Source organism: Talpa occidentalis, unplaced genomic scaffold, assembly GCF_014898055.3.
Source record: "Talpa occidentalis isolate TD23 unplaced genomic scaffold, MPIMG_talOcc4v2.1 talOcc4.16, whole genome shotgun sequence".
Classification (NCBI taxonomy): domain Eukaryota; kingdom Metazoa; phylum Chordata; class Mammalia; order Eulipotyphla; family Talpidae; genus Talpa; species Talpa occidentalis.
The window spans coordinates 24,934,661-25,078,839 of NW_023601653.1; the positions used below are offsets into that span (position 1 = coordinate 24,934,661).

The 144,179-nt window shown below is 34.4% G+C and overlaps 1 long non-coding RNA gene across 1 annotated transcript; it reads left to right on the forward strand.

Annotated features, from left to right (window-relative positions):
- Positions 1 to 5,071: 5,071 nt before the first annotated feature.
- On the forward strand, positions 5,072 to 104,227 carry LOC129145951 (uncharacterized). Its single transcript, XR_008552190.1, has 3 exons — positions 5,072 to 5,108; positions 71,595 to 71,659; positions 104,149 to 104,227. It is a non-coding gene; the product is annotated as an uncharacterized LOC129145951 (long non-coding RNA).
- Positions 104,228 to 144,179: the final 39,952 nt, after the last annotated feature.

Sequence of the window (144,179 nt, forward strand, 5' to 3'; positions counted from 1 at the left end):
TATCCTGAATGATAGAAACATTACATAGTTTCACAGATAGTGCACACCAAAATCTCTTTATTAAGTATATTTACATATTTTTAATAAATCACATAGGGTTTGGGAAATACATCAGTGAGCGAAAAATTAGACAGTCTGTGCTTATGAAAATCAGTCAGTCTAAGGAGTCAACAGTTACATAAAAGGTAATACAGAGATTCTTGGGTCTGGACTGGCTATGAGCAAGTCTAGAGATGAGGAGGAGATACTTGTTGCCTAAGTGGATATATATGTATGCAACTGCTCAAAAAGAAAATAATTTTGCATGAAAACCAGGTTTTGTGGGGGAAGATGTTTAGATTTGTTTTGTTTTGTTTTGAAATGTTGAATTTTAAGTGTCTTTGAAACTTCAAAATATTCAAAGGGAGTTATGAAGTAGTAAATTGGACTAGTCAAAGCTAGAGAAAAATACTTGAATGTTTTTGTAGATTGCTGAAATTAAAGTCCTAGGAATGAACTAGCCTCATAAAATACTATTCACAGAGAAGTGAGATTGGAGTTCTAGACATTTACAAACCTGTAGACTTAAAAATAGTCCAAAAAAGGAAATGAGTGATTCTAATTTTCTCCAGAACTTTATTTAAAAATTATACATAATTAGAATTCTATTATTCATAATTAGGTTGACCCTCAAAACCTCCTAACAAGACAATGTTATGAAACTCAAACCATAAGTCAGAGATTTTTCTATATTACATTACATAGTATATTACATACATAAAAACTTCATACACATAATTTTTAATGTATGCACTTTATAGTATTCTGAAGGAACACCGTAAAATAAAGTTGTACTTGCTTAAAATATGGAATCTATCAAAATCAAGCTTAAACATTAATAGGTGAAGAGTCTCTTTCAGTCTTTATCTCATTACCATCAGGACTATAAAGGATTCTGTTCTGTAATTCAAAATTTTTCATAGATTTTTAGCATCTTGATATATATACCTCAGAATTGGTCAGTTATCTCCAGGGGAAACCAACCATGTGTCTTAAGAGTCTTAAATTTCAGCCACAGTGGGCTAGCCATCTCTAACTGGTGAAAGTTCCTTGGAATCTTTCACCTACACCCACATCTACCTCAGCATATCCTGTATTCTTGCCTGTGCTCAGAAACAAAGTACACTCCAGGAAAAAGCAACTGCAGATATTAAACTTTCCCCTTTAGGGCCTCCCCTAGTGGCACAGCGGTTGAGTGCTGAGCTGCGAAGCTGCCCTCAGCCTGTGCAATGCCGGTTCGAGGGTCCCACATGCCGCACAGACCTCTCTTGCCCCCCACCCGCTGCTCCCCTCAGCAGTGTATTTCATTGTTCTGCCTATTCTGTTCCCCACTCTAGCTCTGGTGAATTCTCTCACCCTCCCATGCTTCTGATTGTACCCAGTGCTTGTATAAATAAATAAATTTTAAAAATAAATACATAAATAAACTTTCCCCTTTACTTTTCCAAAATCCTAGCCTGTCTGGCATTCCCTGCCTCTGTAGCTCTCTGATACACTTAAGTACTTCTTTGTTTAATTTGCCTTTATGGTTTGTATCCACGTGACACTCAGTTGTAAACAACCCCATTCTAATCAGAAGCCGAAATGCTTATTACCTCATTTTAAGATTTGCTTTGCTTATTTCTATACACAATTTTTTTTATAGCAAAAATGGTTGGTTTTAAATCTTGGAATCACCCATTAGTATAAAAGTGGCCAAGAAAAAAAGTATTTAATCTCAGATAAATTTCAGTCTCTAATTGTGTAAGCATAAAAAAAAAATCTGCTGGGCCTCCCTAGAGGCGCAAGGGGTTAAGACGCAACCTATGAAGCTGTCCACAGCCACTGCAGCAGGAGTTCAAACCGTGGCCAGGGAGCAGCCCATATGGCACAGCAGACCTCTCTTGACTCACCCACTGCTCTCCTCAGCAGTGTACTTCAGTCAATCTGCCTGTTCTGTTCCCTACTCTGTCTCTGGTTAATCCTCTCACCTCCACCCCCCACTCGCCCCACATACACCTCTGGCCTGTACTCCAGCTCTTTATGCATAAATAAATAAGTCTTAAAAAAATAAATCTGATTATTAAGCTTGTTATGAAGATTGATTAATACACAGAAAGAGCTAGAAATATAATACCTGGCTTATAATAACATACCTATTATTGTCATTATTGCCTTTATTATTCTTGTTTTACAAGAAGTTAGCATTTATCCATTATTTCTTTAGGGTAATAAAATTCAGAACTTTAGTTCAATTCTACAGACACTTATTAAGCAGGTGTCATTTGCAAAGCTTAACGTGAGGGCTATGCACTGTGGTGATCAAAATAGTAGCAAATATTATTTTAGGTAATATCTTCGTTAGCAATATACTATGTTAAGACATTAATTTCTAGAGGAAAAGTAAAAACAAAGTTAAGCTTAGAGGCAGAGCAGAGAAAGCCACCCCTCATCCCAGATACTAGATTAACATATTGACAGCTCAGAAAATAAGTACAAATAGTTCTACCTGCTTAAGCCACTGAATGTACTCCCCCTAATAAGTTCCACTTGTGTAGAATAGAAGTTCTAATTACTAAAATGCTGCCCCTAAGCACAAACTAGGTTCCTGAAATATCTTTGGAATTGGCTCATTGACTAACTGAATGTGCTGCTAAGAACCGATAGAGAAGCTGCTAGGAAAGAACTTGGCAGTAAAGCAAATTACATTTAAAAAAAGTTTCAGAAGTGTTTATTGAGTTCCAATCTGTTTTAAGAGTCTCTTTCTTAATTGTCTTCATCTAACTGCAAGTCTCATTAAAATACATGAGAATATTCAACATTTTTTAAAGCCATGATTTTTCTATCCTTCTTTGTATTCTCACAGAATTTATATTCTGGATGAATTTAGCTAGTGTCTGTTTAAATTGGGTTGAATATATTTAGACTAATGTTTGTGATCAATTCAGTGATTTTCTTCTGCTGCTGAACCATGGGCATGAAGAATTTTTTGGTTGCTTCTAAGTAACAGAAGATGAGGAAAAGAAGGGTAATAAAAGAGTTTGTTGAAATAAGTTGAACCATAAATCGGTGTTATACCTTTAAAATATTCTCAAGTCATTATATTCAAAAATATGTTTAGAGCACCTAAGCTGTGCCAGGAATGTTGGAAAAGAAAAGAAAGAATAACTAAATGAGTTTTTATTTATGATTTTTTTTAGGCTACTAGAACCATTTTTCACAAACGCACATGTAAATCAAAAGGTGTTAACAATTTTAATGTTGTAAATGAATATATTTTAATATAGCCAATATATCCCTGTTAACTTAATATAAAGCTTATTTTATATTAATATAAAATAGGAATTTGATAATAAAACTACCTTCACAGTGAAATATTGAAATTGCCAATGAGAGAACAGGTCTTTTTAATTCATGAAATGTTTTAAATTATTAGCAAATACATTTTAAAGATACAATAAAGATTATTCTGAAATACATATTTTTAAGCAAGCATCAGTATATTTTACAATAAAAATAGAAAAAATTAAAAAACTAATTTTTCTTCACAAAGTAATTTCAACTAGGCACAATAGTTATAACATGCCATGCACAGTAATGTGCCAGTATTTGAGAACATTGCCAAATATTTGCACCATAACTCCAGAATCCTAGATTACTACCTTTCCACCAATACCAATTTTGATATTGAAAGTATGAAAGAAATGGATAAAGTGGTTTTTTTGTGACTAGGATATCATTGAAGAAATCTTGCTTTAACACCTTTTTCCATTCCACTTATTGAGTACTATCTACCCTTCAAAGACTGTGAGGATGTTAAGCTACTCACACACTTAAATGAAACCAATGTAGATTAAACATACAGTGTGCTGAAACGCCCACTCCTGTAAAAGAAAGTAAAGAAGGCAAATAGGCTGTGGAACTACTTGAATCTGGAGTCTTTAGGGTGCTACTTTATTATCAATTGAGTTGAATCACTCCCAGAATTTGTAGCACACAGTTGCATATGACTAGTTCCCATGGAAGACCTTTAAGTCCCATGTGACTCAGTGGTCTTGTCTTGAGTCCTTCAGGTTGCCTGGAAGGGTGAAGGCACTTTACCAGTAAAAAATTTAAATGTGAACTCTTAGAGCTGGAGGAAAGTGCCAGAAATGATCACTAGAAGAAAATAAAAGCATTCCAAGGTTAAATAAATTTCAGGAAAAAAGGGGCCTAGTGTGGACCTTCTGAGGATCACTAAAAATATTCCATAAGAAAATCATCTTGAAACATTGATTAGCTACACAGAATAAAACCCCATCTTAAAATGTTACCAATTTAAATAAGATTATTCCAGTTATATTGGAAAATTTAGAGACGACAGCAACTGCACATACCCTTTTCCTAGGGTCAGTTTACAGACAAAAACTAGTCCAAGCTACACAAAGATAATATATTTAACTTTATAGGAAGCTAAAATTTTGATTTGGTATTTTAACTTGAATGTTTTTATTCCTGACTAAAGATTGCATTGTCTAAAAAACGTAAAATATTTATTTATGGATGACAGCAAAGTGAAGAGTCAGATGATGACTGAGTACATTTCTTGAGTTTTCCAAGGAGACTGGAAAGGCTGAGGGACTAGATTACAGACTCATTAAACCATTCCCCTGTAGTATTTCATCTATTGTCAAGCTGACAGTTGCAGGGATCAACTTTGACTTGTGTAGACCTATAACTTAATATTCCCCCACCCTAAACCCCTGTCACAGGGTTAAGGAATGGACAAGTGATCTGAGCTTAAGATAATCAATACAGGAAATTCCCCAAACCCAAGAGATTTGCTGAAGAGTGGTCCATCATCCAATTTTCAGGGCAGCTGTTAATGGCAGTAGATGAAAAATATTTTCTTTCTCCCTGGATTGCCTTTAAAAGGAATCTACTTCCAATATTGGACAGTCACGCTGGGATCATATTAACTCAGTCACATTGGGATCATAGTAACTGGGGAAACCAAATAATACGTAGAACACTCCAAAGAATTCCTAAGAGAATTATAGAAAATCAGAGACACAGACTGACCTGGACTACTTTAAATAGTGTTTCTTATGGTAAGATGTAATTCCTCCATATTATTGTGGTTGGCTGTATGATCTCCTTTAGAACATGCTAAATCATGCAATGAAATTTAACTATATATTTCATAATAAAGAAATAATTTGAAATGATATTTTAAAAACTCAGGAAGATTCAAATCTTGATCAAAAAATTCCAATGTGATTTTTTTTTTCATACTACCAATCACATCTGTGAGACTAGCTATATGTCTACTCAATGTGACACAGTCTTCATAGCATCAGGTAGCACATGTTAAGGATTCAATTCTAGAAGGCTGTTCCCCTTGCCCCTTCAGTTGCAAATTGAAAATCTACATTGTCTCCTGTACTTTTTTTATGCATACAAGATGTTTTTTATGCATACAAGAACTGGGGTACAGGCCAGAGGTGTGATGGGTGAGGGGATTCACCAGAGACAGAGTACAGAACAGAATAGGCAGATAGACTGAAATACACCTCTGAGGAGATCAGTGAGTGAGTCAGGAGAGGTCTGCTGTGCCATGTGGGTAGCTCCCTGACTGGGGATTGAACTCGTGCTGCAGTGGCTGCATATTACCAATTTATAGGAAATTTATAAGATAATTGGTAATTTATAAATTACCAATTTATAAGAAAAGATTGAGGAACAACCAGATCAAAGAGAGGCATAGGACAAGATATGAACAAAGGGCAAGGAGTTTCCATGCCTTCTTCAAGTATTCAACTCAGCTAGATCTCCAACTGTTCACCAAATTGCAAGTTCTCCAAATCATGGTTTTTCGACTCTATAGAGACTGGATTACAGGGTTGTGATTGATTAAATCATTGGCTACTGGCAAAGCCTCCCTTGGACTCAGGAGACTTTTCCAAAGAGTGCACAGAAGATATTACCCTCCCAAGTTGCAGAGATACAAAACAAAAGTCTTAATAATCCCTTTGAGATTTGGTAATAATTTGCAGGACCAGAGACACAAATGAGAGACAAGCCACATTTTTTTTCTAACTACATCTTGGAACACCCAAGCTGATAGTTGTCAGGCTAATTTCTCAGGTTTTGAAACAAGATGACCACAACTGTGCTTTGGAAAAGAAAGGATCAACAGTGGGTGTAGACTCCCAAGAGTCAACTGGGGAGAAAAAAACAGTGGGATATTTGATTTTCCTCTTTTGACCAAGTACTACACAAATCCACAAGAAGTGATGCTGGGGAGAACTCTCATACTTTACTGGTTTCTTGCAAGTCTTCCCAGGATCTTATTTGCAGACACTGGATATGGAAAGTATAAAGTAGAGAGTATAAAACTGATATCCATTAGTTGTTTTTTCCTTAATGTGCTTAATTATTTATTTTATTTTTAACAATTTATTTATTTATGCATACAAGAACTGGGGTATAAGCCAGAGGTGGGAGGTGATAGGATTCACCAGAGAGAGTGGGGAGCAGAACAGGGAGATCTACTGAAATACTCCACTGAGGAGATGTAAACATGGAGATGTTCAAGTTGTAAATATGTAGGAGTGTTTGTTGATATGGAAGTATTTGACAAAAACCTTCTCAGACAATATTTTCCAGTGTTCTGTAAATGAGATTCAGATTTCTGAAACAGAATTTTATGATGGATCCCTCAGTGAATAAAGTGGGGGAAACCCAGATATAGTTTTAGGTTTTTGGCATTTTGAATCTCCTGTCAGTACAGACTGACCTGTTAACCCTGTACTGAAAAGTCAATTAGATTAGGAGTTCCATGGAAAGAGCAGAGTTTGAACCACAGAAGAAATTACCAAGAGCCCTTGGAAATGGTGAGAGACAGAGAATAGAATGTGCTCAGCAGGTACCAGTGTCTGTGTTTCTCCTTGTCTCTGAAGCTGTCAGAAGTCTCCTATAGATCCCATCACTTTTGCCAAAACTGTTAAACAAAATTCAACTAAATAAATTGTAAAGTTCTTGTTGGCTTTATTCAATAATTCATGAATTGGACAACATCCAATCTAACAGATAGAAAAGATCTCCAAGGAGCTGTACAAAAAGGCAGAAATTGAGCAGGCACAAGGCAGTTATAGTGACAAAAAAGGCAGAATGTTTACTGTAAGGTTCCTTTGCTTTAGGGGATGTTAAGGGGCTATCAGGCAGATTACCTAACTAATGATAATCAGGTGATTCCTGAATGATTTTCGTTCCCATTTCTGAGAGTGAAAACTGTAATTAATTATCTTAGTTTGATGAAACTGGAATTAGCATAAACCTTTCCATTTTAGACTTGTCTTTTTTTTTTTTTTATATATCTACTTCCATCCTCTTAACTCTCATGGATGTCCTAGCTGTTCCAAGTCTCAGACCTTTGAACTTATTTTTTCTGTACCTAAAATTTTCTTCACTTATATACCTGAGTGGCTTATCCTCTCCCTCTTTCTGATATTTAACAAAATGTTACTTGCTCAATGATATATTTCCTGACTATTCTATTTACTTTTTCAAATTCGAATACTTCTTTCTATTCAACTCCCCAACAACCTCCTTCCAAAGCCCCTCTATTTTCTTTCTTTTTAACATATACCACCATTTCCCATACCATTATATTAACTATTTAGTTTTTGTCTAATTTTCCCACTAACTGAAAGCCCTTAATAAGAGTGCTTTTGTTTTTCTTGTTCTTTTTTTTTTTTTCCTTTTCATTTTTGTACCTCCATTGCCTAGAAAATTGTTTGGTATATAGCTCTTTTGTACTGGCTGGTTGAATTAATTCTTTATCTTCAACCAAAGAATTTTGAACTGTGATGGGAATATGTTCCTTTAAATCTTATTTAAAGCATGTATTTGATTTTAGAGTGTTTATATTTTTCTAGCTTGTAGATTCAATAAGAAATTGAATTTACACAGTTCTTAAATTTACATACAAAGAATACTTAGTTAACTCTATCAGTGAAAAGGTTATAATGTCAAATCAGCTTACTATACATTTAGACATACTTAATATATCTTGTTTGATACTCTTGAAACCAAAATTATAAAATAAAAGGAAAAATCACATGAATTAAAAATGTATAATTGTTCATTTTTCCTACATCACTAAAAATTTTACTTTTTTTCTAGAGTATATAACACTGACTAAAATGTCAGCTAAATTAATAATCAATTGTTTGTAAATAATGATGTGTTGGTTGATTTATATCATCACATTCTTAAAATTGGCCATCAATTGATTTTAGTGTGGATGACCACACTAGTGATTAGTTTTATGCAGTGATTTCACAGGTCTCCCTTGGTAATTTAAAGGGACTTTCCACAGAGACAAAACCTAAATTTTATATTCAATATTAAAATATTTTAATATAGTTATGTCCATAGTTGCATTGAGACTAGATTAGTTTAGGTAAGACAAGTTTAGTTAAGGTAGTTCTATAATATGTTTAAGGAGTTACTTAAATAAGTTTATACATTTTAAGATATTTTCTCTGGCTAAAATTAGTTTAAAAAAGTATACTTCCAAACATTGTGAAATTTGCATTATGAGTCATTAAAAAGAAAGTTACGATATCATTATGTAATGCTGCTAAACTTTTAAAAACAGAATTGCCATGTTCTTTATAACAAATTAATTTAAAAAGACACATAAAGGATATACTTGCAACTTGGCACCTTAGAGTACCTCTCCCAATCCAAATACTGCTTCCCAAATAGTTCCACACACATTTAAAAATTCATAAAGATTTTAAAACTCAGCCGGTGGTCCCTGCATCTCCCAATGGTTTTATTCCTCATATATTAAAATTGTAGGCAAGGTAATGCACACAGAGAAAATAAGATATAAATACATGTTAAGAACTCACAATATGTCAGATACAGTGCTAAGTTTTGTATGCATTATCAGTTCTAATATTAACAAAGACAGAATATTTATTCTACTTATACAGATGACGACTGTTCTGCAGTCTCTCACCTAACTACAGGTCACTAGGAGGGTGTTTCAATTACTGATTAGGTTATTGCTTTCAGTGTTAACTGCCATAAAGAGTAGTAACAGTAAAAGTGATTCAGAGCCAGGTACCAGCAATATTGTGTGCACACTTTATGCTATTTATCCCAGTAATCTCAAAAGTTAAGTATTATGGTCCTAATTTTATACAGTAAAGTATGTAAATTTCTCAAAGTCACAAAGATACGATATGGAAATGTGAGATTTCCTTTCATATCTTTCAAGCAAAAAACAACCACGATGAGTGGATCTATGTGACTTAGAAGCACTGGAGCTTAATGGCTAACTCAGGAGATTACAACTAGATGGACCTGGAAAGTGTAGGAGAAAAACAATCCAGGTTTATTACCACTGTGTGATCATAGGAATGCCACATTCTTCATGTTTAATTCATATGAAATAAAGAATGTTTAAAACATTCTTTAATAGATTGTTGTGTGGTTTTGATGCCATAATTTCAGGTTTTCAGGTCTAGTCTCCCAGCAGGGATGGATCCCAGGCTGTGGCAGCAGCGCTGAGTCCCAGCCACTAGACCACCACTGGTTGGTATCTCACAAAGCCACAGCAGGAGCTTCGCTGACACTCAGGCAAGCAAGCGAAAAAGAGGCAGATTTGTTTAGAGAAAGTAAAAGTGTATTAAGGAGAAAAGGAACAGAAATAAAGTGGGACCCCCAGGCTGGTGGATCCAGGCCAAGGAGGGGCAAGGAAGCCGAATGGGCCTGTATCAAGGGGATATTTAAACCTTTTATCTCTGTTCTAAAATCTCTCATCTTCTTTGTGATTGGCTCTCTCTCTGTGGTTTTACTTCCCTGGGCAGCTGTGTCCAGCTTTACAGCTCTTATCTTAGTCTTTCTTTCACTGCTTCTGTCCTAGTTCTCTTAAAATTTACACTCTTTATTAGCCTTAAAATTTACGGCCCTGACTAGCCCTCCTGGATTTCTCTGTCCTTATCTCAGAAGCTTTTTTAACTCTCCCAAAGTTCCTGCCTGTATTGTCCCTGATGCTGCCCAGTTAAGTTTAAGGAAGAAATTTGCCCTAGGACTCAGTTTAAGGAAGGAATTTATTTAATGCAGTTAGCACACTTTTGAGGGGGAACTTCCATCCTAAGCCCTCCTCTAGATCTTTCCCCATCTTAGTGAAGCATACAGTTAGTTTCTTAAACTTTGCATAGATGTCTTCCTAAATAACCTGGGCTCAGAATTAGATAATTGGTTAGGAAATATAAGTGCATTACACACACACACATACACACACACACACATACCCCACAAACCTCGAGAAAGATAAAGCAAAACCACAAAACACCAAAAATGTAAAACATCTTATAATGATAAAAGTACTAGCCATCTAAATTTAAAATGTCACTAAAATCTTTACTAAGGAATGTATCTCAAATCATATCTCATTTGTATTTTATAATTAGGATTTTTTTTTATTTAGTAACACAACTTTTTAATATAACTGAGAAGTGAAATTACCAGGTTGTTAACTCATATGACAATTCTCCATTACGAATTAACTGTACAAAAAGCAAATGATACATTTCAGACAATAATAGTTTCTGATATAAGTGTTTTATTTATTTATACACCACCACATTCTAAAAATATTTAGCATTTAAGCCTTCTTAAAAACTATGTAACCCAGAGCAAAATTTACGTAAATTATAGATGTCTAAAAAAGCAAAGTCTTAAAATATTTTAATCTTAAAATGTTTCAAATAACTGCAGATTTGATACCATACTTTTTTTTTTTTTTTCTGCTAAGGGATTAATTAAACTCTTACTGAAAACTAACAATTCTAGGTTATGCAACAGTTGTCACAGAATATCATCCTATTACTTTGGCTAAGTTGATTTTTATTAGCAAAACAATTAAAACAACACAAAAGCTCTTCTACTTTTTCCATTTAATAACAAATTAGATTTTGTTTTTTTGTTTTGTTTTGTTTTGTTTTTTACAGTTGAAACCACACTTTCATGGCAATAGAAATTTTAATGAAAATTCAATACATATTTATTGGGTTCCTACTAGAGCAAGATATTTTGCCAGACCCCGAGGGGGATATAAAGATAAATACGGTTTGGTTCTTGACTTCTAAGATTTCACCATCTCATTTGTCTGGAATGAAGATTACACAGTGGGACAGAATAGAAAATTACATTGAAAGGGAGGCTAAGGCCAGATCGTGACAATTCTTCCATACTGTGATTACGATTTTGGGTTTAACTTTATCATCAGGAGATTTAACTTTACATAGATGAAGTTTGAATTTACATTTTCCATCTGGCTAACAGTAAGCTATTGATAATGTCTTTGTAAGATACTTTCAGGTAATAGCACTATAAATAAGCCTTAAGTTCAATGTCAGTGATTTTCAGTTATTATTCCTCTACTTTCCCTTGGAACTGTCCACATTCCTAGAATGTTGAATCCCTTTATTTATTTACCTTACCAACTCCTGTCTTTCTTTTAGATGTCAACTAAAGCTTTCTATATTCAGAAAATTTATTCAGGAACTTACACCCATGATGGATCAATCCCCCTTTAAAATTTTTACGCCCCTGTACTTGTCCTTGCTTAAAATTATGTGTTCCTGTAACTTAATATTTAAAGTATCTATTGTCACCAGATGAGCTACTGTGACTTTTATTTGACCTACATTCATTATCAACACAGGGTAGGGACTGCCTGTAGTAGATACAAAACAAATATTTGGAAAATGAAAAGTAGGAGAATGTCCAGCATTTGAAGTCCTGGTAGAAATATACTTTGGTTTAACATGCTTAATTTAAATTTGAAAATCTTACTGAAGAACAGCAAAATTGATGAGAAAAACATTTCTTATGAAAATAAGAAAAATTAAACAATTGAGATGCAGCATTAATTGTGAGGCCTATATAGATTTTGATATAAAATTTCATGATTTTGATTATTGTTAAAGTAGACTAATTGAATAAAGGCTCTTTAAAATGAATTTTAAAAATTGTGTGTCGAGGAAATATAAATGTTAAGAAACTGATGACTGAACACAGTAAACCTACAAAGGAAACAATATTTTACCTGAAAAGGAAAATTGTGAGATAATTTTTTTAATTGAAATCAAAACAATAATAGAATATTTGTTTATAAAAGTAATTGTCATAGCATGAACCCGAGATTATAATTTTAAATGACCACAAATTAATTAAGTATAGCTCCTGGTCTCTGGCATGTGGGACTTCTTTCCTCCAGTTTAAAATAAGAAAGTGAAAATCAAAATCAACAAAAAACTATGAACCAGAGACACGTTTAGGGGGCGGGGGCGGGAGGGGAGGGATTGGGGTAAGAATGGGGGGGCTGCAATTGTATGGGGAATATAAAAATAAAATTTATTATTTAAAAAAAAATACAGCTTTTAGATTATCTCTGTACAGTGGTTAAAAATTTGTATGGTGAGAAATATCGCATGAGTTTAAAAGCACGAAGGTGAAAGAATTCACCAGTGACGGGATGGAGAAGAGAAAAGATGAATTTATTGAAATACTCTGCAAGAGAGTAGGGATGAGCCAGGACAGGTCTGTGAAGGCAAAAGGATCTGAGGCTCTCTTTTACACTCTGTTTTCATGGCTTCCTAACTTGGGGCACCAGTTTACATATACTGGGATATCTGCTTTTGGGTACCAACTGTAGACTCAGAAACATGAGCTGGTCCTGCTTCTGCATTCCTGGAGCTGGGCTGGATTTTCTGGTCACGGTGGTCAGTCTTATGGCCTACTCCCAAAGGCAGCCTTATCAATTCCCTTTATCTGTTCAAGCCTCCCAAACCTGCCTGCTGGGCCAGGAGTGGGAGCTTAGTTTTTAATCTTATTAAATGGTACCACCAGACATAACCAAGAACAAATTTTGAGAGATGGAGCAAAACATCAATAACACTTTTTCCTTCTGTGAATTGTTAGAGAACCTTTTGTTCTATTTGTATAATACTTGAAGAGAAGATAACATGCCTAAAGAAACGAGACTAGTAATAGAATTTAAGCCTGAACTCACATTTTCAAGTTAAAATCAATAAGGAAATATAATACCATACTGCGAATTGGATTTGATGATATAAAATAATACTTAGGAAACATCCAAATATTGTGAGGGGGAACTAAGGTGAGGAAATGAGAAAACTCATATTTCCTATGACTAGCATGCATAAGTCTCCCTATGAAATCTTTTTTATTATTTAAACAAGATCCCTCCATTCCCTAAAAGAACTGATTTGGATATTATTCAGGGGAAGAGAAAAAAATTTAAAAAGCACTTATTTTTCTTTCTATACTAGGTGACCTTAACAGTATTGGGTGCCCTTCAAAAACCCTACTTAAGAAATCCTTGATAAAAATCACTCATAATCAAGAAATCAGATTAGATTGAAGGTGAATGGTTGATTTTTTTCATGTATTACACAATCTCTGGAATTTCAAGGTGCATAAGTAGATTTTAGCCTTAAATTTAGCACTAAAATACTGAATCACTACATACTATAAAAAAATCAATCAAATTATCTGTAGGACATATTTTATTCATGTGTCCTTCACTCATAAAATATAATCAGGTTGAATAGTTTGGAATTTACTATGGAATATTTTACATGAAAGCTAATTTTTGATAAACTTGTTTTGACAGGTGACAGATAAGTTGATTAAAGTGATTTTTAATGTGATGATATGACTGTTTAATTGCTTTTAAATCACTGGGAAGTTATTCTGGTTGGCTAATTTACAATCAACTACTGCCTGTCTACTTACATTGTCTCCTAACATGTTGCAGCATCTTCTTCCATCACTTTCTGTGCTATTTGTTTTCACTTTATTTTGTTCATTTCCTCCTAAATGCTGTTTCTGCAAGTTGTGGAATTTGTTACTCCAAGGGCACAAGTAACATGTTCTACAGGAATTTCCGTTAAAATTAAAGAATCAGGTCTTCCCTGGTGGCACAAAGGGGTTAAGACACAATCTATGAAGCTATCTGTAGCCACTGCAGCACGAGTTCAATCCTCGGCCAGAGAGCTACTCACATGGTGCATGGTGCAACAGACCTCTCCTGTCTCACCCTCTACTCCCCTCAGCAGTGTATTGCAGTCAATCTTCCTGTTCTGCTCCCCACTCTGTCTCTGGTGAATCCTCTCACCACCCTCCCCCAACACGCATCTGGTCTGTACCCCAGCTCTTAAATGCATAAATAAATAAATCTTAAAAAAAAAAAATCCGAGTAACCCTTTCCTAATTTTGTGTTTATGCTCTCTTAGGGAATTCTCTACCTTTTTCTTATAAATCATCTCTAACTCAATCTGGCAATATTAGATGCCAGATCAGTATACTGATACTTTTGACTGATATTTTTCCATTGGCTTTCTGTCCCTTCATGAACCTTCTTGAAATATTTTTCAAGTAAGAAAGAATTCTAAAATAATTCTCTTAGACTCATTTCACTTTGCTTTCATGAGTTTAACTTTTGGCCTTCCAGTTAAGGAAGAATTTCCAGCTCTATCTCCAAAACTTTCTCTGAACTTTATATTAATGTACCCTTGCCTTCAATCACTTCCTACCCATTTCCACCCCAATGTTAGAGGTCTCTTCAAATAACAATATTTTATGAAAATCTCCATTAACATTAATCACCTCTGGACTATTTATTTACTGTAACTTGGTGATCCAAAATATGTCTTAATAAATTTCAGGGTTTGTTAGTGGGCAGATGAAGGGCATTCTTATAAAATGGCATCCATTCTTTAAAGCATTCCATTATTTTTCTATAATTTTATAATCCTGACAGTACATTACATAGACACATATGCATATATATGAATAGTTTTACACTGTTATATATATATGTATATATATATGTTATATATTAGTTATAAGCTTCTCCTAATATAAGCTAACTTCCACTAAGCTCCATAGAAATACATATATTGTTCATTTATAGCTATTTGCTCTAATGTCTAAAACTGTACCACCTACCTAGTTTGCCCTCAATAAGGAGCTATTGAAAGAAAGAAGGAAGAGGTTGTAGGGCCACTCTGTCTCTGTATAGACTGTCAGGTTAAGTTTCATCTTTTTTTACATATGATTAAATCTGTTAATCTCAGATAATTTTATAACATAGACAATTTATACTCATTCCTGAGAAAGATCAAGCATTTCATGATCATACTGCCAGGTTATTCCACTTTTGTGGGATCTCTATTATCAGTAGTTTAACCTTTGAGTATTCTGACACACACATACACACATTTTTGTTATAATCTATTATTAATTAAAGCTTCACAATATACCCTAATGATAACAAACACCACCTCCCCAAGAGAAATACAATTTCTTTATAAGCATTGGGAGTTATTTCTGACTAGATTCACTTATTCTAAAAATTACACATGTGTGATTCAAAAATATTCCCTTTGCTATTGGTATAGTATGATTACATGAAATTGCCGATGGTCTTCATAATAACATATCCAACTCCGTTTATTTTCCGGAATGGTTTTATAATTTAGTTAGCTTTTATTGCATTTTATCACAGTTTTGCATTACTGCATAAATTCCTTAAGGCATTTCACACATTACTAGTTATTTCATCCCAAATTTTAATCTTGAATATCACTTTATTTGGGTTCCTGTGAAAATGGAATCCATCTGTATATTGACATGATTTTGACAGAAAACAAGTGGTTGCCAAACATTCTGTAGAATTACACTCGGTGCCAATTTGGTTTTGGCAAATATTAATGGAAAATAAAGCATTAATGAACCGTTTGCCTAGAATAATATTTGATGTTTATATAGTTTCTCTCATCAAAAGGCATCAAACATGCAACAAGTGAAAATCTTGTTAACCTTCAAAAAATCCCTGTGAGAAAAGTAGAGGTCATAAATTTCTACTCCAATTTCGTGTACTTTCCATTCCACCTTTCTGGGGACAAAGGTAAAGATTTCAAATGACATATTCAAAGGAGAAAAGGAAGCTGTCCTTTATCCACAGAAAAAAATCATTTAAACCAGATTTGCTTAAACATTGGATTCAAATTAAATTTTGATAGGGTTCTTTAGAGAGCTTCACACATTAAGACAGATGTTAATGATTATATGATCCTTTGAAATGCATTGCAAATTGATTAAATCTAATATTGCTCAGGAAGTATTTTGTTACACATTTTACAGTCAAATATACTATAGCTCTTTGGCTGTACCTTAAATAATATATTTTAATGAGTGGTAATTTTATTGCTTCATTCATTCATTATTTTTAAATTTTTCGTAGATAAAACTCTGAGTCAAAAATTAACTGTGGAACTTGAATTCCTCTATTCCTGTTGCTTTCTCAGTTTCCAAGAATTCGTTTCCTCTCTCCCTCCTTCCTGAATTCAGAATCCATAATTCTCCCTGCCCTCCTTCCCCAGATAGTCCCTCTATATCACAGCGATTCTCAATGTGTAGTCCGTAGACCAACAGCATCAGTGTTAACTAGGCACTTGTTACAAAACCAAAATCTCAGGCTCCATAGTAGATCCACTGAATCAGAAACCTTTGTAGATAAGTTCAACAATCAGTGTTTTGGATAGTGATTCTGATCTATGCTAATATTAGTTCTAGATACTTGGATTATGTATTTTTCAAAATAATGTCTATCGCATTCTCTCTGTTGTAGTGTCTCATGCCATTATCTTAAACTAAATTTCTGAAATTTATCTAGGGTGTGTCTTAATTGCCTAACTGATATTTTTTGAGTCGATATACAGCCTGCTTTGGGGCCCTGCATTCAAAAGAAGGTAGAAATTAAATCATCCCCTATCTTAGAAGAAAATAATCTTAATGTAAAATATTTATTTTAGCATGTGTGACTATATAATGTCTTTATAGTCTTATTTTTAATCTTCGTTACTAAAGAATAGTAGAAAAACTGATAGGATTATATATGATACTAATAGGATTATATAGATATATTATAATATAAGGTAATATGGTGAAATAATAGGTAGGCTGCTATGGTCATGGAAGACTTTTTCAAGGATCTTCACATTAAGCCAAGTTGAGAAAGAGAAAAAAACAGGCATACACACAACAATGGAGAAGATTTTTGAGAATTCAGACACAGTGCAGAAAGCCCATTTGCATGAAAGATCATGTTGTATATAAACAACTTAGAAAAGGTCAACACATACTCAACATAGTGGACGAATGGGGAAGGATGAGAGAGTTAATGAGAACCATGTGTGGAATCAGATCTTGCTTATTTTACTTAGAATCACACATGTGAAATTCATTCATGTTACATCAATCATTAATTTTTTTCTTTCCTTTTACTTCATTATTCTTCATTGTATGGTGGTAGGTCAGTTTCTTCATGCAGGACCTAAAAGATAAAAGTAAAGCATTTAGATTTTCATTTTAAAGAATGAGAAATGTTTTTAGGTGGCAAGCACTGGCCTATCATACATTGTTCTCTGCAATTTATAAAGATTTATATATTTTGCTTATGTCATTATTGATATAGTCTTGAAATTCCTAACAATGTAATGGCATAAAAAGTAACAACTTTATTAATACAATTCAAAATTAGTGTAATACCCCCATTACATAAAATAATGACCATTTCTTCTTTTTTTGTGAGCACATTTCATATCTACTCTCTTAACAGATTTCAAGTATACAATATAATGCTGTTAAATATAACCACAATGTTGTGTGTATGACCCCCACGATGTATTCACTTCTAACAGGAAGTTTGTATCTTTCATATTGCAATATATAAGTGATCAAATCAACATATTTATTTATTTATTATGTATTTATTTTTATTTTTTTATTTTATTTATTTATACAAGCACTGGGTACAGTCAGAAGTGCGGGAAGGTGAGAGAATTCACCAGAGCCAGAGCGGGGAACAGAACAGCCAGACTGAAGAAATACACTGCTGAGAGGAGCAGTGGGCGTGGCAGGAGAGGTCTGTCACGCTATGTGGGACCCTCGTGGGCAGCCAGGGATGGAACAGGCACTACAGAGGCTGTGGGCAGCTTCGCAGCCCAGCGTTCAACCGCTGCACCACTAGGAGAGGCCCCAAAACAACATATTATATACCTCAAAATTGCACATGTTAAATGTCAATTGCACCTTAATAAAACTAAAACAAAACATAAATTTCACATGCTTATGACTTTATTAATTTTTAAAAGCTCAAATAAAAAGTATTTGTAATTAGTAATAGGTCAAAAAATAACATTACTATTAGAAATTTTAAAAATCTTTAAAGAAGATTCTCCTGGTTTATTTCTGAGCTTTCTGAGCTGCATCATTTACAGAAAATGATCTTTTGAAAGTTAGTTTCAGTGAACACCAGTTTTCTTATTTATAGAGCAGAAGGAAAAATATAGATTTTACAAGTTTGCATTGAGCATTAAAAATGATAGTAAAAGTAAAGTGCTTAATGGAGATCAAGAGCACCTCCATATTAACTATTAAAAGTTTTGATAGAGTGTCTCAACAATGTTAATTAAGTGAATACATCCTTGTAGTTTTATTTTCCTATATCAGAGAAATGATTGCTCAAAAAATAGTTGAAAAAAATATAAACCACATCCAAAAAACCTATCATTAATTAAGAACATTAAAGAATAAACTGGAAGTAAAAAAACATTTAAAAATAAATATTCTATATATTTTAATATGTATCATAATTTTGAATGTTTTCTTAATTAAAAATAATCCTTTAGTTAAAATTTAAAAAATAAAACAAAATACTGAATTCATTTATGACTTTGGAATAGAAATGAATGTTTCTCCTTTCCTCAAATAATACTTGTTGGGGGCCTCCCCAGTGGCACAGTGGTTGAGCGCTGGGTTGCGAAGCTGCCCACAGCCTCTGCAATGCCAGTTCGATCCCCGGCCACTGGGTGAGGGTCCCACATGGCGCGCAGACCTCTCCTGCTGCCCGCTGCTCCCCTCAGCAGTGTACTTCGTCAGTCTGTCTGCTCTGCTCTCCGCTCTGACTGGTGAATTCTCTCACCCTCCTGCGCTTTTGACTGTACCCAGTGCTTGTATAAATAAATAAATAAACCTTAAAAAAAATACTTGTTGGGGAGCCTCCGTGATGACACAGTGGTTTTGTTTCAGCCCCATCAGCTACCACCCTACCACTTGAGTTCAATCCCCAGTCAGGGACTAACCCACATATGGTGCAGCAGACCTTTCCTATTTTTCCCACTGCTCCCCTTAACAGTGTATTTCAGTATATCTGCCTGTTCTGCACCCCACTCTCTGGTGAATCCTCTCACCCTTGCCCCGGCACCTCTGGCCTAGACCCTAATTCTTCTATGCATAAATAAATCAATCTTAAAATAAAAATTTTAGGATGAGGAAAGAAAGGGTGGGAAATATGTAAAGGTTGGGAACTTGCATTTTAAAAAAGACACAAAATACCTTGTGTCAAAATGAAATATCTATGTGTCTGTGTGTGTATGTGTGTGTGTGTGACATTATATTTAAAAACACCATGAGTCATACACAGTATTTTTTACTCATATTTTAAAATTTACATTTGGTAAAATTAACTCTTTTTGATATACCACTCTGCGAGAATTGATAAATGATAGTCATGTAATCACCACTGAAACTGAGATAAAGTACAGTTATAGCAACTCCCCCATATTAACTTATGCGGTGTGATAGACCCACTCCTCTCATGTAAAACCTATGGATGATCTGCTTGTTCTCATCATTTTGCCTTTCCAGAATATTATATAAATTGAATCATTCAATATGTAGCTTTTAAAGTCTGGCTACTTTCATTTAATCTTATGCATTTGCAATTCAGTCATGTTGCTCCATGAATCAATAATTTGTTGCTTTCTATTGCTAATAGTAGTTCATTGTGTGGATATAGCAGTTTCTTTATCCAAATACCACTGAAAGAACATTTGGGTTGTTTCCAAGTCTCTGGGACAACTCTAATAAAACTATTACACACAGTCACATACAGGTTTATGTGTAAACATCAGTTTTTATTTCTCATGAGTAAATGTTGAAGTATAAAATAATTGGGTCATACAGCAAGTGCATATTTCACTTTATAAACAACTATAACACTTCTCCAAAGTGACTATGTTTTGCATTTCCTTAGGCAATGTATACATTCTAATAGTTCCATGTTCATGTTAGCATTGGTATTCTCAGGTTTATTGTGTCTTTGGTTTTCTTTTACACACACACACAGAGATATTTTAGTTAAGTGCAACATGATATCTCATTGTGGCATTAATATGTAAATATATAATAAATAAGAATGATTATATTTTATGTGAGTACTTGCTTTCACTTATCTTTTCAGTGAGTGTTTTTTTTTTTTAATTTGGGTTGTTTTCTCATTATTTGAGTTTTGAGAATTCGTCATATACTCTGTATACAATCCTTTCTCTACTATTTTAAATATTTTATCTAGTCTATGACTTTGCAGTCCTCTAAATTATCAGAAGAATGCAAAAATATTCATTCCAAGTGCTATATGCATACATACATCCATTGAAGCACTATTTACAATAATCATATTATGGAAACAACCTAACAACAAATAAGTGGGTTAGAAGGTATGGTATATATCTGTAGATTACATCTGTAGATATATCTCTATATATGCACAATGGGCTAGTACTCAGCTATAAAAAGATGCTATCTTGCCATTTCTGACAACATGGATGGAATAGGAGGGGTATATGCTAAGTGAAATAAGACAGAAGGAGAAGGCAAATACAGGATGATGTCACATGGGGAATATAGAGAAACAAAACAAAGTGGCACATAAAACCAAATCAATTACAAACTCTAGAAATATGACTGTAAAATTGAGTCTACCGAAATTATGAGACATACCTACAGATCTCCACATTTGCCTTTATCATTTAGGATATCATAATCACTGAAATAGATAATAATAATTTTTTTAAGATTTATTTTTATTTATTTATACAAGCACTGGGTACAGTCAGAAGCGCAGGAGGGCGAGAGAATTCACCAGAGCCAGAGCGGGGAGCAGAGTAGGCAGACTGAAGTACACTGGTGAGGGGAGCAGTGGGCGGCAGGAGAGGTCTGTGTGCCATGTGGGACTCTCCTCTGGTGGCCAGGGAGCAGCCTGAGATTGAACAGGCGCTGCAGAGACTACGGGCAGCTTCACAACCCAGCGCTCAACTGCTGCGCCACCAGGGAGGCCCTGAAATAGATATTAATTTATATGTCCAGGTTGATAACAAGCATAAGTTGCTTGCCAGTATTTAACATAACAAAAAAGACAAAATAAGGGCATTTTCTTTTAACTATTCATCAGTTTCATTACATGTAGAAAGTATAACATTTTGAAAGCTTTTGTACATTCATTTATGTAAGTTAAGATTTTTTTTTTTTGTATTTCCTCAACCCTAGCCTAGAAATATAAATTTGAAGACAAGTTAAAGTATTTCCGAGGTGTGAATTTTTATTTGAAAGAATGTCTGCATCTTGGAGCATGTTTTAGTTTGTGGTAAAAAAGCAAACATTGGAATGGGATTTTCTATTCAGTAAGATTCCTCTTGAGAAAAAAATTGTCTGATAAATAAGAATCTATGTATTATATTCTGGCAAAAACAAAGATTTAGACAAGTTACCTGGGGATATTTGTGATGTATCATGTCAAAATTAATAAAACTGTAGGCAATCACCTTTTCCCACAAATCTCTTTGGGATGTTCTATTTCATACTTCTTTGGCCTGCAGTCATGTAACATCTGAATAAACATCCACATCAAGCCTTAAAATAAGCATGCTTAGTCCATCAGCGTGCCTGTAAATGTACTAAATGTTGATGCTTATTATTGATTGCTGTTGCCTCCCTCGTAATCAAGGAAATGGATGACTTGCTCATGGAAATCAAGTGCCAATACTGCCTCAGTATTCAGAGCGTGGTTTGGAGCAGAATCATTCTGAGAGAAATTTGATAGAAATAAGCAGGCCAAGAACTAGACAGCATGTTTTTCTGGGCTTTCCATCAATGATATCAGGAATACTCCCAATATGCCTTCTCTCTGGTTGTATACCTCTTATAAAAAACATCCTTTGTTGACAAAAGATATTAATTCTTATGACAGTGAACCATTCTTAACCTTACACATCAGGGTCTAGATCTTTCTCAGGATCACCTGGTATAATACTTTGAGTTGTAGTTTTATTTTTGCTTTCCTAGCACTAGCACTCTATTTGCTGATGTAATTTTAGAATGTTTTCCCAGTTCTTGTCCACACGGACACCTGTGTAGACTTCGTATCACCAAAAATTATTTAATCTCTTGAATATTAAAAGGATTTGTAAGTATTTTGTTATTTCCTTCATCTATATTGTCTTTGGTAATTGTTCTTAAATATCCACCATTAATTTTCTACCATTATTCATCTTGCCCTGGGTCATTTTTTGTAGAGTCAGTTATAGCAAGGGTATGAATAAGAGGTCTTTTCCCAAAATGTATTCTTGCTTCCATTTTTTTTTTTTTAATTTATACAAGAGCTGGGGTACAGGTCAGAGTTGCAGGAGGGTGAGAGGTTTCACCAGAGACAGAGCCCGGAGCAGAACAGGCAGACGGACTGAAAGCACTGCTGAGGGGAGCAGCGGGCGCGGCAGGAGAGGTCTGCTCACCATGTGGGACTCTCCCTGGCCAGCCGGGAATCATACTGGTGCTGCAGAGCCTGCAGACACCTTCACAGCGCTGCACTCAACTGGCTGTGCCACCTGGAGGCTCCTGCTTCCGTTTTTAACATATAACTGCCTTTCCACAATTAAGACTATTAGAGGAAGAGGAAGAAGGATGATATGAAACAACCCATTGGTCTAGGGAACCCAGTGGTCTAGAGTAAAGCACTGTGAATGATTTGATGGTAGATGTTGTGTGGTGACATATAGATGAGGAGGTGTAACCCTAGTCCCCAAAATTCTTTACAGTGTTGTAAACCAATGTTACCTCAATTGAAAAAAAAAAAAAAAGTCAGGACTAATTTAGGTCATGGAACTTAGTGTCATACCCTTCACACTCAAAATCTTATACTCTGCTTAACTTTCACACAAATCTTGTATCTTTTTTTTTCACCCTTTGCTTCTCCTTGATTCACCCTCCAGGTAGAGGATGGTATGTGCTATTGTTTCTTTATAAACAAACTGTTATACAATACCAGTGACAAAAAACAGTAATAGTGTATTGCTCACTCCATAACTGAGAGTTGTCTGTAGAGACTTTGTTCTGTGTTGTCCTGGGACCATAGATAGAGGGCCACTGTCTTTTCAAGGCATGGTTTCCTATGACAATGATAAACATGCAAAACCACAAGGAAAATAGCACAAGCACATTTAAGGTTTCTGTGTTCTTTACTTCCACTGACATAATATAGCTAAGTTTAAAGTCAAGAATTGAGCAAGAATAATGTTTCCATGATGGGGTGTGGATTGGGGGTTAACTAATAGGTATTTGCTGAAAAATAATTTATCACACCACTAGAGTGTTTGTAACCCCTTTTTAGAAGTTGAAAGTCTGAAGAAGTAAAATAGTAACTGGTCTGACATTTGTGTTTCAGTAAGAAAGACATATTGATTTATTTTCCCATAAAAATGTAGTTACATATGAAGATTAGAATAAATTTTTAAATTACGTTTTCAGTTAAGTGGATTTGAAGATTGGCCTGAAACCAAGCCACCATGAATAGCATTATTTATATGTTCCAAGTCATAAAAGTTCAACCTATCAACACTATTTTGGGGGGAAATGGAAATTTGGGGATGAATTGCATATGTTATGATATGTTTTCATACTTCCCACAGAACACCTAGAATTATATTATTGATTGAGATGATGGAAACTTAAAATGAAGTGTGAATTTATTAAGAAGTGTGTTTCTAGAAATCTGCATAGAAACACAGACTGAAGAATACATTATTTTCTGATATATTAATGTAAAGTTGACATAGTGTGTCTTCTTTACTCTTTTGCTAGATTTACATGTTTAACCTTAACTATAGATCACCTTTTACAACAACCATTTGTCTATTTTTTATGTTATATGATATAATTTAATACAATAAACAATGATTAAATATAACTTCTAGAAAACAAGCAAAAGCTCAAGTAGCATATGAAATTTTACAACTAAGATAGACATTAGATTTATAATCATCTGCTATTCTTCCTCTGAGGCATCCAGGTGACACAACACCATACTTTTCAAAGAAAAGGCACATGAAAAGGTGTTTGTCTCTTATCTTAGGGAAATGCAAATCAGAACCACAATATCACTTCACACCAGTTAGAATATTTACTATCAATAAGACATAAACAAGTGTCAGAAATGACTCAAAGAAAAGGGAACTTTTTGTTGGAGGGAATGTAAATTGGTACAACCACTATGTAAAACAATATAGTGATTTCAAAACAAAATTTCAAATAAAAATTGCATTCTTTTTCCTCCATTCCACTCTGGGTATTTACCCTAAGAATATTATAACACTAATTTAAAAAGATATATATGGCATTAGTCACAATAGCCAACATATGGAAACAATCTAAGTGCCCACTGAGGGATTAGTGGAGAAAGAGGATGTTTTATGTATATATATGTGTGTGTGTGTGTGTGTGTGTGTGTATTAGAATACTACTCTGCTATAAAAAATAGATGAAATCTTCCTATTTGCAACAATATGGGTAGAACTTCAGGGTATTATACTAAGATACTAAGTGAAATAAGTCTGAAAATACAAATAATGTATGATTTCACTGACATATAGAAGATAAAAAATATCAAATGAACAAACCAAACTGAACAAAGACATACCCTCAGGTTTCCTGCCAGTACAGTTGATATCAGAGAGCAAAGGAGGTAAGCAGAAGGTTAAATTATTAAAAGGAGGTCAGCTGTATGATAGTGGATTGAAACTAGACTTTTGGTGGAGAGCATTTAGCAGCATATACAGATGTCACACTATAATGCTGTACAGCAACTTATATTACTTTATAAACCAATGTTGCCTCAACAAAAAGTAAAAAAAAAAAAATAACAACATATTATGGAGTAGTTCATTGTTACACACTACCTAACCTCAGGATAAGAATGTGCATGTTGAACAAAAACACATAGGACATATAGGGTGATATTTATCATTCACACTTACTCAAATACAGAACTGGGAAGGGATCATGTATTTGTTGGGAATAGATTCAATAAATTCACCCAAATATCTTAGAACATTAAATTTTTTTTAATGTGTACACAAGACTTTTTTTTCCTGTCACATAAATGATGTACGTACTCATATAAATGAAGTATGATAGATACTCTGATATGATAGATATGCTGATGCTCTGAAATGAAGCGTGATAAACACTTTGACATTATTGATTAAAAAAAATTGTTACACTGTTACTTATACTTACAAGGGAATCTAGGAAATGTAGATTTTTTTAAAGATTTATTTATTCATTTATACAAGCTCTGGGTACAGTCAGAAGCACAGGAGGGTGAGAGAATTTACCAAAGCCAGATCGTGGAGCAGAACAGGCAGATTGACGAAGTACACTGCTGAGGGGAGCAGTGGGCGTGGCAGGAAAGGTCTGCACACCATGTGGGAACCTCGCTGGCGGCCGGGTATCAAACCAGCGCTGCAGAGGCTGTGGGCTGCTTCGATGCCCAGCGCTCAACCACTGTGCCACAGGGGAGGCCCGAAATGTAGATTTTTATTTTGGACAGCAAAGCAAAGGTTTTTGAAAAAGTACTTAAGATACTTTAATAAATAAATAAAAAGATAAAATCCCATCTACTGGAGCACAACTTTGAAAGAAGAACATCAGAAAAACAAACAAACAAAAACAAATAAAATAAAATAAAAGGAATAGGAACACTATAATGATAAAATAATTAATATTGGGTGGACTAGTAATATTGGCACCAGCATATTCAAAGCAATGGGATTCATAAGTGAACAGACATACACACACTCATACATGAACTCTATCTTCAGGCAGTTTGTATTTTAGTGGATTAAGACAATATCTGGGCTTTTGTTTGCTTTGATATACTGCCATTGGTAGACAGATTTTCTAAGGCTGGGCAATGATCCTTCATCCTAAAAAGCCTCTATGTACCTCAGACTCAGTTAATGTTGCATTAATGAAGTGGCAGGTGTTTTCCATCCTATACCTCTGACAGGCACATTTCCATTTTGTTAGTGACATCTACTCTTCTGATTGCTCCACATATGTACCTTTGTACTAATTTGGAGAAAAACAAGATTATATTCACCAGCTGATATATACCTTGCCTTGTTTTAAAAAAAAATTAAAAAAAAAAACAAGATTTTCATTTCCTAATTATCTCACTTATTTCAGCAAAAGATGGGGAGATATTTAGAGCACGTATTCCCTCCCTCACAATCTAATCCTCATCTAGATCCTCAATTGTGTTTACATGGATATGTTTAATTTCATTCTGTGCCAACATTTTTTTTTCTTTTCTGTTTTTATTCAATTTCAAGAATATTTTTAAAGTCCCAATATTACAGATTTTTCACTAACTCCGAACCTCTTGGGTGTCCGTTGTTATCTTGCAATTTAACAGCACTAAACAAACAAACAAAAAAAAAAAAAACAGTTATAGCCCAGAACAGGCAGTTAAAAACTTAATAATGTGGTGATTCAAAGGGTCAGATACCCTCTGCTACTCAAGTTGAAGTGCTTAAGATATTGTACTTCTTTTTTTCCCTATCATATTCTCTTGGAGAAATACTTGTGTCAAAATAATTAGTGAGGAAATCTTTAGCAGAATAGTAGTCGCTGTCTGGAAAGTCCTATTGCTTTAAAAGACCCAAAAAGGTAATTATATATGTGTATATAAAATTTGCCAAAATATGCAAGAAAAACATAGGTGGAAGAAGATAGAATCAAAATAATTTCAATTCACTTATAATGGATATATGGGTCATATCCACTACATCTTGTTAAGTTGTTTTAGATGCTTAAAAAAGAAATAGATATATACACATGTCATGGAGAACTCGTAGGAAGGCTACTCAGCTAACACTTGAAGTTCAGGGACTATTGTTTAGAGAATATTATGACTAAATTGATGTCAAAATATAGGTGAAATTTACCAGACAAAGCAGAAAAAGCAATCCAATTAGAGTACTAACAGGAAAAATCATAATTTCGCATAATTTACATAATAAAAAAACTAATTCAGAATATGATGATGAAGAAAAGGTAAAGCCCAGACATTGAAAGTCCTTGAATTTGCTCATAATGATCATACATATGTTTTTCTGAAGGCAAGTTACCTCATTGAAATGTCTTATAAAAATGTGTGTAGGCCAAATTGTTGTTAGGTGGAATTGTCTAGAACTTAGGTAAAGAATAGAGGCAACATAGAAGCAAGGAGAACAAAAAAAGATTGTTACAATATCTCAAGATGATAACTAATAAAGGTCTTAAATATGGAAATGGAAGTAGGAAATTGTAAGGGGAAATTTTTTATATTTTTTTAATTTATTTATTTTTTACATTGTTCTTCATTTTTGTACAACATATGCTTTCTCATCTCAGTTATAGTCCCCGTGAAATTCCCACCACCAGTTCACCCGTGTACCATCACCATAGTCCCATGTGCTCTTCCCTCCCCTGTTTTGATCCTACTCTTTTCTGCCCCCCAACCCCGAATGTCTCTGATTTATAGTTGCTTGTTGATTTTTATTTTCACTTTATTATAATTACTTCACACACGCACCCCACCCCCTGATCCCATATTTGGATCCTCTGCATTCCTCCTAAAAGTAATACCATCCAGTATTTTTCTTTTTCTTTTTATTTCCTTAAAGATTTATTTATTTATTTTGTACAAGGACCGGGGTACAGGCTAGATGTGTGGGAGGGTGAGAGGATTCACCAGAGACAGAGCAGGGAACAGAACAGGCAGACTGACTGAAATACCCTGCTGAGGGGAGCAGCGGGCGAGACAGGAGAGGTCTGCCACACCATGTGGGACCCTCGCCAGCTGGTCGAGACGGAACCAGCACTGCAGAGGCTGCAGACAGCTTCACAGTGTGGCGCTCAATCACCTGCGCCACCAGGGGAGGCCCATTTTTCTTTTTCTTTCTGGCTAATTTCAATGGTCATAATCCTTTCCAGCTCCATCCATGTTGCTGCAAATGCCATGAGTTTATATTTTTTGACTGCTGAGTAATATTCCATTGTGCATATATACCACATCTTCTTAATCCAATCATCTATTTTTTGGCATTTGGGGTGTTTCCATTGCTTACCTTAATGTAAATAGTGCTACAATAAGCATAGGGATGCAGGTTTTCTTTTGAATTAATGTTTTTGTGTCCTTTGGGTAGATACCTAGGAGTAGAATTGCTGGATCATATGTATACAGGGAAAATTAAAATACTTCATATGTAAAATGATTGATTAGATAATAACTATAAAATTATTTACTGTGATATAAAATTGAGGGGAGATTAAGATTTTGAAGGCTTCAATAATTTCAAAAAAGTAATTATAGTGAAACACAATTTAAAAGTAACAAAAATGAAGAATCTTAACATACAAGAGCAAGCCAGGAGAGAGAATTACAAAAGGATAATATCACTGTATTTAAGGTTATAAAGATATTATTCCATAAGACAGGACATGTTATAGTTATGAAAGTAGTTTAGAAATTCAGTAGAAAACCTTAAAAATATGCTTATTGGCAGTAAGGTAGTTATTGATGTTCCACATGAGAGTAGTTTTAGGTATGTGTATGTTTGTGTTGTACTGTTATTTACTTTACTTTGAGAAGTATAAGGAATTAAGTATACTGTGATTTTGACATTTTAACAATTTATAAGGGACAAAAAGAATTCAATTATAACCCTGGAGACATTTTTTTTTTTTTTGCTAAGAACAAAGCCAGAACCCCTAATTGTATTTAAAATTCCAAATATTTTCCTTCATGAAAAATCATTTATTCAAAATACAGTAGTATCAATCAACTATCAAAGAGGTTAATTATACACACTTAATATTTGTTGAACAAATGGATAATTGAATGAATGTTTTTTTGACATTGTGAAATAGATCAGTCCATTTCCAAAATGCAGGCTTTTCATCATATGAATACTTTCAAGTACAGCTTAAGTCTCTATTTCATCTGTGTCTTTCCTTGCTACTATTCATCATTTTCCAATGTTCAATTATTTTCTACAGGATAGCAAGTTGCTCCTGTAATATTGATTTATCAGAAAAAGCATATCTAAGAAGTCATTTTATCCACCAATCTGTTTCCTAATTACATTACATCTAAAATAACTATTTACAAACACCTGCAGAAGAGGAGACTCTACAACTACTCTTGACACCAATTTAAATACTTAAGCTTTGCTGTGAGAAAATGTCTTTCTTAGATTTTCTTCCAATGTTGCTTATTCAAATGGAACAGGCTTTCTCTTATTCTCTACTGAGTTTACAAGATCTGATCACAATTGCTATGTCAGGTTCTTGAGTTTATTTTCAGATATTCCTGATAACTGAATCATAAATAATCTGGAAGTGATCAGTAACCAAGACAATGTACAAAGGAATACATTTCAAGGCCATATTTTTTAATAATAGAAGTTAAATAGACTGTTTTAGAGTACAGTTCTTCCTTCAGTTATGATAGGGTTATTCCCCAACAAACGCTTTGTAAGTTGAAAATATCAATATCATAAAGTCAATGTTACTTCAATGAAAAGTAATACAATAAATAAGACTTCTAGTGGTGAACTTATTGTAGTATATACAGACAGTGATTTATAATGATGCACATGTGAAACTTATGTTATAATAAAATGTTATTTCAATAAAAATTAAATACAATCATAATATCCAGAATAATCTAAAAAAGGAAAATATTGTTAAGTGAAAAATGCATTTAATATACCTAACTTACTGAATATCATGGCTTAGCCTAACCTATTTGACACATGTTCACAATGCTTACATTAACTTTCAGTTGGACAAAATAATCTAACATAAAGCCTATTTTATTAAAAGGTATGATCTATCACATGTAATTCATTAAATGCTGTACTGAAAGTGAAAAGTAGAATGGTTTCATGGATGTCTGCCATTAAAATAAATATCTGGAAGCACATTGGGTATGATGAATGTTTTAATATTTAACTGAAATTAATTGCTAGATGATAGGAATACTACAACCACAGGTTCACAGTTGTGGTTCTTTTCTACTGAGACTTTGGAATAGCTGATAGAAGGCACTGGAATGTCAACACTTGATGTGTTAGCAAGCATAATTCTTTGGGAATATAACATATTCTGACATTTGGTTTGTTTCTTCTTTTTATTACATACTCTGTAGCAAATAAGAGCCACATTTATCTACCTGTCAGTTCTTGAGAATCTGATAATTGAAGTCCATTTCTTTTAACATTTTACCACTCTGATGGCAATGAGTGTCTCTGCAGATTTCTTTGATATGAAAAATTGGTGTTTTGGGTATAACTTCTTCCTCTATCTCAATTTCCTAACATTTTTCTTTCTCCAGTTTGATTGTCTCTTTGTTGGAATGTTCTTTACCCTCAATGTCTTTGTGATAGGCAATTATGCTAAGCTTCATTTCTTCTTACCATCTAAGCAGGAGATACAGATGGGTATTATGTTAACTTGAAGAGATATGAAAACACAATATCCAAAAAATGCTAGCAACACAAGAACACTAAAGAATATTTATTATTCCCTTGTCTATCTGACAGGAAGGTAAAGCTCACTGTTGATGACCAGCATCAAAAGAGAGAATCATAACATATATCAATAGCCAACTATGAAAAGAACAAAATTCAATATTCAAAGAATGGTTTCTACTGATGATGCATGGCTTTCACATCATTGCAACATTCAAAAATCATCAGTTGAACTATTCTAAGTCAGGGTCATTAGCAGTTTTAGATTTACCAAAAACTGAGTAGATAGTATAGTTTTCCCATATACCACATGCATCCCATTTCTTATATTGTTAATCTCTTACATTAATATAGTATATTTGTTACATAAATAATAAATATTGATCCATTTTTGTTATAGTCCTGATTTCATTTAAATTTCTTTAGCAATACTAAATGCCCTATTCTATGGTCCCAACAAGTAGGACATATATATTCAATGGTCATGTATTCTTCACCTCCTGTTTACCATGAAAAGTTCTTAACCTTTCCTTGTTTTTTTTTTAAAGATTTATTTTATTTATACAAGAACTGGGGTACAGGCCAGAGGAGCAGGAGGGTGAAAGAATTCACCAGAGACACAGTGGGCAACAGAACAGGCAGATGGACCGAAAACACTGCTGAGAGGAGTAGCGGGCAAGACAGGAAAGGTCTGCTGCACCATGTGGGTATCTCCCTGGCCAGCCAGGAATCGAACCTGCTTTGCAGAGGCTGCGGACAGCTTCACAGCGCTGCGCTCAACCCGCTCTGCCACTGGGAGGCCCCTTTCTTTGTTTTTGATGATCTTAACAGTTTTTAGTAGTTCTGGCCAGGCATATTGTAGAACCACTTTAATGAAATGTGCCTAATGTTTTTCTAATGATTAGACTGAGATTTTGTGATTTAAGGACAATCATAGTTACAGTGACATATTCCCCACATCAAATCAAGGATACATCCTGTCAACATGATTTGTGACTGCTGATGTTAGTGTTGTACCAAGACAAGACATAAGAGAATTCTGCTTTGGCCCTGTTAATTTTCCTTCTTCTAAAGATGGCTTTGTCTTTGTCTAAAGAATAGCTACTTTTACTTTCTTCTGATTAGTGTTAGCATGCTTCTCCTTTATACTTGTAATCTTTGTTTTTAAACTTAAAGTGAGTTTTTTACAATCAATTATTTGAGTCTTGTTAGTTTATTCAGTATGCTAATCCGTTTTTCATTTGGTGTTTCAATGCCATTCACATTAAAGTAGTTATCCAAACAATCATTGGTCTCTAAGACTCCTCATTTTCACCACAGCAAGCAGTATTATATCAGAGCAGATTCAGTAATCCTAAGGATTACCCTGTGCGCCTAGTTATCTTGCTTTTCAATATCCCAAAACCAAAGCAAAGTCTAATATATTAAAATTATTTTCTCTATATAGAAAAACCTCCTTATTCTCCTGAAAGTAAAGGTCATCTTGATTTAAAAATTAAAAAAAAAAAATGAGACAAAAAAAATCTTTCCTCTTGTATACTTTGAGTTTGGCTGGGAATTTGAGGAACCAATTCAGGCAACAAAACTTTCTGCACCTTTTAAATAACAGTAAGAATAAATCTTCAAACTGTTTCACCATTAATTTTATAGTTTCTTCCATCATTGAATTGCATGTGGTTAAACATTCACCCATGCTGGGACCTCCCAAGTACATATTTGATGGTACAACTGTAGCTCTCACACTATGATCTATTTGTTGCTCAAGTTACTTGGACAAAATTTGAAATTTAGAATTTCTCCCCATGCCATAAGAATGGGCATACACCACAACTGTGTATGACCTAACATTATGTCTGCTATTAATTAGTTGGTTAAATTTCTTTCTTTCTCTATATCTGAATTGACCCTGAGGACCATACTTCAGTTTTTCAACCAATCTCACCTCAGATCAGATACACAGTGTCATCTAGCCTCAAGTGTATACATTCAGTTACTTTATACATAATTCACATATTGTCTAACAAGCTAGAAGGTATTTTTATAGGGCTATAGTAATATAAACCTGCTGCACCCTAGATGAAAAATCATGAACCTCTATTCCAGAATAAGGAAAAAAAATTCTATTCTTGACCAATACTGTATACTCCTATAAATGGAGAAAAAAAAGCCAGCAAAGAAATTGAATGTTTTGAAAAGCAAAGGGGATAGAAGGAACTAAGTGAAATTCAAGTACATAAATACTGAAGAACACACTTGAATTTATCAATAAGTAAGTAATTGACACCCCAGAATGGACAAATTCAATTCAGTAGTTAAGGGGCTGCAGATTGTAGTAGGTAGAGAATTGAACTTACAATAAAGCAATTGAGACAACAATGGTAGAATTATATTTCACCTTGATGTTTAAGTATCTTTTAAATCAGTGTGTGTGTGTGTGTGTATATATATATATATATATATATATATATATATATATGTGTGTGTGTGTGTGTGTGTGTGTGTGTGTGTGTATTTAGCTTAACTTACATCTCTCCATGTTTTAATTTATTATTTTCTCTTTAACATTTACTTTTGAATGCAATTTGCCTCAAATTCTTCCAAAAAGTTCAGCATGACATGAAAAATTAAATGAAAAATACCCTTTAGTGTGAGCTGTAGTCACTGAAATATTTCAAAGTACTTTGTTCTTAAAAACGCTTCATGTTCATTTTCTTTTTCTTTGAATTTCACTTCTTTTATCTATCTACATTGGGGGTATCAGAAATAATTAATATCATTATTTGATGATTATCTTATGGTTACATCAATATGAAGGACTTCTCCCAGGATATTTAAATAACTTATTTTTCTCTCTAGGTCTAACTGATAATATGAAGCACATCTCACTACGTTACAAGAAAATAAACACTCTCATCAGCTAAATAATATAGAGGCATAAGTAAGGGATATTTATTAAAACATTTGAGGGCCTCCCTGGTGGCACAGCAGTTGAGCACTGCACTATGAAGCTGTCTGCCTCCTCTGCAGTGTAGGTTCAAACCCAGCCGGCCGGCAAGAATCCCACATGGTGCAGCAGACCTCTCCTGACTTGCCCGCTGCTCCCCTCAGCAGTGTATTTTGTCAGTCTGCCTGTTCTGTTCCCCACTCTGTCTCTGGTGAATCCTGTCACCCTCCCGCGCATCTGGCCTGTACCCCAGTTCTTGTATAAATAAATAAATCTTTAAAAAAAATAAAATATTTGAAACTAAATTATTAAACTACCTTTGGATAGCTATATACTATTCATTTACTAGTGATGCAATCAATGTCTAAAAACTTAAATCATTAAAAATAAGATCATCTGGAGTTATTTCCTCAGAAAAGACTGTTGATGTGGGTTAAATTTCATGTTTCACTTATTACTTAAGTTGATCTACTAGCACTGTTATTAAAATTGCTTTCTCCAACATTAAAAGAAGAAAAAGGGAAACTAAAAAGTAAATTTCTAATTCCTACTGTTACATTGTTGAAATAAACTATATACACACATATAGCAGAGTTAAATATGTTATTCATTATACAAAAAAAAAACCTGACTTAATGTCAGTTACAAAATAATTTAACAGAATTAGAAATAATTGGATAAAGAAGAAAAATAAATATCAGAATAAGCTTCATTACTTAAATAGATAACAGATTTTTACTTGTTCATGCAGATTATGGAGTAGAGACAATCAACCTTTGTTCCATGAATATTGCATGATTTTGAATTAAAATTCAATTCTTTGAGCAACTAAATTCTAATTTGTTTAGAGACTAATTCTGAAGAATATTCAAAAGTTAACTATTGCATTTCTGCATTATTAAGTGTATAGTTTTTTTGATATTTAGTTTATGGATTTTATAGATTATCAAATATTCATTTATAAAAATCACTCCATTTGCATGAGTGTTAATTTAATTAATTATTGAAATATTTATGTCAATGAAATTCTACAGTTTCCTCGTTATGTCTTTATTCTTTGCCCAGAGTTTTATCTTTACACGTGTATTCTTCGCAAAATTAGTTGCTTACTTTGTAAATATAGTACTAAATGTCCTTGTTATTTTACTTACTGCCTTATGCTAGTTCAGCAAATACACAGGAGGAAATGCTTTGAAAACTAAAACAAAGAACTAAAGTTTCATACCTCAAAACTTTAACAGCATGCAAATTAACATATTTATTCCACTATTACTCTTAGCATCTTATCAAGCAAAGAGCAAAACAAAATTTGCAACATCACATATTAAAATAAATAGATATTACTTTAAAATCACTACAAATGAATTCTATCAAAATGTTGATTCATTGTTTTCAATTAGCTGATCAAAATAAAAAATTCCTTCCTATATGATTATGAAGTTTAGGTTCATTTAGTTGATTTTCCCTTTATTTTAGTGATCTCTTACCATATAAGTGTGATTTTGCTGGAGTTCAAAACTACTTAAGTTCACAATTATTTAGGTAGTTTCTTGGCTGTTTTTTATTTTGTTGTTGTTGTTGTTGTTTTCATTAAAAGCTTGTATTTCTCCCAGTGATTGGACCAAAGGAAATTCTGTGAATTTTTCTTCCTAAAAGTCACCAAAGACTCTACAGTGCTCACCATTCCATTTTCTAAGGATTGCATGACTATAAGAAAAAGTCATGGGAGTCATTAGTGAGGTCTGAACCCACAAGCATGCATGTATACATACAAATACGTCCATAAGGGTACAAATACTCTCACAGGTAACAAAAGAATGCTAACACAAAAATAGACATATTGCCATTGTGCTAAAAAAATGAGGTGACTACACTAAAGCCATTTTTTATGTTACACTATTTATTGACTAAAACACCATTAACCTTTAATGTACTCGATATTTTAAAGCCACAAGTAGTAACTCTTTAATGCTTGTTAAAAATTCTCCCAGTAGTGTAATTTTAGATGATACAGTAATCTTTGACATCCTATTAGTTGTTTCACATAACATTTTTTCTTTTTAAAAGATTGTTATTTATTTATGCATACAAGAACTAGGGTATAGACTAGAGGTGGGGGTGGGGGAGGTTAAGTGGATTCACTGGGGACAGAATGGGGAGCAGAAAAGGTAGACTGACTGAAATACTCTGCTGAGGAGAGCAGCGGGCGAGTCAGGAGAGGTCTGCTGCACCATGTGGGTAGCTCCCTGGCCGGCCGGGGATCAAAATCGTGCTGCAGAGGTTGTGGATTGCTTCATAGCACAGTGCTTAACCCCTTTCGCCACACGGGAGGCCCCTATTTTAGCTTTTGTAAGAAGTTTATTTATATTCAAATTGCAGTGTGTTGACTATAAAACATGAAGGATTCTACTTCATAAAAAAAGGCTGATCTTTTTATTATAAATATGAAATAATTGGTGATAACCTCAGACAAATATCTTTAAGGATGCTTATTTAACTCCAAATATGGAAGCTTAGGAAATGGTCATGAAAAGCTATCCTATTCTTTCAGACCAGTCTGGAGCTATCACTCTGAGCACATTTCTCACAAATTAAAAAAAAAAAAAAAAACAACAAATGTGCATCTCTAACAAATTCATAAGTGCCAGGCTTTGCATCTATTGCTTCTGCCAAATCAAACAATTTGGCTGGAGCAGTAATAGATTGTGCTGATAAGAAGCTAATAAATTACCTAGTGAGGCAATCATTCTTATAGCACTTGACAGGCAATTCACCCAGCTAGATTCTCCCTTTATGAGAAGGAAATGTAAGAGCAATACTGTTAAGCTCCATGTTAATTTCTATTTTTGCTGAACCTGAAGGGTTTAGTTTTGTGGCTTTCCACTAGAAAATATTTCTATGTAAGAAAATATTTCTGTAAAATGTATGTTAACATATTTAATATTTCAATAGTACAGTGAAAAACTCGAGAGTACAGTCATTCAGTTAATAAAAACTATGCTCTTTAACCCAATCATAAAGTAGTAATGTTTAGATGGTTTTGCAGCACTGTGGGTGTAAATGAAGATTTCAGAATCATTTTTAAACCAGCAAATTAATAAAATTTTAGAGTGGAATTTGTCATATCAAGAAAACATTGTGTTTATAATTGAGTTTATTAGCATTTATAGTAATCAAGTAAATATAAGATCTCAATATAAAATAATTCTTTTTTTGGACTGGCTGCTTTCAGACTATGGCTGTCATTTACTGTCCTGATATATGATAGTAAATTTGTGGAACTACACAATCATAAATGCTGCTCACCACAATTCATAATAAACTATTTTTCTTTAAATATTTAAGTAATGTTCACAGTTATTACTGTTCACAGTTACTGTTCACAGATATTTGCAATATTTGTGTTTTTGTGGACACATGTACCCATGTGCACTGACACAGAAAACATACAGTAAAAGTAAAAATGTGGGCCTGGTGGCACAAGGGGTTAAGACACAACCTACAAAGCTATCTACAGCCTCTGCAGCACAAGTTCGATTCCTGGCCTGCCAAGAAGCTACACACATGGCAGAGCAGACCTCTCCTGACTCGCCTGCTGCTCCCCTCAGCAGTGTATTTCAGTCAATCTGCCTGTTCTGTTCCCCACTCTGTCTCTGGTGAATCCTTTCACCCTCCACACCTCTGGCCTATACCCCAGTTCTTATATGCATAAATAAACAAATCTTTAAAAAAAAATAGAAAATGTACTATTTCCTACCAAGGAGGGGAGATATCATAAATGTACATGTTCTAAAATGAAGTATCTTTTGCTTCTCACTATATTGAAGCTAATTGGTATGAAGCAGTATATACTATGATATGTTTAGCACAGTGAAGATGGATGTGATATATGATAAGATGGATAGAATAAGATAGGATAGGATGTTGTAATATGACATAATATGATACAGTGTAGCAGAGAAGAGCGATGCATAGTTAAAGCATTAGATTAAATGCTTTAATTTCAGAATTTATGTACAAGTACAAAATCCAGAAAATCTTATTTTTAAGTCACAAACAGATGCTTAAACATACAGAGCCTCAGTTTTCCCATTTGTAGAAAGAGAATTCAAAGTGGTTCCTACATTATAAATTTTTTAAAGATTTATTTATTTATATATACAAGAACTGGGGTACAGACAAGAGGTATGGGGGATGAGAGAATTCACCAGAGACATGGGGGAACAGAACAGGCAGATCAACTGAAATATACTGCTGAGGGGAGCAGTGGGTGAGTCAGGAGAGGTCTGCTGCACCTATATCATAGATGATTTTGTAAGGAAAAATTATGTTAATGACATATTTAGCACAACACCTAAAGTAATAACCATTATTTGTCTTTTTGTCTATCATTTTTTATTTTCACTTAATTGATTAGTTCAGCTCATGTATTATGAAAATAGAGTATGTCTACTATATATGTTATGATATCTTTCTAGTGTATAGTTTTTCTTTCAACTTTTATTAGGGTGTTTATTACTATAAAGATGTTTTTAGTTTGAACATAGTCAATTCTGCCAAATTTTTCCTATATGGCTTCTAGATTTGTGTCACAATGGGGAAAGTTTCTCCTATCCAAACTCGTAAAATTATTCTTCTATTTTTCCATAGATTTTAATGTTAAGCCTTTAATCCATTTGAGATTCATGAATATTGTCAGAGTTATATACTGTATTTTTAGAAATGAGTCAATTGTTCCAAATTATTGAAAAGTTAATATATAATTGCCTATATATCTAATTGTCATCTCTGTAATATACCAAATTTCTCTAAATAATATTATCTTCCTGAACTCTTAATTGTTTTATTGACACTTTTCCTCCATAACCAAACTATAAAAGATTCCTATCAAACCTTTCTAAACTACAGCTAAAGTTCATCTTGATATCTGCTGTCTACACTTTAGGTCAAATTATCAAATTACTACCTTTTTTTTTTAATCTTTTTTTTTAAAGATTTATTTATTTATTATTTATACAAGCACGGGGTACAGTCAGAAGCGCAGGAGGGTGAGAGAATTCACCAGAGCCAGAGCGGGGAGCAGAGCAGGCAGAAGGACCAAAGTACACTGCTGAGGGGAGCAGCGGGCAGCAGGAGAGGTCTGCGCGCCATGTGGGACCCTCCTCCGGTGGCCAGGGAGCAGCCGGGGATTGAACTGGCGCTGCAGAGGCTGCGGGCAGCTTCGCAACCTAGCGCTCAACCGCTATGCGGAGGCCCAAATTACTACCTTTTTTTAAAATTGACTAAAAAATAGCTACCTAAATATGAACTGCAGTACCATAAAATCTTCTTTAAAATTCTTTGGCAATATTTCTCTCACTAACAAACTGGATTTTTAATGATTTTGCAGATAGGCCAATAACTTTTCTTTTTTACCATTATTTTCCTTAAATATGGGGCATTCTTTCATTGGGCTATTTCCTATTTAACGTTTTTAATTTCACTTTAAATACCCTTCCCCAACTTATTCCTTCAAATCCAAATTAAGGCATGCCCTGGATATGCATCCTATTGCTAGATTTGTCTTGAAATGTTGAAGAATTTTTGATTAATTTTAAAGACATAATTTAATTGTTTCTTGGTCATAGCTGAATATTTTTATTTTATCTTCTTGTATCTCATTAACAATATTAGGCATAATACTTTCAAAATGCTAGTTTATTTCCTAAATTATTTCTCCTCCAATGAGAACTGTTTTCTCAAATAATTTGTTTTCATCTTTCTTGAAATTAATTTTCCTTGTTACTTTCTCATATTCAGGTTTAGATTAAGGAATATTATTAATGAAAATGTGCTCCCTCTAACTAGTAGCTGTCGCTTCTTAAATTTCCCCCACAGAATTCCTCAAAACAATACCAGAAATAATCTGCCCTGGGTAAAGTGAGGGGGTAAATTAGACATTCCATAAGTTCTTTTAAGTGTTGATCTTAATCCTTGTGATGGCTAAATATGCATTAACTTTAATGGACTAAGGATACCCAGATCACTGGTAAAACAACATTTTTGAGTGTGTCTGAGGATGTTTCTGAAGGAAATTAGCATTTGATTCGGTAGATTGAGTGAAGAAGTTTGCACTCAGTGTGGGCAATGTTATCCATGCCTCTGAGGGTTGAAATAAAAGAAAATGACAAAGGAAAGGAAATTTCTCTTTCTCTCTCCTTAAGTTGAACTACCCATCTTTTCATGATGTTGGAGCTTCTAGCTCTAGGACCTAGAGACCCTAGGGCTTGCTCCTGGATATTGACGTCCTGGTTCTCAGGTCTTTGCATTCAGGCTGGAATATACCACCAAATTTCCTGCTTCTCCAGTATCTAGATGGCAGATTGTCAGCCTCATAACCACATGAACCATTTCCTATAATAAATCTATGTATCTTATTGATTCTATTTCTCTAGAGAACCCTGACTAATATAATCCCCTAAAGCAAAATGAGACAATTTGATTTTTTTAGCATTTTTCAATTATATTATTTTTCTGACAAGCTAAATCTGTAATCTATGCCTAGACAAACTGTTCAACTTTTACAATTCTGAAGGAGTCCTGAATGCCTTTTAATGTACCACGTAATATGTTCTTAGAATTTTCAGAATCTATATTTACCTAGAGTTTTAGTTACAAATAGGGAATAGGAAACTTGTCTGTTAAAGTCATTAAAATATTGTGCTTTTTATTCTCTTATCTCTGTTATTTTCTGGTTATAAACAACTATGGAAAAAATACGAATTCTCAGTGGAGGAAAGGTAAAAAAAAAAAAAAGTAGCCTGGTTTTCTTGAATGAAATCATAAATATAGTACATTTTCACATTTTAAAATCTTTGTTTAATGAATATCCTGAGATTGCATCACAGTTGGCAAACTACAAACCAAGCCAGGACTTATGTGAAAAATGAAGTGCTACTGGAAAACTCTATCAGTTGATGGAGACGAGAATGTAAGAGAGTAAAAACAGAAAAAGAAACACATGTATTAAAGGATATAGTAACACAACATTTAAAAGTAAGACCAGGGTCTGACAACTGAAAAGTTTGGAAGTCACCACCCCACGCTACCAACAAGTAAAACTCGACTAACTCTCCTTAGATCCATAAGAGAAGCGATGTTGTGGGAAAAACCATAGCCCCCAAATTGGAGATCCATAAGTAAATACATAGAATCACAACTGATCTGAGCAGAAATATACAAGCAGCAACCACTGCAGGAATCAGTGTTGGGATAGGAAAACCTGAATATAATTGACAAATTGCTGAATTCGACCAGATACACCACTGCACATTTCTTAGAATGCCCAGAATTCAGGAATATTGAAACACTATATACAGTGAGGTTGTGAGCAAAGAGAATTCTCATACTTTGCTCATGGGAATGCAAAAAGTACAGCCACTTTGGAGAATAGTTTAATAGTTTGTTTTTTTTTTTTTTATGAAAGTAAACATACTCTAACCAAACTAAAAGTTAGCCTTCATGGTGTTTACCCAAATGAGATGAAAATGTGTTCACATGAAAACCTGCACATAGATATTTATAACAAATTTATTTATAATTTTAAAACTTGAAAACAGTGAAGATGTCTGTCAATAGGTACATAGTACATTCCAACAATGCTTACTATTTAATGTTAAAAAGAAATAAAAAAACATGGAGGAAACTTAAATGTATATTACTAAGTGAAAAAGTCAGTCTGAAAAAATGCATACTAGATGATTCAAACTATCTGACATTCTGTAAAATATGAAACAATGGAGACAGTAAAAAATATGTGTGATTGGGGCCTCCCTGGTGGTGCAAGGGGTTAAAGCGTAACCTATGAAGCTATCCGTAGCCACTGCAGCACCAGTTCGATCCCCGGCCAGGGAGCTACCCACATGGGGCAGCAGAACTCTCCTGACTTGCCCGCTACTCCCCTCAGCAGTGTATTTCAGTCTCTCTGCCTGTTCTGTTCCCCACTCTGACTCTGGTGAATCCTCTCACCCCCCACCCTGCACCTCTGGTCTATACCCCAGTTATTATATGCATAAATAAATAAATCTTTATAAAAAATCTGTGGCTGCCTGGGGTTGGAGGATGTGGGGAGCTTGGTAAATGGAGCTACTTTTTAAGTGTAGGGTACTGTAATGATGGGTATATGTCATTAGACAGTGAATTCTAAGCCAAACTATAAACTTTGAGTGATAATATGTACCACTGTAAGTCTATTAATTGTAATAAGGGTGTAACTCAGGTGTGGAATATTAATAATGTGAGAGACTAAGTGTGTGTGTGGGGAGGAAGATAGGAGGCATATAAGAAATCTCTATCTTCTGTTCAGTTTTGATGTGATTAAACTTCTCTAGGAAAATTTATTGAAAAAATAAGTGAAATCATGTCTCTAACTCATCATCAAAACTATGAAATATAGCTGTAAAATTAATATAAGGGGCTGAAGCACACAGCTAGAAACGTATCATAAATATTACTGGACATGAATGTAACCAACTGTATATTCTGCCATATGACAGAAGTCAGTGAGAAGCTAAATCTAGAAATCTCCCTGTCACTCAACTATGAATTAGGGGCATAGTGACCTTAGTATAGTTTTGATAGCAAGATCAACATTCACATTATTTATTTACTTTGTATGTGAGTATACCTTTAAATATCATTATATATAGCATTGATGTCAGTATTTTTTTTTAAATCGAACAGCAGTGTTGAATTTCACCTGAACCCCGTGATTCTGCAAAAGTGGGAAGGTTAAAAGAATCTCTCCATCCTTTATGTTTTGGAGAAAAACTTCCTGCAAATAACTGTTCTTCCCCATAGGACTTATATTAGATGTCACCCTCTTTAACTTATGACAAGGACAAATACAGCTTTTTAGACTTCCCATTTTTTGTCTCTTAAATGATTATTTGAATTGCTTATCTCCACTGATCAATTAGAACATAATGCTTTTTAATCAAATTTCAAAATAAGTTCTTCTCCTTCCTGAACTTTAATCCACCCTCAAATTGACTAGCATGAAGCCCCTTATTAAAATATTTCACTTTAAAGTGAAATATTCTCTAATCTGTCCTAGTGTTTCATCCTTTCCTCTACAAAGGAAAAGCCTTTTTTATCTAATTCTTGAGTTGGTTGGAGACATGATAAGAACATTCTCCCTATTGCAGTAGTCTCTTTCCTGCTTTGCAATAAACCTTTTGAATGAAAGGCTCTCCTTATTAAAGCTAGACTTAGACTTATTTGCTATTTTTTAAAGATTTATTTATTTATGCATAAAAGAACTGGGGTACTGGCCAGAGGTGCAGAGTGTGAGAGGATTCACCAGAGACAGAGTGGGGAACAGAATAGGTAGACTGACTGAAATACACTGCAGAGGGGAGCAGAGGGCGAGTCAGCAGAGGTCTGCTGCGCCATTTGGGTTGCTTCCTGGCCAGGGATCGAACTTGTGCTGCAGTGACTGCATATAGCTTCATAACTTGCGTCTTAACCTTTTGTGCCACCAGGGAGGCCCAACTTATTTGCTTTTTGACATAGAAATTACTAAAATGTTTATTGTTAATATGACTACTGTCATTATTCCTAGTGGTGTTGGTTTGTCATGTGAATTCTAAAATCCTTTACATATCTGGCATTATAATTAAATACATTGGTACCACGCTCACAACTTTCCTTAATAAATACCTATGAAATTTTGCTTGATCATTTGCTTAATCACATAGTGATCAATTACCTGGTAGGTTATTTTTCCTTCAAATATATAAATTACTAAAAATATTTGGCACACACTGTGCAAGATTTGCTCTCATGGAATTATGTTCCAAATAATCTATGTGGCCTGAAATTTCAGGACTAGAATCTCCAGTTCTAGGTTTGTTGATTAAACAATTAGACTTTTAAGAAAAATGAAATTGGTAAGTATACCTCATTGATGTTTCATTTTGATGAGCTATGTCTTTGGTTAGTTCCCTCTTCCTTTGGACATCCAAATGATGTCCTGAGTTTGGCCATCTAAACTTCTTCCATTATAAATTAAATAATTCATAGCATTATTGCTTAAAATATATGACAATATTTTCATAAACTGGGGGAAAGTTCACAATATTTATATGGGAATAAATGGTTATTGTAAGTATGTAAATAAGTAGTTACAATAAGATTCCAGTTGTGTGCATATTTGTGGATATAGATACAGATCAACATGAAGAGGAAATTAGCAACAGTTATTACTGTGAAGTGGAATTTAAGATATTGACTAGATATTCTTTGTACTTCCATATGTCCCTAACTTTCTTCAAATAGTATGTCTCTAATTTGTAAAAACATAAAAAGAATGTTATTATTATTAATTATAAAACTAATCTCTCAAATTTATTTTTATAAAAATGACTTCTTTCAACCATTTTAAACCTTATCATGTAATTTTGATGCAAATTATCTCACAGCGATTGGCGAAATCAACTATAAAATGTTTCAATACATCATTTTTTTCATGTATATGAGGTATAAAATTTTAATTGTTTATTGGTGAGGGATTTAAATGAAGTGAGGAATATCACTGAGACAGTCTTGTGGGATATTCTACTTTTTCATGTATGTGTACATAAATGTATGTACATGTAAACACTCATGCAGTGTTGAATACTGACACTAATTGACTAGTGTGTATATATATATATATATAATTTGTTATTATTTATATGACAAAATGATGTGCTTTGTAGAGATATAAATATTACAAATCACAGATTCTATTACAAAGAAACACATTTTACTTTTCTGATCCCAAGTAAAGATACTATTCTCTATGTCCACTGGCATGTATATTTGGGCCGTCGTAATTTCTATGTAGCCCATTATAGCAGATTAGCTTCCTGTAAGAAAAAAAAATAATACATGGAAAGATATAGGTTAGGATTTGAACCTCCTCAGTAAATGAAAAGGCTGGACCAAAACCACGCCTACACTATTTGGTAATGGCAGTGGATAAAGTGTGTAAAAACTTATCTGAGGTCAAAACAGAGATCCATGATCTACTAATGATAACAAGAGCACAGAAAAGAATACTTTCTACTGCAGGTTATGTAGTGACACTTCACTAGCCCCTGTCCAAGAGATGAGATGAGTTTCCTGTCATAGGGAGCTGTAAGACAATAAGTGCAGCAGAGTCTCGTTCATGGAAGGTGCTGCAGTTACCTCTGTGAAAGCAGGCTCAGGAATGACATGAGGGCCGCAGTGGAAGATTGGCAGTGACAGGAGGAGCAATGCCTTTGTGACAATAAAAGGAGAGCTACATGCCAACAACAATGTCAAGCATGAACCATGAAGCAGAACTTGTAACAGCTGGTGAAGGCCTAGAGGCAAATGTATGTAGATGAATACCACGGACTGCAGTTAATTTTAATTGCTGTCAAGGCAAATATGGAATTTTATCTTAGTTTTTCACAGAAGCAAAAAAAAAAGTATATCAATTGAAAATCTTACTAAATCCAAATGTCATCAATTCAAGATAAAAGCTATCATTACTATTACTATCAAAATGATTATTTCATTCAGTTAGGAATTCAAATTAAAGGTGACTAAGGTCATAGGAAATGGGATGTAGAAATAGAGAGGTGGTCAAGGAAAATGTTCTGATGTTAAAAATAGATAGCTGGTAAGTTTGATTAATTCAATACCTTTTTTTGCAGCATACCTTTTTTTAAAGATTTTAGCAAGGTGTAATTTTCCTCGACAATATCAGATACCACAGAAGGAAGGAGATGTCAATATTACTTTTTTTCTTGGCAGGAAAGAGAGTTGAGCCTTGAATGAGAACAGAATAGGGTTCCTTTTGTTCCAGTGGAAAGTTTACATGGTTTTGTTGTTTCAAGACTATGATCAGGGAAGCAAAAGGTTGAATTGTGTCAGCTGGGACTGCTTCCTACTAGCCAAGGATTCTGGATCATGAAAAATAGAGGTACTCAGCCAGTAGAAAGGGGCAAGAACCTTTGAAGTTTTGCTTTAGTGGCAGAGACTAGGACTCAGTAAATCATAAACTGATTATTTCTGATTTCTGATACAAAAAGCATCACCAACTTAAGGATGTCTTTGACTAAGGGGATTTTGTAGGTTGTGAAGCTTTTATAAATTATAAGTGGGGGGTGCTCTTCAGGGAAAAAATGGAAAATTATTAATATAATCCTTAGTATACATGTATTTAAATAATAAAAATATATTCCAGCAAATTATAAATTTTTAAAAAGCTGAAATGTACCAAGATAAATATTCAGAATAGTAAATTAACATTTTATTAGCTACTCTGGTATATCTCTGTAACACAATTTTTATCTTGATTTTTGTTTATGTATTTTCTGATATGTGTCTATTCTCCAGATAAGACAACTATTTTGTAATATGATTTTATATGTAAAGAAGAAAAAGGAAAGTTAATCTGTCTCCAGGAATATTTATCAAAAATTTTTCCATTGGTATTTTTAAAAAGTTCTTTAATATTTGATTGGTAATATCATTTATATATTTTTTATTTTCTATCAAGATGTAAGAATTTCCTGTATAGCAAGTATTTTGGCAATTGGTAGTTCTAAGTCTTTAAATTTATAATATTCATTAACCTGTTTTTCATAGGTGTTTGTGTCATAGGAGCATTTTGTAAATTTTACAAATATCAGTATTTCCTATTAAAAAAGAATTGCATTTTTTAAATGTTCCTATGATTCACTCCTTAGTATTAATTGGATTATCAAATAATTTGTGACTATATTTTACTTCAATTTGAAGTAAATTCATTTTAGTTAACTATTTTGTTACCATGTGATCCAAAATAGCTTCATTACAAATTACTCTAGGACTACTATAAAAAATTGACACAAAATCAGTGACTTCTAAGCAGCATCTTGTTGCACTTAAATGATAAAAACTAACTCATTCTGTATTTAAAACATTCCACATAAGAGCCAAATTCCAAAAGAAAATATAAACTATTGCAAAATATCAAAATAGTCAATAACCTAATGAATTGGGATAGAAACTTTTCCTCCAGTGCACAGGAAGACTCCTCTTGACCATTGGCACATCCATGTTACAATGATGCAAGATGACTCAACCCAGTGGCCAGTGGCATTCTTATACCAAGTCTAAGAAACAGTACAAATGTGACTGCAAAGTGCAAAAATAAGTTCTACTTAATTTAATCATGCTCCTAAATCAATTTTGTTACTCTAAACCATCCACCATGTAATACATGGAAAGCATATAATGATAAGATTCTACCAAAAATACATTTAAAAATTTTACAAAAGTTTTTAAAGGCAAGCAAATTTCTAGTCCCTATCCCAAGATCCTTAAGGGTGCATGCAATTATGGGACCCTGAGCATCATTAACTTCATGGAAAATGCTTATATGTTTATATGTCAGTGTTTTTTGTTTTTGTTTTTGTTTTTTGTGATCAGATAGATGCAACAATTAAGAAAGATAGTGATCCCTAAGGGTAAAGTCTGCACCCTCCCTCAGTCTTTCAGAGATCCGAAAATCTTTGCAAGATACTCTGCAGAGGAAAGGAAGGAGTCCTTTGTAAGTGAGATAAGATTTTTTACTAGAAAGTATAAGAGAGTTCAGGAAAACTTTACTAATTTAGAATGCTAATAAAATGCAGTACATTATATATACAAAGTTATGAGAAAGCAGTCATTATTTAATTATTCTTATTAACATTAATGATAAGCAATATTTCACTATAAATTAAATTACAGAAGTACTGTACACTGTGTTTCCTCCTTGGAGACATAATAATTTGCAATACATAATAATATAGCTACCAAATGTGTTTAAAGTTACCTAATCTATTTTTCATAAACTTATTTGATGGTGAATCATTAATATCTCACCAAATTAGTATTGTAAAGAGCATAGAAATTAGGGTTCTAAAGGTTATCTATATAGCCAGACATTTTTCAGTCTCTTTTTTTGGCCACAAATCAGTTTCCATAAAATGTCCTCAATATCATTACCACAGCAACAAAATAATTTTTTGTATATTTGGCATATTTTAAATGTACATCATTTTCTTGAATGAGTTAAACTTGTTTTTAAGTATTATTCTTTAATAATTGTATCATTTTAATGTTATGACTATCAAGAAGTTGATACTATTATTTTAATATTTTTTCTTATATCTTAAATTATTTAAATTATTGTAATTAAACCAAACTAGCTAATTAAACTTTTTCTTTAAGCTCTAGAAAGCATATAAGTAAAGGGTCCTAAGTGAGCTATGTTTTCTTTTATGGTAAGGAATTATGTGGCATTGATTTTTTTCCTACATAATTGGATTGTTTATTGTGTTCTTTATTGAACATATTTCCAATATTGCCATCTGTTTAAATTTTGAAGAAACATTTACTATCACTATTGCTTTGTAATTGGGGTAGTGAAAGGAATTTATCAGGAATATTTAATAAGAGCAATACTACCTTATCTAAGTGAGAATCATTAACACTGTGGAATGTCTGCTACATGCCAAGCACTGCTTTAAGCTTTGAGATTAGAAACAAAGACGATAGACATGAATGTGTTGTCATGGATTTTATATTTAATATGGGAAGATCAGTCAATAAACAAATGAATGAAAAAATATAAAAGAATATACTATAATTTTGATTAGTGAAGTGATATGAAGCAATAGGGTAATGTATAATAATCTACAAGTGTAATATGTTTAAAAGAAAATAATACAGGGTAGATCAAAAGAGTAATTTAATTGAGACAGGGTGTTCAGCTCATCTTGGTTAGAGATATGTGAATCAGGGCATTAAGGTTGAAAAGTGGCCAGTGAGCCATGTAAGAACTGGTGCCTGAGATGAGATGGAGGAGGGATACATTCTAGGCAGGGGTTACAGTACTAGGAATGGCTCTAACCTGGGAATTAAATTGGCCTAATTGAGTATTAGGGTGATAATGGTAACTAATGGAACATAATATGGAGGAAAAGTAATAGAAAGTGGATTCAGAGAGCAGGCATATTGCACTCAATATAGTCAAAAGGTATGGACAGATGACAAATGCCTTGAATAAGTCATTCTACAACATGATCAAAATAATATTTCAAAATTATGTGTACAGATGGTTTCCCACTATCTCTTGAGCTCTTCTATCAGTTTGTAATTCATTTATGGATTTTGGTATCACTTCTTGTAATTCATGCAGTGTTTTGAGACTGAGTACCAGTTTGCTATCTTTACTAGGTATTTGGATTTTTTTTTTTTGATATGTTAAGTATCCTGGAGATGTTATATAGTGTTGTAAATAAAATTAACCTAAAGGGAAATTTTGTTGGATTAATTGGCATGTTTTATTATTTTTTTTGCAAGTAGTTCTATTGTAAAGGTTTTCTTGCTATTTGTGTATTTTTTGTTTCCTGGTAAGCATATTTGAGGCTCTCGTAAATAACTCCTAAAGCAGTATTTAAGGACACATTACATTCAGTGGAGTATGGGACTTTATTTCATCAAACTTCATTAGCATACTTACTTTAGACATTAAAGCAATTCTAATGAAGTTAGTAAATCCAAATAGAAACCTTCTGCATGCTGCAATGTCTATAAAGTTAATTAAAGAAATCACAAGGTAGTCAATACCACAGATGCAATATATCAGATGTGAAGAAGTACAGGAAATGGATTATTGAATTCCAAGGTCTTGCTTGCATTTCAGGGATGAGGTAAATCAATGATGTGGAAAATAAACTTTATGGGCCTGTTGCCTCTACTTTTCAGTGTTCTTGTCTCAGACCCTAGGATATGATTATGTTAAAATACTACTGTATTCTTGAGAGAACACTAAATTAGTATTTGAAAGGTTCTATTGCAAGGTAAATCAAGCTAATAGAGTTATATATGAGAGAGATTAAGTTAAATACATTTAACTTGGAAGCATGGAAAAATTTAAAAGGAGAGTAATAGTATTTTCTTCCACTCTTATAAACATGATTGACATAGACAAAATCTCTCAGTGTGGATTTCAACTACTAAGGCTTCGCTGTGTAGTATTTTATTTCCAGGAGGTTCATAAAACTTTGCTCTTTAGGTCAATGTAAATAATGTGAAATAAATCACCTTTAATAAAATATATTCCTTAAGTGATCCTTTTCCTTCCTGTTATTAAGCAGAAAATGGTTTCTGCATGATAGCACATTTCTAAAGAATGCAAAAGGAAAATAAAGCCTATCGTTAGTTTGTTAGTGAATTATCTTTGTCAAAGAGTGTCTCAATGTTACCATCAGTTGCCAGTGAAAATTAACAGCTTTTTGTAAGGATTTAAAAATATAATAAAGGAGGTGTTGATGGCAAGTATACACTTCTGTGTTTCCTTTTCAGTAAGTGGATAAACAAAATTTCTCTCAAAATTACAAAAATCGGCCACATCGTTCTAAAGAAGCATATCTTTATTCATTTTTTGAAAAGTTCCATGTAGCTGATTCTTCCTATTTACCAGTTTACTTTTGTTGTTGTTGTTGTTAACTCAACATATAAGTGTCATTGTACAATTACAGAAATGGGACTAATTTGTCCTTATTGACTTTTGGTTTTTGGGAGGTTTTCTTATCTTTTGGGAAGCTGATGAAAACTGTGCACTCTATTTTCAGAATAAGGCACTAAGACCTCTTGCCCCAAGCACAAAGTTCTGTGGACAGTTTCAGAGGGTTTAGAACTTTGATTTTGTTCATTGTGTTGCCTGATAGCCACTGAAAAATAGTTTTCTGCCATGTCCCTAAAACTTTTAAATAAGTTATTTCATAACATCACTTAGTAATGCATTCCAAATGGTTCAAACCCTTTCTTAATCAGCACCATATCACAGAAAAGATCAGACATCGTAAGTCAATGCAGACGAAAACTAATTGTACCCCTTTTCACTGTTCTTGAGCTAAACTGAACAGGTAAAAAACATAATTGAAAGTAAAGAGCTCCAAATCCAGACTCAATGAATAATCATTGGTTTCCATGCATTTTTATTAGATTTTTATCCTTCATGAATGATGATAGGTTATTTAGCCTTTTCCAGTCTCTTAAGTTTTTGATTGTTAGTTTCAAATGTTACAAATTGTCCTTCAGATCGCCAACATTTCCTAGAAAGAATAAGAAAATACTCAACTGACTTTACTATCATTGGTTATTAAAGTAGAATATAATATCACTACCTTTAATTAAGACAAAACAAAGTATTCTAAGATGCTTATTTCACTTCCACCATTTCACCTAGATTGCTTGATTCTATTTAAACTACATGTGTAAACACAAAGTATAAAATATTTGCACAAATATAGGTTTATGCCTATTGCTAAACATCTTTCTGAGAGTAAACTAAGATGATTATAAGTAGACATTGTGACAAAATTGGCTGGCAATTTGTTTAGACTTTGGCAGTAGTCAATGAAAAGAATGCAATTTATTGGTGAAGTGAAGAGCTATGAAAATACATGAAGTAGAAAAATCATATTCCCAAATATTTGGGGACATATTAATAAGATAAATAAATATTTTCAAGTGACAAAGGACATTCTTCATATCATCTTTATGTCATCTGCTCAAAGTCTACAAAAATTTTTTAAAGATTTATTTATGCATACAAGAACTGGGGTATAGGCCAGAGGTGCGGGGAGTGAGAGGATTCACCAGAGATAGAGTGGGGAGCAGAAGTAGACTGACTGAAATACACTGCTGCGGGGAGCAGCAGGCAAGACAGGAGAGGTCTGCTGTGCCATGTGGGTTGCTTCCTGCCAGGGATCGAACTCATGCTGCAGTGGCTGCGGATAGCTTCCTACGTTGCGTCTTAACCCCTTGCACAACCAGGGAGGCCCTACAAAAAAAATTAAGAAAATTATGATATATCAACTCCATCAGTCATAACTAAGTCATAAAATAACCACACATTATGTATCTATAAGGAAAATATTTAAATACTTTTAATAAAATATTTAAAATAATTTGCATATATATAGTCATAAAGTACTAGGCACTGTAAGGCAATGATTACACTCATAAAAATGTCAACATAAATAACTTTTGTGAATAAAGGTAGGAGATGAGAGTGTTTTAATATGAGGTCATTGATTATGTTACCTAAGTGCCGCGGACCAGCACAGCAGTAGACGATGAGGCCGTCTCAGGGTTGAGGGTCACTGCAGGGGGAGGTGCAGCACCTAAGTTTTTGTATAAGCTTTGACAATATTTTCTGGCTCTTGAGGGATTTTCTTCCTAATTCTGTTACCCTCCTGTCCTCATTTGTAAATTGGAATAAATAGTTCCCCTTTCTGCTAATAGAGAGGATTAAATGTGATAATCATATGCTTAGCACATTATCAGCACTTGTTAACTATTAGATATAATTATTAATTTTAATATTAATAGAAAATAAAGAAAAGAAAAATAAATTGCTTTTTTTCGATTATTGTTTATTGTTTTTTAAGAAGTTGGGTACTGTGGCCAGTCTCTATTTTAATTTCTGCACTGTGGCCAAATTACTTTCAGTTTCTCTCTACAGACAATAATAGCACTTACCCAACTGGTTAGTTGTGAAAGTTGAACAGTTGAACAAGATAAACCTAGACTTGTGCTGCATTCTTTAGAACTCAATGTGTTTTTTTTTATTAATGCTAATAACATTATAATTATTGTCATTGTTAAAATATCATATTATGCATTTCTTTGTTTTTTACATAGTTTTAAAAAATAGACTGTTGAAATAAAATTCAAAAGAGAAAAAATATCAAATGAAAATATTATTTATTTCACATTTTTATGTGGTAAAAATTGCTTACAACATTGTACATGATCTAGAGATATAGGGTCACATCCTTCTGGTGTAAGTTAGAGACCACAACCACATTCATAGTCCTCCACCAAAGAGCATTGCGCCAAGATTGACATGGCCTATCTTGATTTTCAAAGATAACCCACTTCTTTATCCCAGTTTTATCAATCAACCTAAAACATTAGTATGTACTCATTTTATTGTATAATATTCTGCTGTGATATTTAAAGATATTTTGCATGTGTTAAAATATATGTGAACATTCGCTCATCACCATGGGAGATCACAGACCATTTATTTTCATATTCTTGACATATTTTGCATTATATTTTGACTTCAATGTTTATGAGTTCTATGATAAGAAGTAAATACACACCATCTTAAAACTGAGTGTGAATACTTAAGAAAAATGTAATCTTGGAGTTATATAATATTAAAGTCAAGCAATGTAAGTTCCCTACAATTTTCAGACCTGAATAAAAAAAAAAAAATCAAACAAGGGAAATGTCAAGGGTAACTTCAACTACACTTAATGAATTAGATTTTTCATAAACTCTGTAGGAAAAACTAAGAAAAAAAAAGAAAAACAATGTCAGATACAGATATATCTATGAAAGTACCAAATAACTTTAAAAACTATTGCATTGTTACTTTATTATTTGTTTGTTTTAAAACAAAATGATGCATCATACTCCTGGAGCATGTATCTCACTAAGATAGCCTTCCCTACACAGTAATGTGAATCCAATAATCTGAAGGCTACAAAGAAACGCTATTGTCAGAAGAAGTATTCCCATGATGCCTTTAGGAATTTCAAGTCAACATTAGACATATTCATTATTAAATCACCATTGCTAAAATGTTATTAAAGTTATTGTGACAAAACTATATATTCTATAATAACAGAAGCTAACTTTCACTCTCACAAGGCATTGAGAAACCAAGAAATAAGTGTTGTACATTGCTTATGGGTATGGACTCTAAAAACAGATTAGTGTCTTCAAATACTAGCCACACATTAGTAATATCTTCAGACTTTTAACTAGACACTAACTTTGCCACTTACTGGTTGAATGACTATAGAAAAATGTTCTTATCTTTTCTCTCTTTGGTTTGCATGTTTTAAAATAAAAATAATTTTAGTGGGTACTTAGAAAAATGACCAGAAAATAGTACCTATACAGTATCTATTATTAATACATACAACTGTATTTGTTTATAGGCCTGAAAGTCTGTAAACTTTTACAGGTAATTTTTTCAGTGATGAACCAAAAATCTTCCCTTAATAAAATTTTCATATTGTGTTTGTTTTAAATAATGGAATTTCGAAACTGCCAAAGTTAATGCATCTTTGGCAGAAGTGTCTCTAACTGATTATATGAAAGTTTTGGAACAGATAAAATTAATCTCTCATCAATCAATTATATCAATAAATCTATAGCAATGTCCCTCATGGATAAAACCTAGTCATTGATTTTTTTTAATGTGGCAGGAAATCAGACAACATAAATATTTTACATAGTCAATAGAAAATAGTAAATTGATGAATTACTTGTTTCCATTTTATTTTTTTCAAGATTTATATATTTATGCATACAAGAACTGGGGTACAGGCCAGAGTGTGGGGGATGAGAGGATTCACCAGAGACAGAGAGGGGAACAGAACAGGCAGATTTACCGAAATACACTGCTGAGGGGAGCAGCGGGCAAGTCAGGAAAGGTCTGCTGCACCATGTGGGTCAGCTCCCTGGCTGGGGATTGAACTCCTGCTTCAGTAGCTGTGGATAGCTTCATGGTGCTGCATCTTAACCCATTGTGCCACCAGGGAGGCTGGGGAGGTCCCCTACTTGTTACCATTTTAAAACAATGCTGTGTCTGGGAGGTTCTATTCCTTTTCTATTAGTTAGCAGTTGTATGCCCTTGTACGAGATTTGTTGTGGTGATAGTTTTATATTGTAATCTGCATCTCAATTTATCAGCCAATTGTAGTAGTTGTAATAAAGCAGTCTTCTTACAGTATTGTGAAAATATAAGATGACTCATGTAATACAGTAACATTCAATTTTTGGAATTGTTATTCAGCCCCCAAATCAAGGAACCATCATTTACTCTTCCCTTTTTCTCGGGAATATTGTTTTGAGATCTACCTTTAAAATGTACTCTGGGACCTCCCTGGTGGTGCAAGCGGTTGAGCGTTGCACTGTGGAGCTATCTGTAGCCTCTGCAGCTCAGGTTCAATCCTGGCCCCCCAGTGAGAATCCCACATGGCATGGCAGACCTCTCCTGTCTCACCCACTGCTCCCCTCAACAGTGTATTTTGCCAGTCTGCCTGTTCTGTTCCCCGCTCTGTCTCTGGTGAATCCTCTCACCCTCCCACACATCTAGTCTGTACCCCAGATCTTGCATAAATAAATAAATAAATATTTAAAATAAATCAATTAATTAATTAATTAAAAAATACTCTGAAATCTACTCTTTTTCATATTATTTCACATCATTTCTTCTGAAACACCTTATTTTAAGTTTCCAACATCTTTAAGCTGTGCTCCCTGCAAAGTTGTTCTGATAGGTCTGTTTTCAGTCCTGTAAGAGCCTCATTTTTAATTTATTTATTTGCTATTGTTTTTATTTTTATTGAGGTATTTATTATTTATTTATAATTGTCATTTGTATTTTTGGAAGTATAGGATTCCATCTCCCCATTCCGGTCTTTGCAGTGCTCCCACTACCAAAACACCCATTCTCCACCAATTTTATACTCCTCCCCACTCTCTAGCTAAGGATGCTTTAAAAGTGAAACCATGTTATTCCATGATTGCACACCACACACCACTGCTTCCTCTTTGTATTTAGAGAAACACTCAAGGTCTTTAATTAGATCTGACTCTTCTTCCACTTGTTATGATAAACCATCTACCGTTATTATCTACATGTTCCCTGAATAAGTGAAATATATTGCCACACATAACCTTTAGACTTGACAATCTTGACTTAGCCACATACTTCCCAAATAAAATACATGAGTATAGAATTAGATGGTTATAAAGTCTACAAGTACTAGATAGATAAATGTACAAAAAAGACTATTAGATCCCCAATTTGCTGCTAGGAATAGTGCTAGGCACTTAAAGGAATTACAACAAACTTCAGAGGATGGTCATAGCTGCTTACAGTTATGAGATTGGTGATCCACAATAAAACACCCACGGGCCTCTCCTGGTGGCACAGTGGTTGAGTGCTGGGCTGCGAAGCTGCCCGAAACCTCTGCAGCGCCGGTTCAATCCCCGGCCCCTGGCAAGGGTCCCACATGGCATGACAGACCTCTCCTGTCATGCCCACTGCTCCCCTCAGCAGTGTACTTCGTCAGTCTGCCTGTTCTGCTCCCTACTCTGGGTCTGGTGAATTCTCTCACCCTCCCACATTTCTGACTGTACCTAGTGCTTGTATAAATAAATAAATAAATAAATCTTAAAAAAAAAAAAAAACAAACAAACAGGAGCACTACAGAAAGTAGAGGGTTTCTCCACTAATGTTGGAGGAAAAATAATAAGCCCCAAACTGTCTTTCCTTCTCCTTCTCAATTAATTCTATCACACTTTTGACCACACAAATATCCTAGATTGGTTTTATTAATCTTTAATCTCTTTTCCCAAAATTTCTTTCCTATTTGAAATACTATTTATTCTATAAATTCCAAAATTACCTTAAATTACCCTCATCTTTCAATCCTTGCTCATCTCAATACTCAATTGCCGCAAAGTGCTACATTCTCGCTCCTCCTACTTATTCTGCACATAAGAATCAGAAATCTTTGTGCTAATTTAAATGGGAAGTGCATTTGTTGCACATAGGGTAATGTAAGCATTCTGTTTGTGAAAAACAAGATGTAGTAGCTGACTGTATAAAGTGACTAAACATTTGAAAGGAAGATAGGTGTGGTTTTATACATTTAGGAGTATACTGAATAAAGATGCCAAGCAAGCATTTGAATTGTTCTGGGGCACAATTAAGAACTGAAATTTAAGAATCAGGCATTAGCAGAATTATTTCATCTAAGAAGTCTGACCTAAACATGATTGCCTTTCCAATACACTAAGTTATTAAAGTATATTAGTGCAAGACTTACTGATAAATTCATGAAATGGAGCACAGGAAGGCAATCTAAGGGCGAAGGGGAAAAATCTGTCCCCATTTAGCAGGAAGCCGTTAAAAATAAAAAAGATGGGAATTTGAAAGCCTATTTTTCAAAATGAGTTAGTTACTAGAGAGAAGTCTAAAATTTTATGTAATGATTCTATACATGAGCTCTTCTCCATGACAATAAATTCTAACCAGTTGTTAGTCTTTACCAATTGGATTTTGGAAATCTGTTGTCACAACATAGTGTCTCTCTCTCTCTCTCTCTCACTCTCATCTTCCATCAGGTTCTAAAATCCTAAGAAGAATTCAATTTAAATAATTACCAGGAATTAGTCATAAAAATCTTTTTTACTGTACATTTCTGACTTTTTTTGTAGTTACTTGATCAGTTACTTGACACATTTTAAATAACATGTGTTGTTTTTAAGAGGGCATTCCGTGTAATAACACATAAAAAGTGAAAGTGATATGAAAGATATGTTTGTCACAAGAAATATACCAACCTAGATGTACCTGTATTGCATTTAAAAGTTTTTCTTTTGTCAAACCAGTCATTTTGCAATTTTTTATTTTACAGAAGAAGGGTTTTAAAAACATCTGTTAATGCCCTGAAGGTCAAACTCTATTATTTTTCCTCAATTCGTTGGCTTTAATATATTGTTTAAGGAAATCAGACATCAGCTTTCACATATCAAATAATCCAATTATGACTCAGGTATAGATTCACCCTTTCGTAGTCCTTCAATTCTCCTATTTTATTTAACCCTTTCGTAGTCCTTCAATTCTCCTATTTTATTTAACGAGGAACATTTGTTCACAGATAATAGATAACTGACAAATGTTAACTGGCAAGCACCTGATACTTACTAAATGAGATCCACAGAGCAAATACCTTTTTATTCAGAAATAAAACTGAATACAATAAAACTCATTAGAGCACTCTTATTCATTCATTCATTCATTCATTCATTCATTTATACTGTGTCCACCCACTATTTGTTTACTATTCTGTCCTTCCAGTTCTTGTTATACAGTCCATCCTGTCCTTGTTTGCTAATCCCCTTATGACTCTTTTGTTTTTTACCCACCCACTTCTTGTTTGCTAATATGCTCTTCCAGTTGTTTAAAGCACTTTTTAAATACACAAAAAAATCCTTGTAATATGGACATATTATTAAATAAACAAATATTTCCTCAAATTAAATAAATGATGCTCATGTTTCCTCCCTCCCCATTACCCTGTGAACAATATCTAGTAATTATTTAAATTAAATTATTAGGATTTTAGAACACACACACAAACACACCCACACAACCCTTCTATCTTCCATGACTTCAGCATTTTAACTACCCATCTAACCAATCCAATCTAAGAAACAAATAAATCACTGGTGATATAGAGATTACGATCATTGAATGTTTAAGCATTCTTTCCTTTAATAAAAAAGAAATCAGTTGAGAGAAAAAACATGGCTTTTAAAGTCAACAATCCAAATCATAGACTCATTTTTTCAATAGGTTGTAAACAGTTAAAATAGTCATTTGATATAAAAGTCAGATTAAAGAGTAATCAGTTTTAGAAAAAGAAAGGAGGTAAAAGCACATATAGAACATTGATTTTCCATTGGTGTCTAATTTACACATTTATGTAACATCTGTTCTCTGGGAGTTCTGTTTTCCAAATGAATCCAAGACTTCTGCTTTACATTTTTTCAGATTGGTTTACATGCACCAATAGTACAACAAAGTCATGGTCAGACAATATATAAACATATTGAGCAATCTGAATTTAGACAAATCTGGACATTTTATCCAAAAAGGAGGTCGGGACCAGATATTTTTTCATTTACAAATCTAATTTAGAAATTGGCCAGTTAAAAGGTAAAACTTCTTTATACTCATTGGATAATCTTAAGATCTACAAATAAAGAGATGACCAATTTAAACATCATGCTTAGCTTTGAGAAGAGTCCATTCTCTCTCAATATTATTCAATTATCTGTAAGCAATGTGAATCTCAAGTCCATGCCCTAACATCAATGAGTATTATTGGGGAGGGCAGTCCTGCAAATATCAGGAAATATTTTCTAAATAGCTATAAGTAAATTAATGCATTAATGAACTCAGAATGTCATAATAAAATGCCACAATTGTTGACTTAAGCAACAGAAATGTTTTCTTCTCACAAATTTGAAGATTGAAAGTCCAAAATCAGGGTAAGAGTATGGTCAATTTTTGGTGACTCCCTTTTTGGCTGGTAGGTGTTTATCATCCCTTTACATGATCACCTGACCTCTTCTTTCATTGAGGGAGTAAGGTCTCTGGTTTCTCTTCTCCAACAGACACTAATCCTATAGGATCAAAACCACTCCCTATGTGCTCATTTAATCTAAATACTTCTTTAGAGGTTCCATCTCCAAATATAGACATCTGGAAAGTTAGGGTTTCAAGGTATAAATTTTGAGGGAAAACATTCAGTCCATAATTAGTATGTTTTGAGATATAAGAGAGTTAATAGAAAAATAAAAGTAAATTCAGTAGCTCCATTTTAAAAATAGTTTAAAGTTGTACATACTTTCACATTTATCAGCACAAGTGGAAAATAATGTGCAGGATTTGAGTATGGAAAGTTTGTTACTTGTTTGCCAATAGTTATTATAGTATATGTATGATGGAATGAATTTCATCAAAAGTAGGTACTTATTTAAATATAAAGATGTAGCATTTGGAATTTTTTAATTCTATACCAATTGTTTAAGAAATGAAAGTTACCAAAATAAAATCACAATAAATTGAAAGAATGAGGTCTTAAAATTTTATTTATACAATATCAGTAGCAGTCCTCAGCTTATTCAAAGGTGAGATAAAGTTATGAATCATGCTGGTGTAGTTTTATGAGTAAAATGACCTTTGACCTTCACATTTCCAGATGTTTCTATTTGTTGTCTAATAGCCAAAACACAACTCTAGCCCATACGAAGAACTGGCAGGAAATCATGGAACAGTAGATAGGGCTATTTATTTTACATATCAACAGAAGTTGGGTGTGCCCCAATTCAGCGTATTGTCATAATCACTATTGTAAGAAATGTTTTCTAAGGATTCTTTGAATTAATGACTGTCAATTGTACTTTTTTGTTCATTTTTCTCATTTCACTGTGAATAAATTATTCCTACTGTATTAATTAAAAATATCAATAGAACTATGTTTACTTCATTCAAGAAGAACTGAGAAAAACAATGGCATTAACTTCTCTGCCTTTCCACATAACAAGTTTTTAGCACTCCACAGTTGTAGATGTCAAACAGAATTTATAAGCAGTGCTAAGAAGTTTTATGTAACATATTTTATTTTGGGAAATTGGTTTGAGATAAAAAGTTTTATAATCATTTTTGTAACATTTTATAATCAAAGTTTTATAATCATTTTCTTACAAATAGCATGGAGGGAGATACCCAGAGCGTCACATGTTGTGGGGCAAAACCAGAATAACCCTTGAACATCAGAGATCTATACAGACAGTAGTAGAAGAGAGGAGACAGAAGAAAGAGTTATGCTTCACTGAATAAGAGGTGGGTGGAGAGAAATTCCAGACTGAGGTCCATGGTACAGTGGGGACAGGGAGTTCTCTGCTGCTTAGACAGGGCCTCTGGAGAGGGGAGAGCAGAACAGTGTGGAGGGACACATGCTTGACTGGGGGAACACATGTGTGAAGGCTATGGGGTGCCCTCATAGGTCAATTCCCTCAAGAAGAACAAAGAGAGCGTGCTGGACTACAGTACCACTCCCCCACCCCTTGGGGCTGGTAACAACTTCTAATAGTGCAGTAACAGCATGCACACTGCAAAGTCTCAAGTCTGGAACCACAGAGAAGAGGGATAAAGGTGATGTCACAAACACGAGACACCCTTTTCCCCAGAGTGCCCCTCCAGGCTCGCTTCCCACCCTATGACTCAATATAAATTGCAAAACAGGTCTCAATATTAATGGAATACAGACAAGGCCAAAATATATATATATAAATGAAATAAAATAAAACTATAGTACCAACTACTGGAAGTGTAAAATTAGTTAAACTCTCTAAGTAACTCATACGGGTTTTTGGGGTTTTTTTGTTTTGTTTTGTTTTTTTATTTTTTTTATTTTTTTTTAACAAACATGTTTTTATTTTATTTTTTTTATATTCGTATAATATTTTTTTATTAAATAATAAATTTTATTTTTATATTCCCCCATACAACTGCACATGCCCCATTCTGACCCCAATCCCTCCCCTCCTGGCCCCCACCCCCCAAAAAGTGTCTCTGGTTCATAGTTTTTTGTTGATTTTGATTTTCACTTTCTTATAGTTATTCATTTTCCTGATCCCTTATTTAAGTTTTCTAGATTCCTGCTATGAGTGAGACCATCCGGTATTTTTCTTTTTCTTTTTGGCTTATTTCGCTGAGCATGATCCCTTCCAGCGCCATCCATGTTGCTGCAAATTGCATGTGTTTATCTTTTTTGAATGCTGAGTAATATTCCATGGTATATATGTACCACATCTTCTTGATCCAGTCATCTATTTTTGGGCATTTGGGCTGTTTCCAAACCTTAGCTATTGTAAATAGTGCTGCTATAAACATAGGGGTGCAGGTGTTCTTTGGAATTGATGTTTCTGTGTCCTTTGGGTAAATACCTAGGAGTGGAATTGCTGGATCCTATGGAAGCTCTATGTTTAGTAGGTCCAGAAATCTCCACACAGCTCTCCATAGTGGTTGGACCAGTTTGCATTCCCACCAACAGTGCAGGAGAGTTCCTTTTTCTCCACAACCTTGCCAACATTTGTTGTTGCTAGTTTTTTTAATATGTGCCATTCTCACTGGTGTAAGATGGTATCTCATGGTAGTTTTGATTTGCATTTCCCTGATGACAAGTGATGTTGAACATTTTTTCATATGTCTGTTGGCCATTTGCATTTCCTCTTCAGAGAAGTTTCTTTTTAGCTCTTCTGCCCATTTTTTGACTGGGTTATTTTCTTTGTTGTTGTTGAGTTTCATCAGCTCTTTGCAGATTTTTGTGATCAGTCCTTTATCATTAGTGTTGGGTGCAAAAATGTTCTCCCAGTTGGTGGGGTTTCTCTTTGTTTTTGTTATTGTCTCTTTTGCTGTGCAGAAGCTCTTTAATTTGATGTAGTCCCAGCTGTTTATCTTTGCCTTCACTATCACTGCTTTGGGTGATGTGCCTGTAAAGATGTCTTTGATATGCAAATCACGTAGTGTTTCACCTATATTTCCTTCTATGTATTTTATGGTTTCAGGTCTTATGTCTAGTTCTTTAATCCATTTTGAGTTGATTTTTGTGTATGGTGTGAGGTAGTGGTCAAGCTTCATTCTTTTGCATGTAGCGACCCAGTTTTCCCAGCACCATTTATTGAACAAACTTTCTTTGCTCCAATGCATAGTCTTTGCTCCTTTATCAAAGATTAGTTGACCATAAATCTGTGGGTTTATTTCTGGATTTTCTATTCGATTCCATTGGTCTGTATGTCTGTTCTTGTTCCAATACCATGCAGTTTTGATGATTATGGCTTTGTAGTATAGTTTGAATTCGGGGAGTGTGATGCCTCCATTCCCTTCTTTTTTTTTCAGGAGAGCTTTGGCTATTCGGGGTTTTTGGTGATTCCATATGAATTTCATCAATAATTGTTCTATTTCTTTGAAGAATTACATTGAAATTTTGATTGGAATAGCATTGAATCGGTATATTGCTTTTGGTAGGATGGCCATTTTAATAATGTTTATTCTTCCAATCCATGAGCAGGGGATGTCTTTCCATTTCTTTGTGTCTTCTTCTATTTCTTTTAACAGTGTTTTATAATTTTCTTTGTATAGGTCCTTTACCTCTTTTGTTAGATTTATTCCCAAATATTTGATTTTTTTTGTTTTGATAATAAAAGGGATTTTTTTTTTATTTCTTCTTCTTCAGATTTATTGTTTGTGTATAGGAAGGCTACTGACTTTTGCGTGCTGATTTTGTATCCTGCCACTTTACTGAATTGATTGATAAGTTGAATTAGTTTTTCTGTGGAGTTTTTGGGGTTCTCTATGTATATTATCATATCATCTGCAAATAGTGATAGTTTGACTTCTTCTTTTCCTATTTGGATTCCTTGGATGTCTTTCTCTTGTCTTATTGCTCTGGCTAGGACTTCCAGTATTATATTGAAAAGCAGTGGTGAGAGTGGACATCCTTGTCTTGTTCCAGATCTTAATGGCATTGCTTTCAGCTTTTCACCATTGAGGATGATACTGGCTGTTGGCTTGTCATAGATGGCCTTTATGATGTTGAGGTATGTTCCTTGTATCCCAAGAATTTCAAGGGCTTTTATCATGAATGGGTGTTGCACTTTGTCGAAAGCTTTCTCAGCATCTATTGATATTATCATATGGTTTTTATATTTCTTTTTGTTGATGTGTTGGATAACGTTGATTGATTTTCTGATGTTAAACCATCCTTGTGTCCCTGGAATGAATCCCACTTGGTCGTGGTGAATTATCTTATGGATACATTGTTGGATTCTGATAGCTAAAATTTTATTGAGGATTTTTGCATCAGTGTTCATTAGGGAGATTGGCCTGTAGTTTTCCTTTTTTGTGTTGTCCTTATTCGGTTTTGGTATTAGTGTAATGTTGGCTTCATAGAACGTGTTTGGTATTGTCCCTTCCTTCTCAATTTTATGGAAGAGTTTGTGAAGGATAGGCACTAATTCGTCTCTGAATGTTTGGTAGAATTCATTTGTAAATCCATCAGGTCCTGGGCTTTTGTTTTTGGGAAGGTTTTTGATTACCATTTCAATTTCGCTGCTTGTAATTGGTCTGTTTAGGTGTTCTATTTCTTCTTTATCTAGCTTTGGGTGATTGTAGAGTTGTAGGAAATTGTCCATCTCCTCTAGATTGTTGAACTTGTTTCCATATAACTGTTCATAGTAGTTACTGATTATTCTTTTGATTTCTGCTGTGTCCATTGTGATTTCTCCTCTTTCATTGATGATCCTGTATATTTGTGCTTTCTCCCTTTTTTCCTTTGTGAGCCTGGCTAGGGGTTTGTCTATTTTATTGATTTTTTCAAAGAACCAGCTCTTGGTTTCATTGATCTTTTGGATTGTTTTTTTAGTTTCAATTTCATTTATTTCTGCTTTGGTTTTTATTTTCTTTTCTTCTACTGGTTTTGGGGTTTTTTTGTTGTTCTTTTTCTAGATCTCTGAGCTTCGAGATTAGGTTGTTTCTATGAGTTCTTTCTTGTTTTTTGATGTGAGCTTCTATTGCTATATATTTTCCTCTTATTACTGCTTTTGCTGCATCCCATACATTTAGGATATTAGTGTCCTCCTTGTCATTCAATTCAAAGAATTTTTTAATTTCTTCTTTGATCTCCTCGTTAGTCCAGTGGTCTTCCAGTAGTGTGGTTTTTAATCTCCATGAGGTAGGATAGTTCCTTGCCTTCTTTTTATGGTTTATTTCTAGTTTGATGCCTTCTTGGTCAGAAAAAATGGTTGGTATGATTTCAATCTTGGTGTATCTGTTGATGTTTGTCTTGTGCCCCAGTATGTGATCGATCCTGGAGAATGATCCATGTGCGCTTGAGAAAAATGTGTACTCCGTTTTTTTTTGGGTTTAGTGTTCTATAGATGTCTGTTAAGCCCAAATGCTCTAGGTCCTTATCTAGAGCTTTAGTTTCTTTACTTATTTTTTGTCTTGTTGATCTATCCATTGTTGATAGTGGTGTGTTGAAGTCTCCCACTACGTATGTGTTTTCTCTGATGTCTGTTTACAGAGAGGACAACAGTTGTCTGATATATTTTGGTGCTCCTTCGTTTGGTGAGTATATGTTAATGAGTGTTATTTCTTCTTGAAGTATTGTCCCCTTGATCATAATGTAGTGACCACTGGGGTCTCTTTTTATTTTTTTGAGTTTGAAGTCTGTTTTATCTGATATAAGTATAGCTGTTCCTGCTTTCTTTTTTGGTCCATTTGCTTGTAGGATTGTTTTCCATCCTTTAACTTTAAGCCTATTTTTATCTTTTGTAGCTAAATGTGTTTCCTGGAGACAGCAAAAGGTTGGGTTTTGTTTCTTAATCCAGGCTGCAACTCTGTGTCTTTTTATTGAAGAGTTTAGTCCATTTACTTTTAGAGTTAATATTGATATGTTAGCATCTGTATTTGCCATTGTGTTTGTCTTTCCTTTGATTTTATTTATTTATTCTTTTAATAACTTTTTTTTTTTTGGTCTTCTTTCGTTGTTATTCATCCCTCTGAGGTTCTGGCTTTAGGATTCCTTGTAGTATTTTTTGGAGTGGGGGTTTAGTCGTAATGAAATTCTGGAGTTTCTCTTTGTCTGGAAAGGTCCATATTCTTTCTTCAAAGAGGAAGGAGAGCTTTGTGGGATAGAGTATTCTTGGTTGGCATCTGTTTTCTTGGAGTCTGTTGACTATGTCCCTCCACTCTCTCCTTGCCCGTAGTGTTTCTTCAGAGAAGTCTGATGTCAGCCTGATTGGTTTTCCTTTGAATGTTATCTGTCTCTTCCCTCTTGTCAGCTTCATTATTTTTTCCTTGTCCTGGATTCTTGGGAGCTTTACTATTATGTGTCTTGCTGTGTTTTTCCTTTCGTCGTGGAAGTTTGGTGTTCTTGCTTCTTGTATATCAATTTTCAGCTCCTTCTTCGCATTTGGGAAGTTCTCTTCAATTATCTCCTGGAATATTTTCTCTGTTCCTACATCTCTCTCCTCTCCTTCTGGAATTCCTATAACTCTTATATTTCCTTTCCTCATGGAGTCAGATAGTTCCCGAAGTCTTTCTTCGTTCTTTTCCTTCGTACTTCTCTTTCCTTTTCTGTTTTGGTTCTTTTTATTTCTGTGTCTTCAAGAGTACTTATTCGTTCTTCCATTTCATCTATTCTGCTTTCATTGCTTTTCCCAGAGTTCTTAGTTCCTCCATTAATTCTTTGATCTCTTGCATTTCTTTTACTTCCCTCTTTAGGGACTCAATTTCATTCTTCTGACCATTGTTTTCCCTTTTTAGGGACTCAATTTCATTCTTCTGACCATTGTTTTCCCTCTTTAGGGACTCAATTTCCTTCTTCTGATCATTGTTTTCCTTTATGACTTCTGCCACTTTTTTAATCAGGGCAATTTTAAATTCTCTTTCTGGAAGGCTCAGAAGTTCTTCCAAGTTACTGTCGTTGCAATCTGGAGGGTGGTTTTCTTTTTGTGGTGTGCTTCTTTCCTGAGGCGTTGTTAGGTTGTGTGTGGTTCTTCTACTCCCTACTGTCTGTTTTCTAATTTGTCGTATGCATTGGGACACTGTGTTGCTCGGACTGGCCCGCTCCCCTCTGGCTCCTCCAGGAACCATCTCTGGCTTCTGGGGGGGGGGCTTTCTGCTGGTTTCAGGAAGTCTTTACTGAAGAAATGTCCCTTTTCTAAACTGGCAAAGCGGGACGCAGTCCCTGTACATCCAGTCTCAGGCACACACTTCTGTGTGCCCGGTCTGCCCCGGACGTGGGTGTCTGCTCCCTCTGTGGGCTCAGACTGCTGGTTGGAAGGGGCCTGGCGTGGGCTAACTTCCCAGCTGGCCACTGGGTCCTCCAGAAGCCTTCTGCCCTTTTCAAGAAGTCTTAAGAAATTTCCCTGTTCTATGGGGTGTTAGTGACTTTTTTTCTGGTCGCTAGGTGGCGCCAGAGATCTCTCCTATTGTCCTTGGGGGGCTGTTTTTCAACCCCCCCACCCCCGTGAGACAGGGAACAGAGAACGAGAATGGTAGGGTAAACCTCAACGGCTTTGGGGTGCTGTGTCTGCCTTGTGCCCCACCGTCGTGGAGAACCCACGCCCAGAATTTCGTGCCCCGGGTCTCAGTTCAAAGGCCTCAGGTCCAGGACGCGGGCTGTAGCCCAGTTCAGTGGCGCGGGAATGGCGCCTTTTGCACGCTGCTCCCGTGCCTGGGCGCCTGGTTCCTGCTCACTCAGGGAGGGCCTTTCACCCCCGTGAGGGCCTCTGCGCGTCTCCCCACAAGCCTAGGTCGCAGGCGCGGGGACCTGGGCAGCCGGGATCCCAGTCCACCTTTGCTTTTCAATTGTGCCAAGCGCGCCGCTTTCCCGCGCAGCTTACCGGCAGCCCGGGCTGTGTGCGCGTCTCCCGGGGTCTTTGTTCTCTAATGGCACCCGGAGCCGTTTGCTCACCGCCGCGGCGGATCCTGCAGGGTTCTCCACAGCTCCCGTTCATGGGGTGTGGTGGCTGCAATAGTTCCTTTCCACTCACAGTCCCGCTTGCTGCGTCGTTTGTTCTTGTTGGCCGTTTTAGTTTGTTGTTTTCCTCCTCTCTGCCGGTTGGACAGTGCCGCCTCTGTGGGCGGGGGAGGGGAGCAGGGTTCTGCGCTTCCCTCCCTTCTAGTCCTCTTTTATGGCAACTTTCTTCTTCGGGCAGTTTGCTGGTGTCACCTGTTTATCTTCCGTGTCCCAGTTCTCACTGGGACCTGCCGCTTTTCCTCCCTATTAACTTTTTTTAATGGGAGATCTTACTCGCAGCGTCTCCTCGCCGCCATGTTGCTCCGCCCAAACATGTTTTTAAAAGGATCTGTTTTGTTTTTTTAAAGAGGGAATTCTAAAGCACCAAATTGCTATCAAATAAAATAGAAATGATAAAAACAGCTCCAGAAGATAAATGAAATCAAAAGCTGGTTCTTTGAGAAAATAAATGTGTAAATCTCTAGCTAGACTCACTAAGAAAAAGTTAAAAAACTCTAAGTAGAATCAAAAATGAAAAAAGAGTAGTTAAAACAGACATCTCAGCAATATAGAGCTTTATGAGAAACCATGAACATCCTTATGCCAATAAATTGGCATAATCTAGATGAAATGGAGTTCTTAAAAGCATGAATCAGGGCCTCCCCAGTGGCGCAGCAGTAGAGTGCTCTGCTGCGAAGCTGCCCGCAGCCTCTGCAGTGCCAGTTTGATCCCAGGCCACCAGGCGAGGGTCCTACATGGCGCGCAGACCTCTCCTGTCGCCCGCTGCTCCCCTCAGCAGTGTACTTCGTCTGTTCTGCCTGTTCTGCTCCAGGCTCTGGTTCTGGTGAATTCTCTTACCCTCCTGTGCTTCTGACTGTACCTAGTGCTTATATAAATATTTTTTTTTTAAAAAAGCATGAATCAGATAGAAATAAATGGAAAAATACCAACCAATTATAGCAAGGGAATTGAACTAGTAACAAGGACCTTTGTTAGAAAAGGTTGATTTGGAAAGACTTTCCATACCTGATATGGGAAAAGGGGTGGAGGAGAAATATGTAAGGAAAAATTAGACATCATATATTCTTTGAAGATGGAAAGATCCTTAGAATATTTCCTAGCTAGTATTTGTGTCCTTGAAGTTACAAATACATGAGTCTTTTTTCCAAATGAAAATTATGTCTTTGCTGGAGTAAAGATAGAAAGAATCCACACAGATAACAACAGAAGTTAATGAGGGTGTTGCATAGTGCTAGGGAAATAAAGACGAACAAACTACAGCCCCAATAGAAGCTATTTCCAAAGGGAGCTAGATTTAAGGACTCCCTTAACAAATCTTCTGTCTATATTGACTTTAGTGCTCATATATGCCCCATTTAGAGTATAAGTTAAATGAATATCTTTGGGGAAGAAGTTGAACTAAACTTTGAACTCCTTTAAACATATATTTGCAAGTGTGATATTGTGATATCATAAGATACATATCTTTAGTCTTCTAGAGTTCTTGGAACAAAATTCCTTAAACCCTTGTGATTTCATTTGTTAAGGGTGGGGGTCACATGTTTTTGATAGTAAGCTCCTGTGAAATCTTTTCTGAGTTTACACTAATTTGGTGACTCTTACAGGATGGGGGCTGGTGTCAGAGGAACCAAAAAGTTGATAAAAGATTGGAAACTTCAGTCCTATTCCCCTACCCCAAGGGAGTACAAAGAAGGGCTGAGATTGATTTGATCACCAATTTATGAGGATTTAACTAATCTTGCCAATATAATGAAATCTCCATATATCTTCTAACTAAAAGGATTCAGAGAACATCTGAATTGGTGAACACATTGAGATGCTGGAAGGGTGGGGTACCTGGATAAGGCATGAAAGCTCTCTACCCCTTTCCTACATTTTGTCCTATGTCCTTCTGGCTGTTGATCTTTGTTTGTTGTAATATCTATTATAATAAAATAATAAATGTGTTCCTGACTTCATAAAATCTAGCTTTATGTTTTCTAACAAATTATCAAACCTGGGGAGAAGGTCATGTGAAACTCAAATTTATAGTTATAAAGTCAGAAGCAAAGGTGACAACCTAGACTTTGTAGACTTTTGAAGGGGGGTAATTTTATGATAGTGAGCTCCTAACCTGTGAGATCTGCACTAACACCAGACAGTTGGTGTCAGAATAAACTGAATTGCAGGACAGAGAGTTGGAGAATTAGTTGGTATGTGAAAATTCTATCCATATTTGGAATCAGTAGAGAAAAATTTTGTCTTTAGTCTACAAACAAGGAGAATTATACCCTTAACTTTCTTAAACATGCACTTAAAAAGTATAGCTCCTTCTGAACATTCTATTTGCTTCTCTCCTTAGTACTGTATATTTTCTTAAAACTTTTTTTATTACTTTTAGAGTTTAAATTCCCTGCGGCTAGGAGTTTGTCTCTTTATTTGCTTCTGTGTCTTCAAGAACTTTTTCAGTGCTTTTACATAGTAGGTGCTCTTTATGTATATTTGTGGAATAAATAAATGAATGACTTTTCTTACTTCACTACGATTCAGCTCATTCAGTAAGTTGTTTACTTCTTCCTGAGGGTTTTTTTTTTTTTTTTTTTTTTTTAGTGAAGACATAAACATAATTAGTTTTCTAGTAGTTCCCTAGTGTTGGATGGTTATATTTCAAAAAAAAAAAAATTCAAAATTGAAAGCAGATTGATGATTATCTAAATATTTTGTTACATGTGGTCTGTATTATGGCTTGAGGTACATGCTTGATTTATCTTCAAGTACAGGTGTTTTTGTATTTTATTATACATGCAACTTGGTTATGCACTTCAAATTATATAGAATTATTTAAACCCAGCACCTAGCCTGACTGTTAAGTTAGATGTGCTGCTTTATAGTCAGCTGGAAACAGAACAGCTGGTTTCCAGACACTCGGGAATTGTCTTCTCCAACACAGTGACCATGTTTGATTATTGAGCATGTGAAATTCAGCTAGTCTGAATTGAAATATACTATAGAAGCTGGATTTTGAAATATAGTAGAAAAAAAGAGGTTTAAAATATCCGTTAAGTGTGTGTTCATTAAATAATTAGGTACATATTGAAATGACAATACATTATTATAGTGGGTTAAATAGACTATATTAATGAAGGAATTCCATCTGTTTATCTTGTATTTTTCATGTTTACTATTCTGTGTTTTATAATAGACAGCTATGGCTTCAGCAAAACATCCCCTTAAGTGTCAGGAAAAAGGAGGATTAGTGGTTCCTGAGGTTTGATGATAGAATTGTAGACATGGCAGATTGTAAGAGTTTTGAGCTGTTGTTATAACAACTGTTACCATCACCAACTCTTCTTGCTACATGAAAAAAAGAGAGAAAAACTCTACTTTTAAACTATTGCTGAATAGTTTTCTTAAAAATAACTAGGATAATAATTAATATTTCAAAATCATATTGTGGATATCACTCAAATAAATGACTGTGCAAGTCATTCTATATTGACCTTCTTTACTCAGTCTTCTGACATCAACTCCCCTCAAGAGACAATGCAAAGCCAAAGGTTGTAAAACTTCTTTGGCCAAGTGTTGTTTACTTTTATATATTGAGCAATATATGCAAGTTTCAAACTCGTAAAAACATGTATGGCAGAGTTCAATTAGGTTGCTTAGAGAAGAAAGTTTGTTGATACAATTTGAACATAGATTCCATTCTCCTCAACTCAAATCCTTCAGATGGTGTGATTTTTATTTTTAGGCAAGAAATAATGGTGAGGGAATTTAATCCAATGATCTAATGTTTTTATACTTATTTCTTGTCTCTATTATTCAAAAAGAGATGTGATGAGTGATGCAACTTGAGTAATGTTCTAGTATCTACTAATGCTCATGACTTCAATAGTAATTATACTTAATTTTTGTCAAGGTATTTCTCTTCTGTTTCTCTCCAAGGTATAATGGCCAAGGTGTCATTTGACTATTATGAATTGTTTAAAATATAATTTGTGGATACTAACACTTTTCTTTTATGTGCAGCTGAGAGAAATGGATGAGAGGTTTCCCCCAAAAATGGATTTCCCAGACCTCCTGTCTGCACATGTGTTGTAAAATGGTTCCCTCCAGATATTTTAGCAGATTCAGGAAACAATTTTGCTACCATTAGCATCACCATGTTGGGTCAGAGGCGCTTCATAAACTCTTGCATGGTCATTTTAATTTTATGGTTTTTATTGAGAGAACGTCATAAAATATTGTAACCCATAAAAAGAATCAAAGACTAACATGCCTGTGCTTTACAAAAGCATATTTTCCATTATTTGAATATTTCAAGGTCTGAACAAATTTATTGAATATGTCATAACCCCTTTTAAATTTCTGGATCATTAAGACCAGGCAAGAACAGTGAAATATGCCCACTGAAATTGCATAGGAAATTGCCTGCACAAAGAGTGGAGAAATATTAAATTATAGTAATATTAAAAATTAAAATAAGGTTATTTTACATTAAAATACTGCTTGTGGAATTTTTGTTATATGAACTAGTCCAACAAAAATATGTTTTTGTTTTTGTTTTTTTTTTTTAGCCAGGAAAAGTTTCTGTTTTAATTACCAAATTCTTCTCTTTTGTAGTAAAGAGATTATATGAAAGACTAAACATAGATCGAATATTCAAGATGCAAGTTGTTTTCCACAATGTAAGTAATTTTGCCTATATTTTGTCTCCCTCAAGTTAGATATCTAATTAGAAATGTGTATACTATATTCTGAACTTATGGTGAACTGAATTCCTATTAAGTCCTTTAGTTATCCCAGCTATTATCCTATAAGAAAATTATATCAACAATTTCACTATGAAATATTTCATATATAAAGGAGAAGTAAAATATATAATACAAAAAATTTCTAGAAATACATATGAACCCATCAAACAGCATAATATAATCACACTATGTAACATTTGACTGTTCACCTTTTTCCATCTCACTATCTAGAATTTAATGTTTTTAGTTTTATTTCTTATCTTGATTATTTTAAATAACACATTATTTATTATTCATGTTGGCCAGCCTTTATCTAAGTTAAATCATTTAATGCATACTGTTGCAGTGTCTGTTTGTTTTTCACATTATTATCTGGACTATGTCTATGGGTATTATTTCTTTTCATTCTCAATAATTTTATGTGTTCCTTTTTTTCTGACATCTTGTCAGAGTTTGCTATTTTCTCCAACTTTCAAAAAAGTAAGTTCCAGTTTGTTGAGCTTATTTGCTTTTTAAATTACTTCCTTAATTCCTGCTCTTTTCTTTATCATTTCATTTTTTGTAATTTTGCATATTTTATCTAATTTAGTTTGTGAAATTTAAATCACACTCCAAGGTTATTTTTACCCTTTTATTTTCTTATAAAATGTGCATTAGGTACTATAAGAATTCCTGTAAAGTCTATTTGGCTTAACTTATACAATTTGATATTACATGTTAACATATATGTGTGTATATATATATATATATATATAGCCACATATATATGTGTATCTTTATTATAGGTACATATTTTATTTAACACTTAAAAGATATTATTCTCCTTTCTTCTGCCATCGATGCTGCTGCTGAAAAGTCTGTTTTAACTGATGTTCTTTCATAAGCAATAATAAATGTTTCTCTGTATGTTACAAAAATGTCCCCTTGACGTTGATGCAATGCATTTGCTCTACCAATGGAGGTGTGGGGTTTCATGAATATTAGGATCCATGGGAATACCATAACATCTTGTTTGAGGGCACATCTATACAAAAGGTTGTATTACTTTTGGCCAGCTGCCTTGGCCACTCAATAACTAGATTCATCTGAATGCTTACTAACACCCCTCTGTGGTACCTGCATAAGACTTGAATCTCTAGGGATTGAAACATCAGGAACTCCTCATTTAGCTCTCCACATATTATGTGTTCTCTGCGCTCTAAAAGCTTATTTCTTATATTGCAGATCCAAGCTACAAAGGCACATATTCTGAGAAAGCGAGTGGAATCTGTATTTACCTTTTATGACCTCTCTTCAAAACTCACGTAGTATCATTTCCATCATGCACTGTAATAATAAATATAAGAGATGCACCAAGATTTAAAATAGGGAACTTTATGAAATAAGATATATATTGCTAGATCATATTTAGAAATTGTAAATTGCTACAGGATGCAAAACACCTGATAACATTTCAGAAAAATTTCTTGGCTATAGTTTATTTTGGAGATTAAAGTAACATGGATAACAGCTATCGACCCTTATGAAGGATATTTGTAATTTCAGATTTTCAGGGGTGTCTCATTCCCAATTCAAGACCAAAAACACAAGTTGTCATTGTAGATTGGATTTTGTTGTTGTTATAGTGGTAAAGTTTATTATGTCACTGAGCATCAGTCCTACTCTAGGTGGGGTCTCCTATTTCAACTGCTCACCCTGTAGTAATCAACTTGTAGACTTAACCTTTTATTCTTACCTTTCCATGTCTTTTAAAACATAAACCTGAAAGGTTTTACCCTGGGAAAGTAGTGGAGTAGGGACAAGAAAGGAATGAAGGAGTTTCTGGGACTTTATAAATTTCTCTCTCTCTCTCTCTCTCTCTCCCCCTCCCTCCCTCCCTCCCCCTCCCGCCCCTGTGTGTGTGTGTGTGTGTGTGTACTGATTAAACATATGATTTCACTTTATGAAGATTGATCTGAAAATTTATGATTTGTACCCTTTCATATATAACAATATATTTCAAAAGAACGTAAACCAAACCATAAATGAACAAAGAGCTGCAGATAAGATTTATAAATGACCTCTTAGAGTCATCTCCTGTTTCAGCATTTTAATCCTTGTGGTTAAAATAAAAATTTTCACTTTCTAATCTCAAAGCTAAAAATGGATGAATAGAAGTATAGTGTTTCTCATATTAAAGTCTTTATATACTATTGTTTTTAATTTACCCGTCTGCTACCATTTAAATTAAAGCAGCATCCTTCCAAGAAGGAATGCAAAATTCATAGGAAGTTTACAGTCAGTGGATGAGTCAAATCATATTTTGGTTTAAACTATCAACATTTACTAAGAATTTTTGCATTCATTATAGAAGCAGTGTTGTTGTCACATTAAAATCGACAAGTGGATCTCATTTGAAAAAAGAAAAGAAAGTAATAGATGTCCCAAATATATGAACCAAAGTAAAGTGCATAATTCTTCTTTATATAAGAATTCTTTATAAAACAATTCTTTATAAAACAATTTAAAGTGAATTATTTGATTTTAAATCTCATACAAACAATGTGTGATACAGATCTTGTTATTTTCATTTTATTTTTTAAAGATTTTGTTTATTTATGCATACAAGAATTGGAGTATAGGCCAGAGTTTGAGGGGTGAGAGAATTTGCCAGAGTGGGGAGTGGAACAGGTGGATGTACTGCAATACACTGCTGAGGGGAGCAGCGGGCGAGATAGGAAAGGTCTGCTGCACCATATGTGGTTCCGCTCCCTGGCCAGGGATCAAACTCATGTTGCAGTGGCTGGCAATAGCTTGATAGTGTTGTATCTTTAACCCCTATGATACCAGAAAGGCTCCCTACATGTCATAATTTTAAACATTCTTGTTTATTTTTTTCACAGTATGGATTTATCCTTTCAGGTGTGGTCATTATAGTTTCCCTACACCACAGTCCAATTTGCTCTCCTCCCCATGTTTTCTACTCTTTCCCTCTCCTGAATATCTCAGGTCTGTTGTCTGCTTTCAACTTACGGTTTGTCTTTGTCTGATCCTTTGATTGGTTTCTCTAGATTGCACATATAAGTGAAACCATTCGGTATTTACCTTTCTCCTTCTGACTTATTTCACTTAGCATAATCCGTTCCAGCACCATCCATGCTGTTGTAATGACGAGCTTTTCTTTTTTGATTACTGGGTAGTATTCCATTGTGTGTATGTACCACGATTTCTTGATTCACACATCTCTCTGAGACATTTGGTTGTTTCCATACCTTGGCTACTGTGAATTGTGCTGGTAAAAAATAGGAGAGCAGGTTTCCTTTTAAATTAGTGTTTTTTGCTCTTTCTGTAGATACCTCTGTGGAATTGCTGTATTTTTATAGTCTTATTTTTAGACCTTATTTTTATAGACCTATTTTTAGTCTTTAGAGGCACCTCCACACTTCATTCCACAGAGGCTAAACCAGTGTACAGTCCCACCAAGAACATAATAGGGTTCCTTTTTCTTCACACTTTCGGCAGCACTTGATACAGATCTTATTATTACAGATATCCTGTTGGTAGAAAAGTTTTCTACTAATTCTTTCTAAAACACCCTACTTTTTTTCTGATATGGTTCCAGAATCATTTTGTTTACATTTGGGACTATATGTGAACTCTAAATCCATTGGTACTACAGCAGCAAACTCTCTATAACTCTTCTTGATCCCATAGCCCTGAAGAAGGAAGTACATTATCCTTTTGGCTTACTGAGGGTGAGGATGCTAGCCCTGTCCTAAATTGATTTTCAACTCACTATAGTTCAAATACAAACATGTTAATTATATTTGCAAAGATATGGAGAATTATGCATAAATTCTAAAATTTCAACCCTCCTCTGGAAATTTCAGCCCTCCTCTGGAAATTCCAACCTTGAACTTGGTCAGGTAGTCAAAAAAATTCTGAGTTCCTCTCATATGTCAGATTTCAATCTATGTAAAGACTGTACAGATTGCTAAAACTTAACCCATTGCTTCAGAGGACTCACTGGATAATTTCTTAATTCAGTAACATTCACAAAATAAATCTAAAAAAAAACTTAGTTAAAAAGAAAATTACTTTTAACTCTCATTTTTGTTCACTAAAATAATCATGTTAATTGTAAAAGTGACCTAAACAAAATAAATGTTTTATCTATTTTATGTCTACAAAAGGGAATTGATTTGTTCCAAATCTTAAGCATGGAAGTATACTTCCTATTAATCCCAGTAAGTAAAATAAAAAAAAAAAAATCACGAGGAAAAAAAGACTATTTCTATCCATAATTTTCCTTTAGTCTTTTTCGTGTTTCAAAAATATTTTTTTTTTTTTAAAATCCACTGTGCGTATTTAGGATTTCATGATTCAGTATTTCTGGAATTTCAAATCACTGCTCTTTTCACTCTCCAGTAAAACATGCTATTTTTAGACTTTTTTAAGTGAAGACCTATGCTTCAGGACAGGTGATGATATGGAATGTCCATCCCCTATTCAGATCAGTCTACAATTCTAACAAAAACAAAATACAGTAGACATTGATTCCCCTGAGAGAACTTGGCATATGCCCGTGTAAAGGCCAACATCGATTGTAATCAGTGTCTTTCTCAATCCCAAGCACTGATTCTTCTGCTTTTGTACATAAGACAAGCTGTCCAAGTTTCTCTGGAATCTGTATACTTCTGAAGTGCTTCTACCAGGGAGACCCACTGTCAGACAAATGGATTGCAGTTGATAGCAACTGATTTTAAGTAGGGATTTTATACAATTTCAAATGTAAATTCTATCAAATGCCTTTATTCAGTTAACAAGTTGGACCTGAGGTATACCCCTGAAACAGTAGCTGAAGAAAATATCTGAAATTTTATTTTTTTTGAAAGATTTATTTATTTATTTATACAAGCACTGGGTACATTCAGAAGTGCGGGAGGGTGAGAGAATTCACCAGAGGCAGAGCGGGGAACAGAACAGACAGAGTGATAAAATACACTGCTGAGGGGAGCAGCGGGCATGGCAGGAGAGGTCTGCACACCATGTGGGACCCTTGCTGGTGGCCAGGGATGGAATCAGCGCTGCAGAGGCTGTGGGCAGCTTCGCAGCACAGTGCTCAACCGCTGTGCCACAGGGGAGGCCCAATACCTTAAATTTTAAAGGAAGAGAATTTATCAGTGGTTACCTAATTTGGAAACTCATTCATCATAGATGGAGATTGCTCTTTGCGTTCTCCAATGTACATTATACACAGTGGAATATTACTCAGCAATCAAAAAAGATAAACACATGCAGTTTGCAGCAATATGGATGGAGCTAGAAGGGATCATGCTCAGCGAAATAAGCCAGAAAGAAAAAGAAAAATACCGGATGGTCTCACTCATAGCAGGAATTTAGAAAACCTAAATAAGAGATCAGGAAAAAGACCAATCAATACAAAGTAAAACTCAAAATCAACAAGCAACTATAAACCAGAGACACACTGTGGGGGGAGGGGGCAGGGTCGGGGAAAGGAAGGACTAGAGTCAAAATAAGAGGGGGTGTAATTGTATGGGGAATATAACCAAAATGAATATACATTCATTGTGCAAAGATGAAAAAAGATGTAAGAATTATATAAAATAAAATAAATAAAAAAAAGAAGTGTATTTTTATATCAGCTTTTCTTGGAAGACAGCATATAAGATGATATTCAGAATCTGTCAAAACAAGTCGTGCCCTACACTCCAGCCACATCAAACTACATATGTTTCCTGAATATGCTTCCAACTGGGCCTTCTGCCTAGAATCACATTCCCTCCAATCCCCATCCTCATCTCATCCCCATACATACTCATCCCATCAAATACACACAGCTGATAATTTCTGCCTTGTAATCAGTGATTCCTCTTTCATTATCATAAGGTTTTTTTAGAGTGTGGGTATGTCAATCTTTAAATTCCTAGTCTAACACAGAATCTGCTGCACATTCAGTGTATGAGTAGTAATTGGAATATGGGATATATTCAGTAAGACATTGTGAATTGGATTCACAATATTTAGTTTCCTTTAATGATCAATGGGGATTAAGAGCATGTAAAATTCAGTAAATAAGTGAGCAAAAATGTTTGCAATTATCACCAACTCATGAGGAATTGGAATATTGAAAAGAATCCAGAACACGATACAAAAGTAGTGTGTGGAATCATCATAGTAAAGAAAAAAATGAAATCAAATATGGTTTCATGAGAGAGAGACAGAGAAATTAAATATAAATGAAAGCAAAAAAATTAAGGCATAATTTATGTAAACTTTCCATAAAGTATGAATTCCAACAATGATAAAATTATGTAAAAAAAAAAAAAAAACTTCTTGGATGATGAAAGGACACTTACAATTTTAGAAGTCACAGAAGGAAAAACTATTAGCAGGATAAATGAATGCATGAAGATACCTCATGATTTTCAAGACACATGAACATGACAGCTTTTTAGTTGAAAAATATATATTAAGAGTCAGGACTTAGAGAAAAATTGCCTTTTAAGCTTATGGCCAAAAAAGCAAATGTAAAACATAAGGTTTAAGGAATTATTTTCTTTCATACCTGAACTTGATTGCAAAAAAATCATATATTTAAATTTTATGATTTAAGTTACATTATTTGGGAAAAGTCATAGTACCTTATCAATACCTATGAGTGACTCATTTTTATTGTTTTTATGCATAATTTTTATTATTGTTTAAAAAACAGAATTTTGCTTTTCTCTTTTTTTACTCATTATCAATAAAAGATAATCCCTTAAAATATTTGAATAAATTTTGGAGAGTACTATAAGCTTCATAGTTACCCAGATTATTTTTTCTTTTTCTCTATTTTTCTTTCTGAATTAATTGGTATTTTTGAGATTCACATCTCTAGAAATTCATTACTGTCTGATTTCCCTTATTTTTTTTTAACCTACCTAAATCTATGTAATTTACATTTATTTTCTATGTAATAAATTTTGTTTTTCCTCTGAAAAGAGAATTACAATTGTCCTCCATTCTGGTTTTGGTTGAATCATGCTGGAGATTCAAGTATCCCACAAGTAAAAAGAAAAAAAAAAAAAACCTAGAAAAATATAAGCTTACTATTCCCCACTGGAAATACCAGACACAACATTTTAAGTTCATATGTTTCCTGGAATGTAACATTTGGGGAATGCTCAAATATTTCGGTGATGAACAAATGTTCAGTTTAATTTTGTTAACTGATAATCTGCTTTTCTGCAGATTTCTTTTTATATGCTCCTGTTATTCAAGATGGGGCATAAACCAATTTACTAAGGTTTTGTGAAAAGTAATCTATTTTTATTCTAATTTGCATATTTCTTTTGCTCTTAAACAAAACATTAAGTTTGGGAAAACTTAAACAAGTTAGTTAACCTCTGTCAAGAGGACTCTGCTTTCTTGCTTGTAAAATTGTAAAGAAAAAATGTATTTTACATATATATCTATGTAATATATAATATAAATTATAATATATTAAATAGTATATTTGTATCATGTATATGGTAGTGTATATGTAAAAATACATTTATACTTATATATTTACATATAATTTAAACATGAATGCTCTATATATTATATATGTAAAATTATTATCATAAGTACTCTACAAATAAAATATGATAGCTATTTACTATTGTTATATCTCTCATATTGCATGTTAATATTTCTGAAATATTGTTCAAAAATATAGCTAAAACCTACAGAATAGTTGATCGAGTGATTAAAGATGCTGTATTAAGCCATGTCATGTTTCTTTTAGAATTTGAATTACATTTAGTTTATCATTATTTTAATGATTTTAATACTAATATGTTTGGATTCACCTTTAATTATCACCTCAGGATAAATTGCTATGAATTCTATCTGCTCTATTATTATCTGTTCTGTTTTATGTATTTGTCCACTTTGGTTTTAGAATTATGTACTTTTAATTACTGTATCTTTTAAAATATCATATAGATAGGTAGATGGATAGATTAGAAAGATTAGCTTATATACCTCTATATATTTTCCAAATATTTCATGGCAATCTCTCTGAGATATTCCTAATATGTTCTTATATTTATCTTATGTCTTCCTTATATAATCATAGTATTCTAATTATCTTTAATTGTATTTTCTCACTTCATCCTCTTCATTCTGTTACATTATTTTTTATGACTTATTTTTTTTAAGATTTTTTTATTTATTTATACAAGCACTGGGTACAGTCAGAAGTGTGGGAGGGTGAGAGAATTCACCAGAGCCAGAGCAGGGAACAGAACAGGCAGACTGACGAAGTGCACTGCTGAGAGGGCAGTGGGCAGGGCAGGAGAGGTCTGGGCACCATGTGGAGCCCTTGCAGGCAGCCAGGGAACGAACCGGTGCTGCAGAGGCTGTGGGCAGCTTCTCAGTCCAGCACTCAACCCCTGCGCCACAGGGGAGTCCCGATGACTTAATTTTTGAAAACATAATTCAATCAGGAAGTGATATGTTTAACATCTTATGCTACTTTTGTACTTACAAATATTTTACAATATTATAGTTAAGTTTGGAAATTTATTGATTTTGATTTTATGTATGATCCATACCTTTTTAAACTGGAAATGATGAGAAATAGCAACTGAGCATTTTCTGAAAAAAATACCAGATTTTCAGGACTAGATTGAGCCAGAGTAGCCTTACATAGATCATGAGTCATGTCTCATGATTTCCACTACTACCCTGTAGTGTGAGGCTCTAATCCCTGCTTGATGTTAAAGTGCTGCTTAGCCTTGCCCCTTAAGCCTTTTCTCAACCATATAGCCATAGTAATTCTTTAAAATTCAAAATTAACTGACTTCTCTGCTTTTTTTTAAAATTCTATTTTTTAAAGATTTGTTTATTTATACAAGAGCTGGGATACAGGTCAGAGGTGCAGGAGGGTGAGAGAATTCACCAGAGACCGAGTGGGAAACAGAACAGGCAGACGACCAAAAACACTGCTGAGGGGAGCAGTGGGAGAGACAGGAGAGGTGCAGCACCATGTGGGTGTCTCCCTTGCCGACAGGGAAACAGACACACTGCAGAGGCTGTGGACAGCTTCACAGTGCAGCACTCAACCTGCTGCGCCACCGGGGAGACCCCTCTGCTTTTTCATTAACAAAAAAAAAAAATTATACTGATTGTTAGAAAATACCAGAAATATTTTCAGAAGATATTTAAAATTCTGACAAATGAAAGTGTTAATAAAAAATTTTGTCATAAAAAATTAAGGCTACTTGGCTTGATGGCACTCCTAGACTTTCAGCCTTTGGACTTGAACTATAACTATACCACTAGATTTTCTGTGTTTCCAACTTATAAATGGGACTTCTAAGACTTCTCAGTTTCCATAATCATGAGATTGTAATAAAATCAGTCTCTCTCTTTCTCAGTCTATCTCTCTATATAAACACATACATACATACATATATGTATGTAAATATATGTAGTCCTTTTTGTGAAATACTTTCTGAAATATTTAGGGATATATTTGCATTTTAATACCAGCTTTCAAGTATTTCATGTATATTTCATCTATCTCTCTATATAGAGAGAATAATGATAAAGAGATAAATAGATGACTGTATATCTATATTCATTTTATTTTCTCTTTATAGATAGCCACGTAGATACATATATAGATTTTGAATATCTGTACCTATATAATTATCTAGAGAGAGAAAAGCAGAAAGCAAGAGATTAGAAGGGAGAAAGGGAGAATGATTGAGCTAAGTGAAAATTGTTGAATCTGGACAACAGGCATATGGTGGTTTACCATTTCTTTTTTTTTTTTTTTTAAGATTTTATTTATTTATTTGTTTGTTTGTTTATACATGCACTGGGTACAGTCAGAAGCGCGGGAGGGTGAGAAAATTCACCAGAGTCAGAGCAGGGAGCAGAACAGGCAGAAGGACCGAAGTACACTGCTGAGGGGAGCAGCGGGTGGCAGGAGAGGTCTGCGCGCCATGCGGGACACTCCTCTGGTGGCCGGGGAGCAGCCGGGAATCGAACCGGTGCTGCAGAGGCTGCGGGCAGCTTCGCAACCCAGCTCTCAACTGCTGCGCCACCGGGGAGGCCCGGTTTACCATTTCTTTACCTTCAAGTTTGGGGTTTTATTGAACAAAGTAAAAATGCCAACACTAGCAATTATCTATAGATTTTATTTCTACAAGAAAAACATTCAGTAAAAAGATCAGGAAGGATTTAAGTTATATTAATTCTATTTCTTATTCTTTCATTGAAGCTAGAAATTAATAAGTGCACTTACATAAACTTCATTTAATATGAATTTACTTACATGAAAGTTGGTCCACTGAAAGAAAATCTTTGATTTAAATTGTTTTAATTCTATTATCTAATGCAAATTTCACAAAACTTTGTGCAGTGTAATTGTTTTTAAAGAATTCATTCTCTAAAACATGGACTACAATTCCACTTATGGAAGGAAACAAAAGAAAGAATTCAGTAGATGCTAATTTAGACAAGTGAGGCATGTCAGTTTAGTTTAAAACAATAGTAATTCCTCAGCTTCTAAATTGTTAACATTCATGGACTTTGCTTCCTGGGGTTTCATATTCAATGCTCTTCCAATATATTGTTCAAAAGAGACATGAATCTAAGAATATTGTTTTCATAATTAATCATAAAATATACTTGCTGCTCTAAAGGCAGTGATCTGTAAAAATTTAATTAAGAAATGAATAGTGCCAAGTCTCAATTCTGATTCAATGACTCTTTGATTCATTTGTCCTATTGTATTTATTTAAATAAATGTGTTGTGATAAAATGGAAAATATCACAGTGGCTGCCTCAAAGGTTTAACTCTTTCTCATTCAGCTCAGAATTACCTACTTAGAATTTAGCAATGTTACTTAGTTATCAAGAATCCGCATAATTCAATCCAGGCCTTGCAACTTCTGAGTAGGGAAAAGAGGTTCTCATCCTGTACTAGAAAATATTTTATTTTTATTTGACTCTAGTTTTTTGAAGTCTGGGACTATGTTTTCATACTTCATTTATTTGCTGATAAAGGCAGCCAGAACTTCACTCATACTAAGTAATAATAAATCCTTAACAAATTTAACTTTGAGTATAAGGTAGATACAATGCTCTTCATACAGTGAGAACTTTTTGAGCATCTACCACATAGCACACATAAGCACCAATATTGGGAATATAATGATGAATTATAGCCTCGAGTAACTCAGAGAAATTGAGCAATATGAACATTTGTGTTTCCCCCTAAACTTCAATTCACTGAGTGCCCATAAAATCCTTTCAGTTTCATTTCTTTTTCACATTGTTTACAGTTGTATGTAGAAGTTTGCATGCTGGCAAATGCAAGGTGTAAAGAAATATAATGCTGTGGTCTATCTGGGAACATTTGATGAACTGTGGTCTTGAGAAAGTGATAACTGTGCTAAGATAAAAAGATTGACCTTAGTTTTAAGTACCTCACATAGAGTAAGGAGGGAAGTGTTAGAATGCTCAACAGAGGGAATAGATGAAAATTTATAAGAAAAGAGTGAATGGTATATTTTTAGGATTAAAAAGCATTCAAAGATGCTGGGACATAAAAAGAAGTGTCATCAGGATGGCAGAGCAAATCCCCAACCCCTCTGGGTTATTCTCAGGTTAGATGACTAATCAAAACAGCATCATACAGGTTAGCAAAGGAAAAGCAATCAATTTAAAAACATACTTATGGAGAATTACATAGTCACAAAATATCTACAAAACTATTTTTTTCTAAGTTAATAGTCTTTAATTAAAAGAAAATATGGGGAGTCTTAAGAAACTCCTAAAGCACCCCATAAAAATACATCATGCCAAGGAAAATTAATGTCAACTCATTAGAAGTTAAGTTGAGTTTTAATATATATATTTAGTTTCTTGAAATGTTTCATATATATTTCACAATAAACACATATAAGTTATATTAGTGAAAGTAAGGGACAATAATAGAAGTTTGGAAATGGTGCAATAATGATAAATAGCAAGATTTATAATTAGATATGAAATCGGTTACTAGTTTTGTGGATTGTTTTATCCTTTAAAATTTTCCTTTTTGAAGGAACTCTTCTGCACTGTTGGTGGGAGTGCAAACTGGTCCAACCACTGTGGAGAGCTGTGTGGAGATTTCTGGACCTACTAAACATAGAGCTTCCATATGATCCAGCAATTCCACTCCTAGGTATTTACCCAAAGGACACAGAAACATCAATTCCAAAGAACACCTGCACCCCTATGTTTATAGCAGCACTGTTTACAATAGCTAAGCTTTGGAAACAACCCAAATGCCCAAAAATAGATGACTGGATCAAGAAGATGTGGTACATATATACCATGGAATATTACTCAGCATTCAAAAAAGATAAACACATGCAATTTGCAGCAACATGGATGGCGCTGGAAGGGATCATGCTCAGCGAAATAAGCCAAAAAGAAAAAGAAAAATACCGGATGGTCTCACTCATAGCAGGAATCTAGAAAACTTAAATAAGGGACCAGGAAAATGAATAACTATAAGAAAGTGAAAATCAAAATCAACAAAAAACTATGAACCAGAGACACTTTTAGGGGGGCGGGGGCGGGAGGGAGGGATTGGGGTCAGAATGGGGGGGCTGCAATTGTATGGGAATATAACAATAAAATTTATAAAATAAATAAATAAATAAATAAATAAAATTTTCCTTTTTGAATACCTATCTGAAATCTCTTAGAAAAGTGTCCATTAAAAATAAAATGAGGCATGACAAAAACAAAAGAATGCTCATCATTTTTAAACTTTCCAAATCAGTACATTAACATTTCTTTCCATGGTCATACAAAGAAAACTAATGATCTAAAAAAAAATTCAATGCAATTATCTTTATGTTCCTAAGAGTAAGGCCATCAGTTGGATTCTCTAGTTTATGGGAGCTTTAAGAAGGCACCTTTCCATTTGCATTTTATAGTGTGATGATGAAGGATATTTGGAAACTACAACCAGAAAAAAAAAATCTTAAGTATTCTTTTTAAAAGAAACTGACGAGTATTTGGTGACCAACCTGGCACTCTTTCTTGATTTCAGACGAAACAAAATGGGCTGTCTTCCAATTCATTAAAAATATCTGATGCTAGCCAACTTTTCCAGTATTAAATGTGTTATAGATCTCAATTGTACGTCAAAGCTATATTATGTAAATATTACGGTAATCAACTTTGAAGGTCCCAGATGCATTATGGAGGAGGAAGGGAAACCTTTTATCAAAAGCCAGTTCCTGCTTCCTGAACAATGATACAGTTTCTTCAGTTTCTCTCTGGAGAATTGAATTTAGTTAGTATTCATGGAATGGGAAAATGAAATTTTACAATGCATGTGCATACACGCACACACAGTATGCACTCAAACTTTTCAATGACCTTCGTAAGTCTTTTCTCTTTTGTAGATGTGTGTTTCAATGATTTAGTGAGACATACATGCTTCTAGTATATGTTTTAATGCAACAGCTTTTAATGATCTTCAGGCAGGGGTACTACTCTTTTTATTTTTACTTTGAAAAAGAATTTTACCTTCTGCTCATCTAAAATGTAGCATGGATTTAGTGTAATAACCAGATGTTATACTAATTTAACCAGATCATTTTTAGTCTGCCATTCAAATTACTACAAATTATTTCTTAAACAACAAGAAAATGTTCAGTGTTCTTGTCACATTAACTTTTAGCTATTTAATGTGAATTCTTAGGTGAAATTTTGAAAAAATCATATTTACTATTATATTAACAAGAAAAGTCACACTATCCGTTAACCATTATAATCCTTAGTATCATAATGAAATGTTCTTTACTACCTTGAATATTATTTTTGGTTCCAGTTCTTGATACATAACTGCAAGGAAAATGAGTTAAAATCAGACTATTTTTTGCTTTCCACACAGCAGTGAGTCCATAACTTGAAATGTTCTATGTTTTGTTTTCCACCATTTGGACATCTAGTGAACAACAGAAGGGCCTTGCATTTGCAACCATGTATTGGTTGTGTGGCTATGGGCACTAGACAGTGTAAAGGAGGCTAGGCAGAGAGTTGCTATTCTGTCTCTATTAGAGTTGGGAGTCTTGCGCACTCTGTCTGCCTGCTGGCCCCATCTCAGCATTAAAGAACTAACTACAAAATCTACCAAAGACCCTTCTTTTCACCTGTGAGAAGTGAAAATGAACCTACCCAGCCTGGGATGGTTGCATGGCAATAACATATTTGTTTTTCAAGTATTCATTGGCAAGTATTTCATGTTTTTCTACAGTGTATTTCAAAAATATGGTCCATGATCTGGAAAACTTGAGTTTATTGTTTTTGTGTACAATGTCATAGGGATACCCTCCCCCTGCACCCCCCCACCCCCACCCCCCTGCACCCCCCCCCCATGCCATTTGATGGTCTGGGAAGAGAGTTTTTTATTTTTTTTTTATCAGAATTGATTGGTGGGTATTGTCTCTCAAGTTCAAGTTTAAAGTGAAGAAATGTTTCGGTTGGTTTTCCCTCCTTTCAGAGATCTTGAATTTTGTTTCACTCCTTTCCTTGCTGTCCCATCAAACTCTAAAGTTCACATTTGTTTAGATATGTAAATGTCCATGTTTTTAGTCAGGTTCATCAAGAAATAGACTCAGAAATAGACTTTTGTCTTGAGTGGAATATATAGGGGAGTGATCTTGGAAGTACTACATGTAAAGAAATTAGGAAAATAAGACATTAGCTGATGTGCCTGATGCCTGGGGAAGGTCTGAAGCTGCAGTGGCAAAATGTTCACAAGAGAACCAGACCTTGTGACCTTCCTGCATTGATTAGTCATTAGATAATAGCTGTACCCAGGGAAGTTATAATTAGGGGTCAGGCCAGGTCTCCTGACAATTGGGTAAATGAGTGCTTTGATCCTTAGGGGGTGATCTAGGCACTAGCCACTACTGCCCTTATCACTTTAAATAATTTTCACCAGCATGATTACTCTAAGTAATCTAGGCTGTTTTATTCCCAGCAAGAATATATACCATATATCTAATTATAATATATATTATATATGCCTAGATTGTGTATATATATTTATCTGTATATTATTATATATCTATTTTTTAGATGATTTGTTCTTCTTTTACATTATAAGTAATCCAAACTGTTACATGTTGAATGCTTGACAAAGGACACATACACACACAGAGTATTAGTGTCACATAATCATATAAATGTATGTGGGACCTATTTGAAAAAAATCTCAATTAAAACAGTAATTCAATAAATAATTATAAAAATACTAGTTTACTAGAAATCCCTATATACATTTAAATGTAATTCTAATAAATTATAAGACAGTTCTAAAGGTCATTGAAGGAAAACTTAAGAAGGTAATCTAAAAAAATATTTAATTTTTTAATTTTTTTATTTTATTCCCAGGGAATCCAAATACAGGATTTTACAAAATTTGAATCATCATTTTAGTATTATGCTACCTGTAGAAATAGTCATATGAAGGAAATAAAGTGAATCCTTTAAAAATTAATCTAATAAAGAATTGTCTGGGGAAAATTTCTATAACACATTTAAATGGATTATATGATTTCATTAAGCATGTATTAATATCCTATTAGAAGAGGAAAATGCACAGAAATCAATAAAAAGCATATCATATTAAATATAATGATTTAATGTATTATGAAGCTGACAGCCTAAATCACTGGTAAGGAAGTAAAAATTTTTAATTCAATTTAAATTTAATTTAAAAAATTCAATTGCAACCTTAATGTGTGGTATAAAATCTCACCACAACCAACTTAAATCAAAAATAAATTTACTTTGTAAATATGGGTTAATAAAAAGAAAATAAAAAAGTAAAGACTCAGATCTAAAAATAGATTTAGAAGCTGTAAAATTGATGGTAGAAAATGATAGACACTTCAGAGAGCCCCTGTCAGTTTTAGTGATTCCTACATTTTCTCATTGTTGGCTTTTTCTGTTCAAAATTTAAAATCCAGAGCAAAAGGCTTTATTTGGTCTAACCTAGGTCATATGCCTTGCTTGGGAGGAAAAAATATACCTTGTTTGTTAGTCACACTATACATGAAAACAAATGTGGACTATCTAGTTCTCTACAATCAACTTCAGCACTGTTACCACAAGAAGAGAAAATGAAAGAATCATTAGTCAAAGTAACAAATGTACATCACTTTCTTTTGAAATATTTTCCTCCCTAGTGGAGATATTCGAGGTCATACTTACAAATAGGTCACAGAAAAGTAATGTATTATAATTATGCTAGGAAACCATTATAGTAGATGCTAAGAGGCATAGAAATATTACATTGTAAATTGTTTAGGAATCTGTTAGTCACAAACAGTAAGAATGAATCTTAAAATTTAATTTCAGGTTTTAATCTCTGATTTTTCACTTGATTTTAATCTTAGAACAATCACTTATAAAACTGTAGACAAACCTTAGTTTATTTTCCTTAACTTCTTTTTAAAAAACATAACAAATCACACACCATTATCCATTGTACTTCTTCCACTTTATTCCCACCACCCATACTCTTCACCTCTGTCCATTTTATTTGTGATTTTAATGTCCATTGATCTATTTTAATTTTATTTTGTCAGTTTATCTAGTTTCCTTATATAACACATATAGGTGAAATCATTTAATATTTGTCTTAACCTTAGTTTCATAATAGTAATAAAGATAATCATTATATTCTATTTATATAAGTGAAAAATGTAAAAATTAATTTGATTAAATAAACTGATATATCCATCAGATAAGGTATAATACAGTCACACAGATAAAAAATATATTCTTAGTAGACAATAATCACATGTGTAATTGTGTGTAATTTGGTAAGCAAATAAAATGCAGAACATAAAATTATGTATGTAATATACTGTCAAAAATAAATTAATTTCATTTGACAAAAGTAGTATGAAAAAGGGAAAATTAAACTTTAAAATGACACCACTAAACAATTAAAAATGGATAATAGCATAGACACATGCAAGAAGTATACAAAATTCCCTTTATTTCAATATAATATCATTTTTGTTTTTAATTTTAGTAAATGAAATGCAATTGAAAATCATCTTGTTAAAGTTTTATATAATATCCCCTAAATACTGCATTGAGAAAACTATAATAAGTGAATTTGGATTTACTAGTCTTGAACATTTTGTTCTACCTAAATTGTTAATGATTATTACAATTAATTAAACACTTATCTACAAAGATGTATTAGACATTTAAATTAAAAGCCTATTATTTTGTAAAAGAAGTTTTCAAATGTGATACTATTAATGTTACTGTCCAGATTTATTATAAATTCTGAACAGAATATTTTTAACCAATAACTAAATCTATTGATGAAGTTTTAATATGATGATAAAATAAAGACACAAGTCTTAGGTCAGATGAATAATGAAGAAAACGTTCTATGCAATATATGTCAAAGGAAATTTTTAGAACATTTTAAGGGCCTCCCTAGTGGCCTAGGGGTTAAGTCTCAGTGCTATCACTGCTATCACTACTAAGGCCTGATTTTGATCCCCAGCCACGGAGCTAACCCACGTGGCACAGCAGACCTCTCCTGCATTGCCCACTGCTCCTTAGCAGTGTATTTCAGTAGTTCTGCCTGTTCTGCTTTCCAGTCTGTCTCTGGTGAATTCTCTAACCCCTCCTTCCTTTCCCCCCACAGCTCTAGCCTATATCTCAGTTCTTCTATAAAAAAAATTAAAATTCAAAATTAAAAAATCTAAAAAGATAAATGAATAAAAAAATTAACACATAACTGGTTACAAAGTAATAATTATTATAAATGAAGAATTGTCACAATTATCAAAATCAATTAAAATGCCAAACAACATTTTTCTCGGTTTTATTTTAGAAATAAGCAGATTCGGGTAGAGGCACGTTTCAAAACACTTCTTATCAATATGTAAAAAGGAAAATATTTAAAATATGAGCTATGAAAATTAACTTCTTATCTTAAATAAGAACCAGTGTATTTTTTTGTAATGTACAAAAATGTCATTACTGTTACTTTGTGTGTGTGTGTGTGTGTGTGTAAGGCACATATTAATTTGTGTTTCTGATTTTTTTTATTGCAGTAATGCTGATTTACATCACAGTAAAATATTTAGGAGTATAGGCTCACACATTTTCAAATGTATGCTGCTATTCCACACCCACCACCAAAGTGCCAATAATCCTTCATATTAGTTCAATTTCCCCCCTTCTGCTTAAGCTGCCCAGCCTAGTAGCTTCAATTTGGCATTCAGACTTAAAGGGTTTGTTTGAATTTGCTTTTGTCTGTTCCTTTGCTTTGTTACTTTATATTCCACATATCAGTTAAGTCATCTGGTAGTTGAGACCACAGCATCTTGACATAATGCTAGTGAAATCTATGAAAATGTATATAATTTGGATTATATTAATTCTTGAAATTTTCCCATGTGTAATAATTTTTCATGGTTTCAAGGCTTAGTAGACAAAGCAGAAAAAAAATTGAGAATTTTAATTCTAATTCTGCTTATTCAATATATTAGCTATTTTTTTGTTGTTGCTGTTTTGGAACCCCTTGAAAAACTAATGAAAGACCTATTCCTAGAGAATGAGCCAACATTCAAAATATTTAGGAAACATCACACATTATGCACATTTTCAAGAGGTCTTGTTGGAATTAATTATTCTTAAAGTATTGTCTGTGTGTGAAATTAAATGTGTATTATAATTATCTAAAAACATTTCTAAAACCTTTAATAAAAATTTTAAGCTAATACATATATTTCCAAAATTTCTTCAAAGTTTTTATGCACAAAGGATGTCAGTATAAGGAAGTTTGTCACGGTATTATTAATTATATATTTTCAAGGTAGTTATCTAATGTGTAAAGATATTCAGCTAAATGCAAATGTTTAGATAAATATATCTAATTCTTCACAAAACTCCATTGAAACAGCATGAAGGAGTTTTTAAAAGGAATATGCCACATTAACATGGAAATAGTGCAAAAGACAACAGCAGAGGAGGGATATTATTAAAATTTACAAAGATAGAATAGAGATGGAGTAGTAACAATTGACTTAGCATAGTAAACAGTCGGTCATAGTTAGCAAAGACACATAGATGCATAGCTCAAAACTCCAGGAAAGATGAATAACTGGCAGCAATAAATACCTCTGGAGGATGAAAAGAAAATGTGACTAGGGGCCTCCCCTGGTGGCACAGCAGTTGAGTGCTGGGCTGCGAAGCTGCCCATAGCCTCTGCAGCACCAGTTCCATCCCCGGCCACCAGGTGAGGGTCCCACATGGTGCACAGACCTCTCCTGCTGCCTGCTGCTCCCCTCAACAGTGTATTTCTTTGGTCTGCCTGTTTCTGCTCCCCACTCTGGCTCTAGTGAATTCGCTCACCCTCCCGCACTTCTGACTGTACCCAGTGCTTGTATAAATAAATAAATAAATGAATGAATGAATGAATGAATGAATGAATGAATGAATAATTAAGTAATTAAATAAATAAATCTTTAAAAAAAAAGTGACTAAAAGCAGAGGATGGAAAGTTTCTATAAGGAGCAGTTTGGAAATTTGGATCTCTTCCATTAGCCACCATAGCAAGGAAAACTGTCCTGTCCACATGCATCCTGCAGAAAAAGGAAAATTCATCTCTGGATAGGTGTATTAGATAGGCCCATTTAAAAAAGAATGTTACCAGAATACCAGTCACCAGTTCAATTCACTTCATTACCAATTCCACAACAGTCAATTCATGCTCTAGATGACCAATTTACTAAATAGTCAATTTGTGGGATGATTAATTGCTTAAATTAACTTGTTCCTCTTAGCTATTTACTTTTTAAATATCTCATATATACACTTGGAGTATATGTTATCTTGCAAAGTAAATGATTTATATTAAAGTGTATATTTCAGTTCATTAATGAACATGTTCATACTTTTTTTCCTAAGGATAATATATGCAGAAAGAAATATAGACCGGAAAACATTTGTTTAATACATTCTGGAAGCATTATATTTAGATTTGTGTTTCTAGTAGTGTAGTGAGTGAACCAGATGTTCAGAAAAAATAATTCTCAAATACAGATATAAACATTGCATAAAATATGATTTCAAGTATAATTATAGTTTCTAAGATTTAGCTTTAAAATACAGCTTTAATTGTAGTTTCTAGACTACAGTTTTGTGGAGATAAACTAGATCAAAAATGAGGTCAAAAATGGCAAGTGCAGGGCCTCCCTGGTGGTGCAAGGGGTTAGTTAAGATGCTCCCTATGAAACTCTCCACAGTCGCTCCTGGGCAGGGAGCTACCCACATAGTGCAGCAGACCTTTCCTGAGTCACCCGCTGCTCCCCTCAGCAGTGTATTTCAGTCACTCTGCCTGTTCTGTTCCCCACTCTGTCTCTGGTGAATCCTCTCACACCTCTGGCTGTACCCAGGTCTTGTATGCATAAATAAATAAATCTTTTAAAAAAAAAAACTGCAAGTGTAATTCTATAGGAGTAAGAAAACTTTGAAAACAATGAGTAGCATAGGTGTATATGCCCATCTCTGCCTCACTAAAATGTGCCTTTGGATTAATCAAATGAGCGTAGTGTGGGATCAAAGTGTGGCACATGAAGGGGAGGGAGTATTTCAGACAGAATTACTCACAAAATCTGAAATTTCTGAGTAGAACAGGCTTTTTTGGTCTATCAGAAAGGAGTCTGCCCAGGTTCGGGGACACACCTTCCTAAAAAAATGACTGAGATACAAAAAAGCTATGGCTAGCAAATAAAACATCTAATCTGTGGGTAAACTAAATAAAATTGACTGTATAAAAACAGCATATCGGTGTATTTTAAAAGTTGATTGGTATTGAAATAATCCTTGATGATCATGCTATGCTCTTATAACTCATGGATAAAGAGATAAATTGATAATAAGAAAATAAATGTAAAAATTAATAATAAACAAAATTTATTTTAAAATTTTAAAGGCAAAAGTTACATCGTCCTTTAAAAACAAATACTTCCATTAGTCAGAGATGTGATTGATGTAAATGACCAAAGTAAATTATTGGTTTGGGCTCACTAGAAATACTGGCATTTGCATCTACTTTTGAAAACAAATTCTATTTATATTCACATGTGACCTCTTTGTAACCAATAGTAATAAATGGAATCTGTATTGTTTGTTTTCATATAGGTTAAAACTCTTCTGAGTATTCAGTTTTTCTTGTACAACTAAGGATCTAGAAATAATCTGTGAAAATAAAGTTGGGAGCAAACCTAAAACACACACACAAACATACTCTCTCTCTCTCTCTCACACACACACACACACACACACACACACACACACACACGCTAAAGTTTCAGCTCAATTTCTGTGAACCAAAGCCTGTAAGTTTTGCTTAAGTTAGTTCAGATAGGGTTCAGATAAAATCTGAGCTCATGGACTCTAGCCAAACCAAATAAAAGGCCAAAATCTTAACATTGTTAGAATATTCTTAATAATTTCACCATCTGTTGTTTCATCCTCTTCTGTCTGTAAAACATGGGAGAATAATAAGCGATGTCTCACCAAAGTATATTGCCTTTGTAACTACACCCACTACATGCTAGCTATTAATAAACTCCACCATAATTAATACTTTTTAACATTTTGTATGAGGTAATTTTGAGAATCAAAATTAACATCTCTAATCCCATGCATGATATTCTGGAAGACTCGACCTCAATGATATTTGCTAGGTAAAAAATATTCAGAAAAACCATATAGATTCTAAAGTGTATTTTAGTTGAGTTTAGTGTTTTTTCTTTTGTTAGTCTGTCAGTAAACCAACTATAAACATGACATTCTCACATTAGAATAGTTAGAAAACGGTTTATGAATAAGGCATTATTTACTACGAGTAAATAGAGTAAATCAATAGAAGGAATAAAAGGAATAGTGCGGAAATACAGAGCTAGCAGCAAAGAGCAGTCATCACTCATAGGCCCAAAGGACAAGGGGAGGAGGTTATTGGAAACTAAAAGGAAAGAGAAAACCATTTGAGCTAATGTTACTGAGAATAGCAGTGATATTCCCTTCAAGGAAAGTCAGCACCAGTGACCTCAAGGAGGCAGGAAGTAAATATCTAATCTCTCTCCTGCTTCCCAGTTATCCTGATAAGTGTTCCCATTTATACAGCTCAAATTGAAGTCAGAGGTTCAGATTGCTGTGACATAATTTATAAATATCAACATCCTAGTTAGAGATCAGAATTGGAAAAGGTGAAAAGTATACCTAGAGAGGAAATTGAAGAAATCTGACACACTTTGATATTCTGTGCTTACGAAGATACATCATAAAATCAAAGTAAAAGTGCAATGTTGATTGTAGTATGGAAATTCTATGATGTGAAAAATTATAATGATTAAACAAAGTAAGCTCAAATTTTCAAAAGGCTATGCCAAATTCCAAAGAAAAGCTAGAGAACAATGTATTAATTGTACCATTCCCTTTTTTGTATGTGTGCATATAAGCATGCATATTTCATTTTTCTTTTGAAATAAATTTTGATATAATGTTTCCAAATGCTTTCAGTATTCAATATCTATAGGAAAATGTGTATATTAATACTTTAATACTATAAGCATTCTTCTGTGATAATAAAAATTCCATTGTAATGAATTCTTCTATAACAAAATGAAATATGCCATTATTTTCTAAATAATTAAATTCACATAATAGTCCTTTATAGGTACTTACTCAGAAACTTCATAATATTTCAAGTTATAAAAAGTTCAGATAATGAACAATTAATATTAAAACCAGAATATATATTTAAGGCTTCATTCCATCTTCATTCATATAAAGATATTTATATGATTATAAAAGTTCATTTCAGAGCAACTTTTTAAATGACATTTTCTTATAATTTTACATAAGAAATATCTAAGTCCTTTTTATTAATGAGAAACAGGATCAAAATTGGAAAATTTTCTTTCTCGATGATATGCAGATAGAAGGCACAGTTATTTACTGTTTTTATTTATTATTTGTGACAAGAATACTACCTCTGTAACCATGGAGACTTGGGTAAAAATTCTAATGTAGGCTTTTTGTTTGTTTGTTTGTTTGTTTTGATTTAAATAGACAAGAGATTTAATCTCCATACATCCCAACTTTTTCATCTTGAAACATACATAAGATTATTAGTATAATTTACAAAACCTACTTGATGTTTTTCAAAATATAAAACATAGACATTATCCTTGTACCCCACAACTCCAACATACAAACAGAGCCAATCCAAACATCTGCAAACACTAAGAAGATTAAAGCTGGGTTTTGATCAAAAGAACATTTCCCTAAAATCTTGGTATTAAATACTCAGCAAGTTCTTTGACTGGAATATAGTACCAGAGGTAAAGTGCTAAGAGAGAATTACATGTTCAGACCGTTCTCGAAGAAACACCAATACTGTCAGAATAGCACACTATCTCTTAGCTCATCTAATACATTATTTTTTTCATTAAACATAAAGCACACCTATGTTGTTGTCAACTTTCTGTTCCTATTCAGCCCACTATCTCTTTTTATCCTGCTGCATTTTTTAGTTAGATTATCCTTATTTTGGGCATTTCAAATTGCATATGGTTTGCCAAATGTACATTCTGAATACATTATCTTTCTTTTTTTAAGATTTATTTATTTATACAAGAACTAGGGTACAGGCCAGATGCGTGGGAGGGTAAGAGGATTCACCAGAGACAGAGTGGGGAACAGAACAGGCAGACTGACGAAATACACTGCTGAGGGGAACAGCGGGTGAGACAGGAGAGGTCTGCTGCACCATGTGGGACCCTCGTCGGCTGGCCGGGATCAAACCAGCACTGCTGCAGAGGCTGCAGACAGCTTCATAGTGCTGCATGCAACCGCCTGCACCACCAAGAGAGGCCCTGAATATGTTATCTTTAATAAGGGATTTAGTATCTAAAATATTTTATTGTGAAATCTAGACATTGTGTGGAATACCGCTAATGCTTAACAAAATACAAAAACAAGAGGGAAAAACAGATTTTGGAAATAACAAGTAACATATACATCAGTTTTTAACTGTCTTTATATTGCATAGTATGAATATATTCTACATTAGGAAGCATCACAATCCTTTAATATTATTTTCACTAGGAACTTAATAGAATGTGAAAGTCATAAGGATCTCCTTGTTTTATAACTTAGAAACTTAGAAAACACTGAAGTTCTAGACAATTGCAGAGATTTCTCCTACATGTGGAACTGGACCCCTATGACTGCTGCTACCATGGGGCATGTATGTGCAGAAGGGTGGGCTGTGACTGTAGTCTACAGAACAGCCCTGAGCTCCAGTTCAGGGCCACCCAGATGGGCATCTGGTCCTGGCCGCAATTCCCTGAGTGCACCTGATAAGCTTGCCCTGACCTTAGCACAGGTCAGGGTCTGGTCAGGCAGCCCTGGATTTTCCTTTTGAATGTGTTACTGGAATCATAAAATGGACCAGTGTGATTGGAACTTGACCAGCCCCAATCAGACAACCAGAATTGTAGATGGACCAATCAGGCTTGAAAGGCAAGAGATATGAGACCAGACTTCGGAGGGCTAGGGTCATTCAGACCTTCGGATTCAGGTTTAGCGGGACCTTCTTCTGGAAAACCTCCACAGACATACTTGTCAGAAAGACTTGTAGGATCTCCTGGGAAGAACTTTGTAAAACTCTGAGACATTTGTATCTGATCTCCACTTCAAACTGCAGCCTTACTGCTAGTCCTATCCCTGGCCCTGCGTCCAACTTCACCTGCTGATGGGCACCATCAGCATGTGCCTTTTGCCCCGGTCTGGTGTCATATGGTCTATAACACTAGTTCAGTCCTCTGGCACCATGAACACCACTGACCTGTGTCTCAACTACCTCTGTGGATCTTCTGTGGCTTTTGGTCCTCCAGCGCCACCTCCTGCTGCTGTGGCCACTGGTGCTGTCACGGCTGGTATCTGGCGCAGGCCAGCCTGGCCTTCGAATAGATATGGCTGACTGCTGTGTTGCCACTTCAGCAGCATGGCCTGTGAGCACCTCAGCCCCGCTGTGAGTGAGTCTTGGTCACTGCTCATGGGCCTGCCACCCACTCCAGGCTTCACAGAGGGGACAGTGTTATCTTTCATGAACGGCCTTTGTTTTGGACACTGGACACCGTGGACTCTCTTTGGGATAAGACAGCAGGCCACTTGTGGCCTTAGAAACTCTTTCCTTTTCCCCAAATCTCCCGTTTGTTAATAAATCCCATTGTTGTTGCACCCTGAGCTTGAGTGGGGTCTTGCATTTGTGAGTACATGGGTGAGAAACCACAGACAGTGACCTGTCCCCCACCTTGGCTCTGTTTATGGTAATCCTGCTTTACATGGAATATTGCGAAGGTGCTAGCTGTTTTGCACAATGCAGCCTGTTTACTACTTTTCTTTCTGGGCACTGAGTCAGTTAGCCTTTGCTTACATTCCACTCCAAACTTATTGGTTCAAATGAGCAATTGCTTTTTCTTTTGCATTTAATTCTCTTAGTCATCAATTTACAATAGGATCAGCTTAGATGTTTTTATCTGGCCTGGGCTTACTAAGGCACCTGTAGGCAATTGATAGACCTACTGGGCTGAATGATTTAGAATAGCCTCAATAACATGTATGATTGTTGGGGGCTGTTTGCCAGATTCTCCTCCATGGGGTTTTCCCATGTACTTTATGTTGATTTCAGTAATGACAATATTCCTACTAGGAGAGAGCAGAAGCTGCTAGTCATTAATCCTAGACTCAAAATATACACAAGTTCAAGTCACAGCATATTTTTCAGGTTAAAGCAATCTAGACAAGAGCAGATTGAAAACTGCAAGGAAAATAACCGTGCTCCTTGATGGAAGAGACTTCAGAAGTGTGTGGACTCTTTTAGATCTGTGTAACATAGATACATGATCTGACTTTTCCACCATCCAATGCAGTTGGATGTAGTCATGTGACTGAGCTCCAAACTATAAAGGTCATCATTATGGTGACCACACCTAAGGGGAGAAATCACATGCCATCCAAAAATTAACAGCAATATAAGAAAAAAATGCTACATCTGAAAAATAAAAAAAAAAATTAGATAATCAGTATTTTTTTTTCTTTCTGTGAAATATATGACTTTGCCAAACTAGACTTACACAATAATATGAGTATTACATGCCTATGGATGCTACTTGAGTGAAGAGGAGGGAAAAAAAAAAGACTATAACACAATAAGAGGAAAGATGATTTTTTTTTTTAATTTTAGCAGACGCAACCATTGCTAAGGCGAGAGTGTCAGATGACAGATTGCATAAAAGGTGGGTGTAAGATAGTGACATCTAAGACAATGTACCAACAGGAAGAGACTGTTTGATGTAAGTTAATTTAAAATGAAAAATTCAGGGCCTCCCCTGGTGGCGCAGCGGCTGAGCGCTGGGCTGCGAAGCTGCCCGCAGCCTCTGCAGCGCCGGTTCGAACCCCAGCCGCTGGCGAGGGTCCCACCTGGCTCAGCAGACCTCTCCTGCTGCGCCCACTGCTCCCTTAGCAGTGTATTTCGTTGGTCTGCCTGTTCTGTTCCCCACTCTGGCTCTGGTGAATTCTCTCACCCTCCCGCGCTTCTGACTGTACCTAGTGCTTGTATAAATAAATAAATAAATAAATAAATCTTTAAAAAAAAAAAAAGTTAAAAAAAGAGAAATTCAGCCTAATTATAGAATATTCTCTGGCAACATCCAGCTGGTCCAGAAAACACAGATCCAAAACAGATATTTGAGTTGAACCAGATTTGCAAGTAAGAAGTTCAAGGAAATTTCAGGTGATTACAGGAAGATTTAATGCATGAAATAAACGCATAGGACTTATTTTAGAAAGGAGGGAGATATTCTGCAAAGCAGGGAAATCTTTTAAACTACTGAAAATGTGGCCACATTAATGGGTTTTAGTTCTTGATGGAGTAAAAAGATTTTTCAAACAGGTATTAGAATGAGTGTTCTGGAAGGAATGGAGAGGTGGGTCTGATACTTTGGTGCTTGAACTGAGAAAAAAAATACATCCCAAACCAACATTAAATCCTTTTTATATAATGTGAGTTTTTAAAACACACAAGCATAGATAGCAGCACAGCTCATCATATTTTTAGAAACACATGTCAAAGCATATGCTGTACTCACAGAGGGCCAAGAACGTAAAGAACAGAATGCTTATGTCATTGCGGAAGGTGCTGAGAAAACTTTATTTCTCAGCCAGGAGAATCTTCAGCAGCTTAGATATTGTTGATGATAACAATCATCTTAAATATAAGTTGCTTGTTAAGAAATCATTGGCAGTCAAAATAATGAAATGTTTTGGTATATAACGAAATAGAAATTCATATCAGTTTTCTTTTCCATTCAAAAGTCTTTTACTTTTAATGAGGGGTTTGCATTATGTAGTAATTCTTGAATTTAAAATTCAAACAAGGTGAATAAAATATGAAAACACTTCTGTCCCTGTGATACATCCTGATAAGATTCTTTAGAATATCCCACAGATCCTTACAGAAATGTTTAGAAAATAATTTACTTTAGCAAAAATTGAATTCTTAAAAAAGTTCCTAAAGCAAAGTAAAATTTGTTTAAAAATGAGCTTGTCTCTTTTAGAGATGTTAAGACTTGTCTCTTTTAGAGATGTTAAGACTTTTTATGTTAAGACATAAAAACCAATTTGTGACATCAAATAAAATCTACCTTGAAAAATATTTTACCAAGTTTCTGAAGAGAGCTGAAGGCAAGGAGGGTGCATATGAGGAGCTTTGAAGTTTGCCCCCTCTTGTGGCTTGCAAGTAAAGAGGAATTAGAAGAAATTAGTAGGCATCAGAGAAGTTCCTTGTCTCACTTGCTATAGGATCATCTAACAGTTAACTAGAAGAATACAACACCCAGAGACTCCTGTGGCTTGAGGAAAAACTGGAACACCCCTTGGATATCAATGAGCAACATAAATTTCAACACAAGAGAAAGAAAGCTGTGCTTCAGGGAACAAGAGGTGGATGGAGAGAAGCACCCGGAGGTGTGATCCATAGCTAGAGCACAGACTGCAGGGCAGCCAGCCAGGCCAGTGACCCAGGAGAGGGGAGAGCTAAACAGTGTAGAGGTGCGATGAGAAAATAAATTTAATTGTTTAAGATTACCTGGTCTGTGGTATTCTGTTGGCAGACCCCAAAAACTAATATGGTAGGAAGGTGTTATTAGATTTTCAGCATAGATGTGACAGATTAACATTTCAAGTAGCATGTATCTCTAGCAAATTAGAGAGTGGAAGCAGAGAAAACTATAAGGGCAAGTGAAAATACGAATGTAAATTGGTGAAGTCATTTTGAAGGCAGTTTGACAATGTATGCAAGGTGTTTACAAGCACATAACATTTGATAAAGAACTTCTATTTTAATTATATTACAGAAAAAATTACACAATTTTCCCAAAATATTTGTACCAAGATGTTCATTGCAGTGTTAGTTATAACAATGCAAAATTGAGTCTATCTAAATTCCTGTCTATGAAAATTGTTGAATTAATTATGGTGTGAACATACTATGGAGTATATTAAATACAGCCTTTGAAAATGGTAACACAGATAGAATTTTTATGTTGTTGATATGGTAAGTGGTTGTGTATGTATGTATATACACTTACACAATAAATTTTCCTGTAAATTCAAAATTTCTCAAACTATACATATGATATGGTTAACACTTTGTTACCTATGGGAAGTGGAAGTTTTTAGGTGTGTATATAGGGTGTGTCAAGAAAGTGACTATTGCCTTTTCTTTAATGCACTCCTATAGTATTTTTTTCATGAGTATTAATAAATTGATTTACTGATTTTAAGTCAACAAAATATATTTCACCATTTTCTGCAAACTTAGGGTTCTTAAACATCTGGTTTTGTATGTATTGATTATATAGTAAATTGATTTCAATTTTCCTACATGCAAAAACTATCAACAAAAATATATATTTTATAGACGTATCTTAGGCAATTGTTAGAAGAGAATGCTTGAATACATAATGAATATTACTTTCTATTGATAACACAAATGCAAACAAAATGCACGGTGTCATCTTCAATAGAATAAAAACCGTATATATGTATGGTTATTTTATCAGAGAAACTGAACTAAGATGCCTGTGTGTCTAACTGCCCTATTAATCACTAAAATACCTTTATCTTTATTAAAGACTTTTTGTACTGCTTCATCATATTACATAAATCATAATTTCTCAGTTCAATTAATTAATTTCTAAAAGACAACTATGTTTAAGCCAATAAAACTACCATATCTTTAAAGCAATATACCCAATGCTATTAAAATAGATCTGTATCACTCTTAAGACATTCTTCGTGATCATACTATATTGTAGCAATTTATTAATTTAAATATCTGAGTTGATTCATCTCATTAATCTCCATTTGCTCTCACCCACTATAATGTCCAAATTTTCTCAACTTTCAGTCACATAGATATGGGTTGTCATTATCTTAGAATAAAATGATCTTTTCATATTGTTATATTAGTCTTCTGATTCACATCTACTCTCATTTCCTTGATGATCGTGTGTTTTTCTGCACCCATTTTGTTTGTTTGATTGTTTAATCTCTTCTCTTGTATTGCCTCATTTAAAGACCCTGATTTATATCTGTGGAGTAAATCTCCAAATCATCTTCAGTAAGATTCTAAGAGCCATCTGTGCAGTAAAGTACATTTGCCATATGGTAGTATATTGTGCTCATGTTTTATCTGAAAATTTTTTCTGGCTATTGAGCATTTGTTAACATTTGATTGTAAATTATATAGACCAGACATTGTTTCTTTGTTTTATATCTTTATCATCCTAGTAAAAGATAGTATAATTGGATATTTGAGAGTTCCTTGGGGATGAAAATACATGCCCTCTTCTGCCTTTTTTCCTGAGATATTGTATTAACTCAAAAGCATACCTTCTTTATAGTAATTTTGATGTAGATCAGAAAGTTGTTAAACTCTCTTCTTGTGCTGGTACTAAATCTCTTTATATATATATATTTTTATTGAGGTGACAATGATTTACAATGCTGTGTATGATTCAGAGGCATAACAATACACCCCCTCAAATGCATTTTACACTATACCCATCACCATAGCCCGCCTCCATAGTCCTCTCTCTTTCACTTTACATAAAAATGCTCCCAACCAATTTGTCCATTTGAATATCTTCTTTGGACACATAGCTAACCATTTAATTTAGGGACTGGTAAATTATGTTTTCTGAAATCAAGACTTTGAAACAAGAACTCTGCTTCACCAACCTAAGGAGCCAGGGGAAAATCCCTTAAGGAATTGTAAAACTAGAAGTTATGTTGTACCTGTTTAATTAAAGTAGTTGTTACAGTTTTTATCTATGCCAAATCTATACAAATTTTCATTTATTTTCATCTTCTCTTACTAAGAGATATTCTAAATATCCTAAGCTCCCATAATCATGTCTCATGTGTTATAGTCATAATCTTTGGGTAACCAGTTTATATTTAGTAGTATATCAGGTGAAGTTGTGCTGGAGATGAGATCTGTCTTGGCACTCACACATCTCCCTTTGATTAACTATTTGATTTTATTGGTGCTTATATACTCAGACTTTAGGTGTATTCTTCAGTTTCTTGCTATTTCTGCCCTTCAATTCTTCATGTGTTGTTCCCAGGTTTTACCTATTATAAATAGTGCTGCAATAACATAGGGATACAGGTATTCTTTTGAATCAATGTTTTTGTGTTCTTTGGGTAAAACCTGGGAACAACCCAAATGCCCCAAAATAGATGACTGGATCAAGAAGATGTGGTATATATGCACAATGGACTATTATTCAGCAATCAAAAAATATAAACTCATATCATTCACAGCAACATGGATGGAGCTAGAGGAACTATGCTCAGTGAAATAAGTCATAAAGAAAAAGAAAAATATCGGATGGCTTGACTTAAAGGAGGAATATAGAGGAACCAAATAAGATAGCAGGGATAAAAATAATAATACACAACACAACAAAACAAAACAAAACAGACAATTATAAGCTGGAGACATCCTGCAGGGGAGGAGGAGGGCAAGGGATCAGAGGGAGGAAGGGAGGAGCACAGAGGACAGTGGTGATGGTGCACAGGTGCATTGGTGAAAGAAATTCTATGGGGACCATAACTGAGGGGGCGGGGAGCAAACGTTGTTTAAAAATGAACAATGATGTAAAATATATATAAAAAATAAAAAAAATACCTAGGAGTGGAATTGCTGGATCATACGGAAGCTCTATGTTTAATAGTTCAAGAAATCTCCACACAGCTCTCCATAGTGGTTGGACCAGTTTGCACTCCCACCAGCAGTGCAGGAGCGTTCCTTTTTCAAGTCAGAAAGAAAAAGAAAAATACCAGATGGTCTCACTCACAGCAAGAATTTAGAAAACCTAAATAAGAGACCAGGAAAAAGACTAATCAATGCAAAGTAAAAATCAAAATCAACAAGCAACTATAAACCAGAGACACACTGGGCGGGGGAGGGGGGCAGGAAGCAGCGTGGGGGGGGGGGAAGAGAGTCAAAATAAGGGGGGAGGTGCAATTGTATGGGGAATATAACCAAAATGAAAATGCATACATTGTGCAAAGATGAAAAAAAGATGTAAGAATTTTATAAAATAAAATATTTAAATAAGATAAAAAAAATAAATAAATCTTTATGTGTACCCTTTCCATGGTGACTTTCCTACTTCTAGGTTACAGAACTCTTGCTCTGGCAAACAGTTAGATATAATTATTCACACCTTAGATACTTAAGCACCATAAACTTTAGGAGAAAGATTTTTCTAGGTAAAGATGTAAGATATAGGAAAAAATAAATTAATGTTTCATTTTTGCTTTATTTCCTACCATAGGTCAAGCACTCATGTTTTTTTCTAAATGAAATTGGCAAATTAAGGGAAAAATAAGAAAATTGATATAGCTAATTTAAAGCTTTTAAAAAAAGATGGCATTGAAAAAGATTTTATTAATAATTCTTAAACCTGAAAAATTCTTAAACCAGACTATTGTTTTCTTTTCCATCTTCTCTTTTGTATATTTTCTAATCAAAATTACAATAGAATCTTGTATGCTTACCAAGTACATACACACACTAGTTAAAGCAATTCTTAAAAATTTACATTGAATGATGAATATTGTTTTAATGATTTATTTCGATATGTTTATGGTTAAAACTTGGAAATAATAGGAAAATAGAAAACTGAGCTAACATTGTATTAGTCAGCCTCTGCTATTTACTCTATTTCTCTGTCATTTTCTAGCGTTTCAGTATACTGAAATATTTACCTGTAAAAAGAAAGGATATTTGGGCACAGTTAAACATGGATCAACATTGAAAACATTATGGTAAGTAAAATAAATTTATCACAAAAAAGATAAACATTATACAGTATCTCATCTAGCATCAAATTCACAGATGTTGGCTTTTAAGGGCTGGGAGCAGGGGAGAAAAGTGAGTTATTGTCTAATGGATGCAGATTTTCAGCTAAGGAAGTTGTGAAAGTTCTGGAGATGGGTAGTGGTGATGGTTGCACCACATACTGAACAGTTAAAGTGATGAGTTTTCCTTACATGTTTCTTGTTTGACTACTTGTTAATTCCTACATCACAAATATATGTACCATGGACTTCCTGATGCTTGTTTATTTAATGGTATATTATTATTCATTGAAAACATTAGTTAAAACTAGAAATCTTAAAAGTAATCCACTTATATTTAAATGTTATAATTAAAGGCTACTCATGACATTTACTAACCATTCCATTGTAGTAAGGCAAAGGTCATCTGTTTTGTTTTGTTTTTGTTTTTGTTTTTATCATGGATCAGCCCATTTGAGTTTTGCATCATATTTCTAATGTAAATTGTAATCCACAGCAATTTCTTCTGAGGGTGTTTGTTGAAATCCAATCAGCCTAGAGGTCATTCTAATTTTAGAATAATTAACTTCAAGCCAGTCCTTCCTGCTACCCAGTGTCCTGTAATAGTCTGGTCCATTCACTCGAACATGCATCCAAATAACTGCTCCTTTCTCTGCCAGCATCCAATATATTCTTCACATCCATGCTTCCAAGTGATGACTATACTTTCTTCTTCTGCTGAAAAAAATAAGCCAGAGGAGAAATTCCCTGTGTTTTCACTTCTGCAACTATCAGCCTTTTCCTAGAGAATTCATACCTCCACCTTCTCTCCTGTTTCTGTGGAACTGAATGATCATCCCAGTCCCCTAAAACTAAGTCCCTCTGGTTCCCATCAAATCCCTTTTGCTAACTCAGTGACATCTCTTCAGCAATTTCTCCTGCTCTCCTCCAGATCATTCACTTTTATTTCCTTTGGATCATCTGTATGATGATGATCTCTCATCTACAAAATCCTTCTTTGACTTCACTTTCTTTTGCAACTACCAGCAACAATTTGTTTGTTTGTTTGTTTGTTTATTGAGATAGCATTGATTTACAACACTAATGTGACTCAAAGGCATAGGATCACGCCTCTTCAACTGCATGACACCACACGACTTTCACCATCAAGGCACTCTCAGCACCTTTTAGTTTTCACTCCCTTCCCATCTTGTAACCTCACTACTACAGTTTTTAAAACCAATTCTAAAATTGGTTAAAATTAAAGGAAAATTAAAAAGAAAAACAACAATAGCAATAACAAAAAACTTGAATGTGTCATAATGCCAGTTTCCTTTCCAGGGCCACCTATTGCCTTTTAATATATTCCTCTTAATCACCATGATCCACAACAATTTTTCACCCACAACAAAATTTAAATTAGTATGATAATACAAGGTAATTATTTTTTTAATTTATCTTTTTACTTTTTTAAAATTTATTCATGGAAAGATATGAGACTGCAACTAAGTAAGTTTTGTCATTATTTTGCCTCTACTTAGTAATTTCTACTTAAAATTTTAAAATTCTTGTTACAGGACAGGGAGAAGGGCACCCTAGAACCCCCTAACCTACCTGCTCTAAATAGGCTCTGCCATCTGCCACATCAAAACAAAACATATGGAACTTTAATACAATCACTGTGCGGGTCTCCCCCAGGGGCGTAGCAGTTGAGCTCTGGGCTGCGAAGCTGCCCGCAGCCTCTGCAGCGCCGGTTTGATCCCCACCACTGTTGAGGGTCCCACATGGCACGAGACCTCTCCGGCTGCGCCCGCTGCTTCCCTCAGCAGTGTATTTCATTAGTCTGCCTGTTCTGTTCTCCGCTCTGTCTCTGGTGAATTCTCTCACCCTCCCGCGCTTCTGACTGTACCCAGTGCTTGTATGGATAAATAAATAAATACATCTTTAAAAAATAAAAAATACAGTCAGTGTGCAATGCAGAAAAGACAAAGACTGTGGTTTCCAAATCAAGGACCCAAAGTTACCCATCCCTTCGTGGGCAAAAGTCCAGCTAAACAGAATTGGTCCAGAGCAAGACCCGAAAACCTGCCACAAGTCTAAAGAACCTTCCAATAAGGACCCATAGAAAAGGGTCAGAAACAGCAAATCTGGGAGGAAAAGAACCAAATCTAAATCACAGTAAAAGCTGCCATTATTAACCTCCCCATTGTCTCTCACCCACATCTGTACCAACCAGTCCAGGACCAAGAAGCAAGCACAGCTTCTTCACCTGTCTCTCTGCTCCATATGCCTCCTCCATGTCTCCTTCTGACTCTCCATCCTACTTCCTTCCCCAGTCTCCTCTCCAGCTTCTTCTCCTCCCTGCTCAGCTCCACCCTCCCTTTGGGTTGTGGGGCAGGGAATCTAGAACCTCCCCTTTTCCTGGGGACCACCCTATTACAATATTTTGTTAAATGTGGATCTTTTTCTTTGTTGTTCTCACTTTTTATACCTTTCCTGTCCTTGTACGATAATTCTGCAGGACAGTCAGGAGCAACTTCCAGTGGGCAGGGGAGAATGTTGATAAAACTTTTCCAGGTATATGTACCTAGATCAACAAAATCACAACTATCTGAATATTATAAGGTGTGCTTTTTTTCAATTTATGTGTTTTTCAATTCATTTTATCTATAATGTGGGTAATTTTATCTATAATTCTGGACAATATATATTACCCAGGACAATTCCCTTGCTAATTTCTGCAATTTTGACCTCTTAACCTAGTCAATATATAAAGTAAACAAACAAAAAGAAATAATAATGAGCAGACCTATGAGAACTAAAGCCCAAAAGACACATCTGGTCATCAGAAGGGTATGTGTAGTGTGCCAATAGCAAATAGTCACACTTACATGATACCATCTGCCATAGCAGAACTAATGGAGGAAAGAAAATAGCTAATTTGAAATAAATGACATATAAGTGTGTCATTGAGCCAAATAGAATGAGGTGAGGGATGCCATGATCCCATATTTGGTTTAGTTTAATATGTGGGCAGTGACATTGACGATCTGAGTGATGTGTGCTGCTCTTCAAGTTCAAGAACATTTTAAGTGATAAACATCTCAGGAGAAATAAAACCTCAGGAAGAAGTAACAATGCCAAATAGCATGAGCATGAAACTTGGGGTTTTAGAACAACAAACTTATTTAGGCTCTGAGCACATCAGTCATCTGGTCAAGTTTAATAAAATATGGAGAAAACAATTAGTGATTTTTTTTTTCAAGATGATGTGGTTTCTTACCATCAAAATTGCTCTGCATTTTCTCTAAAAAGTATATGAAAGATTTTCAGGATTTTTCTGACATGAACAAAATTTCTGGCAGCAAGGGCACTTTTTTTTCTGAAATTTGAGTGTTGGCCCAGCTCCATTTTTATTTAGTCTAGCTGTTTCACTTTCTTTACAAGTGAGATAAAAGACATAAATGTTGAGGTTGTTAGAAGCTTCTATGTGACTTAAAATAGAAATGGATTATTGAGTAGCTTGGAAGGAAAATAAAGCTGGAAGCATTACCTTCTTGAATGTTCTATTGACAGTTCCTCAGGATCAATTTTATTTTGAGCTTAAAAAATGTAAGATTAGCTAAAACTATCTGTTTCCGCAACAGTAATAGGCCTCAATATTCTGAGAGATGTGAGAGTCAATAAAGTTGTCAAAGAATTGCACAGGTTTTTGAGACCAAAAAAAGAAATTGCTAGAAATCTTCAGATATTGTAATGGTAGTGTTTGACATTGATTTACATCTACTTATAGAATCATATAATGTTAACATCTCACTAAACTTTACTAGCATTCTAATAGTGGGACTCTTACCATGAAACTAGAATGGAATTACATAGATTATTTTTCTTTCCTGAGATCAATTAGACACTAATTTCTTATCTTCTTACTTTATATCACAAAACTGCCAAGAGATTCTATAGTGAGATATGATTATCTCTGCAGTTAGAAAATCTTGCAAGCTACGCGTTTTATGCTATAATATGCACATACAAGCAATAGACAAGCCCTCTAACCACCATATCTCCAAGACATTTTATTTATTTATTTATTTATTCTTTAAAGATTTATTTATTTATACAAGACCTGGGGTACAGGCCAGAGGTGCGGGAGGATGAGAGAATCCACCAGAGACAGAACAGGGAGCAGAACAGGCAGACTGACTGAAAACACTGCTGAGGGGAGCAGTGGGTGAGTCAGGAGAGGTTTGTGGCATCATGTGGGTATCGCCCTGGTCGGCCGGGAATCGAACTGATGCTGCAGAGGCTGCAGATAGCTTCACAGCGCTGAGCTCAACCCGCTACGCCACCAGGGAGGCCCTCTAAGACATTTTAACCTCAGATTATTTTTAGAGAAAATACTAAGATATAACATTGTCATAAGTTATATGATTTTATATTTTATTTTGCATTTCTTTGTAAAACCAAGTGTGCTACCTAGCCCAGAACTTATGCATTTTGAATATATGTGAACTAGTCTTCCATTGCTTTTTATTTAATGCAATTCCATTTAAAAGTGTTATTCATTTGGCCTTATGTTAGTGTGTGGGGAATATTTTCTCCAAATCCATTTTAATAGGGTTTATATTATTATTCACAGATGGAGGAATATCATGTGATGTATTCCTGGAGATAATGTATTGCTCGATGGATCTAAAATGCTGTAAAGGCAGTTATGTCTCTCTGATATATTAAGGTTTAGATTTAGTGAACATATGTAAAAGCACATGAAACCACTGTAATAACATACAGGCAGATTCTAGAACACTTTTTCACTTACACTTACATTAAAGGCAGAAAGAGTTGATCTGTAACCTTATTGAACTTAGATTATTTTTAGAGGCAAGTCCCAATTTTGAACTTGTATATATGTGATTCTCAATGGCAACTTTTCAAAGTAGTAATTTCATCCTTTTTTTCTTCTATTGGTGTCTGGCAATAATTTTTTCCTAGCTTTTTATGGTTTCTAAAAATATATCTTGAGATTCTCAAAATACATGAAAGCAAATTCCAAGCCAGTTCTTCACTTGCACATATTTGCAATGGTGTATGATTCTAAAAATAATATTTATGTTTAATGTATCCTGCTTTGAGATTTGTATAAGAGGTTTTATAGCTTTGTGAGTTGTTAGTGTATATGATTATATAAATTTAAAAAGATGAAGCCAATGCTAAATAAATGTCAATGTGGTTGTGAGGGAAAATGTAATTATTTACACCAGCTACCAAGTCTAAACATTGTAAAATGTGGTAAAACCTTTAAGAACTGCTCTTGATAAAAGAGATTGGAATTTGCAGCTATAGATTCTGCAGAGGATCAAATAAACCTACTTTCCTAGATTTGTGAAGCCTTGGCAATCTTAAGATATCAATTTTTAAGTGTAGAGAAGATTAAACCCAAATGACATTAGAAAAATAATGCTATAGTTTCATACACTTTTTTTTTAAGGATTTATTTATTTATTTATACAAGCACTAGGTACAGTCAGAAGCGCAGGAGGGTGAGAGAATTCACCAGAAGCAGGGCGGAGAGCAGAGCAGGCAGAATGACGAAGTACACTGCTGAGGGGAACAGTGGGTGCGGCAGGAGAGGTCTGCACACCATGTGGGACCCTCACCCGGCAGCCGGGATCGAACCGGTTCTGCAGAGGCTGCGGGCAGCTTCGCAGCCCAGCGCTCAGCCACTGCGCCACCGGGGAGGCCCCATACACTTTTCTAAGACTAAAGTGTATCACAGATTCTTTTTGATGTCACACATTCCCATGTGTAGCACTATCCTGGTTATTTTACATTCCCTCATTTCTGCCTTTTGATAGTGAAGGTTTTTCTCTTCAATCTTAAATCTTGACAGTAAGGAAGAGGAAGAACTGATTGCCATTCCCCCCAAAGTAAGGCAACAGGATTATTCTTTACCTTAAAAACAATTAACCTTTTCATTTTATTCTGAATGCCAAAGAAAAATAAAATTTGGTGTTGTTAATGGTATTTTATTTAATTGTTACTTGTCCTGTAGGAGGTTTTCAAGTTTGTAATAATTGCTGTTTGAAGCCAATTTATTTTTATTTTTTTCTGTGACAGGTAGTTTATATGCATTGAAGGATTTTTAGCAGCATCCCTAGTCTTTACTCAATAGATGTTTGTTCCACACTGTGTTGACAATCAAAGAATGTTTTCAAACATTGCTAAATGTCACCCACTAGGCACTGATCAACAGAATAGTTCAGGGATTTGAGGACTTAACATTAATAGAAAGAAACAAAACATGAAAGTAATACACACACACTTATAATGTTCATATGCTGCAAACAAATAATTGGCAGAGGCAACTTACTAAACAGAGACATACTTATCAGAACAATAAGATATTTGAAATTCAAATTTCCCTTCCATGTCAAATATGTTAGACTTTATTTCTATCGCAGGGACAAGCAACAATGACCTTTACCTTACCATATATTTTGGTTCATCTGAAAGTTTTTTGTGACCTCCCTTTAGCTGCTTAATATTGATAATAGTGACTCCCTTTTGCCTTAAGTTGTAGTTTTAATTATGACTTACATTTTTTCTAATACTAACCATTCACCCACTACTTTCTATAATGAGTGCCTTTTCTTGGTGCCTGAGTCATTAAAGCCCCTATCGGCAATGGTTGAGTGTCAGATTAATTAATATACATTACAGTTGAAATTGTCTCTTAGATACTACATCTTGACAATACTACATAGAGTGATATTAAACCACTTAGATGCTTTTCTAATGTAAAGTTTTCTCTGTGATGGCGTTATTCTTGAGATTTAGATATTTTGTTTTAGCTTCCATTGAACAGTAATAAAATAAAAATTAAATTCATCAATATAATTTTAATATTATATAGATTATCAAGAAAAGCTTTAAAAAAGTTTTTAATGAATTATGTTTTAAGTTAAGAAAAACTACTTGAGGGCTTCCCTGATGGCACAGGTTTTAAAGTATCAAAGCTATCAAGCTGTCGCCAGACACTCAAAAAGAGTTCAATCCCCAGCCAGAGAGCTGACCCACATGGTGCATCAGACCTCTCCTGTCTAACCCGCTGCTTCCCTCAGCAGTGTTTCAGTGGATCTGCCCGTTCTGCTCCCCACTCTGTCTCTAGTGAATCCTCTCACCCCCTGCACCTTCAGTTCTTGTGTACATGGATAAATTTTTAAAAATCTTTAAAGAAAAAGAAAAAAAGTCTTGGTTAAAATATGTCACTTAGATAATAGCACAATACAGATATTCATTATTTGTTTCTAGTCCTCTTCTTTCTTGTCTGTCAATGTCATCCAGATCTTGTGAGCTCTGTCGGGGCTAGCATTTATGCCCTCCTTCTCTGATGTCTGATTGTTGATGTATTCATCCTGGATTGAGAAGAAAGTTCAACAGTAGTATGCCCAAAGTACTATTGGGTGTTTCCCCACATATCTCACTACATCACACCAGCCTGGAGGCTAATTAGTGTCATTTTTGATTTAAAGATGAGGATACTGAGACTTTGAGTATTTTGAATTAGTTGATCATGGGCATGCAATCATTTCTCCAGTGCCTTTCATAGTTTTACTCAGCCATCTGACACACACTTTCCTGCTAATTATGGAAACTAAAGAACCACCATTTTCATTTTGATAGGCACATTTTTAAGCTGATCCTTTAAAATACTGTGAATTAAATTTTGTCTAACCAATGAAGGAAAAGTATGGTATGAATATTAGTACAGGTGAGGCCTCTATGGTTATGAGAGGCAAAGGAAACCTATTTCAGATCACAAATCTCCTCTGGTTTTTGATGAAAAGATATACTTATATGGCATGATACTAAGGGCAGTTTAGCTCATAAACATAGTGGTGATATTGTAAAATAAAGTTCATGGAATTACAACTAGAAGAGTATGTTCTTGAAGGAAAAGGGCACTTGAAGTTTTTGAATCCTTGATTGACCAGATCAGCTATGAACTGCACATGAGGCATAATTTAAAATTAAGGGTCCATTTTGTCTTTGACTTTTTTTTTTTTTTAGAAAATTCCATTTTTGCAGGTATATTATACAGTGTGAATCAATGTGAAAATGCATGTCTAAACTAGAAATGAATTAAGGTCTCTCCCTATAGGGGACTTGTCTGGGTTTATTATTCAGATAGTAAAAAGGCATTTTATTGAGAATACCAAAAAAGCCCTCAATTTTTAAATCTTTCTCTTAGAAATGAGAAAAGTATTGATGCCCCTATAAAAGATTGCAGTGTTAATCTTATACATTGTTAACTTTATGAAGTCAGTGCAGTTATTTTGTGTAACTATAGATCTGGGGAAATTTTTCATGACTAGTGTTACAAAATTTATGAAATCATAAAATAAGTTATAGAATTAGGAGGATAACTCAATAATACATTCTGTTGCTCTTTAGAAAATGAAAGTCAAGTGAATTTGGAGAAAGTGTAAATCATTCTATTATTCAGGAGCATAATAACCATCATGTCAACTATGATTATATGATGACAACCATTTTTTTAAAAGATGTTCAAATAAACTTCTAGATTTTTCTTTAAATACAGATAACTAAAAATGGAAGCTAGAATATTTTTTTAAGATTAGTGGCTATTATAAACTGTTGTAAAAAAGAAAACTAATTTAAAAAGTGTATTAGAAAGAACATGTATTCTGTAATTCCCGTAATTTCCAGGTAAACTACAAATCACAAACTTTAGAGGCCTTACTGAGTGGTGCAAAATGAGATAGCAAATTTCACTTTACAGAACTAGTGCACAAGTATATTCTACAATAACAGTGAAAGTACAATCCATAAGAAAGCAGAGTGAACTAATCAAGCATAAATCCAGTGAATTCCATTTCAAGGAAATATTTGAACATTAGGAGCTAAAAGTTGTCAAAGAATTCAATGACTTCTGCCCAATGGCATGACTTTCCAAGCACTTGCAAAACAATTGAAAATTGTTTTCGACCAGCAAATTGTTTCTGTTCTGTCAAAACAAAAGCAGGTGCTGTAAAACTCAATTTCCAATAAGTGCATTCAAAGAAATGTAGACCTAGGAATAAGAATAAGATAGATAATGGTATGAAGTAGAATGTCTCAGCCCAGATTTAGAAAACCCTGTGTGTGTGTGTGTGTGTGCGTGTGTGTGTGTAAATAAGTAGATGCATGAGACAGTTACAGATGGGGAAAGAGCTAATTAAAGCTTTATTTAAAACTCAAGTTGAAGGACATATGTGATAGTGAAATAGAATAATTGGCAACTGATACTAGAAATCATGCTGTAATTTCTTTTCCCCTGTCCCTTTGCCTCTCTCTCCTAGAGATATGCAACCACTGATCGCCTTTCTGTCACTAATAGATTAGCTTGCATTTTCTAGAATCTTATATAAATGCAATCACACCAAATTTGTTCCTTGCTAAGAATCATTTTGAGGTAGGCTAGAGTGGGATATAACGGTATGGACATAGGTATGTGTATGGCATCAGTAGAGATTGCAAAAATATTTAAATTTCAAATTTGAAGACAGACATTAAAAATTAACTTTGCTGGGCCTCCCCTGGTGGTGCAGCTGTTGAGCGCTGGACTGCAAGGCTGCCCGCAGCCTCTGCAGCGCCGGTTCGTTCCCAGGCCGCCGGCGAGGGTCCCACCAAAAAAAAAAAAAAAAATTCTATAAAATATATGGTTGACTTGCTGAGATAGTACAATTAGTTTTAGAAAAAGAGATAATTTATTTGATAGCTATCTGTGAGTATATTAAAAATTATCAAAGATAATTTTGATCGTATAGTTTATTATAATATAGCCCAAATTTTTTGATAAAAAGCATAATTTTAAATGGAAACAAACCACCTTCTTACTATGCATTTCTTTAAATATTTTTTTCATTTGACATACAACACATTGACTTAGAAATTGCCCTTTATTTTAGGCATTATTCTGTATAATTTATGTTTCTACATCATATACATATATATGTATATATACCATATAACTCTCAAATTTAACTAAAATCTCTATCAAGTTTAAGCAAATTCATGGTTTTTAGAAATTCAATTCTTAAAAATCTTATTTAGTTGATAGCTCATTAATATGTAGTTTTATTACCTTGGACCCTAAGAAAAGACAGTTATAACTTACTATCAAACTGATTAATAAAAAGCAATCACTCGGTTTAGTGTACATTACTAAGTTTAACATACAAAACTTAAGAGACCTGCTTATAGTAGTGAAATGATATGTGATCAACCACCACGTGAATAATAGCTGCACATTGCAAAAAAAAAAAAAAAAAGAGTGCAATTATTTGTGAAGATTATGTTGAGGAATGAATTGTGTGCCCCCCAAATTCATATGTTGAACCCTTTATTCAACAGTTCTTCAGAATGTGACTCTATTTGCCCTATTTTTATAGGGCCATTAAAGAATTAAGTTAAAAAAAGTCATTAGAGGGCCTTCCTGGTGGTGCAGGTATTAAGCACAGCACAGTGAAGTTATCCGCAGCCTCTGCAGCATGATTTGGATCCCCGGCCTGCCAGGGAGCTACCCACATGATGCAGCAGACCTCTCCTGTCTTTCCTGCTCCTCCCCTCAGCAGTATGTTTCAGTAGATCTGCCTGTTCTGTTCCCACTTTGTCTCTGGTAATCCTCTCACCCCCCCACCTCTGGCCTATACCCCAGCTCTTGTATGCATAAATAAAGGGAGGGAAGGAAGGAAGGAAGGAAGGAAGGAAGGAAGGAAGGAAGGAAGGAAGGAAGGAAGGAAGGAAGGAAGGAAGGAAGGAAGGAAGGAAGGAAGGAAGGAAGGAAGGAAGGAAGGAAGGAAGGAAGGAAGGAAGGAAGGAAGGAAGGAAGGAAGGAAGGAAGGAGAAAATTTTAAAAGTTAAAAAAGTCATTAGATAGAGACCTAATCTAATTTATTATTATCATATAATGAGGTGATTAAGACATAAACATGTTCAAAAGGAAGACAATGTGAACATATTTGGAGAAGAGAACCATTTGGAACCAATGAGAGAGCTCTCAGGACGTTCCAACTTTGCTGACATCTTAATTTTGAGGACTTGTCATATCCAGGGATGTGAAAAACAAATTCTGTTGTTCTAGCTATGCTGTGTAGTGTGTGGACACCCTCACAAGCTAATACAGATTCCATATAATCCTGATAAATACACTTTAGTAGTTGTACAAATTTCCTCTTCTATTTTACTTTCATTTAACATAAATTTATTTGTTTATTTATTTTTATTTTTTAAAGATTTATTTATTTATGCATATAAGAGCTGGGGTACAAGCCAGAGATACAGTGGGTGAGAGGATTCACCAGAGATATAGTGGGGAGCAGAACAGGGAGATTGAAATACACTGCTGAGGGGAGCAGCGGGTGAGACAAGAGAGGTCTGCTGAGCCATATGAGTCACCTCCCTGGCCAGGGATCGAACTCATGCTGCAGAGGCTGTGGATAGCTTCACAGTGCTGCATCTTAACCCCTTGCACCATCAGGGAGGCCCCTAACATAAATTTATTGAGCACTTAGACGTTACAGGATTTTGTGTAATCATCTATGTCTAATCCATACAGTTTGAAAACGACAAACAAGTTCCTTTCTTTTAATCAGGTTTTGTGCAGGTCAGATTTGAGAGATAAATGATAAAGAAACAATTGTACAAACAAAAGGATACCGTGAAGGGACCATTCCTTTAGTGACAAAAAAGAAACTGAAGGGCTAATTATTAGCTTTTAGTAATAGTGAAAATATGTACAAGTTGATTGACTTAATCCATTATGAGAATCACTTGTATTCATTGAAGATATTACTTTTGGTCATTTACATTATCTTTTTAAAAAAGATTTATTTATTTATTTATGCATACAAAAACTGGGCTGTAAACCAGAGGTGTATGAGGGTTGAGGTGAAAGGATTCACAAGAGAGTGGGGAACAGAACAGGGAGATCTACGGAAATACACTACTGAGAGGAGCAGCAGGTGAGATAGGAGAGGTCTGCTGTACCATGTGGGTAGCTCCCTGGCAGGGGATTGAACTCGTGCTGCAGTGGCTGGCAATAGGTTGATAGCATGTGTCTTTAACCAACTTTTGCCACCAGGGAGGCCCTCATTTACATTATCTTAACTAAACCTTTTAAATGACATTCTGTTAGTTCCTACAGCACAGATATCCTACAGCATCAACCTTCTGTTTGTTCTGAGTGAACATTTTCATCCATTCCATAATTTGGTCATTTACTCATGGTAGAAATGAATGGGAAAAATAATTTTTTATGACCCATTTCATTGTCTTGAAATGTGTTTTTTTCATGATAATTTATAATGAATGAAGAGCGACAATTTTCAAGTCAATATATGGAAAAATTAGAACTTGATCTTAAAAGTAACATGTGTCTCCCTATAAAAATCTCATCTTTGAGTTTAGATTATACTGCTCATAAGATGCTAAAAAGGACATATTTTTTTTTTTAAAAAAAAAAAGTGCTATGAAATGCATGTATACCTTTTATAGTTTTTGACAGATAGTAGATACTCAATATATATTTGTCAAATTGAACCATGGATTCAATTTCAGAAAGCTCTATTTACCTTTGTAATTTATTTTGTTGATACGAATTCACTTTGAATGATATGGGTAAATAAGTCCTTGGAAAGTAATGGAAAGCATTTGGTTGTGATTTTTATACCAGTTGTAAGTCAAGATACATAAAGACATAATTAGGTATTGCTTTTATTTCATTAAACTTCCTAAGACTGGGTTTATTAAAAGCAATATAATTTTCAGTATGGGTTGTTGGAGCTGTCATTTTCATTGTAGGATGTATAGCAGCATCCTTGTACTCTACCCACCAGGGCCAGTAGGACACACACACACACACACACACACACACACTATATGTTAACAACGAAAAGTTCCTCCAGACATGGCTAGATGGTCCCTGAGGGCAAAACCGTAGCCAGTTAACAATAACTGCTAAACTGCATAAGGATTTTATTTTATTGACACAGCACAGTATATTAGAAAACAAGAATTTTCAGTCTGTATACCAGAATTTAAGTTCCAATTTTGCTACTTACTAGCTTTTTTTAAATCAATTGCAATGGTAAGTTTTTATTCAATATTCCATCTAATCCAATAAAACATTTAATTTTGAGTAATTTGTATTGACTAAACTTTTTATAATTTTAATGATTATATTTTATATCATTAGAAATAGGTAAAAAGTATATTTCAGTTCTCTAAACCCTCTATTGGTCATCTCTTACAACTGAGGGCATATATTGTGTTTGAAGCAGCTTTGCTTGCACTCTATGACCTGAATGCTCAGTCGTTGCCTGACCTTAAGCCAGAGTCCTTTTGTGTTCAGAGCAAGAATGACACTTCTGGAGTCACTGGTGTGCTTGGAAGGGCCGGCAGGGGCAGAAATGAGTGCAAGGAATGAGAACTAAGGGAAAGCCCTGAACCATAATCTGTGAGAATAAAGGGAATGTCAGAAGAGGCTCTTGGAGCCACACAGAACCAGATCTTGAGTCTCAGACTCTGTGTGACTGCAAGAAACTAGTGAAGAGGTTTTCAGTTGGTGGTATTACTGTTGATGTTTATAAGCTGTTACAGAGTTAACTATTTACCTCATAAAATTGCTTTGGGATTCTAAAGATATTCCAACTTTACCTTATTAAACATAATTTGTAAAATAAATAAATCCCAAAGGACAGTTATCACTCATAGAATACCAATCAGTAGCAAAACTTTCAGTTATGTCATCTTTTTAGATCTGCTAAGATATTTTACCTACTAGTTTTTATTTTTACATGTCGTATTATGTTCTCAGACGCCATATCTTCATTTGTAAATTGAGGACAATCTTCATCTGCTCTTTAAAATGCCTCGCATCAAATATCAACTCCTTGACATGGCTTTTCAAGGAAATATAGTGTCTGTGATTAGAAAAAATAACCCAGGAAAACTATTCTAATTTGGCCAGAAAAGGAACACTCAAAAGTGACATGTAAAATGAAATGTGAAGGAGTCAAAATGCAAGTCATGGTATAAGGAAGATGAAGAGTTGCCTGTGGAAATTAAAAAAAAAAAAAAAAAGTGCAATAACCCAAGGTCATTTTCTGTACATGTACATGCTTAATTCCCATTCTACAGTGATTTTTGGCTGTTTGATCAAAACAACACACAAATTGGGCCTGCCTGGTGGCACAAGGGGTTAAGGCAACCTGTAAAGCAATCCGCAGCCACTGCAGCACGAGTTCTATCCCTGGCCAGGGAGCAACCCACATGGTGCAGCAGACCTCTCCTGCCTCACCCACTGCTCCCCTCAGCAGTGTATTTCAGTCAATCTGCCTGTTCTGCTCCCCACTCTGTCTCTGGTGGATCCTCCCATCTTCCACGCCTCTGGCCTGTACTCCAGTTCTTGTATGCATAAATAAATAAATATTTAAAAAAAAAACATTATGTCTATTCGGCATAAAAATGATTCTGGAAGAGGATAACTGAGAAAAAAAACAAACATAGAAAGAACTGTATGCCCTCCTCCTACCTGCCTAAAAGTAGAGCATGAATTCCCCTGTGAAGGTGCCTTCACTTCTCCTACGCCAGGAAGGCAGCAGCTCTCATCAACATGCAGAGAGACACACTGTGTTGAGAATGCACAAACAAACCTTACTAAATAGCCCTTATTTACATGAGTTTCCCCTACATAGTTTCTTTACAGTTTGCCATCTTGAGAAACCCCAAAACCCTTTCCTTTAATTATACCCTTCTCCACAATTCATGTCCCTTTGCTAAAATGGCATATAAGTTCCCAAGTCTAAATGCTTCTCCGAGTCCCATTTGAGCTCTAACGCACATAAAGACATCAGCATCAAATAAAATTTGCATTCTTTTCTTCTGTTAATCTGTCTTCTATCAGTTTGACTTATGTCCAAGTTATAGAACCTAATAGAGAAAAAGTTTTTCTCCCCTTATAGTCACTATAAGTGTGTCACCAAAAATTCTGGCATATATTAGCACCCCACTAATTATTAGTTGACTAGATAAATGTAGAGAACAATACTAGTATTATTTCTAGGTCTGATGTCACTTCATGTGAAAGAACTACAAAAAATTCATAGTGTCATATATAGTTTATGGTTATTATTATACAGGTTTCATAGTTATTATATTGATATTGCCTAAGTCTGTATAATATAAACAGTGAAGAAACTTTTATTTCATAAAGTTTGGATTGGCATACATTTAAATTTTGGATTACCGATAGAATCTTCCCCTTCCATATAACTTGGTTCCAGCCACATTCCTATTATATTTCATTCTTGGTCTCTAAATAAATAACTTGTCAAAGTTTATGCTTATGATGTGATTCCAGATTCTAGAATAGGCATGTTATAGTTGCTTTAATTTTAAAAACAGTAAACACACCATAATCCATAGAGCACATCGACTGAGTCAGGACTCAATTTTGGTTCTTAAATAGCATGTTTTGTTAAAGAATTCCAGACCCTTCACAAACATTGCTTTTATTTTACATATTTACAGAGTTAACTCATAAGCTATGTGGCAAGTAGGACCTTCTTAATCCTACTGAGCTGCAAATACATCTCTGAAACTTTCATATTAAGTTTGTATTGAACTTTTTTTTTCTCTAAACCCCTGATTTTATCTGCCTCTTTTCTCCTTGAGTTTGATACTCCTTTTGAGGCTTTTTAGTTGCTGATCAATTTTGGACAATCCTTGGAATTAAAGATATGTTGATTTGTAAACCTTAGTGATAATAATTGATTTATCAGAGCCTATTTCTCTTAAGTATAATATAGCTATTGTATAACATCTCCTCACACATGAAATGAAATATAAGATAGGCTCTATTATCTAATCCATTCAATGATAAGAAAATATTGCAATTTTAGTCATAGTGGTTATCTAAGTTTTGCTATATGGAGACTGGAAAACTGAGACTAATCTAGTCCAGAATCAAGATGCCAATGTTCTATTTTATCTATATCCAGAAGTAATTAAGAGAATGGATGCTAACTACTGTATTGAGACTCCCACAGTGTTAAAATAAATGCCATGTTCCCCAACAAATTTATTTGTTGAATAATATTCTTACTCATCATGAACCCAAGTGGAAATCTCAAAAAAGAGATATTTTATTTTATTTTTTTAACTTATTTTATTTATTCATACAAGCACTGGGTACAGTCAGAAGCGCAGGAGGGTGAGAGAATTCATCAGAGTCAGAGCGGAGGGCAGAGCAGGCAGACTGATGAAGTACACTGCTGAGGAGAGCAGTGGGCTGCCGGAGAGGTCTGCGCACCATGCGGGACCCTCACCCAGTGACTGGGGATTGAACTGGCACTGCAGAGGCTGCGGGCACCTTCGCAACCCAACGCTCAACCACTGCACCACCCAGGAGGCCCAGAGATATTTTATTAGTCATAAATTATATCCAATCAGAAGTTCAAATTATTTATCTTTGTGGCCAACACAAACACATAGTCAGAGATTAACATGTTTTCTAATTTCTAATATTGTGTCTCTTTAGTTATTATATGTAGTGCCTGATATTCATTAACTTCTGAATTTATCATCAGTCTCTATAACAGAAAATGAGATTTTTATAACACTAAGTTTTACTATGTCTTCCTAATTCTATACCTGCATGAGAAGAATCGTGAGAATTTTTCATACTGACAAAAGATTTCTGATTTTTTTCCCTAAAATTGTCTTTAGTTCACATCTTTTTCACTTTAACACTGGTAAATATATATCATATTTTCATACATAGTTTTGGTGTCAGTGATAGGCAGAATTCCAAGATGATCCAAAGCTTCCTGATACTTTGTGTAGTCATCTTTCTGGAGTTTGTGTATGCCTTACCCTTATGCTGACAAATCACTCTGGTGACTTTTAGGGTCTTATGGTAGAAGTAATATTATAGATGTAACTGAGGTCTCTTTAATCAGTTGACTTTAAGTTAATCAAAAGGGAGATTATTTTTTTAAAGATTTATTTATGCAAATAAGAACTGGGGTACAAGCAGGTGGTATGGGGGCTGAGAGGACTCACCAGAAACAGAGTGGGGAACAGAACAGGCAGATTGACTGAAATACACTGCCAAGGTGAGTGGTGGGCAAGCCAGGAGAGGTCTGCTACACCATGTGGGTAGCTCCCTGGCCGGGGATCGAACTCATGTTGCAGGGGCTGTGGATAGCTTCATAGGTTGTGTCTTTAACCATTTGTGCCACTAGGGAGGCCAAGAGAAGGATTATTTTGTGTGGTCTAACTAACTCAGATCAGCCCTTAGAAGTGATCAGGAGCTGCAAAGGGATCTTTGCTTTAAGGAAGCTAACTGCCATATTACACAGAGGACTTTGTGCTAGGATCTGAGGATGGCCCTCCCACTAGACACCCAGTACAACAACAGAGACCTTAGTTATGAAACCATGAAGAACTAAATTCTGCCAACAAACATTGAGCTTGGTAATGGAATCAGAGCTCTAGATCAGAATGCAGGTAAACTGATATATGATGTCACTTTTTGAGATTCCCGAAAAAAAGAATAGATACAATATGCCTGAACTTCTGATTTACAGAGATCAGAATATGAGATGATAGGAAATATGACATAACAAATCAATATGGCTTTTCCACTATATTTGTAGAGACTTTTTTTAAGTCACTACGTTTGTGGTAGTTTGTTAAATAACAACAGTAAACTAACATGATGTCTTATCTCTAAGAATTTCTATCTCTTAAGTAACAAAAGCTCAGTACTATTTGGCATTTTAATAAATCATTTTCTCTGTCAGTTCCTAGTTTTATATTTACTAGTAAATGTATATTTATATACAGTAAAGGAGAGATACAAGGCCTATCATGTTTGAAACGAGTATATAACACCTCAGAATTTTAAAAGGGATTCTTAAATTCAATTGGGAAAAACACTCTACATAAAAGAAAAAAACTGAATGACTTGAATTTATTTCTTTAATCAAAACTTCATAACCAGGGGAAAGGAAAAATTAAAAACTAGTCCAAATAGCTAGATCATTTATTTGCATTTTTCAAACACATTTAGATTATATATTAGGCTTACCTATAGATGATGTATTCTGATCCATCTGTTTTATATTGTTTTACTACTTTCTTTTTTATTTTTAATTACTCCATTGTCTATGAGTAGAGTGAACAATGCCAGAGAACATTTTCGATGAATATCTTTTAAAATTTATTAGCATCTGTGATCAAGGATTTAGTGAAGGATGAGGATGAAATTTATGTTTCACATGAAGTTGCAGTACTTTTGGTAACATTGCAAGTTAAAAACAAACAAAACAAATCATAAAAATCTTAACTTTGAAACATAGTACTGCAAGTCCTTTTTATAAAAGCTGCAAAATGAGAATTTTTTAGCTAATGAGTGAAACTTGGCAGGACATAAATGGAAATATGTTTCATTGGCCAACATGTTCTGGAGGCATATGAGTGTCTAAATACATGACGCTCAAAAGAGTATTTTTGGCATGAAAGTGCCTCCAAACATTTTGATCAGGAATTTGATTGCCATATGTCCATATCCTCCAACTTAAACGATGCACATACTTCAGGTCTCTTGAGATTTCTTACTTCCTGGCAGTACTTACTCTTTTACCATTAAGCATTGTTGTTTTGCAAAATGAGTTGTTTTTCCCTTTTTGATGATTATGCTTGTATATTGATCATTTCAGCACAAACCGTCTGGAATTTGAGCTAAAGCAATGATTTATTGAAGTTCAGTATGAGAAAATTAGCCACGGATAGTGCTTGGTCTTGAACAGTGCTTATGAATTCCACTGTCATGACACTTAACCATTAAAGTTTCCATATAAAGATTCATTTTTAGTCATAGATGTTCATTTTTCATTTAAACTCCTAGGTTATTATTTTCTCAAGTGCACAATATGTCATTTTCTTCTTTGTTTCCTGATAAAATATTTCAAAAGGATGTTTATCAGAACGTATTTGCAAATACATTACTGAATAACACACTAGGTATTTGTTTCAATCAAATCACTTTATTTTAAACAGTCACACAGATATCAACAGAGATAGAAATCATTATTTTTTGGAAGATAGCTGGGTCTGCAACTTTTTTAAACCTTTAAAAGCTCTCAAGTAACTTAAAATGTATAATGAGGGAGGAGACATTTACTAATACTTTTCCAGTTTATTTCACCATATGCTGCAATTGTTTTTCTAATACCAGTAGATATTTTTATCATGTATAAAAGTGTATGCACAGGTAATGTTGCAATATGGAAGTCTTAAAAGTAGTCACTTTCCTTTCATTTGAGCTATCTTTCTAGATCTTACATGCCTAGATAGACATTGTAAACAATGTAAGACAGAATACTTATTTTAAGTTAGTAGACTTTTTAAAAAAGATTTATTTTTATTTATTCATGCATAAAAGAAATGGCGTGTAGGCTAGAGATAGGGGAGTAAGAAGATTCACTAGAGACAGAGTGGGGAGCAGGACAGACAGATCTACTGAAATACACTGCTGAAGGGAGCAGCAGGTGAGAGGAGAGGTTGGCTGTGCCATGTGTGTTAGCTCCCTGGCTGGGGATCAAACTTCTGCAGCAGCGCTGAGACTCTAACCCCTGCACCACCAGGGGGCCCTAAATTAGTAGACCTTATTTTTTTTTTTTTTTGTAAAGTTTTAGATTTGCAGAAAAATTAAAGTACAGAGAAAATAGTTGCATTTTAATTCTAAATGTTTGTTTTAATTATTAGATCTTATGCAGCACATTTTTGTAATTTCTGTCCTCCATTTTATTTTTCATCTTTTAAATCAAAATTTTAACATAGCTTGCTTTTTTTAAATTTCCGCTTTTTGGATAGATGAGTTTTAAATGTGAATATCTTTTTAAGAAACCTCAAAAATTATTAAATTAAAAACATCAAAATAAAGTATAATTGATTTATACCATGGGCAATGTTGGCATGCCTCCTAGGCAGCAATAGAAAGTATTCAATCAGGAGCTCAAGTGCCATAATTGAAACTAAAGGTTTTTCTATTTAATATCTCACCTACTGTACAGGGGAATTTCTCTTCTTGGACTAGATAGCTTGAGGCCTCAATCTCATATCTGATGGTTTTAGGTCCATTTAAGTTATATATCAAATTAAATAGCTCCCTGGTTGGTGAACATTTATGAGTAGAATTTTGAATGATCTCAATCTTTCAATTTAATAAAGGAGATAGCATATCTTAATAGTTTTTGTGTATTCGAAGGACTTAGAGAGTTCAGCAAAGACTAAAAACAAAGCACTTAGGAAACAAGAATGACTGGTTGAAAACGGGAAAATATTAAGTTGTCTGCTCACAATCTGTGCAACACAATCCTGATAATGTTCATGGAATGACCTTGTTTCTCCCTGTGGCAAATTGCCTTGCCTGACATCTGTGCAAATTATTGAGGGTCTGAATCCCTGAGACACTGTTCTGCAACATACATCCCTCCACAGGACTTCTTTTTCTGAACCCAAATCCTGCGGGTGCAGCAGAGAAGAACAGTAATTTGGGGAACATAGTCTGACAGCCCAAAATACCACTCAACATGCAAATTGAATTTAGAAAACAGAATTACTCTATTACCAGAGTGAGGACAATGTACTTGCAACAGTTGTTTACTTACAGTCAAACAAACATGCATATGGAAATAGAGTCTTTACTGATCTGAATGAGTCTTGCGCCAGATTCTCTTGAGTTGAAGACATGCTGGCAGTTAAACCAACTATTTTCTCAAATAAGAGGATTATTGACTATACCTTCTGTCTGTCTTTCTCTCTCTCTCTCTCTCTCTCTCTCTCTCTCTACTACCTATCTAATTTATATCATTTTCTTACTAATCATCTATTTACTTAAATGTTTCCTTAGAAAAACCTCCTGTAAACCTATCTTTGAGTGTTTCTTCATTTGTTTCTACTAGCTACATATTTATTTTGAAAGATTTCAAATTATTTTCTATTGCACAGTATTAACAGAAATGCCATATCTTCCAAAAAACTTACCATTTCCTCAAGTCTCAAGATTTCATCTCCTTCGTAGCCATCTGCAATTCCTCCCTTATATCACATAGTAGTCTATTTGTCTAGTACTTATGGCCTCATTTCCTGACTCCCCAAGTAAACTGTAAGAGTCCTCACATTAGAGACATTTCATTAATTTCTATATTGTAATTTTTCCTGATCTGGAGTTGTGTATCTAGTCAGAGATAACTAAATATATGTTGTATAAGCGATAAAGAAGATCTTTAATGTTTTTACAATAACCTACTTAAGAATACATATATTTTGATGCATTCTTATAATTCATAGCTATGAATAAGATTAACAATCATGAATTTATACTCATATCAGATACTGTACAACATTCTTTACATACCTTTATGCATTAATTCTTTAAAATAGACTGGCAAACTCAGTGGGGTAAGGAAGCTGAGGGTTATTGAAATGAAGTGACTTTTCCAGATTTAGTGATCTAGTAAGTGTTACAACTGGGATTTAATTCTTGAACTTTAAGATTCTCCATCTTGGATTTGTAACCACTAAACTATGTTGTAACTGCTTCAGTTTGGCACATGCAGTAGTCATTAAAAATGTTCACCATTCTGGCCCTCATGCTTATGGACGATGATCCAATTGAATTTTCCCACCTCATTTGATTTTGGCATGACCATGAGATTTCCTATGACATAAAGTAGAAGTAGAAGTGATGGTGCCTTTCCTGACAGAAGATTTGAGTGCCAATTTATGAGCTGGCATATTTTCCTGACACTGCTGCAGTGATTCTTGAAGCTTCCATCAGTCTGAATCTTTGAGTGACTATAAAAGCATTGCCCTAATGCCGGACATTCATGTACTTATACTACAAATGAGAAAAAATATATTGTGAGACACTGACAGAGTAACATTTTTACAGCAAATAACCAAATTCATATTAACAGACATAGCAAGTTATCTGATCTTCTTTAAAAGTATACTTTTCTTCTTTATTCTTGTTAGTTCAGTTCCTGTTTGAACAACAATCTATTTATGCCCAGAATCATGATTGCAAAAGTATATTCACTCATATCTATATATTTTTTAAAGATTTATTTATTTATTTATACAAGCACTGGGTACAGTCAGAAATGCGGGAAAGTGAGAGAATTCACCAGAGCCAGAGCAGGGAACAGAACAGGCAGGCAGAGTGATGAAATACACTGCTGAGGGGAGCAGCAGGCACGGCAGGAGAGGTCTGTAGTGCCATGTGGGACCCTCAATGGCGGCCAGGTATCAAACTGGTGCTGCAGAGGCTGCGGGTAACTTCGCAGCCCAGCACTCAACTGCTGCGCCATCAGGGGAGGCCCCACTCATATCTATATTAATCAGAGTCAGTATTTATGGAACAAAGATTTAAAAAATATATATATTTATTTATGCATACAAGAACTGGGGTGTAGGCCAAAGGTGCAGGGGATGAAAGGATTCACCAGAGACAGAGTGGGGAGCAGAACAGGTGTATCTACTGAAATACACTGTTGAGGGGAGCAGCGGGTGATACAGGAGAGGTCCGCTGTGCCATATGTGTTAGCTCCCTGGCCAGGGATAGAACTCATGCTACAGTGGCTGGTGATAGTTTCATAGCACTGAGACTTTAACCCCTGCACCACCAGGGAGGCCCATATGGAATAAAATTTTAGTGAGAGCCCTGAAGACCCTTTTAATAAAATCATGTAGGAATATTAAATAAAAAAAAAAAAGCAGAGTCTGGAATCCAGCTTTAATCTAGCAGTTCTAAATTTCTGAGAGCAGGCCATAGAATGTAGATTTTTCTCAAATATCTTACAGGAGTCTTGTACATAGTAAAATTTGAGCATTAATGCCAAGAATAGTAGAAGGCAGCATTTATTTAATAGCTAAGTCCTGCATTAGTTTTCTCCTTGATGTATGGCAGGAATTATTCCTAAAGTCACTTTTATCTCTTTTAGGTAGTGAAGACCATAAGCAGGGAAAAATATCAGCTAGCAATGAAAATTAGAAACTTAAGAACATTTCAGCTTTTAAGATAAAATGAGTAGGATGCAATGAAAATATATTTTAAATAAAGTAGAAATAAGTATTTAGACTGTAAGACCAATTAAAGGTTAAGAGAAGAGGCAGGGGAAGAGAGGTATGTAAATTGGATAAAGGGGGACAATTTTACAGTAAAGTATAGAATTGAACTTTTAGTGGGGAACTTAATGTAGTATATGCACATACTGATTTTCAGTGATGAACATACTTGAAACTTATGTAATTTCATAATGCAATGATGCTTCAATAAAAAGTCATATTTACAAAAATGAAATTGAGACTAATAATAAACTAATCCATTGAAACAGTGTAATTAATTCAGATCATGTTCCTTGAGCAAGAATCCAAGCAATTTATTTTCAGAGGGAAAAATATATGGATAGAAAATACAGATAAGAAAAAAAATTAAAGAAATAAAGTCAACTATAATTTGATATATTTTCCTAGACTTCCTTTCTACTTTTGTTATGACATCTTTACTGGATCTATAATAGCAAACATGCAGCCCAAGTGATATCATGCATTAAATACTGTTAAGTATTCTGGGAGATATTGTTTCCTTTAATTATTTTATTTTTAACAATACTGTCATGCTTATGGTAATGAATAATATCTACCTTGTTTATAATGTATTCAAGTTTCAATTTGAAGGCATCTGGAAAAATATGGGTTTGAAGGCAGCTCTGCTAGTAATTCTTGTGTCCCTAATTGAGTTATTTTAACTCAATTCCTGATACCATACAGCCCTTAACTGTCCTCCTAAGTCCTTGATAGACCCTCTGAGATAAGTATCTTTACCTCTTTTCATAGAAAAGAAGGAGCACTTTGGAGATAGCATATGACCAATAATTCACAGCAGCACTATCTAGTCCTCAAGTCTTTAGACACTCTCCCACATCTTCAGCATGAACTAGTTGTCTTGATTATTCAAGACAAGAAAAGCAAGCCCTGCCTTCCAATATGAAAAACTTGTAATTCCAGTAGTTAAGACATCTCATTTATTCATTGTATGATATAATTTAAAGGCTATTGTCTTTGGAACCAAGAACTCCCAGGAACCAATATATTTTCCAGCATCTCGTAGCTCTGTGGCCATCACTAAGTCCCCTTTCCTTACATGGCCTATGAAGTTTTCTTTTCTAGCATAAAGTAAATGAATCCAGAGTATCTAGAGCAGAGCTTCATACATAATAAATGAAGAATTAATATTCTAGTTCTTTTGAATTTAATGGTAAGCTATCAGTAATAATAGACTAATTCATTTTAAGCATTTTTTTAAATATTGAGGATATTTTTGTTATAGACATGAATATATCCTATTGCATGACTTTGTTTTCCACTCGTTTTGTCATTTTTATGAAGTATCCTATAAACTTTACTGGAGCCTTATGTCTTTACCCATCACTTATGAGTAGGTTTTCCATAGCCACTGTAGTCATCATTGAAATTACATCTAGAGACTCATAAATATTGTGTTTATTATGAATCACCAAAGAAAACTGTGCATGTGCAAAATAATTACAGATGAATGTTCATTAAGGTATAAGTTTAATTTATTGAAAAGGGACACATCTGTAAAGTGAATCTTTCATCTACAAACAATAAAGATCATGCAGATTGCTTGTTAGAATATAGCTAGGTTGAAATGTACAAGATTGTCTTGATTATAAATAAGGACCATGCTCTTTGCATTAAATGATGTTTGGCTAAGCAAGCAGCATTCATTTGACTTCCCAGACAGCCAGAGTTGGATTCAGAAGCAGATAATTGCCTTAGGGACCTTCCTTTGGCTTATTGCCCAATGTTCTCTTCGTGGGAGGAGCAGCTTCACACTCAGCACTTAAAAGCATCTGGGTTGCTGTTGTTCTGAATGCTACTGCTGACAGATTTACCATCTGCCTTTGAGAAAGACAACAGTCTAGGGAACTTTGATACTAAGCATTCACATGATAGCCTTGACAGTCAAGAGCCATTATTAAATAAGGGACCAAATATATTCTCTCTAAACAAAATATGAAATGAACAGCTTTATTTTTATTTTAATTCTCTACAAATAAAGACTGGAAATTAATTCATGATAGACTTTCATTGAGCAAAGCTATGTATAAATTCTAAGTGTTTTACACTTCCTTTCTGATCTGCTCAACCATGCACTTGGGTAGATACAATTTTTATCTTCATAATATTCCTTAAAATTAAGGAAGCCAATATCTAGAAAATGAAAATAAATGCTCAAGCATACTTTAGATAGTATCTGCTCTAGGTAGTTTCCCTGCAAGCCTCTTTGCAGCAGACATTTTGGTTGCATAATTAGTTAGTCATATTACTGACCCACGAAAGAGAAAACTAACTAGAAAAAAGAATATTTGTAAGGATATCATGTAACATGAAAATTAATAGTAAAATTAGAAAATACAAAATAAATATATTTGAAAATGACTATTTTGCAAAAATTTACAAAATATTCAAATATATTTAAAAATGTGTGTAGATTAATGGCAATACAGAGCAAAGAACTGATTTTCTTTTGTGGATTATACCTAAGCACTTCTCTTCCTTGTCTTTCATTCATTCTTTCATAGTATTGTATGTATTTTTGTGTTTTTCAGTGATCAAATTTACTGGGAGTATGAAATCAGAAAGTGTAAAGGCAGATTGCATACTACTATGCTAAATAATGATACTAATATTTGTTTCAAAAGTTAGGGGTATTTTTGTCAGTGGAGAAGTGAACTGACAACAAACTTAAATACATTAAATTCAGCTGAAGGTGGTTGGTTGATTCACTAATGGAGAAATGAAAACTATACTGTCAACCAGGTATGTCTTTTCTCTTTTATGGCAAAATTGCTTTATGGTCAATGAAGTGTGTGACAAAGGTCCTCATTACAAAACTACTGGACATGGTAACTGTCAGAGCAAGAGTTTAAATCCAGGTAGTGGGAATAAGTTTATAATAAACTTCACTGCATACACTGCATTTGTATCCATTTTTCCTGGAAGTATTTTAGAATGTCTTAGCATAGGTTAATTGTTTAATGTTGCAGGGACACATTATATTTCTATTACAATAGATTATATAGTCAGGATAGATTACTCAGCACATCTTTTCTCAGAAGGAAAAAAAAAATATTACTCAAGGAGAAATTTCACACCGTCCTTAAAAATGTGTGTCATAGGAAGTACATGGTATAGATGACAAAAGTGCACTTTGCCTTTAAACAACCAAAGTAGTTGTCACAATGATGTGAAAGTACTTAAAAAATTAAAGCTCATGCAATTCGAAGGTATAGAATATGTGAAGGATGGCACATTGTTTAGCATAAATTTGTGAACACTTGTACTGTATAGAATTTTTTTTACCATCATTATATCTTGTTTTCATAGAGAATTGATAAAATATATACTCTTAGCAAGTGAGATGTGAGAGGCATGTATAATCATATTTGCACACAACTACAATTATGTGTATACACACACACACACACAAACACTATTTCTTTGCTTAAATATTCTTGGCCTGATCTTTAAACACTCAAATGCTGATGATCTCAATGCCATTAATAAGATATCTATGTTCACTTTAAATGATAATTTAATTTAAAGTCCCTAAACAGAAATGCATGGATACATTTAAAATTGAATTGCATCTTTTAAAATAGCTCTCTGTGGACATTTCCTTCTGTTCCTTAAAAGGCAGCCTCATTCCAGCTGTAAGCACTTGCAGTTGGAATGCATATCATGACCGGTAGTTGCCCTGCTTTCCTTTCTCTTGGGGAAATCCACCAACCTGGTTTCAGACTGTCAGTAGGAAGATAGGTAGAATGATTTATAACCAGCCTGTGGCTGTTTATACTAAAATGCATATAGCCAAATCACACTGGAGGGGGAAATGGAATGGAAGATATTGATTCATATTTTTTAGGATCAGCCCTAAAACCCACAAGCACAATCAATATTGAATCTATTACTTGAAATCTGCAGTACACTAATGAATAATAGAAAAAATTGAAAGCAATAAAGTAATAAATGTAGAAGGAATACAACATATAATGATGACATGGCTAAGTCTGAAATTCATGATTTAAGATTGAAATGAAATATACTTGCCAGTTATATTTGAAGACTGTGTGTAGCTTACTGGTCATCAGGCAAAGAAATAAGTTAATGTATTAGCTGGATGTAAATGTTTCCAGTAAGTCAGAATTAAAGAAAGAAGAAATTGTGTGGATCAATTTTATCTAAGGTCATACATATGGATAAGCAATAATATAGAAAAGTGTAGTAGTGTCAAGAATTGGGTCTTGGGAAGCTAGTTTCACCAATCAGGAAAATTCTGGGATAGAGGACAAATACATTTGAGAAAAAATCCTGATTCAGTTACATGCTGGTCGTATACCTTTCGTAAGTCGCTTAATTTTAGTTCTTTCCTCTGATTTCTTTTTTTCTTTTTTAAGATTTATTTATTTATTTTATACAAGAACCAGAGTACAGGCCAGATGCCCGGGAGGGTGAGCGGATTCACCAGAGACAAAGCAGGGAACAGAACAGGCAGACTGTCGAAACCCTGTTGAGGGGAGCAGCGGTGCAATAGGAGAGGTCTGCCACGCCATGTGGGACCCTCGCCGGCCGGCCGGCTGGTATCGAACTGGCGCTGCAGGCTCCGGACAGCTTTACAGCACGGTGCTCAATCGCCTGTGCCACCAGGGAAGGCCCTCCTTTGATTTCTTAACTGCAAAAATAGGAAAATAGCACTAATTTCATATTTTTCTTGTGAAGTTTGGGCAAGAAGAAAGGAAGTAGTTGCCACATTGAAAGCATTGAATCAGCGCTAGTTTCTGACTTTTATGTATCATTCATTGCTTACTGAAAATGTCATATCTGATGTTGTCATATCTACTCCTACCACACATTCTTTCCACTTAATGTCCTATGATGTACAATTCAAAGAATAAACCACAATGGACTTGGGTGATGATATGTCAATGTGGGTTCATCAGTTGTAGCAAATGTTCCACTCTGGGGATACTGATAATGGGGAAAGCTCTGCACCCCATTTCTACACCTTCTGCTCACTTTCGCTGTAAATCTGAAAATTGCTCTAAAAATTGTCTGTAAAAAGAAAAGGAAAAGTGTGACACTTTAAAAATGTTGGTAAATAGCTATTAACTTTTTATATTTTGTACAATTCATACTTTTTCACATTAAGAGTGAAAAGACTTCTCAAATTGAAACCATTTTTTAAATTAATTGATTGATTTATTGTTCATTGTGATAATATTTGGATAACCCCATCAGGTACTACCACTGTGGTGCACCCACAACCAAATCCCTCATAGTCCACCACCATAGTCCATTGCGCTTCCTTTGCTCTTTGTTCTTATCCCTGTCCTACCGCTCCCCTCCCTGATCCTTCAATTCTGTCCTCAGCAACTTTCAAGGGTTAGCTTTTCAGCCTGTCTTTTCTGACTCTTAGCTTAGTTACTTTATATTGCACATATTAGTAACACAATTTGGTATTTATATTTATCCTTCTGACTCATTTCACTTAGCATCATCCCTCTCAGCATCATCCATGTTGCTGCAGATGGAATAAGTTTATCTTTTTTTAATTACTGAGTAATATTCCATTGTGTGTCTATATACCACATCTTTTCGATCCACTCATTTGACTTTGGGGCTCTTAGGTTGTTTCATTTTTTAGCTATATTAAATAGAATTGCAATAAACATGGGAATACAAGTTTCCTTTGGAATTATGTTTTTGAATTTTTGGATAGACTCCTTAGTATTGGAATTATTGGGTCAAATGGAAGTTTCATTATAATGTTTTGAGATACATCTATGCTGCTCTCCATAAGGACTGGATCAGTCTGCATTCTTAGCAGCAGTGTAAAAGGGTTCCCTTTTCTCCACATCCGCTTAGATACATTCAAAACTTATGGCTTTTGGTCCTAACTTAATTTTTTTTAATTTTTTTAAAATTATTTATTTATTTATGCATACAAGAACTGGGGTACAGGCCAGAGGTGCAGGCAGTGAGAGGATTCACCAGAGACAAGAGTAGGGAGCAGAACAGGCAGATCTACTGAAAAACACTGCTTAGGGGAGCAGTAGGCAAGTCAGGAGAGGTCTGCTGCCCCATGTGGGTTGCTCCCTGGCCAGCCGGGGATGGAACTCATGCTGCAGAGGCTGTAGATAGCTTCACAGCACTGTGCTTAACCCCTTGTGCCACCAGTGAGGTCCTGGTCCTAATTTTAAATTGCTTAAATTAGTGGTCCAAAACCCACGTGTTTTCAAAGGTAAAAAGAGTGAAGTAATGAATGCAGCTAACTAATATGATATATTAGTGTTGTGAACAAAGGCATATTGGACAGTGCTCTCTCTCCACCAAAATTAATGTTTCTGTCTCATTTTCTGAACATCTATCTATGGGCCTAACTATCTTGCCATCTACCACCATCTAACTTTATTATCTGTGCATCCCTATATATCTTTATCTGTCTACCTATCTTTTGTCTATCTACTTACCTATTACCTAGTCATCCATATAGTTATCCTTTTCAATTTAAAATTATCTACAAGTCAGATTTTTCCAGAATGCAGCCTGTTTATGACCTCTTTATAAGTGCAGATAAAGAAACTACCCATATACACTCAAAAATTTACTTGTAATTTTTTTAATATTAAGGAACAATATTTTGCCTTGAGATGATGAGAAAGATTGAATCAGAATCTTAGTGATATAATTTCCCATGTTCTCCTTTTCCTCATTGTCTTTTCTTTTTCACTCCTTATGCTAAATGTATTACATGATCTTTGTTGTCCCATACTCCAGCAGTAAACTGGTCAGGATCTTTCATGGAGGAAAGGACTCTTTCATCCATTTTTAGAGATAGGTCAGAGATGGGAAAAAAGAATCAGATTCATTTAGGGAGACATGTCCTCAGCATTTTCAAGCAAAGTAGGTGTCCTATCAGGTAGGTAGGGGAGATGCCTTACTGAGGTGGTTAGCAGACGCTTCCTAGGAGAATTAAGAACGTCCAAGGAAATGCTTTCTGATAGATAGATACATAGATAGATAGATAGATAGATAGATAGATAGATAGATAGATAGATACAGAGATACAGAGATACAGAGATATATATTGATAGCTATATAAACAGTTAATTTTTATAACAAATTTATTTCCCAACTTTATACAATTGACATTCAGACATAGTTTCAGAATAAATTGTGTATAGAGTCTTTCTTAAAATAACTGTTCTTCATTTTTGCACCCAACACTAATGATAAAGGACTGATCACAAAAATCTGCAAAGAGCTGATGAGACTCAACAACAACAAAGAAAATAATCCAGTTAAAAAATGGGCAGAAGAGCTAAAAAGAAACTTCTCTGAAGAGGAAATGCAAATGGCCAACAGGCATATGAAAAAATGTTCAACATCACTTGTAATCAGGGAAATGCAAATCAAAACTACCATGAGATACCATCTTACACCAGTGAGAATGGCACATATTAAAAAAACTAGCAACAACAAATGTTGGCGAGGGTGTGGAGAAAAAGGAACTCTCCTGCACTGTTGGTGGGAGTGCAAACTGGTCCAACCACTATGGAGAGCTGTGTGGAGATTTCTGGACCTAAACATAGAGCTTCCATATGATCCAGCAATTCCACTCCTAGGTATCTACCCAAAGGACACAGAAACATCAATTCCAAAGAACACCTGCACCCCTATGTTTATAGCAGCACTGTTTACAATAGCTAAGCTTTGGAAACAACCCAAATGCCCAAAAATAGATGACTGGATCAAGAAGATGTGGTACATATACACCATGGAATATTACTCAGCATTCAAAAAAGATAAGCACATGCAATTTGCAGCAACATGGATGGCGCTGGAAGGGATCATGCTCAGCAAAATAAGCCAAAAAGAAAAAGAAAAATACCGGATGGTCTCACTCATAGCAGGAATCTAGAAAACTTAAATAAGGGACCAGGAAAATGAATAACTATAAGAAAGTGAAAATCAGAATCAACAAAAAACTATGAAACAGAGACACTTTTGGGGGTGGGGGGGCGGGAGGGGAGGGATTGGGATCAGAAAGGGGGGTTTGCAATTGTATGGGGAATATAAAAATAAAATTTATTATTTAAAAATAAATAAATAAATTAATTAAAAAAATAACTGTTCTTTTAAAAATACCTTTTATTTTCCTTCCCCACACACCCTCTGCCTCTACAATCAAGTAATAACAAATGTCTCACAACCCAACGTATTTGTCATTTGATTTCATAGATTAATTTTTATCATAATTCAGCACAAAATGACTGGCTATTCTAAACCTATGAACTTTTATAGTGCCATGAGGAGCCCTCCCCTTACTCTTGGATTCTTCTATCCTGGTTGAACAATGCAGTTACTATCAGTCACATTAGTATTAAAAATAATACCAATTTTTGTTACATACATATGAAGAACTACATGACTATAAATTATAAAGTAAACAGGACAAGCCATGGGCTTTTAATCCTAACTTAAGAAATGGAATAGGGAGCTGGGGCTTCAAGTAATAAGGAGGAAGATTGATATGACAAAAAATTAGATCTTCTATAAGTAGGTTTTTCCTGCCACATAAATGTTTCTCTGATAAAAAGATTATTTTTGAACATAACCCTAATTTGGATAATGCCTCCAATCTTCATTCAACTCCAAAAGGCTTTTCTTGAAGCTAATGGGGACTCAATTGACCTTAGTATAAAATAATCCACAAGTCAAGGTAACATATCTTAGGAAAGAATACCTGAACATTTTGGGAAGGTCCATCCTGCCCACACTTTTTAACCTGTTTTGGGCACTTATGAATAGTTTATATGATAATTATTAATGATTGTGTCTTATCTTCTCTATTCTAATGTCACTTTTTCAGAAGTTTGAGTAATTTTTCATTTTCCAGATGCTTTGTTCTTTATGCAGAAACAAATATGAAAGAGTAACTATTATAATACTTTTAGTAATTGAAAAGGACTAGTCAGATTGGATCATGTATAGGATTTTTTTTATAATAAAATGATGGCTGATTAGTTCTCATTAATATTAACAGTCAACTAATACATATGAGTAAATAAAAAGTTAATAAAAATAAAGATAGACAAACTCATGCATTTATGATCCCTTTCACTTTAGATATGCAGGTACTATAGTACTATATATTATATATATCTATACTATGCTATACATAATATACTGTACATACTATATTATACTGTACATAACACTATACTATAACATAGTATATTTCCTGTGTGTATATTTTTTCTGGGAATGTTAACATTCAAATTTCCAAGGATACTTTAATCTGATAGTCACTCTTACACAGAAAACATGAAAGGGTATTTTCTCTTTTTTCAATCCCAGTTGAAAACATTACATATGCTCCATTTTCTTCTTTAACTTATTTTGTGTATGTCTAAGTGGAATACATGCAGAAGATCTTAACATAGCTACATGTTAGAAATAACTTTTAGAAAAATTTAAAGCCTTCATCTTTAAAGATCAGTCTTCTTCTAAATTTTCTTCTCTATATATATTACTAGCCTAGTGGTAAAACATTGCCATTATATTGATATTATGGCAACTATCATGTCAGTATCAGGACTACACACACACACAAACACACACGCACACATGTATACACACCCTGAAATGACCAGAGAATCTAATTTCATCTAATAAAAATATTGAGATTTCTTCCATCTCCCAACATCACATTCAAAGTATGAGGTAAAATGTTAAAAATGCTAAATATGTAGAAAAATTGAGTTTGAAACTAACAATTTAATGAACTGAACTGATGAACTGACTATTAGGTTATATTCAACACACACTTATTTTTATCTATTTAATCAATTATATACTTGCTCAGTGTTTCATATTAAATTGCTTGCTTTAAAATCCTTCAGGTTCTCTAATAATAATATGAAAATCTCATAATTGCTTAAATGAAGGAAAATGCCTGAAATCATATCCATTGGGAAAAAATTATAAATTTTTCCGTAGACTCTACTGGTTTTTAAATGTGTTGATGTGAAGAGTTGAAAGAGTAAGGATAGTGTATCACATACTGTAAGATTTCCTCTCTGTGTATCAAATTTATAATCTGCAAAATGGATAAAATCATGCCCAGTTCAAATATTAAATTATTTCATGCAAGGTGATGAGGATAGGGGAATAGGAGAATTACCATTGCTATTCAGTTACTTTTAAAATTGGTTACCACTTTAAACATATGCTACCCATTAGAGGGAGTTTTCTCCATCACTTTCCTGTTTTCCTTTTTATTCCTTCTCCTTTATATGTCTCCTGTACAGTTATTCTTCAAAGACATTTTAAAGCAAAGGAAGAATAGAAAAATCCAGAGAGAGTTGGTTGGAGTTTGAAAGGGCAACCACTTTCCTTGTATCCCATAAATCCAATGAAAATAGAGACAGCTAAAATATTGTGTTCTTTATAATACAAGAAATCCTTTAAAAACTGATTATTTCTTCAAAATAATAAGAGTATATTCATAATGTTTCACAGTACAATCACAGATGCATTGAACCAAATTGGGATACTAATTATATAAATCATAATGTGAACATTCTGGCTCATAAACGAATTGTTCATGTGCCTTTGCTCCGTCCTAACAGATCCTTGATTTTATCTGGATGTATACTTCCTCATGTAGAATCCATTCCACTCAGGGGAAATTAACCCCAGGGATGGGCCTTAGGTAGCCTCAGCCAATCAAATATTGAATTACCTTAACCAAAGTCACACGTTCACTGGTGGCATCTGATTGAACCAACCTATTAAGTTCAATAATGCTGAATGCTGAATTTGAAGTATTCTCTCTTTTCCCTTCTGAATAGCATCAGACATGAAAGTGAGACTCAAAACAGCTGTAGTTATTATTAATGACAAAGCTGTTACACAGCAGAAAGCAGAGTCAATAGAATCATAGGAAGTGGATTCAGAAACTAAAATTGTCTGTCCCTCTGGGTTTTATGTTATGTGGAAGAATAAAGTTTCTCCTTTTAAAACCATTTTTTTTAATATTTATACACAAACCATCCTAATTTGAAATTTTTCATGAGATGAGAAAAATTGAGGCTTGGATTAAGTAATGAGACACGTCAGTCAGGTCTCACAGATCGATTGTTACATAATTTTAAGTTGTCCTCAGATATTCTCTCTTCCCATTCTTAGACTCTTTCTTAAAATGAGCATCTTCCAGTGAAGCTCAAGGAAATATGAACAATAGGGTTCCAGTGTTATTGTAAGCATTGTTTTACCATGCTGAAGAAAAATGAATGAGACTGAGATTAACTTAATATTTCTGAATAACCTTACATCAAGTAGAAAAATGTCTACTGTTCTTGCACCTATGGACTTAATTATTTGATCATCACCATTTCAGATTTTTTTGTGTGTGGGGGACCCTTGCCGGTGGCCGGGGATCAAACTGGCTCTGCAGAGGCTGCGGGCAGCCTTGCAACCCAACACTCAACCGTTGCACCACCAGGGGAGGCCCAATTTCAGAATTTTATATATTAAGTAAGTATGTGCATTTAATGTGAAAAAAGTCGAGGCATGCTCCTCCTTTCATTATCAGTCTTGAAGTTTGCCTCAGAGATCCATGCTGGAGAGATACAATTTTGAATCTGTTCTGTGTCATGTGGGAAGACCGGATGAAATTAGGCAAAATAAAGCCAAGGAAGACAAATGAGTAATTGGATATAAGGAAATACTGGCCAAGCTGAAGCCTCAATCCTGTGAGTTACACAAATTCTTTGAGCCCACACATTTTCTTTTATTTTGAAACTTGTAAGAATTTTATTTTCAGAACCTATGAATGCAGGTGTCTTGACCAATATCTCAAGCAAAAGTTTTCATGTTAGAAAATAATAGTGATGGTGTTAGCATTAAAACAATTTCCTAGACTAGGTACAAAATATTGCATGAAGCAAAGAAGGTCACTTTATCATGACCAAGAGCAAAATGAATAGAGGCAGTTACCTGCCAAGAAAGTTTTGGCAAGCATAATTCCACAGCAAAATATGTAAAGCAAAAACTATATGATATACAGAGGAGAAATCAAGCAGTATAGAGTAATTTTGGAGGAAATTTTATTGTGTTCCTCTCAACATTTGGCCAAGTCAAGAAGGTATCAAATAAGAAAGATAATAAAAATTTAGGTTTATATAATACAGATGATATATTAGATATGTGCAATAAAAGTACACAAAATAGTAAACTTAAATTTAACTCAGGAAATGTAAGCTTAAATTATGCTATAAGAAAAAAATTTTAGGCTTACATGTATATATGAGACTGAAGAAAGACCAATAACAATGATCTAACTATCCATCTCAACAAGTTATGAAAGAAAAAAAAAAAACTAGCAAGTTAAACAAAAAATGCAAAAGAAAAAAAATAAAAGTAACAATCAATGAAATGAAAACAAACACACAAGAGGATAGGTTTAGAAAATATGTAACTTCCTGGCAAGTCTGATCAATGATTTAATTATCCCTTAGAGAAGACTTTCTTTTGCTTATGGCCTGAAAGACTTCTGGAGGGATATTAGCTTCAATCCAAAGACAGACGAAGATGATTACATACTGGTTCTTTTTATTCTGACAGCTAATCTATTTCTGGTTGATCCTCATTCCATTGGGACACCCACCAGAAGCCTAGAGTTTTTACCAGAAGTCTTTCTCCTCAGATTTCTGACTTTTCTCCCAGAACTATGACATCTTTTAAAACACTACTGAATTTATCATCTTTTCTGAAACCAGTATCCCTTTTAGTATCAGTAGTTGTTTAAGGGGGAAAGTGACCTTAAGTTTTGAGGTCAAGTTCTGAGTAAAATTCTCCCCTCTTAGTTCAATATACTCTCACTGTTCATAATTTCCTGAGACTTCCAATTTTGCCATCATTTTTTAATTGAAATAACATTAGTTTACAGTATTGTATTTGATTTAAGGGTGTAGGTTCACACCTGTTCAGATGTATTTTACCACACCACTCCTATCACTAAAGCACCGATAATCCTCCACCATACTCTCTATATAGTCGCAATGATGTAATCTGATTTCTAGGCTTTGCTTTGGTCTAGTTTTGTCTGTTCCATTGCTTTTATTTTCATTTTATTTCCACATATGAACAGAATCCTCTCCTGTTTGTCTTTCTGCTTCTGACTTCACTTAACATTACCCCATTCAATTTCAGTTATGTTGCCACAAATGGCAAGTGTTTATCTTTTTTACATACAGTTGATCAATAGTCCATTGTGTTTGTGTGTGTGTATATGTGTGTATATTAATATCTTTATCCACTCATCTGTCCTTGTACATTTAGCTTGTTTCCATAATAGAAGTTCATATATCCCTTCCAGTTAGTGCTTCTATATTCTTCAGATAGATACTTAGGAGTGTAATTTCTCAACAGTGTGATAGATCTGCTTTTAACATTTTGAGAAACTTTCATACGTTTTCTATAGTTACTAGACTACATTTCCACCAACAGTGGATGAGGGTTACTTTTGTTACCCACACTTGCCAACACTTGTTTCCTTTTTCTTGTTCTTTTTTCTTTCTATAGGCTATTCTTAGAGGTGTAAGATGGTATTAACTAACTTAACCCTTTGTACTGCACTGGAAAATAGATGTTATCATCCACACAATAGAGTTAAGAATATTATAACTCAGAATGTGGGGGTCTTTACCCAGGATCACATAACAATGCAAGGAAGAACCAGAATTAGTATCCATTTTTGGCTCTAACCCTTATTTTTTACTGGCTATTGAGTAGGTCTTTGATAAAAATGAATTATAATAAATTAAAATTTAACACAAGGAATGAGTGATGAAATAAAATGTGATAAAGAAGAAATGAAACACATTTACCTTTCATTAAATAGATAAACTACAACTCCTTCCTCCATGTACACTTTTTTTTCTAATAGTTTTAAACACATGATAATGAATCTATCACTTTAATTTTCACTTATTAAAAAATATGTTAAACTACTATTATATGCCCAGCATTTTTTTAAGATTTATCTATTTATGTGTATAAGAGCTGGGGTGTAGGCCAAAGGTGCAGAGAGGTAAAGGATTCACCAGAGACAGAGTGGGGAGCAGAATAGGCAGATGTACTGAAATACACTGCTGAGGGGAGCAGCAGGTGAAACAGGAGAGGTCTGCTGTGCCATGTGGGTTAGCTCCCTGGCCGGGGATGGAACTCATGCTGCAGAGGCTGCCTATAGTTTCATAGTGCTGAGACTTAACCCCTTGTGCCACCAGCAATGCCCCATGTCCAGTATTTTATCTTGGATACAGTGGAGGAATAATGAAGATATTGTCTTTGTCTTTTGGCTATCTATATTCAAGTAAGAAAAAGCAAACAAGAAACAATTTAAAGAAACCAAATAACTTTAGCTACAGTAGTCAAGGAATCTCTGTTTACTTTTTATTATCTAGAATTAATTTTCAAACTCTATTAAACCTACTAAACATAACTTCAAATTCTATGATGTAATGGCCTTTGCTTTTTTTTTTTTATAATGGCATTTTCTTTATAAAGTTTTTTTAAAATGCATAGTCTGAAATTTTCCCACAAAATATGCACAATAATTTAAATGTGAATTGAACTGTACATTTTGTTTTGCCCAATCTCTTTATGACAGTGCAGAAGCAGGATTTCTTAATAGCTAAAATATTTGTTGCGTATTACAGTCAGAACAAGTCAAGTGGCATATAGTCTGAGCTAATGTTTGTGATGCTAAGAGCCCTTATCCAAGATCATAAGAAACTGGGGTGCTCTATGTGGAATTTAGATTTCTGGTCTAATGAAAATCAAAGAAAATAATGAATGAAAATAGTTTAAACTTGACTTTTTCTTCTATTCCTTTGGTATTTCAGAAAAATATTTTAAAGCTTATACATATCCCCAGGTCCTTGGAATTCTAAGAGATATGGTCTGTGATTCACTGTGTATGAAATGGTGTCCTGAAGAAAAGTTAGAGCCATCCAATTACGGAAAAGAAAAGGTAGAAATTAAAGTTATATAGTACATTGCACTCTCTTATGTATAAAAGATATCAAGACCCAGAGAAAGAACGAAGGGTCCACTAAAAATGTAGGCTAATGGATCTCCCTGGTAGCCCAAGGGTTAAGTCTCAACACTATGAAGTTATCCACAGCCACTGCAGCATGAGTTCGATCCCCGGCCAGGGAGCTGCCGACATAGCACAGAGACCTCTCCTGTATTGCCCGCTGCTCCCCTCAGCAGTGTAGGCTCAGTCTAAGAACTTTCTGAGTACCTTTACTGTGGCAAGCATAGTTTAATGTTTAGTGTAAATTAATACTTAATGATTGTGGAAAAATGGATGTACATTCCAATATTGGGATGATAAGAATTTCCTTGAAAGTTATACTTCAAAACAAAAGGACCAAAGTTTTCATATGTTATATCGTATCTGAGGTTCAGAGAATAAATTAATGATTTTTATAGAATTTTTCCCTATTGTACTTTGTTTCATATTATTCATATTATTCTCTTGGATATATATAAGCCTTGTTCAAAGTAAATATTTACAGAACTTGTATATACTATACTGTACATGAATATGTACATTTCTTGATTCTTTACCCCCAGATTCTATTCCTAAGTTGGTGCTATAATTTTGTACTCTTCTTTGGTAGAACTTTCTCTGAGATGAATGTTTATTTTTTTAAAGATTTATTTATTTATACATACAAGAACTGGGGTACAGGCCAGAGATGCGGGGAGTGAGAGGATTCACCAGAGACAGAGTGGGGAACAGAACAGGCAGACTAACTGAAGTACACTGCTGAGGGGAGCAGCGTGTGAGCCAGGAGAAGTCTGCTGCGACATGTGGGTTGCTCCCTGGCCAGCTGAGGATTGAACTTGTGCTGCAGAGGCTGCAGATTGCTTCACAGTGTGGTGCTTAACCCCTTGCACCACCAGGAAGGCCCTCTGAGATGAATGTTTAAATGAAGGTTAATACATCTAAACCTATGCTTTATTTAGCATCCTACATGGGGATTAATGAAATTCTTTAACTGGAATGGAATTTGAAAAACAACCCTCTATTTTCTGTCTTTCTATATATATAGACATGCATACATAGAAACATGTATATGCACATGCACCTGCTCTATATCTAACTTTTTAGATTATATGTATATTCAAATGGCTTAGCTGAAAATATTGTGGCTAAATGATGTCAGAAGTCTGAAATATAATTAAACGAAAAGCACAATCAAAATACTGGAGACTGAAAAATAAAAGTCTACTGAATAAAATTTGCACAAAGATATTTGATAGTTTTATGTATTATTATCTCCAAATAAAATGTTTTAGGACTAAATTTCCCAAATAAATTGCAATCTATAGTGTTTGATTCTATGTTGTTGCCAACCAAGTAGTTTGAAGAAGTCAGAAATAGCAAGAAAACATAAAATCAAATAAAAAGAATAAAAATTCTGTGTTAAACTCTCTCTTGCTCTGGTTTTGTCTTAGCATATGCAGCCATACCAAAAAGTGTAAGGCACAGCTTAACTTTAGTCAATAAAAGTTCAATGATTGAACAATGGCATGAAGAGATGTCTCTGAAGTGGCCTTGTTTTTTTAGTTTTTAGTGGGTATCCGTAAGAACCAAAGCAGGGCCTCCCCGGTGGCGCAGCGGTTGAGCGCT